This window comes from Coptis chinensis, chromosome 6 (genome assembly GCF_015680905.1).
Source record: "Coptis chinensis isolate HL-2020 chromosome 6, ASM1568090v1, whole genome shotgun sequence".
Classification (NCBI taxonomy): Eukaryota; Viridiplantae; Streptophyta; class Magnoliopsida; order Ranunculales; family Ranunculaceae; genus Coptis; species Coptis chinensis.
Genome location: NC_141461.1, coordinates 82,067,993 through 82,212,171, shown reverse-complemented (window position 1 = coordinate 82,212,171; position 144,179 = coordinate 82,067,993). Strand labels below are relative to the sequence as shown.

The window sequence follows — 144,179 nt, the reverse complement described above, 5'->3', positions numbered from 1 at the left end:
GGTTCCGATTCGGTTATGGGTAATTGGGTACCCATTGGCACCCCTAAGCTAAACATTTAGGATAGGGAATGTGATAAAAGCCAAAAACTGTAGTTTTAACCCCTTAATAATATTATATTTAGACCAATTATACTTATAATAAATAAGAGTTAGTATTATTTACGTACTTCTATGTATTTCAGGTCTTAGAGTCAAATATGTAAAGAAATATGTCACTTTTGCAAGAGAAAGGAGCAAAGGTTGGTAGTTAAGAAGTTATATGATTAAAGCCCAAGTTTCAAGGAGAAAAAGCCCAGTCAAAGCTGAAAAGTCAAAGTCAACGCGGGTAGAAATAGAGTATAAAAGTCAATAGAACTTCCGCAGGCCGTATCATTGAACGCAAACCTCAGAATTGGGCCTACTATATGTCCAAACGACCGGCTCGAAAAGAGCTCTCTAATGGTCTAGGACTTGATCCAATCAGAGGAGTAAAAGTGGATTAAAAGCCTATTGCAGTGATTTCCAGCAGAGAAACCCTTTTTGGACTTAAGTAATTAGGTTTTGGGCTTGATTTAATGACCCGAAACATAGCTCCAAAGCCCATGTACGAAATTGTAAACCTATCCCTCTCCTATATAAAGAGGACTAAGGCAAAACTCTACCAGACACCCTTTAGTTAATAAATTAGATAATAATTTAGTTTTCTTCTTTAGTTAAACCTTAGTTATTGTTTTATTAGTCTAATCACTATTAATTCAATTCAAGTTATCTTTAATAAATTATTTCTTTATTATGTCTTATTCTTATTCTTTTAATTATGATAGTCTAATGAATCATAGCTAAACCTCCATTAGGTTATTGAAACTTTGATGAAGACTTGATGTATTAGTATTGAATAAGTTGTAGTAAATATTACACTCTAGAAGGTAGTTAATTTACCATGAGAATGAGTTTAAATTGCCTCATATGCTAATTATTAGTTGGTAGAGATTGTCATGAATAATTAGGGATTAAAAAGACCCAACCTTTATGTGAAAACATAAAGGTTAGGATTACAACAAATTTATGCTAACCTATTAAGTTTTAATTAAGGTGGAATCAAATCCCCCTAATGCCTTTCTTTTTATTCACATCTTTTCATTAAATTGCCATAGTATAGTCTAGAATATCTTAATTAGTTATTTCCACATATTAGTTTTATTAAACCATTACTCTCATTGATATTGTAGGATTGTTTAAGTTCGAGAAATTATTACATTTAAGAAACTAGGAGTGGAACGAATTCTGACTCCCTTTTATTATAAGATAATCAAGAGTAGAACTTTGATAAACAACCATAGCATAAATTCATGTTTTTACTTCTTCTTAGCATAATTAGTTAAGATTAAGTAAAAACATCTGGTTTTATATTTATCATAATGGATGAGAATAATTTGGAATTGTTGATCCTTCCGATTAATGTATGGAGGAACTATTACTGAGTTGCAAGATGGTGCAGTCTATTTTGGTAGAGGACCATGCAACATGATTAGAATATGAAACACGAAAACCAGGGGTATTTGAATTGTTGACTGAGTTCTGACCTCAAGTGAAGATAAAATACAAATTGATAACGACATTGAAAAAAAACATCATGATAACTTCTCTCATCTGTTATACATTCGTAAAAGTTAAGATATGCAGGAGTTCATTTTATTTAGCTTTTGCCGTGGGATTTCTATCTACATTTTCATAAATCAGCTCGAATTGCAGAAATGTTGACAATATATGTTGTTACTGAATAAAGAATCTCCTTCTTTTTTCACAACTTGTAGGTTATGTTTTGTAGATTTCTTCTCAAAACTAAATTTCAATAATGGTTGGACATATTCCGAGGCTGGTAATGTTGCATCCATTTTGGTAGAGGACAAGATACTAGTAGAAAATGAGAGCCATGGAAGAAAAAAAATCAGACAACTCTTTAAGCCTTGATCTAAAAATACATTATTGACACAGACTGACTAAGGTCAACGTGGTAACTTAGTTAGATTTTGTCATAACAATAGTAACATACTAAGTGAGCATAAAACGCTCAAACTTAGAATGGCAGCTAAGCTAAACGTGGTAACTTAGTTATTAATAGCTTGGGGTTAGAGAACCGTACTTCACTTGCTTTAACGGAGACTAACCAGCATTCAATATTTTAAGTATTCGGTCTGATATTTGTCGATATTTGTAGATGCCAATGTAAAATATCACGAAATAGAGAGAAATATATCATGATACGTATATTCGCGATATTTTGTGTAATAGTAGGAGTGGGTAACTCATCAGCTGAAACGCAGAGAGAGATGATGATGGGAATAATGGGGGCATTTCGGGGAAGTAGAGTGATGGAGATAATGAAGAAGAATGACTCTAGCTGGTGGTCTCCTTTGGAAGCGAATCAAACTCACCACCACTCGTAAAGCCAATGCTAAAAAAAGACTTCATATCAATAATGGGGGCATTCGAGTTTTTATTGATTTCGTGCATTTGGGAGTAACTCATATATATATATATATATATATATATATATATATATATATATATATATATATATATATATATATATATCGAGTTTTATTGATTTCGTGCATTTGGGAGTAACTCATATATATATATATATATATATATATATATATATATACGCCGACAAACAAAAATGACATGCGGAATTGACATACGCAATCCAAAAGCAGATTTGCACATTGCTCTAAGGGCTAATTTTTTGTAGATATTATCTTCCTACCATGGATAGTATCTCCACAAAAAATCAGCTCAATCGGATGTGTCTAGTCTTGTCAAAAGAGTGTCAGAAGAGTGTTAAAATTATAGACCGTCTGATAAATTTATAATTTGAACTAAATTTTTGGTAGGGTTAGACATGTTCAAAGGAGCTAATTTTTTATAGAGATGATCTCCATGTTGTGGAGATCACATTCCCATAAAATCAACTTTTAGTTCATTATGTAGGTAGGTAGGATTGCGTATGTCAATTCCATATGTCATTTCTATACCTACATAATGAACTAAAAGTTGATTTTATGGGAATGTGATCTCCACATATATATATATATAAAATATATATATATATATATATATATGCAGCCCGGCTCCTAAAAGGACCTTAAATAAGTATCAAATCTAATACAACCACAACTTCACCTACAAAATGATTTAAAACCTAATCTTTTGTGCGTCTTGCCGTGACTTTGGTGACTCGGTTCGACTAAAAGTCTACGTCCGAGGATGGGATATGAAAGGACTCTATCTTTTATTAAGCCTGATTTACGAGGACAGATTCTTGCTCATGGCTTTAGACCCCACTAGAGGGCCTAGAACTTTCTTTTTAGAATTCCAACATTGGTGGTCTTCTTTTACGATAGTTTTGATCAGTAACCCCGGTAGGATCCACATTACGGGGTTTACGACTAAAAGGCGGAAGCACTCAAAATGGCTAGCTAGGAGAAGGAATGACAGGATCTACTAACCATAAAGAACATCTCTACAAAAATTCAACTTGTTTGACAATTTTTAACATTGACAAAATATGATTGCAAAAACTAGACATTTCTGGACCGTTAGATATTTTTTCAAAAGTGGACAACAATTTTTATCTAAGTTAGAGGATATCAAACGAGTTGAATTTTTATAGAGATGTTCTTTATGGTTAGTAGATCATATGTACAAAAGATTAGGTTTTAAATCATTTTGTAGGTGAAGTTGTGGTTGTTTTAGATTTGATATTTATTTAAGGTCATTTTAGGAGCCGGGCTGTAAATTAATAAATTATGAGCCAATGTACTAAATTAATAATTTTGCTAAATTTGTAAGAAAATATATTTCAAAAGTTTCCATATGGAGTTCTATGATGAGCAATGTTGTAAATTGTAGAATATGATGTGTTTGATTAGTCGAGGTTGATTAATTTATATATATATATATATATATATATATATATATATATATATATATATATATATATATATATATATATATATATATATATATATAACGAGGTTGATTAAATACTCTATTATCATATGATAAGGGTCATATAATAATATAATATCACTCTTATTTGATAAATCTATACATATATATTTCCTAGTTTATACATAATAGAACTTGTTTGAAATGTGATACAAACAAATAAAAATTAAAAATGTTGAGGACTACGCCTTTCGACTTGATCTTAAGGGGGAAAAAAAAGGTCTAAAAAAAGGTCTAGGTTGATTAAATACTCTATTATCATATGATAAGGGATAATATAAACAACTCTTATTTGATAAAAACATTGCACATAACTTGTTTTTATCAAAAAATAAAAATAAAAATTGAGGAAAAATTTTCTATACATATAAATATTTTTTTATTCTATACATATAAATATTTTTATTCCAGTGGAGACAACTACTAGAATAACTACATAGCAAGAGAGATTTGAGTTTCGTCAGAGAAAATAGAAGAGATAGTAGAGAAGCAAGATAGTTTAATAATATTCTCTCTGCCTTCACTCGATCATAAGTTTTGAAATTGCAAAAAAATACTGATAACAATAACAAGATGAGTAGAGAATCGTAAGAAACATGCACAACAAATCCAACATTACTTCATTCCCATTTGTTGTGGGCATAATGTTACCAAACATATAGTATGCTGGTTCAAAAGTTGGAAAAAATGTAAAATAAATAAAGGTAAACTTAGCTAGACAGGCAGCCTAGTTGTCAAGCAATTTAAGGTAGAAAATAAATAAACAAAAGCTTTAAAATAATTTAAACTCAGAGCACTTTGTATCTGACAATACTGATAAAGAAAAATTTATGTAAACTAACTATCTATGTGTAAACACAAATAATCAATCAACTAAACAAGTGCTTAAATCAATATTCCTACTCTCAAATAATAATGAAGTAATATAAATAGTACAGATTCGTTCCACTCCTAAACTATCAAGACATAAAAGAAATTCAACTAATCAAACATAAAGAAACAATGATGAGAGTAATATTATGTTGAGAGATTTATATATTCTATAATTATACTACAGATTCAAATAAATCTAAATTAACTAAACTAATAGAAATAGGGTTTTGATGGAAAAGAAAGTTATAGAGAAGAGTAATCAATCCACCTAATGATTAGTTTCAAGCAAGAATAAAATTATTCATTGAAAAGAGATCATCTTTAGGTTTTCACACAATGATCCAACCTAAAGCCTCAAACTTTATCATCCCTAAAAACAACATATATCTCTATAGTCATTATTACTAGCATGTAGGATGATTACAACCAAGTCTCTCGACTTAATTATAACAATCCCTAATTTAATTTACTATATGCTTATTTTGGAAGTCATACAATAAACTAAACTCATTGAAATACATACACAATTCAATAATTCTACTAAGCAATATATTTCTCATTAGGCTTCATAATCACTCTCTCTAATTGGGGGATTAGCCTAATATCATTGGATTAATTAAACTAAAATAATGAAAGAAAAACATAATGTAAAGAAGAATTAATTAAATTGAATAAACTAAAGCTTTTATTAAAAGGTTCTAATGGAGGTTATAAATTAAACTCATAAACTAAAACTAAAAAGGGAGAGAGAGAGAGAGAAAGAGATAGCTAAATTATTCTAACTAATGGAAGGGAGAGAGTTTAGGATTTTTATTTTCTTATATAATAATACATAATCGTGCATGGATTTTTAGGTTAGGTTATGGACCCATAAATCAAGTCCATAACCCAATTGGTTGAATCTAAGACTTTTAATTCTAGTTGAATTACTGTAGCGCGAGTTTTCACTAACTTATACTTCTCTGATCGAATCAAGGCCTAGATTATTGGAAAGAGTTTTCTGATCCGGCCATTTTGATATAAAATGGGCCCTAATCCAAGGCCTGAGTCCAAAGATATAGCCTTTTGAAGTTCTGTTGACTTTTCTTCAGCTTTCTAATCCAGTTTGACTTTCACTTAACCGTTTTGACTTGGGATTTTTTAGGGTTTTTTCTCCATTAAACTTGGGGCTTTCTTCATAGAACTTCTCTAGCAATCACTTTAGCTCCTTTTAGCATTTAATTAGTAACGAATTGACATTTATTCAATTCCAAAATCTTAAATACTCAAAAACATGTAATTAGTGATAAACCTATATTATTAATAACATAATTGGCTAAATAGAAATACTATTAAAGGGTTTAAACTACAGTTTTGGGCTCTTATCAAACCACCCCCAAACATCATTTTGATTGTCCTCAAGCAAATATGTGATATTAAAATAAGTGACCAAAAATGTATTTTTAACTAGTCTCATTTCGCCGAGTGCGATTACATTGACCATATATAATAAGGCCTTAAACCACTAAGAATTTCCTAGTGGACGAGTTATAGTCTCGTGAGAGTTTTCTAGAGAAGGTACTCACAAACTTCATTTATACTACAACGACTAAGAAATAAAAGTAATTGTTCCCTAATTTTATCCAGAATCTAAACATCTCACTAGTATTTAAACAAGGATGATCATTCTAAAACTTAAACTAATACATACATAATAATCAAATCATCTTAAGATAAACAACTATACAATGAACTATGATATGAAATGCAATGGCAGGTCCATTTCTGAAACTTTTGGGTAGCATGCCTAAGTAGGTTCTCACAAAGAATGTGTCAAAACACATAACACTCTTATTTTTCCACTCAAGTTTGATAACTCCAGTGTGCAGTGGGCACACGTTTCCTCACAATCTCAATGACAATCCAAGGAAGCCGAGGTTGATCAAATACATCTACCACTAACTATCACACCAACCTATTCCTAATTAAGCTAGAAGTCTTTATTAGGTGATACAGGGCGTAGGTATTAGTTAAAGAATGAAGGAAATGGATATTTAAAAAGACAAATCTGAGAAAATAGGGTCTTCATATTATGTAATTAGAGAAAACCTCGTTCTTATTTTGCTTATACACTTTGTTTCAATCCTTAGCCTTTTTATTTTGGCTTTTTGACTCCTTTTATTCTATTTTTGGAGTTTTTATTTTTTTTTTTTTTTTTTTTCTTTGGATGAAAACTTTTTTTTATTTTTCTTTTCATAAGCAACTAACTAATTTTTGGTTTTCCACAAGTCTTTCTCTTTTCTTTTCTTCACTCATCCTATTTCTCATACTTATCCAGATAGGTAGGCTAATTTTATTTTTTATTTTGTTTTATTGGGTAAATGATTTGTGGTTTGTGAAAAGGCTAATGAAAGGCTTAGTGGGGCAACTAGCGGATAATAAATTTCATATAGGTGTGAATTTCTGGCTATGTCGATCCAAAGAGGGCCTAAATTCTCGCTTAGGATATGGTGTGGTGATCAAACAAGTGGATGTGTGATTTCTCTACTCGGATTTGACTTCTCCCTTGTGTCATCACTCAGATATTAATTCATATAGGCTTTTTGGCTAGATGCTCACAGGATATATATTAAGTACTCTAACCTAGGTCTCAGAAAAATACTGCCAAGTACAATCATAGATGCTCATGTAAGATGTTCATGAAAAGATGCAATGATTATTATCTACATATTAATCTAAGTTTCAAAAATTAAATCCTAATTCAAGTCAACTTGTAAAACCTTCCCTTCACTCTGATGGAATGCAGGCAAACGTTCCTCACAAGAGAGTCCCCTTCAAGCAATGCAAGCAAATTGGAGACCATACAACAGAAACTACAAAGTTTTTTTTCCTCTAAAAAGGAGATAGTACTAGTTAGCAGCAACGAGGAGGATAACACGAATGAACAGCTCACAGTGATGGGTAAGATGTTTGGAGGCCATCCAATAGTTCTGACAGATTTAGGGGAAGAGCTACACCGCATATGGTAGACTAAGGGGACTATATATATCCATGGATTTGATTTCACCAGAGCATGTAAAGGTAGTATTTGAACAAGAAAGCGAGCATAAGTTTGTGATTGAAAATGGGCCATGGGTAGTTCATGGCCATATCTTTTCTGTGAAGAAATCGAAAAAAGTAGAGGATATTGAGGAGTACTGCTTTGATAGAGTGCAATTCTGGGTGCAAATCTGGGGGCTACCAAGGGCTCTGATCAACACAGAGAATGTGGAAAAGATTGGAGTAGAAATAGGGAAAGTAAAGGATGTCAATCTTTCGTGTCCACTGGAATTCAAAAAACCAGTGGCTAGGATCAGAGTAGATATGGACATCAAGGAGAGACTTACAAAGGAATTAAACATTAAACTAGAAACAAGAGCTATGTTCCATGTGACATTCAAATATGAAAAATTAGATATCTTCTGTTATTTCTGTAGAGTCATTGGTTATGATCATCATACATGCAGAATCCGAGCACAATACCGGTATGATATTATCAAGTGTGGGGGATCACCAAAAGACATCAAGCCTTTCTTTACTAGTTTGATCAGAGCCAATAAGTTCTATAATGGCAAAGTGGGCAGAGGAACACAGTCCATCACCTTCTCAGGCATGCCACAAAAGTTACGGTATGATGAAACACCGGCGGCCAGTGGCGAGACATATCGCAGCCGTGGGGCAACTTAGGGTACACGTGGCCAAGATGAACGATGGAACAAGCATCTGACACAGAGGGAGACACACAGGGAGAAAAGGGAAATGGAGATGGATAGAGCCATTGGAGAAGCCAGTCTGGAAGATCATGGTATGGCAGGCCCATCTGACACAATACGAATAGTTTCATAGAAGGTACTACTGACCGAGGAATAGATATGGACAGCCAGGCCATGTCAGTGACCACGTCCATTGGGTCCGTTGGAAACAATCTTCATGGGCCAGGCCCAATTATAGAGCCTGTTAGGATGGCAGTAGGTATGGATATGAGCCTTGAGATTTTGGGCCAAAGGGGGGAGGCCCAAATGATGCAAATTGGGGAAGCCTTGTTAAATACGGAGAGCACAATCACCAACAAAACTTGTGAATCTCCAGACCAGGTGGAGGTAGCTACTCAGCCACCCTCTAACACTATATATGTCTTGGAACTCCAAGCCACACCCATTCTGTCCCCTGTAGCTGAGAGAAGTCATGCTTTAGGAACCCAAGTTGAATTCAATGCAGATAGAGGCACACAATTCAAGCCGGCTAGGCTAGTCAGATGGAATGGAAAGGCTTTCAAACAGTTGGTTGAAAGGAATCAAAGGAGGGGGAAAGACAGCATATCTAGAGCAAATCTAAACCCTTTTTTCTCCCAACAAACACCCAACCCACTTCTGCACCCAACAGAGCAAGGAGAAACCAAAAAAAGGAAGTTTCATAATATGGAAGGAAAAAAGGAAGAGGAAGGCATGCTAGGACGAGGGGTGAGGAATGCGGTGAATAGATCAAAAAAGGCACGATTAATGGCAAATGACATACGTAAGAAAGGCAAAGGATATAAACTCATTCCACCAAATGCACAAATCATAAACCTGTCTAGTGGGTCAAGTGGGCGGCAAATGGAACAAGATAACAGGATGATAACGCCTCCACAACAAAGGGGTGACATGGAACAGTATGAATCGGATGATAGTGTGACCCAACCCACGCCTTTGGTGGTGGATGCTTCACATCTGAGAAATCAAGGGGTCCAAAGGATAGCCTGTGAGGAACCGGTTATAACACAAGAAGAAGAGGAATCTGATAGTGGTGCGTGGACTGGAAGTGTTAATCATTCGGAAGCTAAATCAGGGGACATGTCTATCTCAAGTGGTTACACAAGAAGCTCAGGGTCTGGATCAAAAATAGGGTTCGCGGTGGCTGTCCCATTACAGCCACCTTCACCTTAATGACGATCCACGCCTGGAATTATTGGGGTCTTGGCTCTACCACGGCGATTCAATATCTAAAGAACCAAATTGGGATGTTAGAGATAGATGTAGTGTGTTTGTCAGAAACAAAAGCGAATAGTAGGAAGATAGAAGAAGTCAGAAAAGCTATTAAGTTTGAGGGATGTTTTGTTGTGCTAGCAGATAGGCTTAGTGGAGGCTTAGCAGTAATGTGGAAGGAAGGAGTGCAACTGCATATACTTGGGGCTACGAGGAACCAAGTAACAGGTAAATTTACACAGTATAATTGCTCTATAGTGTGGTTTGTTTTTTTCATTTATGGGGATCCAGTCCCTAGAAAGAGACAAAGGGTGTGGTCTGAGATTAGGGATGTCTCCCTTTTAGTCCCAGGGCCTTGGTGCCTCTTTGGGGACTTCAATGCCATATCATCTCTTGATGAGAAGGTTGGGGGCAAGAGCAGGAGGACCAAATACCTGGATGACTTCAACAGCTTGATAAATGGCCTTGGCCTAGTGGATTTGTGGTTCAGGGGCCCCAAGTTTACCTAGGATAATAACAAAAGGCCAGGGGACCATGTCCTTGAGAGACTTGACATAGCTTTGGCCACCCTTGAGAGGCTGACTCTTTTTCCTCACACTAGTGTTAACACTTCTGTTAATGCTTCTTCTGACCACCTTTCTTTGCATATCACTATGAATAAAAAGGAACCCCATTCTCATAGACCTTTCCGCTTCTATAATATGTGGCTAAAAGATACCTCTTGTAAGCCTTGTATTGAGGAGGCGTGGAATTCTATGTTGAATGATCTACCTGACTGTAATGTGTTATCTAAAATGCAAGCTGCAAAGGAAAATCTAACTAGGTGGAACAAGCATGTTTTTGGGAATATCTTTCATAACATAAAGATAACTCAAAAGCAGCTTGCTCAGGTGTTGATGAAACCTTTAAATGTTGCCAATCACAATAAGGCTAGAGAGCTAAAATCAACCCTGATTGATTGGTATGCAAAAGAAGAAAATTTCTAGAAACAGAAATCTACCAATCAATGGATTAAAGAAGGGGGGAGGAATACTAAGTATTTCCATCTTTCTACCATATACAGGAGAAGGAAGAATAAGATTGAGAAAGTAAAAAGATGAGGATGGGAACTAGAAGGAGGGAAAGGAGGAAGTGGGAGTAGCCATTAATAGCTACTTCACTGAGCTCTTTTCCTCTGACAACCCAGAACAAAACTCCAACTTTCTTAATCTTTTTCAGCCTTGTATCACTGACAGAGAGAATGGGATGCTTATTGCTATTCCTAATAATGAGGACATTTGGCAAGTGGTAAGAAAGATGGGCAAGCTTAAGGCCCCTGGGCCTGATGGCTTCCAAGGGGTGTTTGACTAGGAGTGTTGGGATATCATTGGCCAAAGCATCATTGCTTTTGTAAAAGACTTTTTTATCAATGGAACTCTCAACCCATCTTTCAATGAAACATACATTGCCTTGATACCTAAGATAGCTAACCCTGATCATATGTCCAAATTTAGACCTATTAGCCTATGTAATTTTAGTTATAAAATAATTGCTAAGTTGCTAGCTAATAGGCTTAAATGCTACATAAACAAAATTGTCTCTCCTTACCAAGGGGCCTTCATCAAAGGGAGGAGCATAGGAGACAATGTTGGACTGGCTTGTGAGGTTTTCCACAATATAAAACATATGAAAAACAAGACAGCTGGTTGGATAGCTCTTAAGATGGATATGGCTAAGGCATATGATAGAGTTGAGTGGACTTTTCTGGATGATATCTTTGAGAACTTAGGATTTAGTAAGAGGTGGAGAGATTTGATTTTTCAATGCCTCTCCACTGTTACTTTCCAAGTTCTCCTGAATGGTTCTCCCCTGAAGAAGTTCAAGCCTAAGAGGGGGCTGAGGCAAGGTGACCCTCTGTCACCTTACCTGTTTATTTTGGTTACTGAGGCTTTGTCCAGAATGATTGCTAAGGCTGAAAGTAATGGTGAGGTCCATGGCATAAAGATTAGGAGGGGTTCCCCTTCTATCACTCGCCTTTTATATGATGATGACCTTATCATATTCACTAAAGCTAACATGGAGGATAGTGTGCATTTAAAATCCATTTTGAAGGATTACTGTGAGGCTTTTGGGCAAAAAATAAATTTTGACAAGTTTAGCATCTTTTTTAGTAGGAATGTCAGATTTAGGAACCATATTAAATATAAAACGTTCATGGGGTATGAAACTGTTTGCCCCAAAAGATAAATACCTTGGGGTTCCTATTATGCTTTCAAAGAAAAAAAAACATAAGATTTTGATTACCTTGTGGATAGAGTCAACAATAAAATCAAAGGGTGGCAAGCTAAGGTGCTCTATCAGGCTGGGAGAGCAACTCTGATTCAATCAGTTGCTCAAGCCACACCTTTGTATGTCATGGCTACTTATCTGTTACTTGTGTCAACTTGTGATAAGATTGACAAAGCACACAGAGACTTTTTCTAGAATGGTGCTCACACAACAAACAGTGTTCACACCATTGGGTGGGAACATCTTTGTAAACCCAAAAGCTCTAGAGGGCTGGAGTTCAAGAAAGCAAGGGATATTAACATAGCAATGCTCTCCAAACTACCATGGAAAGCAGGTACTAATCTGGAATACCTATAGACAAAGACTTTAACTAGTATCTATGGGAAAACATGGATTAAGGATGTTAATAGGCCCCCAGAGGCAACTTCTTTCTTTTGGAAAGGCATTCATAAAACTTTCTCTAAGATAAGTAGTGGGCTTATATGGAGTATAGGAAGTGGTTCCACCATTTCTGTCCTAAATGATCCTTGGCTGAGGAGGAATGAGATACCTACCACTCTCAAGGAAATGGGAGTTGATGGCCCATTACTTGAAAATCTGAAAGTGATTGATCTGTTCCTTGACAATAGCAATGGATGGGACACTAGGAAACTGGCTGGGCTGTTCCATCCATTCATTAACCAAAGGATCCAAGAGGTGGTGGTCAGGCCACAAGGGGCTTAGAGGGATATTATGAAGTGGTGTGGCACTAAGAAAGGAAACTTGACTGTCAAGTTTGTATACAGTCACCTAAACAAAGTTAGCTGGGCTAAAAGCTCTTCCAGTTACAGCCAGAGCACTGTGGCTTAAATATGGAAAGCTTAGCTTCATGCGAATGCAAAATTGTTTCTCTGGAAACTCTATATGAAAGTTCTTCCCTTGGGATCACTGCTGAGACAAAGGAAGATGATGGGAGACTTTGCTTGCCCTTTTTGTAGTAGAACTTTAGAGTCTGACCAACATCTGTTCTTTGAATGTCACTGGACCAGAGCAACTTGGTATAACTCTGAGCTAAGCTTAAGAGTCCAAAATCTTCAAGGAGATAGTCTGAGGGACTGGGTGCAACAATTCATGCAGTGGTGCACAAGTGACAAGGAACCCATAAGGAGAGCTGGAATCTTCAGCTGCCTCCTCCTTCATGGCATATGGGAGTCCAGAAATGCATCCAAGTTTGAGCACAGAACAGCCCACAGAGGAAGCTTGCTTAGGAAATGCAGCATGGCAACAGACAAATGTATTATGGAATTCATCGAATCAAACCACCAGATAACTACCTCTAACCCTCATACTTTAAATCATTTTGATCATTTGTTCCCGATAACACCAAATAACTGTATTATAATTAGATTTGATGCCTCTTATCATAGGGACACAGGGTAGGCTGGAGCGGGATGTCTGGCATAGGATGATGAAGGAAAGCTGGTGGGAACAGCAGTTCGTAAGTTCAGAGCACAAGAACCTGAGGAAGTGGAGATGGTGGCTGCAGAGGTGGCAGTACTGCTGGCTAGCCGATTAAGGAGGGCAAAGTATCTATTTGAATGGGATTGTGCAAATGTAATCAATACTTTTAGGGACACTAATAGCTCTTGGACATTAGCTGCTTTGCACAAGTCTGTAATGAACCATATTAAGTTGTTTGAATTCTATAAGTTTAACTGGATAAGTAGGATTTCAAATGGGGATACACATCTTTTAGCTGGTTGGACTTATCATCAGTGGAAATGCAGCATCTTCCGAAGTGTATGCTGGATGTAGACTCTGTTCCTTTATTGCTATAAGTTGTTAATATATACAATGTTTATTGGGGGGTAAAAAAAGTGCCTAGTATAAACAATATTTTTTTATTTTTAATATTTTATAAAGAAAAGTGCATAATTTACATCCTAAAAAGCCTAATTTTTGCAAATGTGTCTATCCTACCCCCAAACAATCGAACGTTTTGTCCTCAAAGTGTAAAGAGATAAGAAAAGAATTTACCATAAAAACGTGGCAAAAATTGGAAGTACCTATAACAAAAATATTGTAAAGATGATATGATAACATGAAACACAATTAAATTGTTATGTACTAACTAAATTGGAGTAAACAAGACAGACAAAGGGTGGCAAAAAGTTTTGAAATGAAATACCAAAATACGCCGCCCCTAAACAAAATTGGAAAACTCTTTTTAAGTTTGAAAATTTTTGTTTGGCCTATACTCCAGAAAGGTGGAATTGTACAAAAACTTGGGTCTTTTAAAGTCAGATTCCTAGACGTAATGTGATATATATGTATTAACATGCAGATTACCATATATCAATAATTTAAATAATTGTGGATCTTTTCATAAATAGTTAACACAGAATGCACCATCAAACAGAATTAAGCATCAAGATTTCCTATGACGTGGCTTAGTGGAATGGGAGTGAATTCTGATGGATCAAGAACCTAATCGAGCATATAGTTTCTTCTTTTTCCTCTTACGAAAGGGAGGCCAAGTGAATGAGCGTGAGAAAATAGATGGTTTTGGAAAATACGTGGGATGTGGATAAGTTTTAAAAGGATGGAATGGAAAAAATGGTTAGATTCTATGAGGAATTAGCTCAGGTGAATGGTGGTCGGGTGGTGCTCTAGATAGTGTTTGAGAGGGTGGATCATCACAGGCTCTTAAAAACTTATAGAATTCCTCATCTAGCTTGGTCGCATCCACATAATTATTATATTCATCTCCATCTTTTAGGAATTCATCTATCTCATCTATTGTGAAATTGACTCCATCTCTCATAGGGTCGGAAGGCAGGGTGGAAATTTCTTTCTCTATTTCAGTTATGTTCAAGGAGTCGAAATTGTGATATTTGTCTTCTTCCATAAGAGAGGTATCTACTAGTGTGGGGACGAGATCGTTGGAAGCACTAATATGATATACAAAACTCTCAATGGACTTTACTTCTCCTTTTACAGGCAAACCTAGTTGTCCCTGATTTTGTCTAAACATGTTAACTTCCACATAAAAATTTCCAAAAGAAAGAGTCATTGAGCCATCCTAACAATTGATTTGGGCATTGGCGGTTGCCAAGAAAGGACGCCCTACGATGATGGGAATGGAATCATGAGCAATTTCTGTGTTGAAAATAACGAAGTCGGCCGGATAGTAAAAATCCTAAACTTTAACGAGAATTTTTTCAACTACACCCTTAGGATACTTAATAGAACGATCGGCTAACTACAAAGTTATTTTGGTTGGTTGAAGTTTTGTTAGACCTAGTTGTTTATATAAATAAAATGGGAGTAAGTTAACACTCGCCCCCAAGTCTAATAGAGCAGTTGTTATGAAGTAATCTCCCAAGGTGCATTGTACAGTAGGACGACCAGGGTCCTTATACTTAATAATTCCATTATGTTCAGATAAAGAGGGATATTGTTCAGTTAAGAAGGCTTCGTTGGGTATGTTGGTTTTCCTCTTCTTGGTGCACAACTCTTTTAGAAACTTAGCATGTCCAGGTAGACTTTTTATAGCATCTAGAAAAGGTAGGTTTATATTCAGATTTTTAAACACTTCTCTAATCTCATCAAAATTCTCGTCCTTTTTAGACACAACTAGTCTATGGGGATATGGTGGTTTATCTCTATATTTAACATAAGGTTCAAAAGTATTATTAGTCTTTGCTTTATCTTTAGCCATTTTCCATCCAAGTGTCCATATTGGAACCTCTACAGGTGTAGGATCATCAATTTCTATAGTGGTATTTAGTAAGGTTGTACCTTTTGGTTGTGGTTAGACTGGAATAACTTCTACAGTTGTAAGGTCTTTAGTTTCTATGACAGTATTCGGTATGGTTTCATATTCAACTTCCGTTTGCGGGCGATCTGTAAGCATAGTCACTTTGTTATCAACTACTCTACCTGAACGAAGGGTAGTGACTGCCTGTAGGTCCCCATGGTTTATATCACCATTACAGTGAATATTGTTTATTTCGAAGGCGGTGTTTGTTGACTTAGGATTAGGCACTGCTTGACCTGGAAACACGCCTGTTTGGTTATTATTTTGGTTAGGAGACATGTCAATAACCTTTTGGCACAAAAACTGCATCATTTGCATCGTTTGTTGCATTATTTTAGAGTTTTGATCATGCTGATCTTTTATTAAGTTGGAGTTTTGTTGCATAATTTGATTTTGTTTTTCCAACAAGGTCACTACTACTTTGTCTGTAGATGGTTGAACTGGAATTAAGGCTTGATGAGCGTTCATGTCTTGATGTTGATAGTTCTGGCTCATGGGCACTAAACCTCTATTCTGGTCACCTAAGTTTCCTTGTCCTTGAGGTTAAGTTAACTAGTTGAAGTTTGATGGTTGTGGTGGTGGTTGTGCATAGACAAGAGGACAATAGAAGTCGGAATGCTCAAGACTAAAACAGACATTTTTTTAAGAGTTAAGCTAGGGTTATGCAGACCCCGACCTGTATTGCTCAAGACTAAAACAGACATTACAATGAGTAGAGTTAATATTCATGACTGGAGTGGGTTGTTGTTGAATAGAGAGGGCATCTACCTTTTTAGTGAAGGCATCGATAAGAGTTTTAAGCTCGGGATCAGGTTTAACATCAAAAGAAAAAAGAGTGGAGCGGGAATAGTCATTACCTCCCCAATTATTGTTCCTCTTAGATTGATCTTCTAAGAATTTATAAGCCTCTAAGGCTCTTTTACTAAGAAAACTACCCCCATTCATGATATCTAGAACTTCTTTATGATAATGTGAAAGCCCCTTGAAGAAGGCACGAACAAGCGTGTCTTTCGCAAAGATTATGATGCGGGCATTCAATGAGAAGATCAGTGAAACGCTTCCAGGCCTCTAAAAAGGATTCATGAGGATTCTGGCAGAAGAAATGAATCTTTTGAAGTATTTCATCTGTCTTCAGTGGTGGGTAAAATTGTTCCATGAACAATTGAACAAGATTAGCCCATGAGTCCACATAGTTTGGCGTTTGGGCAGTTAACCAAGACGCCGCCTTATTGGCTAGGGTGAATGGAAACACCCTAAGTTTAACTTGATCCGGACTTACGCTAGAATGATGGAATGTAGTGAGAACTTGTTCTATCCTACGCATATGTTGATAAGGCTTCTCGTGGTCTAAACCATGGAAAACTAGTAACAAGTTAAATATATTTGGGGAAATTCAAAAATCCCCTACTAGGTCTGCAAGAACGATGCATGACTTAGGGCTATCGTTTAGTGCTTTATAAAAATCAGAGAGAGGAGTCTCTAGGTCTTTAGTCATAGATGTAGGTGTAGTGTGTGAAATTCTAGATAGGCGTGTGGTATTGTGTTTACAAAAAACAAGCCTGATTATACTAGAATTAAAACTCCTCTGATAGAAGAAATGAGGAGTGAAAGAATTAGTACATGAATGCCTCCTTGCTACGCATGTGAATAGCGTCTTGTATACGCAATCCCAATGTATTTAAGAAGTTGGAAACACTAAATATATATATATAAATATGAACAAAATGAGTGCCGGTGACTAACCTGTGAAAATCGGGCTTTCTTTAGAAAGGGCGCGGGCGCACTCAAGTATAGGGTAAACAAGGGCGTGGGCGCGCTCAAGGTACTGTTCGCAAAATGTTTTCCAGTAACATGAGGGCAGACGTACTCAAATGATAGGGTTAAGAGGGCACGGGTGCACTCCAAAAAATTTGAAATTTTTACAGTAGTTTGCTAAGACGTCCTGTAAGTTGCCTGTAAAATTTAAGATCAATTGGAGTTATGAAATTCCTTCTACTGCCCTGCAAAGTTTATGTAATAGTTTTCGGAGACAACACAAACAACCGAATGGTTAACCAATCAAAACAGAGCCAAAAATCGCCAAAATTTTATTGGAGACTTCTAACAGATCATGCAGGTTCCTATAAATATTTTAGAGCAATTAGAGTTTTACAAACCCTCCTTATCAGCTGTTGTTTTAGAAAATAAGTGTTGCAAAACTGCAAAAATATACTGAAAACAATCAACTAGTTCGATTGTCACACCCCGAATTTCGATAGAATTCGGAAAAACAATATTTGTTCCCGACTCTTCGATTTCCGAGGTGTGACACACTCTCAACTTCCAAAAACCCATAACAATTTAAATATGCGGATAATTAAAAACCAATAAAAATTTTAACTTAAACAAAAGTCTTCTTCATTACAAAAATTTACAAATAAGATTAGGTTACAAATCTCTTTTCAATAACTCTTTATTTAAATTTACAAATGAAAATACAAAGAACATTGTCTCAACTGAAAATCTATATCACCTCAAGGGAAAACAAAACATATCCTGAAATGCAACGCTAACGCAAACCACAAGCAGCAACCAACCTTCTTCAACACTAAACCTGTCAAGACTTATCAACTATGTTCATTTAATGAACACACCCGATAAGCAAACATGCAAATCGGGTCAGCATTATAAAAATGCTGGTGTGAGTAGCTCTAAAATACAACATATATTTATACATATACATACACAATCCATAAGGCAGTTAGTTCCTCCACCGAGGCGCCTTAACTTCCAACAACTAATACAACATTCTTAACTACAATAAGTAAGGCAGGTAGTTCCTCCACTGAGGCGCCTTAACTTCCCACTAACCACACAACAAACCATACGCATAATAAAAAGGCATTTAGTTCCTCCACGAGGCGCCTTAGGTTCTAACTAAACTAATAACCAGCCAAACATATTTTATACTTACGGCATTTCATGCTCAATTACAGAGTGGGTCTTCTCTGCCCAAGTAATTAGTTTGACCCACACTTCTGCAAACCATATACAATCATCTATCTAAAGATATATCATTAACCAACACATTACCATAATTATATTAATTAAGGCTTTCTTTGCATGTCCCTAAAATCACGTCGTATCTATGTCTTACCTAGTTTCCCTAGCTACCACAATCTCTTCCCAACGCCGAACATGTACATCCACATGCCTCCCCTCACATAATGAACCACTCCATGCGTAACTATCCTGAGCGGGATGCCGCACACTAGGTAACCCTCACACGAAAGCCATTATGCAAGTACTTCCATTATTCAGCATAAAATATCGCGCGTCTCGTTCTAATTTTGCAAACAGAATAATCAAGCCACCATTCGGCTACACCAGAAGGGCCATTCAGATTCACTGAAACGCCAGAAAGGCTAATCATATTACTTACCCCCGAAGGGCCATTCAGATTCACTGAAACGCCTAGAAGGGCCAATCATATCACATACGCCCATCACAAGGGCCAAATCACATGAGTTGTGGTAGCTAGGTTCTAGGATTTTCGTTACGTAATTTATTCAAGTGTCATACATACATATCTCAGAATAATTCTTATTCTATCCCATGCCAGTATACTTAATTGTACTAAAGCTCAACGTTTCTCGTTATAATACAATCCACATTATCACTATATCACGTGCATGTCAAATATATTATTGCACTAAGCCAAATATATGTAGAATTATTTCAATACATCTCATAACAGCTTTCATTCTTTCACGTGCCAATATATTATTGCACTAAGCCACAATCCCGTGGGAAATATCCACAAATACTATACTACCTCCTAGTAGCATCTCACAGATAAAATAATGGAGCGTTTATACATTTATTTCTCCAAAAATTGTATTTAATATATATATCCCAACATATTATATAGTGTCACAATTGCTTCAAACATATCGCATAACATTTTTATAGCGTTTTAGGAATATTATATCTCCTGTCAAATCTTTCTTAGATAATGACTAACCAATTATGCAGGCTTCCGCACCATTTTAGCATTTGATTTATCCATACAATTTAATATATAAAAACGTAGCACAATTATACAGTCAAAAGTCCATAATCAAAGCCCGAAACCAAAACCCAAGAGTCTAAATATTTAAAGACCCCATTGGATCTATTTTAAGTTATATGGACCAGCCCAAAGCCAAATTAGAAACTGGCTCAAAACACAAATGGGTTCGGCCCAAAGAATTAAACTGAAACCGGCCCAAAACTTAAACTAAAACTGGTCCAAAACAAAAGATTTAATCCGACCCAACAACTAACTAGTGTTTAGGCCCAACCAATACAAAATAAAATCGGCCCAACCAAAAGAAAATAAGGTCGGCCCAACTAAAACAAAATAAGATTTAGGCCCAAGCCCCAAGCCCACGAAACAAACAATCTTCTTCCTCATCTCCCTCAGCTCCAGCAGCTCCACCAGCCACCAAAATCGACCACCACTTCTCCACACACCACCCCTTTTTAACCAAGCGGTTTTGACCCAAATCAAAAACCAACCAACTTTAACAAAAGCCCCCACTCAATTCGCTACCGAAATCTCACTCCCTTTAAACTAGATCTATAAATCTTCATCCTCCATTAATGGCTTCTACAACCTCCGACAGCCCCCACCCACTCCAATAATCACTCAAACCTCAACAACCAACAATTCAACATCAAAAAAGTTCAAACATCTCAAACATGAGGAGTTCGTTCTTTTGCTGGGGCGACGCCATTAACACTTCTCCAAGCTCCCAACCCCCAACAGCACTCAAACCCCTCACCACAAGTCTACAACCCATCATCAGTCAACAACAAAAACAAAAAACAACAATACCAGTTACATAAAATTGTACTGGCGATTTCTTGGTATTGGGCTTTATCTGCCATTAACACCCATGAAGCTTCGACAGTCAATACGACATAGTTTCAGATTTAATCGTTTATCAATACGACAGGAGGAAAAATTATCGACAGTAAGCATAACCAAAAATATATTGAGCCCGAAGCCAAAACTCTGACAGTACCGTAGGTTCGGTGAAAATTTAAAAATATAACCACTCACATGTATTAACAGCTCCTTCTACAAATTTCTCCTAGTCCGAGTCATCGCGCTCCCACGCTCGAGCAAACAAGCCGCCTCCATTTTTATTATTTTATTATCTCAGAACCCTATTCTCCAGAACAATATGAATATATATCTGGGTTTGAAACCTAAGCCCAACACAGACTTGGGCCCAGAAACCAAGCCCACATATCCCAAATCCAATCCAATCAAATATTAAATAATTAATTAAATTAATTAATAAATAAATACGTATTTTAAATACGGGCGTTACATCAATGGTCAAAACAAATCAAAAACTCTTCAAAGGTTTACTGTAAACTCCTGACTTATGATAGATACTCCTGCCAAAATCTTAGAATTTTTGGACTTGCCTAAATAACCCTAATCGTCTGTCTTTCTAGAAACTAATGGCATGAAAACTGAAATACAAGAGTGTAAAGATGGTAATAGTTCACTAGGTAAAACAACTAGTCAAAATCTGAAATAATTCCAGTAAATCAAAAACCCCTTAAAGATTATGTCTGAAAATATTTAGAATTTTCAGAAATTTAAAAATACCTTTACCGTAGTATTCTTCACTGTGAGTCTACAGTTTTAAGAGAGCACAGGCGCGCTTTGTGCAAGGCAAAAGGGAGGGCTGGCATGCTTTTAGTTTAAAACAGTGAATTTCAAGCTTGAAAAGTAACGAAAATATGAGAAATAAAAATGAAAAATTAAAAGGGTGGGTGGGTAGAAAATGGGGGATTGCCCCTTGGATTCAAGCAATTAAATTCTTATCTTGAACGAGTTTAAGATAGCAGCAGCGCCATTTGATAAAGACAAATTTATGTAAACTAACTATCTATGCATAAACACAAATAATCAATCAACTAAGCAAGTGCTTAGATCAATATTCTTACTCTCAAATAATAATGAAGTAATATAAAGAGTACGGATTCATTCCACTCCTAAACTACCAAGACATAAAAGAAATTCAACTAATCAAACACAAAGAAACAATGGTGAGAGTAATATTCTGTTGAAAGATTTCTATTCTACAATTATACTACAGATTCAAATAAATCTAAATTAACTAAACTAATAGAAATAGGATTTTGATGGAAGAGAAAGTTATAAAGAAGAGTAATCAATCCACCTAATGATTAGTTTCAAGCAAGAATAGAATTATTCATTGAAAAGAGATCATCTTTAGGTTTTCACACAATGATCCAACCTAAAACCTCAAACTTTATCATCCCTAGCAACAACCTACATCGCTATAGTCATTATTACTAGCATGTAGGATTATTACAACCAAATCTCTCGACTTAATTATAACAATCCCTAGTTCAATTTACTATATGCTTATTTTGGAAATCATACAATAAACTAAACTCATTGAAATACATACACAATTCAATAATTCTACTAAGCAATCTATTCCTCATTAGGCTCCATAATCACTCCCTCTGATGGGGGGATTAGCCTAATATAATTAGATTAATTAAACTAAAATAATGAAAGGAAGACACAATATAAAGAAGAATTAATTAAATTGAATAAAGTAAAGTTTTTATTAAAAGGTTATAATGGAGGCTACAAACTAAACTCATAAACTAAAACTAGAGAGAGAGATATATATAACTAAATTATTCTAACTAATAGAAGGGAGAGAGTTTAGAGTTTTTATTATCTTATATAATGATACAAAATCGTGCATGGGTTTTTAGTTTAGGTTATGGACCCATAAATCAAATCTATAACCCAATTGGTTGAATCTAAGACTTTCAATTCTGGTTGTGTTACTGTAGTACAAGTTTTCACTGACTTATACTTTTCTGATTGAGTCAAGGCCTAGATTGTTGGAAAGAGCTTTCTGAGCCGGTCATTTTGATATACAATGGGCCCAAATCCGAGGCCTGGGTCCAAAGATATGGCCTTTTGAAGTTCTATTGACATTTCTTCAGCTCTCTAATCCGGTTTGACTTTCACTTAACCGTTTTGACTTGGGCTTTTTAAAGGTTTTTTCTCCATTAAACTTGGGCTTTCTTCATGGAACTTCTCTAGCAATCACTTTAGCTCCTTTTAGCACCTAATTTGTAACGAATTGATATTTATTCAACTCTGAAGCCTGAAATACTAAAAAACACATAATTAGTGATAAACCTATATTATTAATAACATAATTGGCTACATAGAAATACTATTAAATGATTTAAACTATAGTTTTAGGCTCTTATCAAATACCCTTGATCATCAGTCTCGGCTTCGAGTTGAACTCACTGTCGAGCTTTTCACACTGATGTAGATGTTGAGATGAGTGTATAGACCACCCACTCATTAAGCCCACGAATCCAGTCCAATACTTGGCCTAGTCGAGTAGTTAAGTGAAGCTTTAGTAGTAGTGGAAGTATACTTCAAAAGATTTTAGAAGTTGAGGTTCATCCTAAATTGTTTAGAGTTTGAGTGAGGGAGATAGAAGAAGAAAATTAGACTCTTGAATATTATAATGGTTCTAAGCTAATAAACTTGAAAGTTTTGATTGTTGATTAAAATGACTTGAAAACATGAAATGAAGATTGATTAAAACATTAAAATGAAATAAGCAAACAAGATGAAGAGTGAAACAAATAACAAATAACAAGTTTGATTGAAAAAAAGAAAATGAAATAACAAGTTGATTGAAATAAAGGAAATGAAATAACAAGAAATAAAAAACATGAATTGAAAAACAAGACAAGAAAGTAAACAAACCAAATGGTTTGGATCCTAAGACAATGGATGAGTTCTCTCTCCTTTGCTTTTTTATTATATACCCCTACTTTTGCCATTTATAGATTTGCCCTCATCCATTCTAAACTAGACACCTCGCCCCTTTCACTTTTGCTTTATGAGTGCCTTCTTGACCAAGGTAGGTTTAGGGATAAGTCTTCATAATTTGAAATAAGGGCCTCCATCTTTGGTATTCTGATTTGAGTCCTTTGACTGTTGACTTTGACTGGTTGACTTGATTTTTTCAGCACTTTTCCACAGTAGCTACTGGTCTTCATAATAAACGTGATTAAGGCTCCTTTTGGTGCTAAGACGCAGCTTTTATGATAAGTGGTCTGAAATACTCCTTAACCTAAAAAAGGCAGTAAAAGTTATGAGTTGTATTTTCGTTAAGCGTAAGAGGGACTGTAATGCGGCAATATACGGATAATAAAACAGACATTTGGGAGTTGATCATTAAGCTCACATACTTAACCTTAGCCCATCCAATAGTTGGTTTATTTCTTTAATATGTCCAAGTTCATATTAAAACACATTCTCTCTCACAATAAAGAACTACGTTGAAACTCGATCCCTAGAGAACATATCTTGGGTACGTAGGCAGCCATATCTTGGTTCAGTTTCATTATCTCTCCCAACCATCAATTCTCGTCTATTTCTTAATGCATATTTCATCATATTGCTCTAGTTGTGTTGAAACAAATTATTGCCGAAACATAATTGGCGTCATCTGTGGGTTTTTTAGAATCCATTATCACGTGAAGTAATCAAGATGGTAAGCATTAGAAGTAGACCGATCAGTCAACATATTCCTCATGCTAATTGAAATCGCAACCCTCAAAATTCAAGCGGGCAAATGCAAGAACAATTGAACAATCGAGTTGTTGATCCTAGTGGTAGAATCAATCCTTAACATCAAACTGCAACACCACTGCCTCCGCCACCGCAAACATCAGTACAAACGCTGTCACCACCCCCAACAGTCTTGCAACAAGAAAACCTACAAGTAGGTAATCATCCATGTGGGCCACCATTCGTCCATGTTGATCTTTCAGTTGACATGGATATGGATGTGGACATTACTCTTACACCAACTGATAGAACAGGTGAAGGTAATAACCATGTCACCCCTAATGCAGTTGAGTGTGAGTTACGAAGAGTCAACAATTTGAATAGGAAGTTGAGAAAGATGCTGGCAAAAAGACAAAGGTTGGTAGGTGATGTTGCCAATTCAACTACATCAAGGCGACCACGCAGAGATGTGAGCCGTTTCAGTGTATGAGAACGTCTTGAAAATTCCCTTCATCATCCTCAATAATGCGTTACTTCTAAATCACAATCAAATAGTGCACACATTGAATTTCCCCTTACTTATGGGGAAAATCATATTGGCAAGGATAAGTACTATCCTAGATAGATCTGATCCGATCTCGTAAGGAAAATTTACCTCAAAGAATCAATTTCATGGAAAGCCACCATCCGAGATATATCTAACATAACTAGGAGGGCGTACATCATAGACAGGAGCGACACGACATGGAGGAGCGGTATCATAATACCGACCATCCTGCCAAGGGTGACTACCGACCTAGACAAGCTGGTTATCAGAGAAATAGAAAGACAATCACCGATCAAAGTTACTCGTGCGTACTACCAAAAATCTCTAACTCCAATAAGATATAATGGAAGGTATCATTCTCCACATGGGCATGACCGGGGGCGTCCAGTTGTTCAAGCCAATACTTTAACTTTTATAAAACAACAATTGAAAGAGTTGATTGAAAAAGAGTTTAACGATAGAGAGTCAAGCCAGGATAGGACCGACCTCATAGGGAAGGCCGACCTTGCAAATTTGAGAAAAATCGCCATCCCAGACAGGTATGACCTGGTAGGGAAGTCATCATCCTAGATGGGATTGACCCAACAGGGAAGGTCAACCTCACAGATTTAGGGAAAATCGTCATCCCAGACAGATCCGACTTGACATGGAAAGAAGGAGTCACAGAAGAAACTATAAAAAAAAAAACTATAAAAAAAAACTATAAATTCTTATTCAAACATTACTATCACCATTGTTTCTCTTGTTTAAATTAGTTGAATTCATATGCATCTTGTTGATTAGGTGTAGAACGAATCCTTACTCTTTATATTACATGATATGTTTGAGAGTAGGAAATTGATTTAAATACATTAATTGTTATATAAACTCTTTTTGTGTTTTATCAAAAAGTCCCAAGAGTTATTAACTAAATACCAAATACCAAATTAGTAGGGGAAAATACTAACTAATATAACTAATTACAAAGTGTGATCGTAGGTCACATATGAGACGGGTTTAGGGTGAATCACTAACTTTCGATATATAGTGTTTTGAACTTTCAACAATCACTTACATAAACTCTCATGCATGTGAAGAAATTAAAACAAAACAAAACTAATGAAGAATAAGGGATATATAAAAATCAGAATATAGTATACATAGTAATGTACACTATGTATATTATACATTAATGAAAGATACAAAAAAAATCTCTATATGGCTTCTTTTTGAACAATTATGATTTGGCAAGTAAATGTAGACAAAACATTGTATAAATGTAGACCAAACTAAAACCATTAGAATTAGAAATAAATAAATTGTGCTATGTTATAATTCACTGGGCTAGATTTTTTTTTTTTTATTATTTATTTATAATGATAACGAATTTTACAAATAATTAGGACAAGCATGCAACAAACTGCACCGCAAGCTAAGTCTTTTTGAATAGCAAATCATATCCTTCTAAAACAAACTCGTTAGAACCAGTGTCAAAACTGAAGTCTCTTGAGGAGCTCAACAGACTGTTGTTCCAAAAAACTGAAAGTGTCAAAACTAAACGGAATGAAACAATACTGGTTAGCCCTGCAAGCTTCCTCATGCTTTTCCATCTTCCCTGTCGCTGCTATCTTATTCGCTTCTCCCACCTCAAAGTCACCATATATTCTCCAACCCTACCAACGGAGAGACTCCAGTTACATCAACACATGCATGTTTTCCCTCAGACCAACTGTAAATCAAGACATCCGCAGACTGAAATGTCGATCTGCCCTCTTTCGGATCAGTGAGAAAGTTAACAGGAACTTCTTTCTTCACTTGTACTCCAGCCCTCCAAAATCCATCACACAAAATGTCTCTAACATGATCATGTCGGTATTTAAAACCCGAAAAATGTCTACAATATGCTGCATGGTCCCCATAAGCATCTAATATACTCTTTTTGCATACAGGCTGGGCAAAGACCACCATCAGAATACAGAGGAATCATAAGACAGTACCGGAGAATGACATGATACTCCACCTGTGACATACATTATCCAAGTCCCTCCATCGGAATAGCAAGTAAAAAATCTTTTGGATGTTCTAACTGCAAACATCTCATGATTGCTTTCTGACGAGCAGATAACTCAAACTCCCTCTCAAGACTAACAACAATCTTACCGTAGAAAGCTTCAACCAAAACTTTTTTTTTTTTATTAAAAACAATTATTTATTGATAATGATAACAAGTTTTACAAATAATTAGGACAAGTGTACAACAAGCTTCCGCCAAAACTTTTTTTTTTCATAAAATGAATTTTAAATGATGTTCATAACTTTGTATGTTCATCTAAGTTTAGCAATCCATAAATGTCATTATCTCCATACTACAAACAACCTCAGTACCCAAAATAATTCCTCGATCATATTGAAAAGATTAGGAAATCACAATCCATAATATCAGTATATCACAATATGCTTGGAGTGATCCTATTGATCAACTAATACCTGGTTCACTTTCTAAAAATCTAGTTTCAATAGACACTTACCCAATAAAAAACAATATAATAGCTTTCTTTTGTACCTTGTCCAAAAGTTGTTAGCTCCAATCTTGTTTTCCAAAGAAAAGTTGCTAATATATAGTAGCAACAAGCTCAGGGGGTGTTGATAAATGTAATATAAAATCCCGTAGAGATATAACATGTTGGTTAATTATGTGTTTAATAATCATAAAACAATTGTATTTTCATGTTTTTACAGGTTTTCACACTCAACGTAAAAATAATGAAAAAGCTAGTATTTAAGCACAGAATGGTGTGAATGCATGAAGTATTCTACTTTAGCCCACGTGAAGCTCAATGAAGCCTGACTAAAGCCCAGGGGACTCAAATAGGACATTTCCAGATCAGAACAGGATTAAGGTGCCAACAAGCATCAGACTTCTGACGCTCACAACTTCAGAACCTGGAGTAGTGGAGTACATATATATACTGATAAAGCCAAATTCACATAAACTAACTATCTATGCGTAAACACAAATAATCAATTACATAAACAAGTGTTTAGATCAATATTCCTACTCTCAATTCATTATATAATATAGAGAGTCAGGATTCGTTCCACTCTTAATCTATCAAGACTAAATATAATCTAATTAATCAAACACAAATAAACAATGGTGAGAGTAATTTTATGTTGAAAGATTTATATTCTACGATTATACTATGGATTCAAATAGATCTAAATTAACTAAATTAATAGAAATAGGGTTTTGATGGAAAAGAAAGTATAGAAAAGAGTAATCAATCCACCTAATAATTAGTTTCATGCAACAATCGAATTATTCATTGAAAGGATATCATATTTAGGTTTTCACGCAATGATTCAACCTAAAGCCTCAACCTTTATCATCCCTAGCAACAACCTACATCTCTATAGTCATTATTACTAGCATGTAGGATTATTACAACCAAGTCTCTCAACTTAATTATAACAATCTCTAGTTTAATTTACTATATACTTATTTTGGAAGTCATACAATAAACTAAACTCATTGAAATACATACACAATTAAATAATTCTACTAAGCAATATATTCCTCATTAGGCTTCATAATCACTCCCTCTAATGGGGGGGATTAGCCTAATATTATTGGAATAATTAAACGAAAGCAAGAAAAAGAAGTCATAATAATAACTTGAATTGGATTGAAGTAATGATGGCTAGGATAAAAAAACATAAATTAAGTTATACTAAAAAGAGAGAGAGAGAGCTAATTTAATTAAACTAAGAGGGGAGTAGCCAAGTTTTGTTTTGCCTTAACCCTCTTTATATAGGAGAGGGTTAGGTTTACAATTTTAGGCTAGGTTATGGACCCATAAATCAAGTCCAAACCCCAATTTGTTGAATCCAAGACTTCCAATTCTGTTTGTGTTACTGTAGCTCGAGTTTTTATCAACTTATACTTCGCTGATCGAGTCAAGGTCTGGACAATTGGAAAGAGCTTTCTGAGCTGGTCATTTTGATATAAAATGGGCCCAAATCCGAGGTCTGAGTCTAAAGTTCTGTTGATTTTTTTCAGCTTTTTAATCATGTTTGACTTTCACTTAACAGCTTTGACTTGGGCTTTTTAAGGGCTTTTTCTCCATGAAACTGGGGCTTTCTTCATAGAACTTTCATAGCAATCACTTTAGCTCCTTTTAGTGCCTAATTAGTAACGAATTTACATTTATTCAACTCCGAAGCCTGAAATACTCAAAATCACGTAATTAGTGATAAACCTATATTATTAATAATATAATTGGCTAAATATAAATATTATAAAAGGGTTTAAACTACAGTTTTTTGCTCTTATATATATATATATATATATATATATATATATATATATATATATATATAGCCCGGCTCTTAGAAAGACCTTAAATAAGGACCAAATCTAAAACAACCACAATTTCACCTACAAACTGATTTAAAACCTAATTTTTTGTGCATATGATCTACTAACCATAAAGAACATATCTACAAAAATTCAACTCGTTTGATATCCTCTAACTTAGATAAAAATTGTTGTCCACTTTTGAAAAAATATCTAACGGTCTAGAAATGTTTAGTTTTTTGCAATAATCTTTTGCCAATATTAAAAATTATCAAACGAGTTGAATTTTTGTAGAGATGTTCTTTATGGTTAGTAGATCATATGCACAAAAAATTATACTTTAAATCATTTTGTAGGTGAAGTTGTGGTTGTTTTAGATTTGGTCCTTATTTAAGGTCCTTCTAGGAGTCGGGGGCTATATATATATATATATATATATATCTTAGGAACGTTGATCAATGAGAATTGTATTGTTTTGATTTTCAAGTTATGACAAAATTTATGTGTTTTAAATATCGAAAATACAGAGAAGACTCTTGTGGATTTTATAAAAAAAAATGATGATTTACCGTTAATTTTAATTAATTAAAATTGAACGCAATCCTATTAATGCCCTGTAATATTTCTTTAATCTTTTAATCATGAGGTGTTACAATCAGTGTAGTAACTTGTGTGATATTTAAATATTTGAATTTGTATTTGAAACTTGGAATATGACTTTATAACGACAACCATTCTAAATATGTGTAAATAAGTTAGTTTGTATTTTTGAGCATTAGAGAGTAGTTCATATTAAAAGTAATTACCACATTCAAAAAAAATATAGATGATTTGTGGATATTTGCACGATATTTATCGATATAGCCACAATATTTGTAGTCATAAATACCGTCGGTGGATATTTGTGGATATTTATCGATATATCTCGATATATCTATAATATTTGTAAATGTCCCAATGTAATATATCCCCACAGAGAGACAATACATATCTATAAACCAGGGGTCGATATTTTGCCATAATATAATGATATTTTGCCATAATATCATGATATTTTGTACTATGGTCCAGCTCATAGTACAAAATATCATGATATGGGTATTTATCGATATTCAATTTCTGGATATGTATCGTGGATATATCCCCCTCTTTGGGGATATTTGACATTGTTTTACATGCAAATATCGTTGATATATTCAAAATATCGACAAATATCATAGATATTTCTTGATATATCATGATACATTATTTATATTTATTTAAAATATAATGGAAAATATTAAATAAAATTGTTATATACACAAAATATCGTCAAATATCTCCAAATATCACAAATATCATAAATATCGTTAAAATATCGCCAATATTTGCAGTCGTATATATCTCTAAATATTTCGTGATATTTATATATCTTTTTCTGAAATCTGGATAGATATCCCCAAATATCACGATATATCGGGATATTTGGTACTATGGTATAGCTAACTGATAACTTGGTGTGTACAGGCACCCAAGATGCACCTACAATCTTCTAAATTCTAACACGACAGACACACACCCTTCACAAACGCATGGTCATCATCATTAAAACCAAACATAACGGTCTTTAATTCATATATCTGTTCTTGTAAACATTAACTCAAGCATCTTCTCTTCCCCAAAACCATGGAGAATAATGAGGATTTAGAAAACAGAAGAGTAAAAAACAGAGGTGGAGGAGGGGCATATAATAACAATCATTATAATAATCCTACATCATCTTATTATCAAGAAGAAAGAGGATGGATATCATGGTTAATACCATTATTTGTTGTAGCTAATGTTGTTATGTTTATTATTACTATGTCTATTAACAATTGTCCAAGAAATATTAGAGATGATGATAGATTTCATCCTAGTCGTGGTACTAGTCAAGGTGAATGTGTGGGGAGGTTTCTTGGACGCTTTTCTTTTCAACCTCTTAGAGAGAATCCACTTTTTGGTCCTTCTTCTTCAACGTAAGTAATGCCCCTTTCTTGATTTGTTGTTATTGGTCTCAATCATTCCTGAATTATTTTAACTTTTAAGGCCAAAATGTGGATTAGCTAACTATGACCTTGCCTTTCTTTAGTAAGATTGTTGATGTTGTGGATTCAAACACCTGATTTTGTTGAATGATTGAAGTACCTAAGAGAGGTTGCTAGAATCACGGCGCTCATTTTTTCCCCATTTTAAACATGATTTTTAAGTTAAAATGCTGTTCCTGTGAATAAAACATAATTACACCTTTGCGTTTTCTCGTATGACAATAGGTAAAGTTACTGGAACTATGAAGGGATAGGTCCATGTTTTCAATAACAGTAGTTTGATTTCACACTCTTGATGAAATCTTTATGTCTCTCTAATGTCTGTGTATGTGCATAAATTAAGGTTTCGTCTCTCATTTAATGGTTTATATCACTGGTGAGAAGACTACTGTGAACAAAGACTTGATCCTGGTTGAACTATGGTGAAGTGGCCAGAATGTGGATTTAGAAGGGCAAGACAACGGGAGACCAGGATAAGAGTCAAAAGTGGAATGAAATCTGAGTTGAATTTTATGTTTTCATCCTGTCTAATTTAAGTATGCCAATGAGGCTCGAGGAATTATTGGTTGTTGGAAAAGGAAACTTAGCTGTGCATGCCAGAGTTTGTTAGGAAATTCTCTGCCAATATCACCCTTAATATTCTGATTCAAATGTCCTTGCCTTTGTTTATGGTTTGTCTGCTGGTGTGGAATTCTTGTCACCATGTTTTGTGTTTGTTCCTGGTGATTGGTGTCTATAGAGGGGTGGCCCATGAGTTCATGATTAGTAGCCCGGCTTCTTGCATTCCTCCATAAGTTGTGAGCTTGGACACCCATCGTGTTTTCTGACCTAGCTTGTCGCCAGCTACCTTGCGATGTGTAAAGCTTAAATTCATAGTATCTACAACATAAACCCAAAAATTAAATAGGAAAAGATTACATATTAAAGTTTTGCCAGACTTCTGTGGAGTATCTTCAATTTTCTTTTGTTTGTATTCATAGTGACGTCTGCATTCATCCCTCCTTGGTATACCTTGTTTACTTATTTGTTTCGTCCAACTAATCTCACAGTAGTAAAAATTTAAATAGATAATAAGTTCAATAATCTTTTACAGATTGCTGAAGATGGGAGCTCTCGAGTGGAATAAGGTTGTCCATCAGCATCAAGGATGGAGACTCATCTCATGTATGTGGCTGCATGCTGGGATTATTCATTTACTTGCCAACATGTTGAGTCTGGTCTTCATTGGGATTCGCCTTGAACAGCAATTTGGATTTGGTATGACTTTACCTCTCTTTATGGATGTTGGATTTTGTTTTTGCTTTATTAATGGAAACTAAAAAGAATCAAGTTTGTCTCTAATTTTATTGGTATAACCTGAATGAATTTATGGTAAGTTTCTATCTTAACTAATAGCAACCGATAAAACAAAAAGAGAAGAAGAAATATATATGTTCCTGCATTTGTGCCAGCTAATATTCTGTTAGGTTATATAGCGAAAAGTGTGAGGTACATGGCTAGGCTCGGTATCTGATTTTCTATGTCGTGTCTTGAAAGAACCGAAGTTACATTGACACGGATACACGTTTTCGTATCCGACATTGCGAAATACCAAAAGTTGAGGTATATCACATACAATATGTGCGTATGTTGTGTCTGACACCGATACATGGTCCAACACGGATTATTTTCGAAATTTGACGTGTCCATGTAACATAGGAAAGAACAAGTTCTCTTTCTGTGTTCATTTTTTAAGGATGAGGTGATTAATTTAGATGACATGAGTGAGCATAAACTTCATTTGAATAAGCATTTGTGGTGATTTATGTGAAGCGAATCTAATATAGTAACTGTGTGGTGTTTTCAGTACGGATTGGGATAATCTACCTCTTGTCAGGATTTGGTGGAAGTGTCCTCTCTTCTCTTTTCATTAGGAATAACATCTCTGTTGGTGCTTCTGGTGCTCTTTTTGGACTTCTTGGAGCTATGTTGTCTGAGCTTCTAACAAACTGGACAATATATACCAACAAGGTGAGTCATATTATGTCTCTTTGATTCTGTTATGATTACCATAAGTGCACCTGTTACAGATTGCAGAAAATTTCAATTATTAAATATTGGACCTCCAAGGATTTTTAAGGGTTGGTCCTGTTCTACTTAATATTCTGTATCATACATGTGTGTGATTGAATTTATGAGTCATTATTATCACCTTGCCTCACTCAAGAGGAAGATTTAACTCAGTAGATATCTTTCAAGATATTATTATCTTTTTCTGTTTCCTTGTATCACATGTTATCACGTTTGCCTACGTTAACAATTTGTTTCCAGATCTGGTTCCCTCATTTTTGCCAAGTTTATATACAAATGTTCCAGTGACACTTCCAAGGTCCTATTGAAATTTTACTGGACTATCTGTATGCCGATGCTGACTAGACTCCTGTCTCGGTATAATCACTCTCCAAAAGCCATGGGCATGATTAGTATAGATCAAATAATGTTCTTGTTAGTTTGGTATTGACAGCATCATGTCGATGCATTGCCCATCATCCTTGGTAGTGAATTTGGTGTTTTAGACTTCATAGCAAGACACAATTGTTACTTTGAGACCACGTTCATCTTTCAGCAAATTTTTATCATCTTTTTCTTCTTCTCTCCCTTTCTTCTGTGGGAAAATGGTAATGGGGTGGGGGGGAGGCCAAGTGTGTGGATTTGGAGATTATGCACTGGAAAGAGTAAGTGAATTGATTATTCGAACTGTTTCTTTTTTGTTTGCCATGGTTGTTACTTCTGTAAAATGAGTATATTAGTTCTGCACTTGATTTTGACGTGCAGCCATTTTCCTTAATATGATGCAAATCCACTCGACTGAATTTTGTTTTACTGCATATCAAACAGCCTATAACTGCCAGTTATTTCATTTACACGTTTTACCACAAATCAAACATAACCTTACGAAGATTTTTTTTGCATTTTTCTTGAATTAATACGTTACAAATATCTTATAGCTCTCCTTTTCTTGTCTTGTAGACTGCAGCACTCTTTACACTTATAGTTATCATTGCCATCAACTTAGCCGTGGGAATACTGCCTCATGTCGATAATTTTGCACACATTGGAGGATTTGCTACAGGTTTGCTGCTTGGGTTTATTCTTCTGGTGCGCCCCCAGTTTGGGTGGGTTGAAAGTCAAAATCTTCCAGTCAATGCTCGTGTGAGATCAAAACACAAGGCATACCAGTATGTGCTGGGGTTGATTGCACTGGTTTTGGTCATTGTTGGGTAAGATCTAATTTTCAAAACATACAACTATCTAGAGTTTGCGCCTCATACTGTAATTCATATGTAGCTGTCTAGCTAGGATATTTAGTTATTTACACATCCACTTGAATTTTTGGTTCATTTCAGATACACAGTAGGACTGGTAATGCTGTTCCGGGGAGAGAATGGATACGATCACTGCCATTGGTGTCGCTACCTGAGCTGTGTCCCCACCTCAAGGTGGAAATGTCAGAACTGATTAAACGCACATTTGTGTGGCTGTGTACATTTGGTGGTTCTTTTTGTCGGTGTTGTATCTGCTTTATAGAATTCTACCAACTTCTGCCTCGTACATACAGATATAGAGTGAGAGTACATATGTATGTGTTGTGTTCCCAAACTATTTTTGTTTTTGCGGAGAGATTTATTTTCTTAGTGATGTTGCATTCTTTCTGTTTAGAAGTGTGATTAAGTCAGAAATGAGCAATTAAGTGGAATGTTCCATACTTGATTCATGTTGTGCAAATTTGCCTCAAAATTTTTAGTTGTGGAAAGGAGAAAAGCTACAAAATCGAAAAACGAAATTACAGAAAGAGCATACCCGGTGGGACTCGAACCCACAATCGCCTGATTAGAAGTCAGACGCCTTATCCATTAGGCCACGGGTACCTTTTGACTGTGATATTACAGCTTTTCATATTATTTAAAATTCTGTCAGCCGGCAAAACAAGCGACCTGAGACTGTACGTACTTTGAGGTCATGATAGTGGTGTGATTGCAAGTTTGCGACACCACCTTGTTTTCACATATATTCCTCTTACTCCAAAGTAATAGCCATTTAACCTGACTGAAACTTCAAATTCGCGATACTGCTAATCCCCATGACGAATTCCAGACAATTGCTATTTTGGCTTGCAAAAAGCAAGAAGAATGGAAGATTGAATATTTATTCAGATAATAATTTCATTGTAAATTAGCGTGACAAATTTTAATGCAGATTAGGAATCTTACCCAATCTTTTTGGGGTTATTTAGACTTTGGCACCACTTTTTATACCGATATTAGGAAATAGTACCACTTCTGTCAGTTGGCCGTCAAACTATTTCAATCTGTTCTAATTTTCATAACGTCCATAATACTCTCAGAGTTTTTTAGACTTTGGTACCACTTTTTAGACTGATATTAGGAAATAGTACCAAATTTCAAAAAAATTAGGAAATAGTACCACTTCTATCAGTTGACCAAAGTCGCACTGTTCACAAAACATGCATGCTCGAGTTAAATAATTTTACCTCCGGTATTTCGTCCTTTATACTTTCAATATTTACCATGCCAACACTGCCAAATGTTCATTCCGAGAGAGATCAGTATCAAGCGGTACTGATGGACTATAGAAGTTCTCCTGCATCATTGAAGCATGCAAATCCTTTGAAAGTGTTTCCAGCTCCCTCAAGACCACCAACTATGACTCGCCAGGAAAAACTTGAAAAATTAAAATTGAAAAACAAAGACATGAATACTTACATTGCAAAGCAATCAGAGACATCGACAAAACTTCTGAGGAAATAGTAATCGCAACAGTCAACAACAGTATGCAAGCAACCATCTCTGTCGTTGACATGAAACTTCAAACAGTGAATATGATAATATTCAACACAATTCACATCATACGAAGAGAAAGTCCCTACAAGCCAGACCATGCATATCACTCCGTTTCCCAAATGAAATATACGTGTGTATCCTGCTCGACGATCGTGAAGATTTATTGACTCGGCGGCCTTTTCTAAACCATGCACCGGAATTAAGTCTTGCCCTCCCTGGACTAGATCATAGGCATACAATTCCATTTTAGGCAAACAGAACATGTATAGACGGTCATTTACAATAACACTTCCACCCCAATTCATATAGCAGTCCTTTCTTATAGGCAAGGTTAGATCATATTTCCATAAATGAGTAGATACATCAAAACAACACTCACAAACGCCATTGCAGAACACAAAAATCTTCTTCTGTTTCTCATAAACTACGAGCATACCAACCCTACTCTTTAAAAGGTTAATAACCTTTTCAGAAGGATAAGGTAAACCTTCCCACCTATTCGTAGCCGGATCAAAACCTCTGCCCACGGCTCCCCGGTAGAACCGAATACATAAATTTTCCCATCCAAAACAATCGTTAAAGCCGAAGACTTGCCACCGTACATTGCAGTGCCCACACTCATACTAGCAGTCTTGCCAAAAGAGGGAGTGTCAATGACCTGGACAGTCGATGACGGAATATGATGATATTCAGGCAGCTAAGAATCATAGTCAAGACCTCCAATAATATAAACTTTAAAGTCTACTGAAGCACATCTAAATCCATAAAGAAGGAAGCTCCCATAATAAACAAGGGACATATTTAATTTTACTTTTACTACTACCAGCATCAAAAGTCAGATTTAACTCGTACAAGCGGTAATTACCTTTCATAAACACAACAAAGCACACGGTCATCTCTTCCTCCGCTACGTTGCCAGTTGGGCAGTTAACTACGCGAGGACGACATTTCTTGGTTTCACTATTTATATTTAATTTTCTTTGCTTCATAAACTTTGATCCTATTCTCAACATCCCAAGTTTTGCTCATAATCTAAACATCTCGTCTCCTTTTGTAACTAAAAGATTTCTTCTTGATTTAAAAGGTCAATTCTTTTGGGAAAAATAAATAAATAGTTTAGAAAGCCCGTGTTCCGGTTGTATCAAGGTTTAGGCCCTGCTCAAAACGATAATACGGCATGTCAATTACACATTTACACGACTACCTTGTCTCTTGATGTTCTGGCCCAAATCTTTTTGTGATGTTGGCATGGTAAATATCGAAAGTGTAAAGGACGAAATACCGAAGGTGAAATTATTTAACTCGGGCATGCATGTTTTGTGAGCGGTCGCGACTTCGGGTCAGCCCGACGTGAAGTGGTAATCGCATTTCCTAATTTTTGAAATTTAGTACTATTTCCTAATATCGGTCTAAAAGGTGGTACCAAAGTCTAAAAAACCCTGAGGATATTGTGGACATTATGAAAATCTGAACAGATTGAAACAGTTTGACTTCAGTCAACTCTATCAACTGACGGTCAACTGACAGAAGTGGTACTATTTCCTAATTTTTTTGAAATCTGGTACTATTTCCTAATATCGGTGTAAAAAGTGGTACCAAAATCTAAATAACCCATTTTTTATGTGCCACGTAGGATTGACGTTTAAAACAATTTTAGACTTACATATGTTAAAACGGGGTTAATCTTCTTGTGGGAATTATTGCAATAATCCTCATAATAATCAGGCAATCAGCCCTTGACATTTTCCCCTTATGAGCTCCATTCACTGCATTGTCGCTAGGAGTTGCCAAATGAAGGGTAATCACCAGATGAATACAGAACTTAAGAAACTATACTGTATGTCTGTATCTAGGTTGGAATCCCTAGTTTTAGTAAGAAAAATTATAAGTGATACATTTCCCATTCTTCTTGCATTTTTGACATCAAAATCTTGTGATATGGAAATTCAAACTTGCTTAGACAGTTAGACCAGGCAAGTACTTCATGGGCCTTAGTCAAAGTTGTATAATCGATGGGTGCACAATCTCAACTGTTTCTTTTACTAGTCACCAATCACCATATACATTTGCAAATGTGGCAAAAGCCATAGAATTGCATGTCTGACAGCTCCCTCAAACTACATTTTTGGAGAAAAATAAATACATGTAAGCTTCATGAACAACATTTGTTCTTCATTTCCTACCAAACCAAACTCACCAACATCGAACGCCAACTTAAAGATCTCACTTTTACTTGAAATATAACCAAGTTTACAGTTCAAACAGAATGAATACTTTTCCATATTTCGCATGCTGAACTCAGCCACGATTTTGCAATGGGTACTAATAGACATAACGGAATAGCAATTGCAATTTTGATGTTGCTATTGATGGGAATATCTGTATCTAGTGCCGTTGATTGTACCGCAGTGACAGCACTAGTTGCAACTTGTTCGAATTTTATTACTTATGGGACACCAGATCCCATGCCTGGATCACCTTGTTGCGATGCTCTTTTGGGTCTGAATAACATGGCGGATTCTATTGATAGTAGAAGATCAATATGCAGATGCATCATGAGCTTGATTACTACATATAATCCAAATGCAACAGCTATTGCTACCTTACCTGGTCTCTGTGGCATTTCTCTAGGCTTCACCATTGATCCTAATACAGATTGCAGCTAGTAAGTACTAAAACTCTCTCTCTCTAAACCAAAGCAACTTAGGCTTGAGATTTTAAGTTGTGCTCATTCTAAAGATAGTTTCCTACTTACATCTCAAGGTATACACTTGGTCTGATTGATTGTGTATTATTTCTACAAATTTTTCCCCCTAATTGTAGACAATTATTTTAGTCAAAATTTACTACAAAGATGTATGAAAATCACAACCCTTGGAAGAAAACAAAGGCCTTGACCTAAATCTCCACTTAGCTAGGAACATAATGTAGTAACTCTATAATTTAGGCCGATCAAAATGTCACCGGTGGCTTCTGCAGGTTTCACTTACATAAATCTCTATTAATGCAATTTCTTATGTTCATGCAGTATCAATTGAGTCACTGCCATAGGTGTGAGTTGATTTGTGGGAGGAAGACACTCATCAGTCATCACAGTAAACAAGCGACGGTCTGTTCTTTGTACATTTACTTTTGTTAGATGTAATCTGTTATCTATTCCTTATTGGCTGATTTGTCAGAAGAAGATACTGTGATTATATACCTGGAAAAAAAAAGTATCTAATACAAATAAAGCAACTTTTCGGCTCTTCTCTCTTTTTTTTTCCTGATATATTAAACCCCATTTCAGCCAACCTCATGTTCCTACTATTCTTACTTTTTATTTTTGAGCATACTATTCTTATTTGGCAATGCTGAAAAATGAGCTATTACTTAACACTGAGTGAATCAATACGCCAAAACTCTTGCAACATTTTTTAAGAAACTGATTTTACCCTCCCAACTTTTTTTACTTGTGAATAATGTGGGCTCAGCAAGTCAACATCTTCTATCCTAATACCAAATATACAAGGAACAGGATTCAAATATAAAGAGAGGCTACCAGTTAGTATTCCTTCTCTAGCTCACCAATCATAAGCAGCAGATGGAACATCATGTAGTGGATGGCCTTTCTGATTTCTTTCCATTATCCTTCGTGCTAGTGAAACCTGCTTTCCAACCACAAAAACGAATGCCTTTCCCTTGCCTCCAGCCCCCCTAGCAGTTCTACCAACACGACGAACATACTCACTAGGATCTCGAGGGAAATCAAGGAGCAGTACGTGATCTACACCAGTAAAGTCAATTCCACGTGAAGCCCTAAACAAAATTTGCATAATGTTTATATTAGTACTCATCAATAAACCAATAACGAAAGAAGTAATAGCAGGTCTGGAATCGCGTGCAATTGCAAAACAGAATCCATCCATCCATCCAAGCAAGAAAATTTCCTGATTAGTGGAAAGGTTACCATTTTCAGAAAGTGGAGATCAAAATTTTAATTGATTTTTGCATTTGGGCATTCCCAAACCAAACTAAGGGTGTGTGAACTTGCACAGTTTCGTGTCTTTCCTTTTTAATTGGGAAGGTTATAGTCAATCCAAACTGCTATTACAATCCTTGAAGCTGACAACAATCAGCTATAGAGATTATGTAAAACAAACCATTTTTTCTAGTTATTTTCCCCTTCTATGAGAGGTTGGGAAGATGGTCCATTAAATCAGCTGCTAGTGCAGGCCAATACCCATTATTTTTCTGGGTCCTTGCCTGTATCTACTACCATCGACCTTGTTTGCTTGACCGAGCCCCGTTTCAACCCTTGGGTATTATGTGGCTGGGTGGTTTCAGTCCCAGCAGAACAAACCTGGTTCTTATGGAATTGACCCCCACAACCTTCTACTTAAATTAAAACATGTCATAATAGGCATTACTAGACCCACTGAATAAACTAAGACGTCGCTACAGTGTTAGAAGGCTAAGATTTTTCAGGCAGTTTACACCATACCTATCGGTGCAAATTAGAAAGAGAGAACTATCTTTAGATTGAGAACTGAGAAATTCCTTCATATTTTGAAGACGAGATTCTTGTGCCATAGCAGAATGAAATGGCAATACCCGACTATGAGATCCCTTTCTATCCAAACGACTTAGCACGTTTTCAACTTTTCTGCAGGTTTCAATCTGTAAGGATAAAGATGGAATAAGGAGCCAAATAATAGAAAAACCGGGAACTGTACAAACTATCATATTTTTACTAGTTTGGGAAGCCACTAACCAAAAAAGGAAAGCAAGAAAGCAATACGAATATGTCACTGTGTGAAACTAACCTTGTTACAAAAGATAATCGTTTTGTGAACTGGGCTTTCTTCAACAAGTTGCAATAAGGCCATTTTCTTGTTGAGGAATGCCGTTTCTGGACTTTTCTCCATTCCATCGTCTCCACTGCAATCCACAAGTACCTGACAAGCACTCACACTTTAAAAACAAAAATAAACAGTCCAAACGACTTGTAACTATCCATAAAACTCTTCCAAGTAGTTCTACGTTTGTGTTTGTGTTTCAAATTTTATTACCTTAAGTCAACTTAAGTCAATAAACTTACTTGGTTATTTTAAATAGACAGGCTTGTTACTTCTAAACAATCAGGTTATGTTTCTATAACACCTGGATTCATATGGTTTCACTCAGAAAAAGATCTTGAATACAATAGAGCACCCTTTCTTCTGTTTGGTGTACAAAGTTTATCTAAATATTATATCTTATGTCTTACAAATGGTGCTTTTATAATTGGTATAGCGGTCATCTACTCATCTAACAGTGGTGCATGCGGGGAATGATTAGTACCTTAAAACCTTACTATACTTGGCTGAGTGGTACCCGTGATTCCGTGAACAGCATTGGTTTCCAGAAATTCTTTCCCCATGTTCCTAGGGTTATCAGTACTCAGTAGAGAATCCCATTTAAGAGAAACCTTAACATAATTTTTTTTTCTTTACTGAGTACTGATTAACTGTAAATTTTGCTGATTTACTGTAAATTTTTATCCAAGTGAAAGGTAAATTTTGCTTATCTAATTTACTGTGTCTTGCTCGCGGTGCTGTGCTAGATGAGGTAGATGTACCACAAATTTGGGTCTTGTTCCAATATAGGAGATCTTCCATTACCTCTTACATTCAATATTAACGAGAATGGCTGACAATACATAGTAGGATACTAAAATCTCGGCATGAAATACAGAATGGATAACTAACCTCTTCAAGGCCTATGCTCGTCCGGTGCATTCCAGGTCCCATGATAACTTCACAATCAGGAAAAACTTCAACTAGCTTGTTGTAAATATCCACTGGCAATGTTGCAGTCACAAAAAGATACTGTGTAGTAACAGGTGCAGAACTAAGTAAGCTTTGCAACACTTGTTCGAAGTCTTCATCACCAAAAAGTATATCTACCTCATCTAGCACAGCACTGTGAGCAAGACACAGTAAATTAGATAAGCAAAATTTACCTTTCACTTTGCACCCTTGTTTGTAATGATAAATTATTGTTCTGCAAACAAAATGATGTTTCTGCAATTTGCTGAACAAACATGTCTGAGACCCCAAGACAACAGACCCTAGTAGAAGCTTCTGATTTGTATTTCCTTCTCGTTTTTTGGACAGTTGGACGATATTGATTAGATTATATAAAAAGTTGCTTTTCTCCCCATCTAATTAAAACTTTATTTACAAAAATAAGTGTTATGTATCTTCTTACCATAGATTATTCGATACATAATATGCTACTTTATAACATGACCTATGTAACCACGACAAAGAACAAGATAAACTGCTGAAAATGTGAGACAAAACAGATAAAAAAAAGGAAAAAGAAAAAAGAAAAATATAAAATCTTGAAATAACCACCTAAGACCATGCATATAGCATTTTTTTTTTATCGGTGAAGTATAGCCCTATACTTATATATATATGATGAGATATCCTATAGTACAAGTCTCCCATCTGTAAACGAAAGTCTCGAAAGGAATGTGATGAAACTGATCTGAAAACGAACTCAAAAGGAATGTGACGAAACTGATCATGCACTTTTGACCAGAAAAACAAAAGTGCTTTGATGGCCAAAATCACTTTAAACACAAAAAAGGGTTGAAGTAACTGATAAAAAGATAAATTTAATGGCTGTAGTCATACAACTTTAATGTGTAGACCCATCAGAAAGTGAAGTAAAATACTGCTGGACCATTGCTTGGAAGTCTTTGCATGTTTCATTACTAATCCACAACAGCGGGTCATTGCAAAATGACTACTTTCAATTATAATAACCTAAGTCACACTGACACAGATACATGTGTCCGTATTCAACACGGATACGAAGTGTTTGACACGGCGAAATATAAAAAATTGAGGTACATCACATACAATATTTGTCCATGTGTGTCCGACACAGACAAGTGGATACGTGTCCGACACAGATAATTTTTGAAATTTGGCGTGTCCATGTAACATAGAAAATAACGAGTCATCATCTTAATTTTCATTATTCAAGATTACGGTCTTCAAAAACAGGAAGGATATTCATGTAAATCAGATGTATTACCATCTAAGGTTTGTAAGCTGCAAGAAACCTTCTTTAAGAAGGTATATAAACCGGCCAGGTGTTGCAATGAGAACATCTAAGTCTTGCTGCAGACTTTCTAACTGAGTTTTCTGCCTAAAGCCACCCGTTGCTACCATGGATCGGAATGGGACCCCAAATTTCGAGATTGATCTGCAATTACTCAACACCTACAAAATGTAAGAGTGATATTAACTAGCATAACCAATATGCATGAAAGTGCATGTGTCCAAAATTTACCTTATAAGATGTGAAAATAAAAAATGTGATATTAGCATATACCACGATGACATGGGTCGTCGTGCAATAGAGACTTGCCTGAGAAGCCAACTCAGCAGTTGGTACCAATATTACAACTCGAGGACTTCCCGAAGAGGACTTACTAAGTCCTTGGAGCTCTTCTTGTTTAATTCGTTGTATCACTGGTGCAAGATAAGCTAATGTCTTTCCCGACCCGCTTTGATCAGCTATTATACAGCTCTTACCCTCAAAAACACCCAGGAATGCCATGGCCTGCAGTTATTTTAACATGCTAACAAGAGATAAACATCCTCTGAATAAAGGATTCACACTGAGAAAAGCAAAGGAAGCAACAGGACGGTAAAAGAAGAACATATTTCAAGCAAGAGCACATACAAGTTCTGTTTAACTGCGGGACTTAATCAAATAGACATCAAAGATTAGAGCATACATCTTTAGATATACATCAGCTGTCTTACTAGAAATTGCGACTACCGGAAAAACACACACATTGACAAATTGTGGTCAAAGATGAAGTGTGTGGGAGGGGGGAAGGGCACCCGCTATTTAGTGTTGCTGTGAAGGGCATCTTACTGAAATGAAAGTTGCTTTAAAGTGACAGAGAACGTCACTGTAAACTCCTATATACAGAAAGGCTAAATTACAATGTCACTCGTACAATATTTTGCCACCGTACCATAAACTGATCGAAGCTAAGGAATGTCGGGCATTCAGGCAATCCTAGCATATAGACTGCTTTTAGGGACTTAGCAAGAACTTGCTTTTCTTCCCATTTCGCAACCATTACTTTCCCCCACAAAGACTACTTAATGTAACAAGACTACCTCAGCTGAAAGCAATCAAGCAAGATGTACCTGAATATGTGAAGGGCGAAGAAAAAGCTGACTCTTCAGAGATTCAAACACATCTTCATTGCATCCAAGATCTTTGAAGTTTTTCTTGCTGAAAAACCCAGTGTCAGGTGATATTTTCCCACCCTGCCTTGATTTGTTCCTGGAATCCCATATAGAGTTCTCTGTAGGCACACTACGACGCCATCCTCCCAAGGAAGTAGAAGTAGGAACAGCTCTTGGAACAGAAACATCTCGACTGTCCATCTCAGTTTCACTGTCGAAAGTCTTTGGCATTCCCTTTTTAGAACCAAACACCGTATTACTTTTAGAATGGTTTACACTCAGTGTTGCCTCACTATCTCTAATCCTATCCCTAACACCATGTGCTTGAGATCCTCTAGAAAGTCTTCTTTTATACTTAGTCACATCTACATTTGCCTTTCGTACCACATTCTCAGGTTCAGAATCTGAAAAATCTGATCCACCAAAATTTGTATCTTCAAGGCCTGAAAATTCACTCTCACTCCCAAGATCATCTTGCTTCACGCGGGAGATTTTTCTAGAGAGAGATCTGACTTTTTGCACCTTCAATCTACCAAAACTTCCAGCTGAGCTCTTGTGAGCAGAAGTTGTACCACCACTCTCGGTAACAGCTGAAAAACATAGCATAATGCAAACTTAGAAATAAATAATGCTAACTCCCTGAAATTTCCACTTGATGATGCAAGCAAACACTTAATTAGACTACCCTTCTGTGGATTCCCAAAAAGAAGAAAGATACGAAAGTCTCATGACTACTCAATGCCGCCAATTTCAACTCCGATTTCACTTAAAAGTCGTTCTTTAAATAATTCAAGATAAGTAGTTTCTATTCCAAGGTCCAACTCAAATAAAAAATAATACTTTATGCTTTTTCCCGACACGATATATTCATGTATTCCTATCAAACTGTTCAAAACTAGTAACTTAATAAACAAATGCTATCAAATGTATACATGTACTGGAATTTAGTATAACATTCCTATGAGTAAATGCTTGACTGGAGTTTACTGAGAAATCCCAAGTAAACACGAATCCGTTGTTCCTCGAAAGCTAAATTACAGTATGAATGAAATTTACCAATTGCCAGCAGCAAAAAGAAGTTAATTGCTTCTAAACTAAAGCAACTTAATAACACAATCAAGAACAAAACTTTATTCTAATAATAATAATAATAATAATAACTCACCCCCTCTGCTACTCTTGTCTTTTGGTTTCCAAGAAAGAACATCTTTACTAGGAACAGGTCCATCATCATCACCCCAAACAATGCATTTTTCTCCAGTTTCTTCATCAATTAACTGATAAGCACCTGATGTTTCCATTGGTATTCTTGTATACCCACCAGCTTTAACCAACACTCCACTACTTCTCCACCCAGCTTGACTTCCGTTGAAAGTAACCTTTTGCACAAGAAAACTTCCATTTCTGAGTGGTTTTAATGAAGTCTTTGGAGTGGTGTTTGAGGTAAAGAAAGTGGAGTCGGAAATGTTGAATGGAGATGTTGCTAGCATTGTTGAGTGGGAAAAAATGCTTTTCTTGGTAAAACTTTGGAAATAAATAACACAACGGTTGGATAAGACTCTTTTCTGGAAGTGTTGTCTTGGGCCAGAAGCCCAGAACTACGAGGAACTAGTAAAACAATAAATACTTACTTACACTAGAGTGCGGCCCAACTTTGTACGACAATGCACCGACTAGACTTCACAGTTCACAGGCTATGGTCCAATTACAACACCTACCCAAATCTAGTTCATAGGCTATATAGTCCAATCACAACACCAACCCAAATCCATAGTTCGTGATTCCGAACGAAACTTCGGAATTCCGAATATAGAGTCGAAATATCTGAAATTCCGAAATCATTCAAAATTCCGAATGTGATAGGGGTCGAAATTTAATGAATTTCGGATTTTGGATTTTTCGGAATTCCGAGAATTCCGAAATTCTGAACTATGCCCAAATCTACCATCCACTATTGTAATTCAACTGGTAGATGTGTTGACAAGAACTAAGATGGAATAGCTTTATTGTTGTTAAACAAAAAAAAAAAGTAGTTAAAGAATGAGAAACAAAAATTATGGAGCTTTTCTTTTGAAATGAATTGCCATATTTTTTTTTATATTTTTTTGGCTCTTGATAATTTCTTTTTCTATTTTTGGTTTGGTCAGTAAATCAATAATTGATTTAATTTGTATTTGAATGTTTGGGACCATTCCTTCCATAAATGTTTATCTAAAATCTATTTGTGTTAGAATTGATTTTTAAACACATAATTATGTTTACTTATAATGGTTGTCTTACCATAAGTTTATCACTAAGCTATTAGTACATTTTTGTTTGTTTTCAAAATGTTAATTGGATAACAATCTTTTTTTTTTTTGCTTGGTAAGTTTGAATTCATTAAAACTTTAACAAAAGTACAAAAGAGGTGGTGTAGGGTGGGCAATATGTTGCCCCCCTATTTCTTTCTCTACAAGTCATGGTTGTATCATACTCTATTACAACCTCATACAAATCTGAAAAAGATTTGAAAGGAAATTTCCCATTTGTGCAGCCAGATTGCCCTACCAATAGTGTGATACACTCCTCATTTTCATTCAAAGTTACACCTTGTTTGGCAAGCAAATCTGCCGTGAAGTTTCATTCCCTCCAAATGCAGGTTGTAATTTTCCACCTATGCAGTCTGCTCTCTGTGCATGTTATCCATCTAGGTTGCAGCATTCATGGAACATCTCCAGTTTTGAAAGCTCTCGTTGCTGCATGCCTCAGCTCATAGTTAGTTTCAATCCACAGGTTCGTCCAACCTTTTTTTTTAAGGGTGTCTCTATGCCTACAATGATAGCCATAAACTCCGCTCCATAGTTATCACCAGAACCAATTAATGTTCATGCTTAGTGTAAACAAAAATTGACCCATGCTCCCTCTAAAAGCGATACCGTACCAACCCTAGATGGCCTAGGATTTCCCATTGACGCCTCATCAATGTTAAGTTTCACAATGTCTTACTCCGGTGGAATCCACGTACATTGTTTAACTTGATATGCTTTTCTCAGTATTATATCATCATTCCAATACTTAAGGATCCCAATTTCAAAAGAAGTGTTGTAACAGTGGCCCTTTGATAGTTTACCCGTGATTTTAATTTGCAACCAAACATAAGACTTGCAGTTCCAAAGCTTTGGTTTCTTCCTGTCAAATTGCACCTTATTTCTTTCTTTCCAAATGCTTACCAGAGATGAAACAACACAAGATTGGAGAACAATCATTTAAGTTGCCCAAGAGAAAACCATTCTCCAGTTTTATAAATTCTAAATATTAAGTGATTCGTGTACAACTCGATAAGTGAAGTAAACGGTAAATTAATTATTGGGCTAAATTAAAATGAAAATTTCTAGTCCTGATTTGGGCTAATATGCTAAATTTATAAGAAAATACATTTTGAAAAAAGTTATAGTTTGTGTTGTCCAACGACTTATCAATTATGACATAAATTAAGAAGAACTTCATACATATGGACTGGGCATGATGCCTTCTTGAAGTATGAAATTAAATCAATGGGGTGTTTGTTTCTTTTTACTGAAGTTTAACTCAAGCCGGATATGTACTCTCAAAAATTTCTAATGCGCTAAGAAGTTCATTAGAATGGTTTAGTGTCATTGTCGCTTTGGGTGATTCTTTACGTAAAACAGACTCCAGAGTGTAACTATATATTATCATCTTCTTCCTCACAATTTCTATGCTCTGGTTGATATGTTTTTCACCCATTATTTAGTTATGAAGTTTTGTCACTACGATATAGTTAAGAAAGAGTGAGGCACTCACGACAGACCTTCCCACATAATTTACATATAATAAATTTTGAAAAGCTAAAAAAGTTTTTATAAACTAGTAACTATTAGTTTATCGATTAATCCATACATTAGTAACTTACTGATTAATTGAAACCTGGCTTAACTAATAGATTGTGCATTGTCCCATGGCGTTAATTTATCGAGGTTATACCGCATATTACCAATAACAAAAAGAACAAACACAAGCTAATTAATAAAAACACAATAGGCCAAATTACTAGTCCAACAGAGAGTCCATTAGCCACTATAGTTTTGGGTTGGGGGAAGAAGTCCTGAGTCCAGACTGACATGCACTCTTGGAGGCAGTTTAAGATATGAATTTAGAGAGAATGTACCAAAAATTTATATAAAACTAGCCAAATGACACAACTTTCTATGAAAATATATTATATTCTTCCATTTATAACATAATAGTAATAACATAATATTTGGCCGGTTTTGGAGGAAAAACTAAACTTAATTTGTTGAAGAAAGAAGATCAAAGTTTATTTAGAATGCCATATTTTGATATCCAATTTGGTTTTTGAGCATCTCTACTACTATTGGTTCTAATATTATATAATCTCGTGCCAGGTATTATGGCTAACTATTTGAGCCTATTTTTGTGTTCTATTTCTGTCTTTTTCTGTGTTGTTTTTTGTTGGCCTCACCCGAAAAAAGGAAAGAGAGAGATACCCACCTATGTTGGAAGCATGTCATGTGCTAAGTTTTTTTGTTTGACCCATAAGAGGAAAAAAAAAGGTCTTGTATTGGGCGCCATTAAAATTAGATTGGGCAGTCTCGAGCCCAAGCCCAAACAATAAAGTCCAACCAAACCCCCCCACCCAACCAAATTGCAAAACCGGAAAAACCTCTTCTAACCGGTCATCTCTATCGTGCAAACCCTTTGAACCCTAACAAAAAAAAAACCCAATCTTATTGAAGCAATCCAACGGGCTGTCAAACAACTATCGATTTGGAAACAGGACACTATTGTTTTAGAAGCTTCAACAGAAGGTATGCACCTTTTTTTTGGTTTTCTCCTTTTGATTATTTTATGTAGTGGTTCAGATTCTTTGGTGGTTAGCAAACATCATTAAGAAGATTAAAGGTTCTTGACGAACGCACATTTACTCAATCCATGGTGGGGAGTACTAATTGGAAGTGTATGCTTTTCTTTTTTTTCCATCCCTTAAACCAGACACATAAAATTGTTTAATGGGAATGATGCCCTCTGTGGCTCTTTGTAGATCCTAACCTCAAGATTTCCAATAGAAACATTACTGATGTTGATCAAATAGCACATAACATCAAAAGAAACTGAGATAGTTATGGTAGAAACATTAAGTGGCGTTAGAATCCTTTAGAGTTGTAGCTGATAACTCCTGTACTTGATTAGTTCTTGATTTGCGCAGGAGTTTCACCAAATAGCCAGCTTACATCTTCTTACAATCCAATCGTCTCACAATCCAATCGCGAAATTTAATCCAATTCGGCTGAAATTTAATCCTGCAATTTCGTCATTGAAGCTTTTGCAAGTTGGGAGAGCGGTGAAAGCTTGAAATTTCATCATTTCTAGTTGTTCGATTCTTGCATTGTACTTTTGATTCATTTCCAGTTGAAGGTAAGAACTTTTGTTTGCTTTGTCCCTTTTGATTCATTTCCAGTTGATCGATTCTTGCTAAATGTCAATTTTAATATATTATTTGAATATATTAATATATAAATTGAATTGCATCTGCTAGTATATATTGTGGTATGTCATTTTCTACGTTAGTTTTTGGGGATTTCTGATTTAGTGGCGATTTTAGAATCTCTTAATAGTGCCGTGTTTAACTAGTTAGATCAACCAAGTCCACACCCAAAGAGTTAATCTCTTGAAAATGATATTTGGACAGCCCGAATGGTCAAGCCAACAAACATATTTAAGAGGTACGGTATAAGATTTTGTTAAGTTCATTGGTGGATTAGATATTATTCTTCGATGGACTAATGGCAAATGGATTACTACTCAAAACAAGGTACTAGCTTCATTTATCTTCAACACTAGTTTAGTATTCACTTTTCAGTATTGGGTGTTATGTGTTTTTAATTTTTGCCTTTGGGGGTTTTTGAGGTAAATCTTTAGTTCTAGTTAGAATGTTGGTTTTGATCATTGTATACATATACTTGTTTTATTATACTTGTTTTTATTTGGGTGGTTTGATTTGTTATGCCTTTTTACACTTTTTTATCTTCATCCAGGATTGCATAGTTGGTGAAATCAGTTGTGTTCATGTATATATATAGGGTTCATGGAAGAGTTCATGTGTATATATACATAGTTTTTATCTTGGAAGAGTTCATGTGTATATAAAGGGTAGTCTTAATAGTTAATACTACCCTTTTCTATTACAAGATATGACTAGATGATAGCTGGTGAAATCAATTGTGTCCTCGATGTATTGTAACAATCCAAGTATGGCGCACTATGCGCCTATGCTATACTTGGATCAACATTGACTGAAACATCAAAACTGAGTCAAGGATTTGGTAATCACTACCACAACCTAGTATATATTGGTGTGGGAGATCTGTGAAGTCGTTTTTATTTCTAAGGAAGCTGATATTCTGTGCTCAATTAATTAGGGAATTGCTGATTGTAGTTATTATGTCATGATCCCCTCAAGCATCTGTAAAGGGGATTTTTAAGCATTACTACGCAAGTTTTATGTATGTCTTTTACCACATCAATGATCTCCTTACCTCATGGAACTTTACTGATGCCAACATCATAGACTGTTGAATTGAAATTCAAGTAACAAAGCTTCTTCTCTCTTTCTGGTGGCAGGTGTATGCTGTTGGGTCATCCACTTGAGAATTTTGGAGAACAGACTGCATCTTACCTGTGTTGTTGGATACTAGTGCTAAGGTTTATTTACTGTGATTAATATTTCTTATCATGTTAGTTATGATTGTTTAGTTATACAACATTGTCATATCAAGTTAAGGATGAGCTGACCTTTAGTGTAGTCGTTGAAAGCAACCCGAGTTTACTACAGAACTAGTTTACTATGAATCTATGATTACTAAAAGACATTATTTGAGAGTTTGCAATCTTGAAATGTCATATTAATGTTATGTTTTGAGAGTTTAAAATCTTCATTTGCACCTTAAGGCTTTATCTTTGCATTGAGGTTCCAGATGTAGTACTGTGATACATGGGTGTTGTTGCATCAGTTTGATATTGTTCCATTGTTGAAACTTTGAAATATAGTTATTTTGTTTGGAAATGGAAACCATCTAAACTGTGTAAAGATTAACCGCCCATTGCTAAATTCGTGCTTAGAGTATCTAATCTCGGTGCCAATCGACGTCCCTACATTTCCCCCAGTATGTGTTTTTTTCATCTTTACTAGTCTTATGCAATTTGTTCATTTTAATTCATTGCTAATTCAGTAATTCGTTGAGTATTAGGAATTTGGGATAAATAGTATGAAAAATCTTAAAATTTTAACCATAGCAGGCTCTTAGTTTGATGGCGAAGAAGATTATTTTTAATATTCCTTTATCTTTTGACTGGAAAATGTAAACTCAAAGGGCATTGTATGTAAACTTAAATGGCATTGTATGTGAACAGCTATATATTGTTCTTGAATGTGGATCGCATGGTGTATGTTTGGTCTGAGATGCTTTTGATCGGGCATGATGTATGTATTTTCTTCTTATGAATAAAAGTGTTACAAATAAGGATTGTTAAATTTATCTCTCTGACACTGTTTCCGTTTGTTATTTTATTGGAAGTGATTGTTGGCATTCCAAAGTGTTGTTATTCTATAGGTGTAGATTTGATTAAACTTATTATAGTTACTAATACTTGTTTTATTTTCTTTGTAGCCATGGGTCCTCGATCAAAGAATGTGAAGAATGTAGCGAAAACTACATTTAAGGGTGTGAAGAAATTGTTTGGTGGCGATTCCTCTAGTGGTGAGGCAATTGGAAGAAAGAGACAAAGGGCAGAGGGCTTAACGACATCAGCGCGTAGAGGGGACCATTTGAAAAAAGAGGTTCCTTAAGTTGATTCATCGAGTGAAGATAGTGTAGATAGTGATAACAATGTAGGTTTAGATGTAAATATGGACAAAGGGAATAGTATAATGGAAGAGGAGAGTGAGGAGGATGATGAGGAGGGTGAGGAGGAAGGTGAGGAAGGGGATGAGCAGGATGATGATGTGGAAGAATATATAGTAGAAGACGTACCACTAGTGGAAGAAGCACCTCCGGTATTGGATTTCGTAAGAAAATCCAATGATGATTTGGAGTTTCAAAGAGGTGTGTATGGGGGTGGCGCGTATGAGTTAGAGTTGTTGTATGACTATGCGGTGGATGTCGCTCGCAATGTTTGGGAGCGAAGGGTAATATTTTGTTTTTCTTGGGTACTTTGATTTTCTTTTACAAAATATTTTGTTTCTGTTCATATATATCTAATGCGTGCTTGGTTGTTTCAGGAGGATCGCGGAGCGTTGAAGTGTGTTTCGCACTTAGCAAAGTTATCCCAATAGATTTCAAGAATGAATGTCAAAGGTCGCCGAGATTTGCCCAACAGTTGAGAAGGACTGGGTGGTTTGATCTTGTGGAAGGTTATCACGAGCATATGGATCCACCATTGATCTCTGCGTTTGTGGAGAGATGGCATCCGGAGACCAACACCTTCCATATGCCAGTTGGGGAGATGACTGTGACTTTGGACGATGTTGTCTAAATCTGTAGAGTCACAGTTAGAGGAAGAGCGGTGCAAAGGGACAGTGAGCTGAACTTAAATGAATTGATAAATCTCCTACATATTACTTTAGGTCTCCCTATTGATTTGATTAGGGCGGAGATGGAATCTAGCAGGTTCACTTCAAAAGTAAGGCTAGAATTCATCTGGAAGCATTTTGCGAACAAGGTTTATGATAGCCCTATATGTGACGCTGCTAGGAAGGTGGTGAAGAAGGCCTCGAGTTTCCAGGAAGTCCAACGGGATGTCAAAGCTTTATCCTATTTTTCTTTAGATGTGCCGTTTTTACTGACAAGTCTGGGACTGGAGTGCATATATGTTATCTGAGGCCGTTGTTGAAATTCAGTGAGATAGAAGAGTATGCATGGGGTGCGGCAATTTTGGCATTTTTGTATAGAGGTTTTGGGGCTGCCACATGTGCGAAGGTGAAAGGGGTTACAGGCTATATGACTCTTCTACAGGTAAAACTTGAGTATTTTAAAGTTTTTTTTTTAAGGTTAATTTTATTACTCTATCAATATGTTAACTATTTGTGTATATCTAGGCGTTGATCTATGAGTATTTTCCGGTACTCAGAGCAGTCCCAAACTTCGATTATAGCTCGTCTCAGCCGTCGCATACTCATAGACACATAGTAGTCGCTCCACACTATAATGATACAACGCATGCATTGCAGTATTATCGAGCGATAATTGATTATTTGAATTATTTCAATGTAAGTATTTAAGTTTGTTTATATTTTTTTTTAGTAATTGATCATTGGAGTTGTTAATGACATATTTGATTTTGTTTCAGGTTGATTGGCATCCCTACAAAAATGTCAGAGATACAAACCCGATCGATGACATTGCATTTTTTGAGGGATTGCTATGTTTTTTCAACATTAAACTACAAGAAAAAAGGCTTTATATCACTGTTAAAAACAGTCACAAAAAGTCTTTTGTCACTATTTTTTTTTTCCAAAACCGTGACGGAATGAGAATCATTTATTTTTTCCCAAAACCGTCACAAATACTCTTTGAATAACAGTCACAAAAAAGTTGAAAACGGTCATAATATAACCACCTTTTAGTGACGGTTTTTACTGAATAGTGATAAACATTATCCATAACAATCATCAAAAGTAACCTTTTTATAGCTATTTTTACAAAACCGTGACAAATGGTTAAATTTTTTACAAAAAAAATATATATATATAAAAATAAAACAAAAATCACTGAATTGGTTTTGCACTCTATATCTCTACCGAATGCCTATACACCTTTAAAAAAATCTTAACAAATATAATCAATTAAATTTCCAAATATCATTCACAAACACTAATTCCATTGAACCAAACAAATCCAGACAAGACTTAGATAATTGTTACATGTATTTAAATAAAAATCAAAATTAAACATCCCAAAAGTTAAAAAATAAATCATCCTAGCCCGTGAGAGTCGTCACATGAATTTAAACACACTTATCATTCGTTTTGAGCATAGTCATCAACACATTCTTGGATGAAGCCAACAAACTCGTATCCTTGCTTTTTAGAGTAGTACACTTTTAACACAACTACAATACTCCAGAGTACCCCACAACTACCCTTAGTATAGCTCCCTCCACAACTCGCTTATGATATTCAATCCCTCCTGTAAGTAAAACAATTAGTGAGCACAAGTCAAAACTTCAATAATCCAAAAATTACAAGGCAATACATTGAAACATTTTATAAGATTCTTGTTTGAATCAAATAGATTAACAAGTGCGAATTTCAAAATATAGAGAAAACAACGAATAATTTCAGTCAACTAAGAAAATGTAAAATAAAATATACCTTCAGCAAGACAGCTGCCACAAGCACATGCCCTTCTTCCTCCTACCGAATATCTTATTCCCTAACCTGAAAGATTTAATCAATTCAAAGGCATCTATAGTCCATACAATAGTTGAAAATTAAAAGCCAATATCACCAACACTACACACTAAAATTGTGAGCTGGTACAAGTTTAGTCCCATTTTGAGAATGTAGTTTTCGTGAATCAGATCTTCCATTTGTTTCTTTAGCATCATATTTTCCTAGCAAAAGAAAGAGATCATAAGTTCAAGATGCTTTGAAACTAAACCATCATCTACTGCATTTGTATTAAAAGTGGGGATCATAGTGTTAACAATTAGTCCTCACCTTAAGAAATCGTCTCACACAAGAAGACTCAAAACTGGTCTAAATAGACTTCTCCAAAATCTCCAACACCCTTGAGGCATGGACTTTTGCATCATCTATGTCAGAGGCACTTGTCATTTCATTCACAAACATTTCAACCCACTCCACACCATTTTTTGGGAGATTGTTAACTCGTAAATCTTCATAAAGTACAACATTTTCTCCATTATATTCTATACCTGCAGATGTCGCACCGAAGCATGAGGGTTGCAATTCTCAAATAAGCAAGAATAATCAAGAGAGAATCTAGTTTAGAGTGGCCTACTTAACAAGGTTTTGCTTATTAAAAGTGCAATGCACCATTGGCATATTGTGAACTAATGGCCTTATGTTTCCATTCACATAAGATAATGGTTTTTCTTATTTTCCCCCTCAAGAATAAAAGAAACAATTTCAGCATGAGAGTTCACACTCACGTCTCTTCTCTTTCTTTTGAAGGATGAAAAACTCCTTTTTATTATCACTATTAGTAACCATTAATTCCATAAATCAAAGGGTACGAGTCTTCATACAAAGCAAAGGATAGTAATATTCTTTAAATATATATACGGTATAACCAAGAGCAAAGCCCACAAGTAAACTATTGGGGACTATTTCAATCCCTATTTTTTTGTTTAATGAGCGCCATCCTAATTTCCTTCATCTTGAAGTGGTGGTGGGTCATGGACTGAACAACCGAGGAAGTTAAGGCTTATTCACTTGTGAGGTTTTAAAGATGGACAATTTTCATAATATATAACCAGAAGTTACTGACAAAATCTAAAATAGAAAACTTTTAGAGAATAGTGGCTTCAATATCCAGATTTAAAACTATGCCACTTAGCAACCATACCAGCTTACATTAAAAAGGGAATAAAACATATAACATAGTTAGACCAACTTGCATGGATCCTTTATGTACCTTGTGTTGGTAGATCAGTATTGACTGCGCAGAGATGCAGATGTTGAGTCTCTCTCAACAGAACCTAGACGAAGTTCATTCAAACTCTTGATGGTAGAATCCAAGTCCTCATATTCATTGAGTGCTTTGTCAAGAAGCTTAAGAGAGTATTCTACATTAGTAGACAAGTCATATTAACATATATACATATACTCGGAACACTCAGCAGCAATTGGGAAATGTAATTGTTGGACTTAAATAAAGAAAAGATAAAATGACCAAAATCCTCAAATTTACAAACACATACACATACACCTTGAGTTAGAGCTAGCAAATTAAAAGGGAAAAAAAAAACCTCTAGAATAACTAACCTGAGTTCGATTGGTCGATGCAAAGAAATCAACTTGACAGTTCTCTTACCCTTTTCTCATCCTCCATCTCGAAGTTAGAGCAACGACGCATAAACGAGGATGAACATAATAAAGGGCTCACCTTTAAATGAGACACTTCTCTTATCCCTTCGATCTCGTCCTCCATCTTTACATTTTTCTCAAGTATACACTATTGTACCAAAAAAACCCTCATCTGATCTACATAAAAAAAATTATCCCTGAATCAAGTTACTGATGAACTATTATGAATAGTGGAAAAGAAATTGAATAAATTTTAATTTAGAAATCAAGTTACTGATTAACTATTATGATCAAAGAATTCAACAACATCGAAATAAGCCTGAGAACTTATAATAACTATCAGCAATAATTACCTTTGCGCAGATAGATTGTGAGCATTAGAAACAGGTTAAATCTAGAGAAGTCCAGAGAAGCAAAAGAAAACAAAAAATATCTTACTACATCAAAGTAGTGAGACGTACGTATTTCTACTCAAATTTCTCCTTAAATGCGTTGTGTTTTCATCTCGGGTTTCAAAAATCTCAAAATAGTAAATTAACTTTTTAGTGTAGAACCAAAAGCAATTCATTTCATATAAAAACCAAGATCAGTTTTCAATTCACAATTTAAAGAAACCTTAGAAAGCAAAATCATCTGAAGTAACTTACCATCAAACCCCTTCACGGAAATCGAAGGATGTTGCTGCTTTGATTCAGGATTAGAAAATGAAAGACTTGTTAACGAATTGAGGCATACAAAGAATGAGAGAGAGAATGATCGAACATCCACTACGAGGTCAAATTAAAGTTTGAGATAGATACTGAGATACCTGTTTCTTTCGGAGAGAGTTTTGAGAGAGTGGTGATCGTGGGGGAGCAACTTCACTAATTTTCATGGACCTTAGTGGTGAGCCCATGATGACCAATTGTTACTGATTTGGCTAGGGCAGTGACAAATAATGGCCCGGGTATACAATTGTGCATTAGCGGAAAACAAAAAAACTACTTGTCACGTTTTTCACTGTGCGGGTGACAAAAGACCTTTTAGAAACAGTCACAAAAACCTTTTTATGCCTATTTGTGACCATTTCGAACAGAACAATCACAAATAACATTTTAAAATAGTCACAAAAACCCTTTTTTTTACTAGTGATTGTCGAGTTTTACGCTGTCGCAAGGGTGGTGCGTCAGTTGGGTCACGTGCAGCTTGTACTTGTAGATCCTCCAATACCAAATTGGAGAACAATAAGTGTGGCAGGACGCGGGTATGAGGTGAACTGGACCAATATTGGGCCACTTTACTGGGAGTCATGGCAGAATCACACGATCCAACCCTGCAATCGAGGATCTATCTCGTCTTATCCATGGGAGTGTCATCAAAATTACATGACTTGGTATGCGAGGAATTCTCATATAGTTTTGGTGAACCCTGAGCATCTTTCTATTCATCCCTCCTTAGAGACACTGCCTAATTATTCACCGATTGTAAGTATTGTGATTTTTAATTGAGTTTCTCTAACTGTGATTTTTTGCATTCGATTGGTAACTTATCTTGATTTATCTTTTTTCGACAGAACGACGTCATCGATGAAACCAGTCATTTGCTAGAGAGAGGTTTGCAATTGGCTGAGAATAATATGCCGAGGAAGCAAGGTTCCTCCTTCGAATGGGCATACAACTTGACTAGGTGCAAGTACATTGGTGGGTGTTATAGTTCATGATTTGTTTAAGTTTAGGGTTTGTAACTTTATTAACTTTGTAATTTGTAACTTTGGAACGAATGGATGGATTATTTGATTTGGAACGAATGGATGAATATGATGTTTGAATGATGTTTGATTAAGTGGAATTTGATGTTTGATTAAGTATGAATATGATGTTTGAATGATGTTTGATTAAGTGGAATTTGATGTTTGATTAAGTATGAATATAATGTTTGAATGATGTTTGATTAAGTGGAATCTTGATTTTGAATGATGATTAAGTGGAATTTGATGAATATGAAAGTGTTGTAAAAATGAAATGAACTTTCAAATTTTTTTGTCCAAATGACCCAACCACATCGTTTGGTATAAAGGCCAAACGACCTCGTCAGATCGTTTGCCCTTTATCCAAACGACTTCGGCAGATCGTTTGCCTTAAAGCCCAAACGACCCAGCCACATCATTTGGTATAAAGGCTAAACGACCTCGTTAAATCATTTTCTTTAAAGCCTAAACGACTCAGCCACATCATTTGGTATAAAGGCCAAACGACTTGGCCATGTCGTTTCGGTCATTATTGACAACATACAAACATTATTTCCAAATCACTCGATTGCCGTCCGAATCAACTTAGTCGATCACTCGATTTCCAAATCAAATCAATTAAAAGCCCTAACATTATTTCCAAATAACATAAAAATAAAATAAAATTACACTTGTTCCAAATTACATCAAAATATCACTTAGTCAATTGCTCGATTTCTAAATCACTCGATTACCGTCCGAATCAACTTAGTCGATCACTCGATTTCCAAATCAAATCAAATAAAAGCCCTAACATTATTTCCAAATAACATAAAAATAAAATCAAATTACACTTGTTCCAAATTACATCAAAATATCAAATTACATCAAAATATCACTTAGTCGATCGCTCGATTTCCAAATCACTCGATTGCCGTTAGAATCAACTTAGTCGATCACTCGATTTTCAAATCAAATCAAATAAAAGCCTTAACAATTTCCAAATAACATAAAAATCAAATCAAATTACATTTGTTCCAAATTACATCAAAAATCAAATTACATCAAAATTATCGTTTCGATTTCCAAATCACTCGATTGTCATTCCAAACTTTCAATTTCCAAATCAAATCAAATAAAAGCCCTAACATTATTTCCAAATAACATAAAAATCAAATCAAATTACACTTGTTCCAAATTACATCAAAATAACAAATTATATCAAAATATCATATCGACAACATACAAACAACTTAGTCGATAACATGTACTGTTGGGTCTTCAATGAGCTCATTTTTCCATATTAAATTGGGAATGTTCAATGCCATAATTGCAATTGTCTTGCTGTCAAAGCCAAATTTCAACTTTCAGCAATATCATATCGAGCTCTAAGCCATTGGCACATTACTAGGGGAACCGGACAATCTTCAACAAGTTCAACATTGACAAAATAATTTCCACCAACATGTGCGCTACCTAACACTTGGGTCACTCTTTCAGGATTTGCTTAGGTTCTCAGCGGCATGATAAGGAAACACTAACAAGCTCCTAAATGCAGGAGGACAACATTAAATCTTGAAGCAAATAGGTATCCAGCAAAGGGCATGCTCATCTAATTATTTAAGGGTGTGTAACCTTCTTCATGTAGGATTTCTTCATCGCATAGACAACCTCACTTTGATTGTACAAAGTACAATAATAGGGAGGATTGTCAATAAGCTCTTGGTACAAGTCCTTTCTCATCTGCGGCCAATCTTCTTGACTTCTTCCTAATGCAATGCAGAAAGCTCTATAACCGCAGTTGCCATCATCAACAGGGTCATGGACTCTAACAATGTATTTATGTATTTCTTCAGGAATATCTAACCCATAATCCTTAGGACCCTTTGTCTTTCCAAAGTCTAACCTATCTCTCACATTTCTTGGTATGGCTATTTTTGGAGAAGGCTTATTTTTTGGTGTGGTTGTTTTTATGTTTTTAGAGAAGGATTATTTCTTGGTGTGGTTGTTTTTGGTGTTTTTAGAGAAGGCTTATTTTTTGGTGTGGTGTGGGTGTTTTGGGTTGATATTTTTGGAGAAGGCTTCTTTCTTGGTGTGGTGTGGGTGTTTTGGGTGGGCGTAATATTTGGTTGTGACGAGACCCACTCCTTATGGTCACGTTGAGAATGTTCAAAATGAGATGGATTTCGCTATGAAGAGTTCTCATCTTCAATTGGAAGCTTTCTGCTGTAGCTACCTTTCGGCCGACCTTTGGTTTTTTGCTTCCTCACGAGGTGGTACTAGCCATGTACTTTATGGTATGGCAATCTCAATAAGCTTCCTAATCATAACCCTTTGCTCTTCTTCAGAAACCATTGCAAACTTATTCATGAACAAGTCCATCGAAGGTGTAACATCGGGACCAACACCCACTGACACATTAGGAGAAGCAGACAATGTTTTCTAAAAGGGGTCGATAGCAGTCAAAAGGATGGACTGCTCTTGCTCTTCAAACTCAATTAATTCATGAGCACATGACAGTCTATGGCTCGTGCGCAAATAACACCAACACCTAATCTCTCCATCTTTAACACGCTTTACGCGGGTATCTATTTCTTCAAATAGCAAGTCCAAACACTTGCGTGAGACAAGGCCTCTAAGTTCACAAAACAAAGGAATATAGTGGTGGTGCTGAGTTACAATCATACTTCTCTAAGGTAGCTCTAATCTCGGACATCTGGATCTCTGGGTGGATTAATCTAAACATACTAAAAAATTGGTGACAGTTTGCATTTCCTAGTACACGCTTCACCTGACTATGAAACCCTTCAACTTTATTGGTCGGTTGTACTCCTTAAAGTGAATGTGTTGGTCCCAACAACAACATACGAATCGATCCCCGTGGAGGAAACCAAGTCTCTCGCAAAATAACTAACAAAATTGGAGTACTCAACCCTGTAATATTTTTCCAAAGCATCCCATCTACGCTGGAAAATAATCTCTGTCTTCAATTTGACTACAGTGTTCCACTAGAACGGGGCCTTCTCTACAAGTTCTGTAGTTGGAAAAATATCGTAACTTTTGAAAAGACGCATGTAGCGATATGCCATCTATATAGATGCTTGTGTGCGTTAGGGAAAACTTTGTCAGCGGCACTCATTAGGGCCAAGTCCCTGTCAGACACGATCACAGATGGGCTTATGTCACCAAGCAAGCCACTAAAATAATATAGGGCCTACTCATAGTCAACTGTTATTTCAGACTGAAGCAGCACCTGACACACGGTGAAAAACTTCCACGTTGAACTCACCCCAACAAACTGTACGAAAGGCCACCGATACCTGTTAGTTTTGTAGGTGGCATCTAACATGAAAACTGTTGGAAAAGTCTGAGCAAACTTTACACCTTCTGGATGGGCCCATAACAATCCCCGTTATCTCCTCGGTATTTTCATCCTATCTTAACTCTTCAAAATAATGTTTTTTTGCTAACAACTCACGTAATCTCAGCAATTGTGTGAGACCATTCATATCCAATTTTCTCACCTTTTGTCTTGCACTGTAGACTTGGGATATACTAGATATGTTTTCATGATACCTATTCTTGATGGAATCCAAAATTTGTTTAGGCTTTATTCCACACTTACTCATCTCTGACTAAGTACTCAAACTTTGAACGGTCAGACATGCAAGTACCAAATGCATGTCCTTTAAGGTTCTTCGCCAATACATGGTTATGAATACCATTTCTAACTCTATTTTCCAACTATCGATAGTGCCACATTGGAAAACACCTTTTAACTTAAATGGACATCCCGATTTCTTGGTTCCCAACCTTTTCTTATTAGCCCTTCCTTCGCCTTCCTTCTTGTATGACCGATACACACCCGAGCACTCGCAAGCCAAATTCAATCTTGCTACTCGGTTTCCCTTGGCACACTCTGATTTTTCAATGACCACAACAACATTAAATTGTCTTCCTCTAGCGGTTGCCCAATCGATTGCCTCACTACGTGTATAAAAGATCTAAACACATAAAAAACAACAACTATTATTAATACACTAATAAAATTACATTTAGAAAATTTAAAAAAAAAATGAAATCAATGCCTACTCAATCATACCTCTTTCATAGTAAAAATTTATGTTGTATCACTTAAAATCAGTTGACAATCCACATTATTCGTGTTTGCAAAGGATCGGTTCCCGGATAGCGGCAAAGAATTCTACATATAAAAGAATAAAACAAGAGTCTCAAACAATTTGCATTTAGTTTCAAAGTTACAAAAAAAAAAAAAAAAAAAAAAAAAAAAAAAAAAAAAAAAAAAAACTTTTAACTAAATTTAGTCCAAACGACCCAGCCATGTAGTTTCATAGAGGGTCCAAATGACCCAGCCATGTAGTTCGATAGTGTCCCCAAACGACCCAGCAATGTAGTTCTATAGTGTCCCCAAATGACCCGGCCATGTAGTTCTATAGTGTCCCCAAATGACCTAGCCATGTCGTTTTATAGTGTTCCCAAACGTTCATTCCAACCATGTATTTTTTGTATTCATTTTAGGGTTAACATTATAGTTTGTTCTCAAAAACGACCTAGCCATGTCGTTTCCTAAATACACAAAAAAAAAGTCATTCATTTAAGTGTTTTGCATCCATTCATTCATTCATTCAATCAATCAAGTATTTTGTATTCATTTTAATCAAGTGTTACCTCATTATTTAGGTTTTCACTTTATCATCGATGATTTCTCGGCATCTCATTTGCTCGACTAGTCGCATATTCAAATTCTTCACCTTGACCTTCAACATGCATTTTTTTCCACTTTTTCACTTTCAACATATCTTCTATTTTCTCCTTCTCTAATTTGTTGTTGCACCTCAAACATTACCTCAAATGCTTCTTCTTCATCTTCATATTCCCAGTATTTTATGAGAAACTTGAGTATTCTTGAGTATTCTATGTAATGAGTAAGGATTTTGATGAAAAAAGGAGCAAGGAGGAGTAAGGAGTATTCTATATATATTTGAAATTTTGATATATTTCGAATAATTGAGTGAAATATGTTTGTAAACCCTAAACTCTAAACCCTAAACCCCAAACTAGTTTATTATTCACAATTGAATAAAAAAAATGGAAAATAACAAGTTTAGATATAAAACAAACTATTATTTTAGATTTGGATAATTGAGTGAAATATGTTTGAAATTAATTTTTTTTTTATGTCGGTACGAAATTTGTAAACCTTAAACCCAAACCCCAAACCCCCAAACTAGTTTATAATTCAAAATTTGAAAAAGAAAATAATAAATAATAAGTTTAGATATAAAACAAATTATTATTTTGAATAATTAGGTAAAATATGTTGGTACGAAATTTGTAAACCCTAAACCCTAAACCTAAACCCCTAACTTAGTTTATGATTCACAACTTTAAAAATAAAATAAAAAATAACAAGTTTAGATATAAAACAAATTATTATTTCAAATAATTAAGTGAAATATGTTGGTACAAAATTTATAAACCCTAAACCCTGAACCCTGAACCCCAAACTCCAAACCCCAAACTAGTTTATTATTCACAATTGAAAAATAATAATAATAACAAGTTTAGATATAAAACAAATTATTATTTTAGATTTTAGCATGTTTGATTACATGTTTTAACTTGGTTATATAGATACTATGTCATAACAGATAAAGAGTACAGAGTACATGTAATTGTGTTGATGTAACTAATTGTGTTGTTTCTAACCCAATTTTTTAAATCGGATTTCAATTTTCCTAATTCAATTGAGATGTGTTGATAATTGATCATTACTAATTCAATTTTGCACATAATTGTTTAAATAAATTATTATACACTTATGATCGATTAATTATTTGTATTATAAGAAAAGTGTTGATATTTATATATAAGAAAATGTAATTGGTGTTTATGTCCAAACGACTTCACCATATCGCCCCATAGAAGTCCTAAACGACCTAGCCATACCGCTTGCATGTAATACCAAATGATTAGCCAAATCTAAAATGCAAACACAAATGATATGTCCACGTCGTTTGAGTGTTCACTTAAGTGATATGACCATATCGTTTGAGTGTATAGTCAAACGATATGGCCAAGTCGTTTGAGTGTATACCAAAACGATGTGGCCATATCGTTTGATGTATACTCAAACGACGTGGACATATCGTTTGAGTGTTACTCAAACTAATACCCAAACGACGTGACCATACTAAAACGATATGGCCAAGTCGATTTGAGTGTATATGCAAACAATATGACCACGTCGTTTTGGTATACACTCAAACGACTTGATCATATCGTTTGAGAATACACTCAAACGACTTATCCATATCGTTTGAGTGTTACTCAAACTAACACTCAAACGACACTCAAACGACGTGACCATATCGTTTACTCAAACGATATATGGGCGTCGCTTTAGATATACACTCAAAAACGTCGTTTGAGTGTATACCAAAACGATGTGGCCATATCGTTTGAGTGTATACCAAAACGACGTGGCCATATCGTTTGAGTATACACTATACTCAAACGATATGGTCATGTCGTTTGAGTGTATATAGAAATGGCCCGGAGGGTTCGTTTTTGTGAGACCGGTTGAATTGGTTGTTGGGGCTTGGTTTGATGGCAAACTTGTAATATGGCAAACTTGTAAAATTTCTTTTTTTTGAGGGGTTGCCCAATCCAATTTGATGAGTGCCCAATGGAATCCCAAAAAAAAAAAGAAAGACCTATCTAATATTAATTTATGCCTTTAGAATAGTCTCATTGAAACTTTACAAACAGGTAGGGGTGTCAAAATGGCCCCTAAGTCCTCCACCTGACTTGACAGACCCTCAAGCCTTTGAGGAGAGAGTAAAAGCCAAGACTTTGAAGCTTAGGCCGACCCTAAGCCCAGCCCTCATAGGCCTTCAACATTTATAACATAGATTTATTAGTTTATATTGTAATATATCTCATTTTATGAATTGATTTAGTTAATCCTAATTGACAAATGTAACTTTAACAAGTTTTTTTAATAGCTTGAAATTTGAAGTGTGAAGTGAGTATAATTTTATTATTTTTTATTTTTTAAAAGAAATATTCAAATATATGGCATAGTGTTCAACTCTCAAGCCCAGCACTCTTGAGAGGATTGAGAGGTGGATAAGGGCTTCGAGATTCGAGTATTGGCCCTGCCCGACCCAATCCTCAAGCCATTGGCTTGGTGGTAGTAAATGAATTATCTTTACCAAAAAATAATAAAAAAAACCCTTACAAACATATCATCCACCCACCAAATTCCAAGAAACAGAACAAATGTGTTGGGCGGCGCTTTATGAGTTCGACATTGGCGGCATAATATCATGTGACATAGCCACTTGGGGTGGGGACCTCTAACGATAAAGTGATAAACAACTAAGAAAACCACACAACATGAAAATGATATGCATTCGATCAACTCAGGTCTTAACTAACAAACATGAAACATGTGGATCATATCACAAGAATTCAAGGTTTGGAATCGACGATATGATGAATTGATGATGGTAATAAACACAGGGTACAAGCTTAAGCAGTTGCTCCACTCACAAAAATATGATGGGCTACTAGATGTACTGTGTAGGTAAGGCTATCCTCATAGGGCATCGCTTTCGCGAGGAGCATAAAAGTTTAACCGAAGATATCGACCTTCCAAGACCGACTCGCGAAAGCATTTCGAGTAGGTGGTGCGAACGAAGATATCTCGATCTAACACTTCGCCAAATCTGTAACGCTTCGGATAGAAACACGCCCCACTTTGGGGTAATGATTGCCAAAATCTTAGTGGTAATCTCAACACCGGAAATAGGGACTACCGTGATCTACCCCCAATCATAACAGATCCAATTCAACACTCATCCGCGATCTCCACCCTACATTTGTACAAAAGAATACACGTCGTCGGAAGGATCTCCTCTCAAAACTCTATAAATACCACCTACGGAACTACGCCGGACTGATTCTTCTCTCCCGTAAAAAGGAAAACGAGAAGATACGTAGGGCTTCGGGCTTCACAAATGATTCTCGGTCACATCCAAAATCCTAACCCTTCCCGTTCTTCCTAGTTGTAATTAGGAGAAGACCAAAACGCTCCTTTACATTGGCGCCGTCTGTGGTTTCGATCACTGGAGAACCACTTGAGATCATCTCTAATTCTCCCCCACTAAGCATGGTTAGCATAGAAGCACAAGTTCGTAACCTTGCTCACCGGTTGGGAGTAACTAATGAGAGCATTTCCTTGCTCGTGGAGGAAAATGCTACCTTTACTTTGGTCGTAGATAGTTACCAAAGAATAAACAAAGTCGGAAACGGAGTCAACACAAGATCAATGACGTTAATCAGCAGCTTAACGAGTTGTCCCAAAGGATTGGCCAGACCTCTGCGAAGAAGGACTCGACACAGATTGTACACAAGATGCTTAAGACGATCGCAAGATCTCCGCTTCACCGCAGAGGTCCTCAAAGAAATCCTTCCACACGACTTTATCCGCCCACGCTTCCCATGTACGACGGCAAAGACGCCTGGTCAAGATGTGGCTCGCTATATTCAAAGTCCGCACTTTACAAACCACCCGAAGTTCGATTATCTCCATCGCAGATTATTTCCAGCCAAATTTCAAGGATGGCGCCTCGATTGGTTTTTTTTAATCGAGTCCGATTCTATCAACACCTTCGAAAAGCCATCGATTTGTTCGCCACCAAGACGCCCAATAACAACAGCGGAAGAAGGCGATCTTGATTCTCTGCTTCAATTATCATTCAAGGAGGGCTTAAACTATTCGTGGAATTCCTAGGACGGTTCAAGGTCGAATCATTGGCATGGAAAGTGGCTTGAAAGAATCTTTCGCCATTAATCGCTTTTTCTAATGCTTGCCGAGCGCGTAAATAGTTGGTGACCTCGCTTAGGTCTTTGATGAAGGAACGCCAGAGATTAATCACGGTCCGAGCTCTACGCCGCGTGTCGACAAGTACATCAAGTTGCAGGAAACCTTAAAACTCCATGGTTTAGCGTAGAGCCACGAGGTCGCCGGTCTCGGATCGTTCCCCACGGGCAAGAAGCGCCAGTCGTCTTTGCACCCGCAGCTCGCGGCCCGATCGATAACGCCAGAGAGTTTATCGCCCTCACTCGCCCCTCCCCACATATCGATAAGATCAAGCGCCATTTCATTTTTCCCGCCAACCATCGCAGCCCGCAGATCGACTGGCAAGCCTTTTTGTGCATTTCATAAAGCAAAGTGCCATGAAACCGATGCATGCCGGGGCTCAAGCATTATCTCCAAGACCGGTGGAAGCCGGTTATATCAAACATTACATTAGCATTCCCGATGGCGACTGCGGCCACAAGTTGCCGGGCTCGCCGGTAACGAGTCGATCTCCACCCCACCATTCACCGCTTAAGGGATATGTGCTCGCCCTCACAAGTCGAGGACGCCCGCGGATCGTTCCGCCACGAAGAAGGCAAAGACTCGTCCGATCGCGGACAATGCTCGCGACTATTCATGTGGATTACCTTTCCGGACGATTTCCGCGACTTCTTCCCCGAGAAAAGACGCCGGTCGGGCGCTTCTTCAGAAGTCTATCATTTTACTTCACAGCAGGCTTCACGCCCGCTGGTTCAGTCGCAAATACAGCGATATCACTTTCACGGAGGCCTAACTTAAGCAAAGTTTGCCTTCCTCATAATGACGATTGGTCGCTCATGTCAAAATCAGCCGACCGATAAAAATGCGCTGCTGGCCCCGATCGACCTCGGCAGCCTCGTGACATCTTATTTTACCACACCATGCAAGAGATGAACCTCCCCAAGTCCGCTCGTTTAACCCGATCGCCCCTTTACGGGTTCAATGGCTCCAGAGCCGACCCCATTGGTGACATTATCTTACCAAGATCGCGTGGGATCTCGAGGATAAGATTACCCGGAATACTCGGTTCGCGTTCTCGACAAAGAAGTCGCCATACAATGCCATCCTCGACGACGACTGGATTCATCGATGCAAGCCGCATTCATCTACTTTACATCAAGTTCTCCGCTTTCCCAGACCTCGAGGCATGATGGAACTTCAAGCAATCAACTTGAAGCGCACCATTGCAACCAGTGTCCAATCAACAGATGCACCGCCGGAATTGCTTCCCACCATACAGAGCCCTCCAATTTTACACAATGGCACGGACTTAGTCAGCAGAAGTCCAACCCCGAATCGCCAAGCGTAACGGGGCTCTTCCAGCAGTTCTCTTCCATCGCCGACACCGCGACTCGCACTCGAAGTCCCGCGACGCCAAGCAGACCTTCCAAAGATCGAACCAACGCCGCATCTTTGTCGATTACACTTTGTCGCTTAAAGTTTCGAGATCGCCCCAGCCATATCAAGCCGCCACAATTGTCACCGCGAATCGCTTCCATCATCGTGCTTTTGTAGCTGTGGGCCCCCCCCCCAGTCGTGGATACCCGGCGGCATGTTGCCGGTGAAGGTCGCTTCCACATTCAAACGATTACCAGTCGCCCCACCGTGTGTTCGATCTCCTCCGATAGCGAAGTCGCTAAGCAGTTTCGCCATCACCGTGAAAAGCCTCCAAATGCAGCGTAAAAGAAAGAGTGAATCTTGGGCACCGAAGACGACCCCAAGTTTGTGTATGTAGGGCTAACCTCGACCCCACACTCGTGATCACAACTTGTAAATTTCTTTATCTATGAATAAAGATGTTTTTGCTTGGTCGATATCGATGTGCCCGAATCGATCCTAACTTCAAGATGCCACAAATTAAATGTGAACCCAATGCTATCAGGTTCGACAACGAAATTCGCCGACTATCCCCGTTTTCAAAAGCCATCAATGACGAGGTCGAAAAACTCAAGCAAGTCGGTTTCATCGTAAAGGTCGACTACCCCGAAAGTGGATTGCCAATATTGTTGCCGCCCCAAAAAGAATGGCACAGCCGCTTTTATGTGTCGATTTCATTAAATGTCAATCGCCACGCTTAAAGATAGCTTTCCTTTGCCCTCGCAGATTGACCAACCGGGTCGACCAAACCCTGTGGTCATGAACTCCTCTCCTTTATGGGATGCGATGGGTGGTACAACCAAATCCCACTCGCCGAAGAAGATCAAGAGAAGACTTCGTTCATTACGGAACAAGGGATATATTGTTACAACGTCCTCCCGTTCGGTCTGAAGAACGCTGGAGCCACGTACCAACGCTTAGTCACGGACATGTTCAAAGACATGTTAGGCGACACCATGGAGGTCTACATTGACGACATGGTGGTCAAAAGCAAAAAAGCTGGCGATCACCTCACCCACTTAGAACAAGCGTTCTCCGCACGCCGCAGACGGGCATGAAGTCAACCCCTAAAAATGCCTTTGGGGCGCCCTCCCGCAAGTTTTAGGGTATCGTGTCGCAGTCATGGATCGGGCCAATCCTCGACCGACCAGATCCGAAAGTTCTTGGATATGCCCGATCCACGCACAAAGAAACAGATACGTTGTCGAATGGTCGCGGGCGCTTTAACCGTTCATATCAAGGGCCTCGATAAGTGTAGATCGCTCCTACAGCTCCTCAAAAAGGCGAGCCGCTCTCATGGAGCGATCAATGTCATCATGCATTCGCTATCTCAAAGAGTATCTCACCACGCCCCGCCTTAGCCAAGCCAAGACATGGAGAGACACCGGGGCTTTATCCGCCAGATCCGATGGGCCATCATCAGCTCAGTTCTCTTTAAAGAGGAGAACAATTCAGAGAAGCCGATCTACTTCACGAGTAAGACACTCACGCCACCGAAAAGAATTACTCCTTCCCCGAACGAGCCGCACTTTCGCTTTGTCAGATTCCGCGACGGAAATTCAGACCAGACTTCCAAGCACATCCAATCAAAGTTCTCACCGACCTTCCATTGAAGAAAGTCCTTCATAAAGAAAACAAGACTACTCGAATGGCGGTTTGGGGCGAAGAACTCGGAGAACACCACATAGAGTTCGGCCCCCGCGACTTCGAAAAGGTCGTCGTCGCCGCCGATTTCGCAGATTTCCAACCGAGGACCCTAACCGGGAACAAGAAACGGAGCTCCCAAACATGCAAACGCGAGTCAAATCGCCTCGTCTCTTTTGTGGATGGTTCGAGTAACCTCGGTGGAAGCGCATCGAGTCGTATTAGTTTCCCGACGGAAATATGATTGAAAAGTCAGTTCAAGATTGACTTTGCCACTTCCAACAATGAAGCGGAGTAACGGCTAAGGCAATTGGGGACTAAGGATGATACCGCGGCTTCGGTGTCGAAGAGCTCCAAGTCTTTAGTGACTCGCGAATCGGTCGCTCGCCAGTTGCAAAAAGAGTACACTACCCACGAAGGTAACCTTTCAAAGTATCTTCGTGTCGTTTCATCGCTTATTGCCTTCTTTAAGCAGGTACACATACATCATTTCTTGCGCGGAGGAGAACCGCCACGCCAGATAGTTTAGCTTATTTGGCTACCCGCACTCGAAGCCGCGCTCCTCGACAAGTTCTCATTGAGGTAGTCGATCGACCGCATACCAAGTCCACCATACCTTGATGATAAGTTTACCTATTTCCTCTCCGCCAAATACGGTTGAGCCAAACATGGATGCAACCCATCATCGATTATATCCAAAGACGCAAGACGCCCCCGAGGAGCGCATCAAGGCCCTGCAGGTCTCTTTATCAAGCTCGGCGCTATTGTTTAGTCCAAAACAAGCTATTCAGAAACTACCGGTGGTCCACACTTACGATGCATTACCCCGTAATCGTGGTCAATTGATTTTTTGCGTAAATTCACGGCGCTTAATGTGGAAATCACGCCGGGCGTCCGCCATTAGCCCACAAGGCCATCTCTCAAGGATATTTCGCCCCGGATGCGATCGATGCTAAAGCATACGCCCTCAAATGTCTCAAATGCCAAACGCTCGCCACAATATCATCCAACCGCCGCGAACCGACAAGATAGCGAGCCCGCGGGCTATTTCACATGTGGGGCATGGACATCATGGGACCATTCATTCCACGTAAGAGTAATCGGTTTCCGCTTTGTCCTAGCTGCAACCGACTACTTCACCAAGTGGGTCGAGGCCATTCCCCTCAAGACACGCCAAAGAGTCCCATGTCCCAAACTTCATATGGACTCACATTATCACCAGATTTGGTTTACCACATACACCGGTAATGGACAACGGGCCTCAATTCAAAGGCCGAAACGGTTAAAGAGTTCCTAGCCAAGTGGAAGATCATTCACGCGTTTCTACTCCGCAAAGACGCCAGAGTAATGGTCAAGCGGTAACAAGAACAAAGCTATCTTGGAAAATTTGAAGAAAAAGATTGAAAAGAATAAGAGCCAATGGCCAAATCAGTTTGAAAACATTCTATGGGCTCACCGCGACAACACCGCCGCCCAAGATCGGGCGAAGTCGCCATTCTCCTTATGTTATGGCACGGCCGTAATTCCCAACCGAACCGACCGCTACTACAACTCGACGTAACTTGTCGAAGTCGTGGCATAACGACTCCTGTTATCACGAGACGCCGACTACTGGAAGAAAAGCGGGACTTAGCGCCGCCGAGTCGCCTCTTATCAAGAAACTCAAGAACTCCTACAACAAGCGAAGTTCATCCTAGGTCTTTTCAACCCGGGTGACCTAGTGCTCAAAAAGACGCAGGACGATTCCAAGTTAGCACCCACATGGGAAGGCCCCTACATCGTGGAACGCTGGCCGCCTGGCAATGGAGCATACCGATAAGAACCCAAGAGGGGAAGATGTTGCCTCGACCTTTGAATACTTATCTACCGAAAAAATTTTATCAAGGCGCCATTCATGTTGTAAATCTTTTGTTTTCATTAATGTAAGACAAGTTTTCAGGCCGACCGATACTATCTACTCCAGCTTAGTTGTATTGGTACAACCTCAAGTGCTACTTAGCCTCTCCAATTCTTGTAACGCCGAGGACCTATATTTCTAGGATCGACTAAAGCGAGAACGCCTCCGAAAGCGCATTACTCGTGAGCTCACAGCTACTTAGCCTCTCCAATTTTTGTAACGCCGAGGACCTATATTTCTAGGATCGACTAAACGAGAACGCCTTCCGAAAGCGCCTCTACTCAGAGCTCACAAAGCTACTTAGCCTCTCCAATTTTGTAACGCCGAGGACCTATATTTCTAGGATCGACTACACGAGAACGCCTCACCGAAAGCGCAGACAGCCTCGTGAGCTCACAGCTACTTAGCCTCTCCAATTCTTGTAACGCCGAGGACCTATATTTCTAGGAGGATCGAGAACTAAACGAACGCTTAGCCTCTCCAATTCTTTGTAACGCGAGGACCTATATTTCTAGGATCGACTAAAGCGAGAACGCCTCACCGAGCTCATACCGGGGAGCTCACGTGCTACTTAGCCTCTCCAATTCTTGTAACGCCGAGGACCTATATTTCTAGGATCGACTAAAGAGAACGAGAACGAAAGCGCTCTCTCGGAGCTCACTGTGCTACTTAGCCTCCAATTCTTGTAACGCCGAGGACCTATATTTCTAGGATCGACTAAAGCGAGAACGCCTCGCCGAAACGCGCATATAGCCTCGGGGAGCTCACTGCGCTACTTAGCCTCTCCAATTTTGTAACGCCGAGGACCTATATTTCTAGGATCGACTATACGAGAACGCCTCCGAAAGCGCAGCATACCTCAGAGCTCACAGCTACTTAGCCTCTCCAATTTTTGTAACGCCGAGGACCTATATTTCTAGGATCGACTACACGAGAACGCTTCGGCCGAAAGCGCAACTCTGGAGAGCTCATCGGGCTACATAGCTCTCCAATTTTTGTTACGCCAAGGCCCTACATTTTAGGATCGACCACACGAGAACGCCTCATCGCAAGAACGCCTCTCCTCCGCCACAGCACCGTGAATCCATCCAAATTCCTCGCCACATCAACGACCTATATTTCTAGGGTTGACTACTTAACAGACGATATTTATAAGATCAAGATGCTAGTTATACACAAAAACACAGAGCATGCATACACATCCAAAACAACGCACATGACAAGACGTCATCATTAACTACGCCCACCGATCTGCCGGGATTACCCAGAAATCCAGATCGATGCTCATTACAAAATTCACCAAGTCTTGAACCGCCACTTTCGTGGAAACCATCCTCCGAACAAAAGGCGAATCGCTTCAGCAAGCCCGAAAAACACAGCTCTATTGTTTGCTCCCGTGATAAGAGAGAGGAATGTAGACTATATTCACAACTTACGACCGACAGAGTCGATGATGATCACCTTATCAATTTTCAAGAATGACATGCTTGTCTTCCGGGTGCGCTTAGTCGGCAAAGATGTCGAAATGACCTCGCGGTCATACTTTTCGTCCCAGAGCGCATAGCTTATATACAGCTTCAAGATATCGCCTTCTTCGCTTTCGCCACCTTCTCGACATTTCTTCGCGATAAGCCGCCACAACCGCCAGTTCCCTTTCCAAATTTACCACATCCGACACCAAGATAAACCGTTTTCGCTAGATTACGTTTCCGGTACTTGGTGGACATATCATCCAGTTTCTTCTTGTCCACCCCCACGCAGCTCAGATCAACCCCAAACTCCACGCGGCGGGTTACCACTAGTCTCGAACGCCGCGACAAAGATCTTTCAAATTTTATCATACCCCGCGAGAAACCGCGATGAACATAGTTAGAACACCGTGACTTCGAAGTCGGTGACAAATGCCTTTAAGCTATCAAGAACTCACCAAACAAGCGCCATATCCATCGCCCCCAAGAGTGTCCCCATGTCCTCGTCCTCAACTTCTGCTTTATCTCCATCTAGCACAATCCCCTTCAGAACGCTGGTCGCTATGGGGGCCGAGTGAAAGCTACAGACCGAGCGTTTCACCATCCGCTTCTTCCCCGTCTTTCCCATGTAGTAGAATTCGCTCCCCACATCCTTACATGGTGGGGCCGAACTCTCACCAGAATCGGGCGAATTCGCGCCCCCTCTCGTTTGCGGCTCAACCAAACGATCAAGAGTTTCGCACCCACTCACGGGGGCGACTGAATACAATGCCACCAAGGCGAGAGACTATCCTATCCTCCTCGGGTCGCTTATGACCCTTCGGTCCTCCAAAGAAACTTTTCTTTCCCCGACGCCATGAACATGAGGCTCAAACTCCATTTCCTCCATTGTTAGAGGACGTTTTCTCACAAACGCACGACATCTAGCCATACTAGCCTAGCAAAGAAAGTTACCACAAAGAAAGTTAACACTTTATTCTAGGTATTTCTCAAACTGAATAACACACGTAGAGAAGAAGCCACATACCTGATGAACAAGCGGCGACAGAAAAGCACAGTGCAAGAGCAGAACAAAGATGAGGAAGGAAAGCTTAGGCAAAACAATGACAGAACCTCTTGATGATATGTGAGAAGCGGTTTATATTCCTTAGGAAACGTCTTTTCCTAAGTGCCTCATTATCACCTTGAGACGCCAAACGCCATCTGCCCGCCATCATTATGTCCCATGAACCGCTCATCTCCCTACACGCGGTCATGCACGTTAACGGGAACACCGCAGTTGGCGGTAATCAATACGTGAGTAATTCGACCGCATCTCGAGCCGGACTCCAGCCGATCCGATGTTCACGCCAAGGCCGCGACTTTCGCAATCTAAAGCACTCCAACAACAGGACGCTCCCCTCATTTTACCAATCATAAGTAAGGAGGTCGCCACCACAATGGGCCTACCACGTTCCATCCTAAGTTGCATCATCCTACATAATTATGAGTGAGCAACCGAATTTCATACATACACACACAACACAACTATCTATCATCGCGATGTAAACAAAGGAAGATCCGTGTAATAGCTTTATCATATACTTTCAATGTTGAGCCAAGTTGAGATTACTCAGAAATCCAACCCGCCCCACACGAAGTTCGTTACATTCGGCTACCCCGAATCGCCAGGAGACACCCACTTGTTCAGATTACAAGATAACAAACATAAAAGGCGAATCGCCTGTGTTACCCTGTGAAACCGGGGCTTCTATTGTATCACAAAGATATAAGCCGATAAAAAGGCAAAGAACAAATTTTACAACTCGCCATCTCCAAACCACATTAACTACTCTCTCCACGCCAAACGCTTCATCGACCTTCAAAGATTCTCCGGCCCACAATGATCGATATGCCATCCAACTCTAAGCTCATCACCGTGATCGTGCAATGGCTTTTTTTTCGAGCCACCGCGCTTCGCACGCCACGAAGAGGTAATCGCCTCCACCGGCACTCTTGAACCTCCTCCACCGAGGGACGGACGACAAATGGCGTGTTCCTCCTTCAAACCATTGTAGTCAGCCTCCAGCTCAACGTAAGTTCAAGGCCCCCGCGGTCATAGGCCTCGATTAGCCCCCGAAAGCAACCTTCTTGCAGCAAGGCATAATAATCGTTCAGCCTCCCAATTTCCACGGTAGAAGCCGCCGCGACATTATCTTCAGCTCCTTCTAGCTTTTGCCTCAGCTCTTTCCGCTCAGATCTTTCAAACATCTTGGCCAGATTCAACGCTTCACGAGCTCTCTTCAAATCTTCCAGCCTCAAGCCCCATCTCATGAGGCGCCCCGACATTTTTCAGCTCCTCACCCAAATTTCAAAGACTATTTCCCTATCCGATTCTCGCGAACCGGGCGATCTCTTTCAACTTCGAATCCACTCACCACCGCACTTAACATACACATGGTTAGCACAACAACAATTTGCATAAGCAAGCAAGTACCTCGATGAAGTTATAGACATACCAAGCATTGCGCAATTTCCATTCGCTCTCAAGTTGTCGGGCCTTAACCCCTTCATCTAGCTCTCAAGGGGTTGCCATCCAGAGCTATTTGTTCTAGCAAACAACCCGCTATCTTATCGATCCGGGCAGCTAGCCGCTTTGCGTTTCACAAAGCAAGGGCGCTTCCATTTCGCCCGGATAGACAAAATGTCCTTCCAGATCGCCCGCAGACGCCACCGCTTCCGCCTTTACGTGGAGCCTTTGCCTTTTCACCGGATCGATCGCGGCCCCGGGGCCGAGGCGCGACTGACCCCACTCTAAAAGTGGGCTAAGTCCATGACTCCGCCAGTCGGGCCCCACTACGGCGAGATACCGCGGCCCCTACCGCACCACCATCGATCCGCCCCGTGCTAGCACCATCTTCACGAGCATGTCGAAGCTATTTTCGCTTGGCTTCGCCCAAATGGCCCCCGCCGAGACATCGCGTGGCCTCTCTCTCCGACCGCCCTAGCACGAAAGCAAATAAAACCATCGGCTCCAACTCTACAGAGCCTCGATCGAACCCCATTCAGCCGACCGCCCGATCCTCCAAATTCTCGCGGTTCCCCCTAACAGCAGCTTTGCGCTCCCTCAGACCCGCCTCTCCTCGTGGTTATCGATCACTTGTACGCTTCTCCATCACCCCCTCGCTTCGCTCGACTTAGAGCCCGCTCCTTTTGCACCTTCCTCTTCTCCCGGATCGCAGCCCCTCCCTTTTCCTCAAAGAAATGAGCAACCTCGGCAACTTCGCTTTGTTTTTCAAAGACGAAGTCACCGAAGTTTAATCTTTCTATCTCCCCACGATCCGTGGCCGCTTCACGTAAAACTCGCAGCCCAAAGCAAAACAAAGACCTCGTTAGAGCAGCCTATCAAACGCTCAAAAATAACAATGTAAAAGTGTTCCTACCCACCGGATATGTTACAAATCCTAGTTCGCAAGATACACCCGCCACACAAGAATTGCCAACTAGCAACAACGGTCTCTTAGTCCAGCCTCATTGCTTACTCCATCGATCACGCGTAACGCGCCGCCATGGTTTGCAAGCTAAAGTTCATGTTCCCCGATCGACGATCACATAGTGCTCCACTATATCCGATACCCCTATATCATATTCCCACTCGCTCAGCAGGTCGAACACCTTAAATAATCGCCGTGTGTTACCCATTTAACCGACAGTGGAGACTTCCAACAAAGCGCCAAGAAGTCGATACCGCTTCGAACGGTATGTGCATCAAGGGCTCACCGCCCTCACAGATTATAACTCCACCGCTCGGCTGGTTATACTCCTCACTACTTAACATTTTCACTACCGCCGTGGCTCAGATATCTCCGTGTCGGGGACATTAATCCCATACGCCGCCCTCCATTTCGGGAAAGAGTTAGCAAAGACGACGGTTCACACTTCTAGGGGCATCGCTGATGTCGACCTCTCCTCTCGACCGACGACGATCGCCACGCCATCATCTCGACCTAGATCGGGCATTACCCCTCCTATCCTATCTTCTTCTTCTAACTCAACCCCACGCCGACACTTACCGATTCTTCATCCTCGTGATTTCCACAACTCAAAGATATCTCACCGGACCTCCTCCGACCGAAAGTATCATCGAATCGACATTCTAACAACCCTTTTCTATCAAATATTCAGTTCTAAACCCTATAGCCTTACAATAACCTACTTACTTAAAATAACGAGCCGGATGAGAGGAAAGCAAATGGAAATGGGAAAGATAAAAAGAACAGAGCACTCACTGGGAAACCCCCTAGGCGTTTTTTGGGAAGAAGAAAAAACACTAAGTAACTTTTTCAGATTCCAAATCTGATTTTGTATAAACCGCCCGCTCAGCTACTAAGGAGTAATCATTACAGCTTTACGCTTATAGCCCGCACACGTGTTCCAAGGCATCGCCCTTTCAGCAGTTCCGCGATAACGGCGACACGCTTCGCTTCAACCGCTACGATTCTCGCCACGCGGCACGTAAGATAAAACTACCTTTTCCCCGCCAATTCACGAGGCCACAACATTCAAAAGTGGCGCTTACCGCCGGTTCATCATCTATCGTTCGGGCTTCACGCTTCCACCACGCCGTCCGACTCTTTTCTTCAAGAATAAGGCTTTCCCCTTACACCAACGCCTCTACCGGAGGGGGGTGTAGGGAGCCGATATATAGGCATCTCATAGGGCATAAGTTTAATCAAGATATCGACTCTCCAAGACAGAGAACAAAGCTTAACCGAAGATATAGATGAATCCAAGACCAAGACTCGACCCGCGCGAAATTTCGAGTAGGTGGTGCGAACGAAGATATCTCAAGCATTTAACACTTCGCCAAATACGTAACGCTCGGATAGAAACACGCCCCACTTGGGGTAATGATTGCCAAAATCTTAGTGGTAATCTCAACACCGGAAATAGTGGACTACCGTGATCTACCCCCAATCATAATGCAGATCCACTTCAACACTCATCCGCGATCTCCACCCTACATTTGTACAAAAGAATACACGCGGTCGGAAGGATCTCCTCTCTCAAAACTCTATAAATACCACCTACCTGGAACTACGCCGACTGATTCTTCTCTCCCGAAAAAGAAAAACGAGAAGATAATCGTAGGCGCTTCGGGCTTCACAAATGACCTCGGGTCACATCCAAAATCCTAACCCTTCCCGTTCTTCCTAGTTGTAATTAGGAGAAGACCAAAACGCTCCTTTACAATGGCTATGGCAACACTAACCAGAGGACAAGCTCAGGAAGTAACACCAACACCAACCTGCTCGGCTGAAGTTAACAAGCTAAATGTCTGTACCCCATTTGTCGTTCCAGGTTCGCCAAACATGAACCCAAGCCCTGAGTGTTGCTCCGCAATCCAACATGTTGACCTTCATTGCATTTGTGAGACTCTCAGGATTACCGCCCGTTTGCCTGCTCTGTGCAATCTTCCACCCCTCACCTGTGGTGGTTAGTTTATTTATACCCTTGCCTACTCATGGAGTCATTTTTTTCCCATAATGCCTACTCATGGAGTCATGGTTCTGCAGTTCAGCTACATTTATCACATTTAGTCGCATTTTTAAAAATACTTGCTTTGGCACATTTAGTCTCCAAGGCCAATTCATTATCTACATTCAAAATCCGAATCTCATATCCAAAATGTAAGGCATAGAAAGACATAGAATCGAAACCAATTATTTGATTATGATTTGGGAATCAACCGTATTGGTTCTAGTATTAATACTACTACGTCGAGACGCTGCACACAAATTTGATCATTGGAAAATATATATAGTGCCTAAAATATAATTTTTTTTACGAGACCGACCATTTTTTCCAAAGTATTTTCAGTTTATTGTAGCTAGAAATAATTTAATTTTGATTTTGATTTTGTGTTTTTGGCAGGTCCATGAAACGATATGATGGACAACCTATAATAATGTTGCTCGTTTGTCTTTTCAATAATGTTATCTGATTCAGTTCAGCTGATGCAAATCATGCAACTGAAACTTTACAGACAATGTAGATTGGATAGAGTCAAGGGTTCTATCAATAAAAGAAAGATATGCTTTCATAATCTCATGGAGCATGATATAATGATATATATCTTTTCTTATAAGCAAAGAATGTGAATTGCTTACATTTACGCAATTATATGAATTGTAGAACACGGCAGTCTCCAATTCTTAATTTATTTTTGTGGGGCATTAATGCACTAAGTCTAATTCCACGTCGTCTCCACATATGCTATCAAATGGGTTGGATTTCATCCAAAAAACTAACAAACGTACCAACCTATTAGGTGCATTTAGTTGCTTGTTCTTATTCAGTTGTTAAAGTTTTCAAGAGAATAATAATGGAATATTATGAAATCAATAATGGAAGTGGTTTCTTGAAGTTGCAGCTACCAGGACTATTTAATTTTACTGTTTCGGTTCTGGTTCTGGTTCTGATTCTGGTTCTTTACAGTTTTTTTACGGTTCTTAAAATTGTAGAACCATATCTATAACCATCGGTTCCTAGTGAATATTTCTGGTTCCGATTTTGAAGAGATTCATTATTTACACATTTTTTATGAGGTTATTAAAAAAAGTGTACTAAAAATACAAAAATACCACACGAACAAGTCATTTTTTAAATATTGATATAAATAATGATGTCATTCAATAATAAATTAAATAAAACTATATATTTCATATTGTAAACTATATTTTTATATTATTTATAACATTAAATATTATGAAAATTATATTATACTAATAAATAAAATTTAGTAATATATAAATAAACGTTTTGAATTTTTATATTTTTTCTTTCAATATTTTTTATGTTAAAAATAAGTTCAATTCCGGTTCTATATGGTCCGTTTTTTAGTATTTATTTTTAAACGGTTTCTAAAAATAAAAACCGGAATCATGATTTTTTTTTTATTATTATTATTATTATTTTTTTTTTTTATTTATGATTCTGGTTCCTGTTAAATGGTACCCATCGTATTAGCAGCTACTTGATAATCTAAATATGTGGAGAACAATTTTGTTTAATTTGGCAATTAATCAAATGTACTATTCATTATAAAGAATGAGCCATTTATCAAAATTGTATCAACGATCAAAATCTGACTGTGTATTGATTAGATTGAATTTGAATCTTATAGATAAGATCATCATTAATCATATACGCAATTTTGATTTCCAAATTAGCATTTATCTTGCTATAAAAAGGATAATTCCATCACTCCATGTCCAAAATCCAAATATTGATAACCTATTTTTTTTATCAACATCAATTAGCCATATAGGTTGTCAAATCTTAGTCCATTAACACTTTTCCCAAAACAAAATCCAAGTAAAAACAGAATATAAATCTTCTAAGACCAGGTCAACTATAAATACGTTTACAGTCTTAATAAAAGTCAAAGTAAATTATCGAAAAATTAGCTAAGAAAAAAACAAAATTTAGAAATGTTAGGAAAAACAGCGGGAATATTGACAAGAACGAAGACAGAAACAAACTGTTTTCTTCTAAAAAAGGTAACTCAAAAACAACAACTCTATTGTTTTTTAAAACTTATCCAAACACTTCTTCATTCCTATAAAACTGAAACACCTCCTCATTTTTTCATCTCATTAAAAAAAACCCAAAAAAGAAAAAAGAAACACACTTTCTTTCATTTCTGATAGGAAAAAAAAATGGGTTCTCTTTGTTTTGATGAACAGAAGAATAATATACTAGTGACTGGTGGAGCTGGGTTTATTGGTACACATACAGTTGTTCAGTTGTTGAATGAAGGTTTTGGAGTTACAGTTATTGATAACTTTGATAATTCTGTTGAAGAAGCTGTTGTTAGAGTTAGAGGTTTAGTTGGTGATCAACTTTCTAAGAAGTTGGATTTTCATCTGGTAAAAATCATTTTTTTTTTTTTTTTTTTATCATGGCCCCTTCTTTTATTTTGTTTATTTTTTGAATTAATGAAATGATCATTTGTTTTAAATTGCAGGGTGATCTTAGGAATAAAGATGATTTGGAGAAGCTCTTTTCAAAAAATAAGTATGTTCATTTTTTATTTTATTTTTATAATGTTAAGTGTGATTGAAATTTAGTATTGGAATAAAACTTTCTTCAATTTACTAATTTTTAATTATATATTTATTAAATAAGTATGTTCACATACTAATTTTTAATAAGTATGTTCAATGGATTCCTTTGAACTCAATTGTATTGCCATTGTTCACATTGTGCTCATGTTTTTTAAGAATCTAAAATCCTTTGTGATGTTTCTAGTTTTTTTTTTTTTTTTTTTTTTTTAAACTAGTATTTTTTTCTTCCCTGTGTGTCTAACATTGGCTTCTATGCTGTTTGACTTTTACTGTGGGATAGATTTGACGCCGTGATCCATTTTGCTGGTTTGAAGGCTGTTGGGGAAAGTGTTGCAAATCCTCGGCGTTATTTTGACAACAATCTGGTTGGCACGATCAATTTATACGAGGTTATGGCAAAATATGGTTGTAAAAAGGTACGTTCTGTTTATTTAGTTATCTACAAGGTTTTGAGCTTTTTTTTATGAAAAGGTACATTCATACATGAGATGATGAGAGCATATAGTTTCTGTTGACAAGCTAGAGCTAGGACAATTTGATTGTTCAAATGCTCCAGTAACTTCTGTGTCTCAATGAGTTCACCCTGTAAAGAATTAACTCTCTGTTTTGATTCGTATTTCCTATTTTTGCTTTCATGATTTGTGCTTCCTGCAGTAGGCATTCTCACCTTTGTCCCCTAGAACTGAGTTTTAATTCGGGATCTCCTCCACGTAGTTAAAATATAGCTGACACAAATGTTGGATGTAGATCTTTTTTTTTTTTGTTGATGATATTTATCTCTTTCTTTGATTGCATTTTGCACAATAAAGTTTGAGCAAATCTTTAACTTATAGCTTTTTCCACCTTCCATATTGGCTTTTCTCTATTGACGTGAGGCATTTTGTTTTTGTACATGACCAGATGGTTTTCTCATCATCAGCAACTGTTTATGGCCAACCTGAAAAGATTCCGTGTGTCGAAGACTTCTCGTTGAAAGCTATGAACCCATATGGACGAACTAAGGTAAGTCAAGGTTCTCGATGAGAGTGTTATATTAGTTGAAACTAAAAGAAGGTTTGATATTCCGTATTTTGTGGGAAGTTGGTCCTAAATTTTATGTCTAAAGTATTCCAAGTTTTTTTGAGCTCTCGTAACTTCATTTCTCTTCCTTGCTGCCAGCTTTTCCTTGAAGAAATTGCACGAGACATTCAAAAGGCTGAGCCAGATTGGAGAATCATATTACTGAGGTACTTCAATCCTGTTGGAGCACATGAAAGTGGTAAACTTGGTGAAGATCCCAAGGGCATACCAAACAATCTCATGCCTTACATTCAACAAGTAGCCGTTGACAGATTGCCTGAACTGAATGTTTATGGTCATGATTATCCCACAAAGGATGGTAGTGCGGTGAGTTCTGCTTCTCTCCTTTCCCATTTTCTTTGACAAATTAGATTACAAATCAAAATCATAATGATTAGGCTATACATGCAGAAACACACATCTTTTACTTGCCTTGCATCTATTGTAGCAAACTTTCTTTCTTTCCCTCATTTCTCCCATCTTCATGTGATACTGATCACAAATTGGGTAACAGGTTCGAGACTACATCCATGTCATGGACTTAGCTGATGGTCATATAGCTGCTCTCCGGAAGCTTTTCACAACAGAGAATATAGGTTTGTGTGTGCGTGTGCGTTTATCTCTGTGTGTTTGATAAGTACAGTACCCAATAAGTTACTTTTTGTGCGTGTGCGTGTGCGTGTGCGTGTGCGTTTATCTCTGTGTGTTTGATAAGTACAGTACCCAATAAGTTACATTTTTGCACTTTGTTTTAGGCTGTACAGCATACAACTTAGGAACAGGGCGAGGCACATCCGTGCTTGAAATGGTTGCTGCATTTGAAAAAGCATCTGGGAAGGTGAGTTGTCTATTCTGAGCCCTCTTCTATTTTGTCCTTTTTTCTTGCTTATACTACATCATTACATGTGAAGTTCACCTAACGATGTTGCTTCTTTAAAACTCAGAAAATCCCAATCAAGCTATGTCCAAGGAGACCAGGAGATGCCACTGCCGTTTATGCCTCTACTGAGAAGGCTGAAAAAGAACTGGGTTGGAAGTAAGTTGCCAGTTGCTACTCTATATTCTTGAGTTACATATATGCATCAAAGCTGTATTTCAAACTGCTTTTAGTTTTTGGCACATCTATGCCACCTGACTTGTGGGTATATTTGTTGATTAGTTTCCCTTAGTTTATTGCTCCAACAAAAATAGTCATACTCCAAAAGTTAAATGTAGAAATGTGAGATCAAGACTCTTTGAGTAGTATGAAGATGAGGTGAACACAGAGAGGAGAGAGTAGATGAAAGCTTCAATCAGCTGACTTATGCACACATATAATAAGTTAATGAATTTAAATTTGTATGAGCAACACTCTAAACATGTCACAAATTATTGTTCTACGATTATTGCTCCAACAAAAATAGTCAGTCCAAAAGTTAAATGTAGAAATGTGAGATCGAGACTCTTTGAGTAGTATGAAAATGAGGTGAACACACAGAGGAGAGAGTAGATGAAAGGCTTCAGTCAGCTGACTTGTGCACACATGTAATAAGTTTATGAATATAAATTTGTATGGGCAACATTGTCACAACATATTGTCCTATGTCGAGTTCATCCAACCATTAAAATGTTTTATGATCCATTTGTTTATATCTCAGGTTTGTTGTTTGTTACTAAAATGATCCCTTTTCCAGGGCAAAGTATGGCATAGAGGAGATGTGTAGAGACCAGTGGAAATGGGCAAGTACTAACCCATATGGATACGAATCCAAGCCTTGAACATGCAGGAAAGAAGCTTCAAGTCGCCTTTACTGTCTATATGGTCAAGTTTATGGGATCAAAACCACCGGTTCCCCGAGAAAATAAATATTTTTTCAGAGTTGTAAATTCCGGAATCATAATAAGAAATCACTTGCTCAGTATATCACAACTGCAACTATATGGAAATTGCCATGTGAATCATTCTGATAATGTTGACATCAATGATGACAACAGATTTGATGATCTTGTGAAAATGAGGTGCTTCTAACAGGCAAAAGTTAAATTTCTCTGTCGCCATTTGTAGATTCATTTGTATGGGGTATCCCTTGATGAAGTCACATAAAAATATGAAATAAACTAAGTATAAGAATGTGACTTGAAACCAAACGCGTCATGGGCTATAATGGTTGACACCCCATTTTTTTCTTATATTTAAGTATAAGAATCTAACACTTTAGAATTTAAGATTCTTATACTTAAGAATTTAAGAACAAGGGTTTCAAATTTGTTGTCACAAATTTGTAAGCTACCTAAGAGAACTTTATGCGGATCAATTCATTGGTCATGAAGAATCACAAGTGGTTACTGGATCGGATTTCATAATCAATACTAAGGAGACAATATTCTCTCATATGGAGTAGCATCTAATTTTTTTTGGTGTAGCATCTAATCATGTATTGGAGGAAGTTACCAACAAAAAGAATGTCACAAAATGGTTTGGACCTGATGTGGATGAGCGATTCTACCTGACTGGCTGACTCCCTATACTCCTTACTCCGTCTCCCTAATGGCTTAATTAGATGAAGTTAATCTGCTCTTCTCTTTTAGTTAATTTTACTATGGCTGTGCCTGTTTGCATGTAGATATTTCCATGTAAACTTGAGCTAGAACACAAAGGTTTTGAAGCGGATGTTTCAACAAATTTCTATTTACAAGTCAACTGAATATTGAAATATTTAGTTACTCCACAAATCCTTTCCCTCTCTTCATAACCCAAATCGCAGAATCATAAGGCTCCATTGTTAGATTCTTATACTCAGAATTTAAGAAAAAGGTTTAGGGTGATATTATTGATTACAGAAAATGAGAAAACACACAGCTTAAGCAGCAAAGAAAATAAGGCAGGGGTTTCATATTTGTAAGCTTCCTGCATTCCTTGAAAATATACAGCAGCACAGCTTATCTGAGAAACTGGAAACACGATACCGATCGAGCAGAGCTGCAAGTCAGATTTTATAACAGAATTAGAAATCATTTAACTCAAAATTTAACCTGTAGAACATTGGCCTACGCTAACAAGTACATCCACCATTTCAAGATTTTAGCATTCCACAAGATGATATCCAAGGAAAGCCTAAAAAGAGGACCACTAAAATTCAACCTCTCTGTGTTTGTTTGATCACTTTGATGTAAATTGTTAATGAACTCATATCTTCGTGTTAAAGATCACCTTGCCTTTTTTGTAATTTTTTCTTCTCTCAGCCCAAGCTATGGGTGCTATCCAGTTACACCTACCAGACAAACCAGAATCAGATCATCAACTGATTAGTCCCATTTAGTCACTAATAAGCCATCATAATATACAAGATCTTTCCAAATAGCATGGAAGCAATGGGATCTAGAAAATGTTCCTAAGTGTGAGCCAGGTGCATCCTCCCGTTACATACCTAGGCATGCCTCTGTTAGCATTTCGGCTGACTGTCAGAGAATGTCAACCTTTGCAGGACATAAAGACTAGAAGAATAGCATCATGGAAAACCAACTCTTTTTTTTTTTTTTTGGTAGGTAATGCCTCTCATATGCGGGTAGACTTCAGCTCATCAAATCTGCTCTCTCTAATTTCCAAATGCGATTGGGCTAGAGTTCTTATTCTTCCTAAGAACCATCCCTAAGGAACTCCAAAAACTTTGCATAAGATTTCTCTGGGCAGGATCAGAGATGGACAGAAAAATACACCCTGTTAGCAGTGGAGACGTCCTATCCAACTCTGAGCAAAATGGCGGACTGGGGATCACTAAATAAGAGGAATGGAATATGGCAGCAATACGTGGCTAAATATTATAGCTATTTAGAAAGCTGATAACTTATGGGGTGATGGATGTGAAAGCATCAACTAAGAAGAAATGATTTTGGTCAATGGAAATTCCTCAAGACTGCTGGTCTTGGACGAAAATTCATGGATCCTTAGAAAAAGCTGGATACATAATTAGGATACTAGTTAAAGATGGGAGGGATACTAGTTTGTGGCATGATATCTGGCAGCTGTAGAAAGCCCTAGTTGAGGAGGGTGCAGTTCTATTTTGAAACTTGAAGCACTTGCTATGCTCAGAGGTGTCCAGGTGTGTTTGCAACTAGGGTCAATGAAGATTACATCGCAACTGACTCAAAGAGTAGTACAAAACAAATCATATCCAAGAAGGAGACAGTCCATGGAATGGACAATATTGAATGAACTGCATGAAATATGGGAATGCCTACAACAGTTTAAGCAGTATGAGATCAAGCATCCATACAGAGAAATCAACCAAGCAGCTGACCTACTGGCCTTACTGTGTGCAGCTATTTCATTAACCCTCTTATGGTATCTTTAGGCTGTATTATAAGGGCATCTCCAATGGAGGGTGTAAAATTACACCTCCACCTAGGCTCCACATAGGTACCATTAGGATTTTACACCTCTAATTATATGTTATTGTATAACTTATAAATATCCACACTCTATATTCTCCAATGGAAGAGTGTAAAAAAAAATAGATTTTAAACTTCGACGTCACTCCAAGTGGCGGTCACTTGGAGTGGCGTCCGAAGTTAAAAAATTACTTTAGAATTAGAAATCACCGAAAGTGTCGCCCGAGCTTTTATTAACTAAGAGGGGGGAATTCCCCACCCTCTCTATTAGCTAATATACTATTACCTACGGTATAGCACCCCCATTGGAGAGAGTTTTTTGATATTTAGGGTGTAAAATTTCCACTCTATACGGTTTACACTCCCCATTGGAGATGCCCTAAGTGAACATAAAGAAGGTGTCATCTACAGAAGCTGTGGTAAATGAGCATAGGAGATCTGGATGAGAGTCAACCAAAGTGCAAGGCTAGCATTCCCCTGGAGAGGATATGATAGCCCCTGTTCTACTTGTATATTTCCATTCTTTTCGCAAAATAAACAACATCAGCTTGCAATTTTCCAAAGAAAAAGGGAAGTCCGAAAACTCGAAACTTTGGTTGGCACGAAGTGATTTCTTTTCATGCCATCTCTTTTGTAGAAATTTCCCAAGGACATAATCAACTTCCACGAGCTTTTAGTTACAATTTTGAACTCTAATCAACTATGTAATCCTCTAGTGAAACAAGGGATTGGAACCCCAAACGAAGGTAGAAACCCAAAAAAGTCGATATGAAAGAAAGTTATCCTCCCCCCCCCACCCCCCCCATTGCTTCTCCTCATAACTTCTATTATGTTTGTGCTTTGCTAGTTTCCCAAATAAAGGTCAAGATCCAGTAAAAACTCTACTCAAATGCCTTGCTGGTCAACGGGAGATGACTTTGAAGAAAGACATAAGTGCTGTGCTTTCAGATGTAGATAGCTTCACTACGTAAGACATGTTTTTAAATGTTAGGGCATGATTCAATGAGTTAAGTACTGAAGATCTTGACTAGGGGTGTAAGTCATTTCGATTCAATCACCCTTGCCTATTGCATTGTTCCTATTTTAGTTTCTACCAGGAAAAAAACGTTTTTAAGTAATAAAACAAGATTTAAAATGGACACTACAAAACATATACACAAGGGAAAAATCACTTCCCTTACATTTTGACCTAGGATTACGCCTTATTTTAACATAATTATCCATATACTCCACATTGTGCCATTTTATGAACAAGAAAGATTTATGAAGCTACTTAGCTATATAAGTTGCATCTTTTCTTTCAAGCCCTTAAATCTACAAGCTTAGTTACTTAAAGCTCCAAAAGTATTGGAATCTCCACAAACATTAGACTTTCCAAAAGCATTTACACTTCCGGTCCAACTTTCTCATATTTTCTACCAGTCCTTTGAAAAAGATTGGAATCAACATAAACTACAAGCCAGATTTATAGTACCATTGAATGGTGGAATGGGGTTTAGCAAAAGGATAGCTGAAATTGCACAAAGATTCAAACTGGAAGCAGCAATAGCAGCTTATGGCTCTAATAATCTGGCATGGTTGCAAGGAGGATAAACAGAGGTGGAATATGTTCAAGACCAACAACCCTGTTACTACTATATGTAGTGATCGAGATAAGTTAAATCTCAACAGATTGTGCTAATCAAACTACAAATAAGAATTTGGAAGGTACGCAGTCCTGTGTGCAGGGGATGGCTAGGTTCCAGGGAGAGCCTAGAGCATAGGCTATCACCAAGCACACACCCCCTTTCTATCACAACTAAATTTTATCTTGTCCTTTGTATAAGCTGTAATCGTGAAAAAAAATATATAGAGAAACATTTTGATGCATATGACAAATAAAACTAAGTAGGTAATTATGCATTTTCCTTTATTCATGAATCCATTAGTCAAACAAAACTACATATTACATATGAGAGCTTACAGTGAAGCTATGCCAGCTTCAGTTTAACTTCTAGACAGATTAAATGCAACTAGTTCTTAGTTCTTACATGCAGCTCAATCTCCCTGATACTTGGATTCTGATCATCTATGATCACTAAACCCTGGTATTGCCTCTATGCCGATGGCTAAATCAAGCTTGTGGGTAGTACAAATCTTATCTAACCGCTCCTTGGCGAGATCATGGGGGCAAAGGCAAATCCAGTGCCCTTGAAACAGAAATTTTTATTTTTGGCTGTGGAAAAGTCGAAAAGATGGGTAACAAGTCGCATGAAAACTTCAATATATTCAAATCCCATTGAAATATTGAATAATTATTTCTAAAGCACAAAGCAGTAGGAAAATGGTTAAAAGTGTATAGAAGAAAAGAAGTGGACCAAAAAAAACGTTTAAGATGAAATTGGCTCGGGGTTATCATGTGGAGTCTAGGCCCCTCCCCTGCGCCTAGGTGAGCCTGGCCCTAGGCTCAGATGAGCCTAGAACACAAGATGTCGCCTAGAGTGAGGCTCACTACTAGCGACTAGTGCCCATGATCGCTTCTGAATGCATAGCTCTTAATATATGTGATTGTATGAGGGAATGGTTTCTTAGTATAAATGGGAAGCTACTCATTTGCATTAGTACGCATTTGTACGGTAGGAACTGTGCACAAGATTAATTTGTGTGTAGGGTTCTGGTATAGTAGGGATGCTACACTCATTCCAATTGTTGCAGTCCTTCCTAACTAGTATGATGCACTTATGCACCCAACTTACATGCACTTTTCTATTTCCCATTTATACATTTCCTCCTAAAAAAACACACATACAGCTAAAACTAACAATTTGAAGGACTTCCGTTATTTATTTATTTTCTTATAATTTCTTGTTGTATACATACATTTCTTGATATACACAGACACACTCTTAGGGCGCTTGGGATAGAGGTATTTATTAATTTTTACGTTATGCCCATTAGCACTCTCGCTTTCGCTCAGGCATTGCGCTTTTGTTGCTAAGATTGGAAGCATTTAAACTGAGTTCTGACATAATTATTAGACTAAACTTTGAATCTAGTCTCTCATATTCCCAAAAGGAAAGAAATTTTTAATTTCCTGTCAATAGAAATGTATATAAGTTGTCCGATACGAACTTTAAGACCACAAAAGATGGATCAGAAAGTAAATTTATATGAAATGATATTAAGGAGTAGCAGCATATGAACAACCCTCAGACCCTCCCACACAGGCATGAATAAAGCACCACAGAGGACGATTCAGGATTTAAAATTAAAAACATGTAAAATAAAAGTCATCCATATTGAGTAGAATCCATACCAAGACATCTTGTGTGAGATTCCAGAGCTGACGAACAATAGTGATTCTGTCCTTCAACGATGCCACCTCCAAGTACATAGGACTGAATTGGCAAAAACAGTAAACAAAAATTAGCACCAAGTCAAGGCATTTCTTCTGCTAATTAAGTATTGATGGTTAATATCATTCATACTTGATACTTGCAGTTGTTCTAAACACTCAGCATTGCAAAATATTAGAGGATGCTGAGAGAAAAAAATAGTGTGGGAGGAGGTGTGTGTTTGTTATATGCTTTCAAATTCAATTAAACACAGAGTTCAATACAACTTACAGCCATTACTAAGTCGTGCTCCATGTCCAACTTATCGAGATTTTTCATCAGCGCTTGAATACTGTCATAGCTATGGATAAGTGGCAAGTCCTTCAAACCTTCTCCCATCCAAACATAACACCATCAGATTTTACCAAACTCCAAACTCTCAGATTACCAGTAAGAAGTTACACAACTAATGAAATAATAATTTTGCATACAAGGATAAAGAGAAATTTCGTGAAAACCCCCCATTTTATGACGTGTTTTTGTGTTTACCCCCCAAATTTTGAATCATCACAAAAGTCCCCCCACTCCGTCCTGGCCCCATTCAGAAATCATCCATATTTGCTCTATTGCCTAAAGTACCCTCGGGGGTAAACACAAACTAAAAAAAATTGGCCTAAGCCCAACTAACTAAACTAAACAACGACCGGGTGTATAGGATCACCCTCGCCCTCATCTTCTTCCTCAACCACCAAACCAGCAAACCCTAACCACAACAAATCCAACTGTTATAAACTAAACAATTATACATTTTTCTTTCTTTTCTTTGAGTCGACTCATCATCTTCCCCAATTGAAACCCAAAAACCAACAGCACCATTAAAGGTTAGTGGGGGGTATTGGGGTGATCTTCCCCAATTGAAACCCAAATTCCGATGATTGAGTCGACTCATGAATCATGGGCTAGCTTACGGAGAATGTCGTGGAACTAGCTTACGGAGAATTTTCAAACTGATGATAATCAAGTGAACTAGATGCTACTATGCTAGCAGCTGCCATTGTTCATCCCTTATTTTTCCAGAAGCTGATCAAATGTAATAACTTATTATACCAGAAGAGGTACGCGCATCACCACCAACACAATAATAAAATGTTAATGGATCCATGGAATTCAAACAAAAACTTTTTTTTTTGTTTTTTGGCCCCACAAAATATGAGTGGATTTGCAGTCATTTAGATTTCACGAACTCATAATCGTACACAATGTTTCTATTCTCGCCTGTAGGTGGAATGCTCTGTAAGGCCAAGTAACCAACAAATATCAGGCCCAAGATTCTTCCATCTCTACAAATCTAAGTCAGCTTCCACCATTGAATTCACGCATTCATCTCATTCGGGGCTTCATTAACAGAATAGCGTAGAGAACGTCCCTGTCAAACTTTATGTAACCTCTTCTTGATAAGTGTTTCATTTGGGTTTCAATTGGGGAATATCACCCCAGTACCCCCACTAACCTCTAATGGTGCTGTTGGTTTTTGGGTTTCAATTGGGAAAGATGATGAGTCGACTCAATATCGGAATTTTGACGCTAAAAGATTTCAAAATTTCATTTGAGATAGGAGTGACATACATTTGGGTTTACCCCCGAGGGTACTTTAGGCAATAGAGCAAATATGGATGATTTCTGAACGGGGCCAGGATGGAGTGGGGGGACTTTTGTGATGATTCAAAATTTAGGGAGTAAACACAAAAGCATGTTATAAAATGGGGGGTTATCACGAATAAACCCAAGGATAAATCACTATAAACCATATCTCTATTAAGTATAGAATATTATTCCTTCTGCAACACTGACCATGAAAATTTCTGTGCAGTTAATTACCATGTAAAAGACTTTGAGCAACGCGTTGCATATACTTTGATGGCTCAACTAAATTAATCGATTCCAAAGAATGATGCCAGACCTCTCGAATCGCCCTACATGAGTTTATAATCATAAAATAAAGTAAAATTTGTAAGAAAGTGGATCATCAAAATGACTGGTTTACTATTGAAAGAAATAAAATCAGCTTCTCACCAAAGAACCGAACCAGTACCAGACCCAAAATCCAAAACACTTTTGGGTGCAAAACCAGGTAATCTCCTCTTCACCTACAATAAGAAGCACTAAAACTCATAAGCGACAGTAAGTTTAACTTAATAAATGAAGTAATATTTTACCTCTTTAAGAACTCTATGGCAAGCAGAATAGACAGCAGGCATTCGAGAAGCAACATAAGCTATAGTCTGATCATCTCTATACTTAAACCCAATATCACCATAAGCACTCTTAATTTTCCACCTCTTGGATCGTTCAATCGCCTTAAATGGATCCTCAACAAGCTCTCTTGACATCGATGCAGTAAGAAGAAGATTGGCGTCTTTCAGTTTGTCGAACGATTGAGATAATGATAAGACCTTTCTCTTCAAATTGGGTTTCTCATTCTCTGCAAACCAAAGTCAAATAAATGACTAGATAAAATAGAAATACTGTTGTAACAATAATAGAAACGGGAATGTACCTCGAAGGAATCTCTTGATGGCTCTGTGACGACAAACAGGAACAATGTGGCATCCTACGGATTGTTTCGCTGCTGTTGCTAAAGTTTCAGTTGTAAATATCTTTCTAACCGTTTCGGGTATTTGAGACGCCATTTTTCATGCCCATCTACATATATGACTGCTACAACAATGTAGAACAACTCGATCATTTTACAATGTTGTATACTTAATTATCATCAAAAGTAAAGCATACCCATTAATATTAAATCTTAACTACTAACTCAAAATTAGATGAAACTTGAAAAACCAGTATGAAGGGTTTTACTCGCCAGTGTTTGATGCGTGTCTACACAAAGACCCATGAGAACCCATTAGCTCTCCACTTGAAGCTTGGGCGATTTTCTTCAATCAAACAGCCACACTAACATTCATATTTTGTCTTAATGGCTGGACTTTTCTGGACGATGGCATATTGAGATCAAAATCCTTGTTCGACACAGTTAGCGTAATTTGTTTGGCTTCATTCGGCATACCAGCCTTTAAAAGAAAAGACCTTAAAGAATTCACAGTGATATTATCTGGGGAACATCCACTAGTTAACATTTTATTGAAAATGCCAACAGCTTCTAACATTCTTCCTTTCATGCAGTGCCCAATTATCAAAATCGTATAAGTCAATTTATCAGGGTTGCATCTGTTTTCCTCCATTTCCGTCATAATCACATTAGCTTCATCCACATTGCCAGCCTTGCAGAACCCATCAATCACTGGGTTGTACATAAACGCTTGAGGTACGATGACTTTCAACTTCAACTGCCTCAAAAAATCACGAGCTTCACTTAGCCTATTCTCCTTGCAAAAAGAATTAATGAGAATCACAAAATGTAATGCAGCGTTTGGTGAAACTTTTCGCTTGCCCATATCATGCCACAATTTCATAGCCTCATCCACTTTGCCAGTCCGACAGAAACCATCAATCAAGGAACTTAAAGTAACAACATCAGGATGACATCCCATTACCAGCATTCTATCATAAACGGCCACCGCTGAACCCATATCACCAGTCTTACTGAAACCATCAATAAGGACATTGTAAGTGAACAAACTTGGTCTAATTCTAAAATCGATCATCTCATCATAAACAGCAGACGCATCATCCATCCTACCCAACTTGCAATATCCGGATATAACAGATGTATAGGTAACAGCATTAGGTGAAAGACCATTTCGCAACCGCATTTCCTTCAATAACTGACGTCCTCTATCTATTTCCTTAGCCCGAAAAAGTCCGTTGATAATAGTATTATAAGTAACAACATCGGGAGAACAATGAAAACTCTCCATATCCTTAAAAAACTTGAATGCCCTACCTACATCTCCTATTCTGCAAAGACCTCTAATAACAATATTAAAACTGCAAGTATCAGGACAAAACCCAAACCTCAAATGCTGCTCACGAAAAAAACTAACAGCCTCGTCCACTTGATTCCTTTTAACCAATATATTCAACAAACAATTATACGTAAACGAACTCACTCTCATTTTACTATTATAAGCTTGAACAAAAACCCTCTTCGCAATATCAAATTTCCCATTCTCTCCACATGATGATACCAAGAAATCTAATATCGAACTCTCAGCAAAAAACCCATCGAAAATCACTTTCAAAGCAGCATCATGTAGCCCAACATGACATAAATTTCTCACCAATAAATTATACGTATTACCGGAATGCTTAAACCCTTGTTCCTCGAATCTCATTCGACTATATTCAAAATACTTTAAACTCAATATAGGATCATTCAATCTCTTAATAACTTCAAATGCAATCAAAGGGCTCCTCAAACTAGTCTCAAAATAACCCAAACATGAAAAATCAACCGCTTTTTCTTTCGGACTACAACGGAAAACAATAACACTACAAATAAGTTTAATAAACCAAGCTTGAGATTCAAAATTTACCTTATTGTGAAAATCCGTAAAAGCATTAAAGTGAATATTTCGAAGAACAACCTTAGTTAAGGAAATGGGCATAAGGAATTGGGTCATTTGGAATGCAAGATTTGATTCTTCTTGGTTTTTTTCTTCATTTCAAAAATGAAAGAGTTGAGGGGAAGTATGGAAAATGGATAAAAAAATGTATCTTTTAATGAAATTCGTCATCAATTAATGGATTGAAAAGAAGGCTCTGCGTTTTTTTTGTTGTTTCAAGAAATGAGTTGAGACTTGAGAGTGAAGGGTTTTAGGGGGTTTTGAAAGAATCAAAGCGTAAAATATCGGTTAAATATCGGTATATGCCGAGATTCTGAGGAAGGGAACGTTATTTATTTGAAACACTGGATTTTCATATTGTTTATACAATGTGAAAAGTGAAATGACTAATTTTACTTTTTACAAGTTTATAGTTGCTAGTTTGCAAATACATATGTTGCTCTGCCCAACATTGTTTTAAGTAATTGGTTCCGCTTTGCATCTAGCTATCTTTGATCATGTTGTATACTTAGAGCATCATCAACGCGTTGCTATATTCTATTTCTAATGTAATGTAATAGGTAGCAATATTTTTGGCAATTTTGTTCACCAACGCACTACCTAGTGGTGTCAAATGGGCTGGGCCGGGCCACCTACCCTCATTTACTTCAAGGGCCAGATCGGGTCGGGCCAATGCTTAAATCTCGAAACCTTTACCCGCCCCTCAACCTTCTCGAGAGGGCTTGAAGGGCCGGGCTTGAGGGTCAAACGTGAGGGCCGGATACTATGTTATACATTTGATTTACAAAATAAATTTAGAAACATTAGTTAAAAATGATAAAATCGAATGACTTCACAATTAAACCTTCAAACTACTAAAAACTTGTTAAAGTTGTATTAGTCAATTAAGATCGATTAAATTCATTTCATAAAATATTATAATAAAATTATAAGGTTGACAAACTTAATAGATAAACGTTTTTTTAAGTGATTTTTAGCATATTAATGTTAAAATGAAATATATTGTAAATTTTTTTATTAAAATATATGTAATAAATGTTGAGGGCCTAATGAGGAGCGGACTTAAGGTAGGGCTTAAGTTTCGAAGTCTAAGCCCATACCCTCCCCTCAAAGGCTTGAGGGGTCGCCCGGCCCGACCCGAATAATGTGAGGGCCTCATTTTGAGGGATTTTTCGCCCCATAGGGCCGGGTCGGGACGGGCTAAGGGTTTGAGGGCCATTTTGACACCCCTAGCGCTACCAAACACCTGTTTCTATCCCAACAATTATTAAATTATCGACCAAAATATTCATAAATTTAGCAATCATTCATACGGGACAACTTTAAGTGTCTAGATGTTGGATGGGTCAATTTTCTTTTGCCGTCCATAAGTTTTCTAATTTTTTTTTAATAAAAAGTAAAACGGCTGTAATAAAAAAATTCATCATCATTTTTTGAATGGGTCAAGTTTTGCCGTTTCAATGTTTTGATTTTTTTTTTAGTAAAATAATTAGGAACATATGGGACAACTATTCCTGTTTGAATGTTTTTTTTTTAATAAAAAAAATTAAAATGTATGGGACAAGTTTTGCCGTCTGAAATAGAAATCGAAAATATCGAAAAAATGTGTTGGTACATAAAAAAAAGGGTTACCCTCCCACTAGATGAGCCAATTAGGATCCCCCCCCTAGATGAGCCAATTAGGATTTCCCCCCCACTAGATGAGAAATTAGGGTCTCCCCCTAAATACACACAAAAAAAAAAGTCAAAGTGGGTTGACCGAAATTTTTTTGTGTGTATTTAGGGGGGAGACCCTAATTTCCCATTTAGGAGGGGGGGGGATCCTAATTGGCTCATCTAGTGGGAGGGTAATACTAGTTCACCCTAAAAAAAAAAATGAAATGCACGGGACAAGTTCTGCCATCCGAAATAGAAATAAAAAATATCGAAAAAATAGGTTGGTATGTAAACTGGTTTTAGCAATTTTGACCCAACTAAAATGTTGATGTGTCGCAATTTTTTTTAGGGCAGCACGTTGATGATGATCTTACAGACTCCATAACCTGCAAAGAATAGAATACATAAAAAAAATAGTTATATGCATCGTGTCCTGGTATTCAAAATGGTTGGATGGGATTGTATTATTTTCGTTCCCTTTTTATATTTTTTCGGCAGAAAAGCAAGTCCGTTTTATGGAAAAAAAATTAAAAAATAAAGAAGTGGAGATGGGAGGTATCAATCCTGGAACAGCTCACAAGCTAAGTTGAGTCCTCTACCTTTGAGCTACATCCCCAATTTATTGATATAATTTTAAATAATTAGTTATTTCCGATAGCAATTATGTTTATCAATGAATTTTAGCCTATACTGAATTTTACAGTAAACTAATAACCGTCCATATTTGTTTCTTTGTTTTTTGTTTAATTTTTAGCTAGCTTTACACCACCTATTTTGAGCTACTTAGAATGATGAAGAAAATCATACTTGGATCATTTGAAGTGATTGTCGCAGTCTCTCTAAAGTCACAATCATAGGGATACCTCCCCATAGCTTGATAGTACACATTCATCGCAGAAGATGCATGAGCTTGAACTGTATTCGGGAGGAAGCAAGGACCTCCAGCTTGGATTGTTCGACAATCAATACGCAGCTTGATCTGGGTAGGCACCACTGGTGTAGTTGGATTCAGAGGAATTATTGCTAGGCTTGGGCTTGGGCTTGGGCTTGGGGGCTTGGATTTGTGTCTGCAGACAATGCAAATTTATAAATCATTAGTCAAATAAATGTATTCTACAATCAAATCACTTTTAGACTGCAGAACTTCACTAATACACTCATAATCGAAGTTTATGAATCAAAGTATATGTTATAGACAAGATAGTAGATATATAATGATCTTTAATCAAAGGCTAGATCACTTAGGTGGATTAACATTCCTCAGAAAAAATCACTTAGAGTTGATTTTCAACAATATGAAATCAATTTAATATGTGCAAGAAAGAGCCCATTATGCCCATGGCCCAAATTCGGTGGATGTCAAACCATCCAAATACAGCCCATTAACACTCACAAAATGAGACATGTACAAGTACAACCATAAAATGAGACTGTCAAGTAAAGGATTGATAGAAGAAGTGCACTAGCATTTGAGCGGAAAGTAGTCCGTTTCAGAGCATAATTAGTACTACTTTATGGCGTTTATGCCGTAAGATCCCAATTTCATAGACTGGCGTCGAATCCGGTTGAAAAAGCCCGAAATTCCTCTCACTTGTTGGACCAGGTCACCAGGCTTTAGATTTTCGTTAAAGAGAGCGAAAATGTAGGTCTCAAACGTTCGGTTCGGCATCAATGGTGTGCCAAGGCCAGATGTAACATTCTGAATAAGTTTCCCATTATATTGTGCTGCACTTTCTACATCAACACCGGCTTGCTCTTCATAGCCTTTCGATGGCCAGCCAGTTTCAGCAATAACAATCGCCAAATCCGAGAAGCCAAGGAGCTTCAACGCTGAAAACATCGTGTCCAGTTGTCCATCTAGCATGTTCGTGTACCGAAGTTGTGTTATCGTCCAGCACTCCTGCATTGGGTCTAAATAGAGCATAATCAAGTGTGTCAGCTGAGCAGCCAAAGAATGGATATGGATTTATCATGAAAGGAGAACTGGTGGCTCTTAGGAAGCTAAGCAATGGCTTTAACACAACAGTATCATAGCCTTTTCGGAACTTTCCAGTTGAAGGGGGTCTAGAGGAGGATAATATGCCTAATGGATGTGGTGTGGACACTTTGATTCGACGGTCAAGAGACATGCCAACAAGGGCTGTGTGCCTGTGTGGAGGTTTTGCATAGCTGGAAGAAGGCTTACTATCAGTAAGCCGTTGATAAGACCTCATTAACTACTAAGATGCGAACAATATTTGTTGCTGGAGTGTAAGGAAGCTCATGAGTACTGATCCACTGCGGAGCAAAGGAGAGCTTGGCAAGGTCAGGTATTTGTTCATTAGGTACACATATAATAAGTTTATGAATAAAAATTTGTATGAGCAACATTGTCACAACATATTGTCCTATGTCGAGTTCATCCAACCATTAAAATGTTTTATGATCCATTTGTTTATATCTCAGATTTGTTGTTTGTTGCTAAAATAACCCCTTTTCCAGGGCAAAGTATGGCATAGAGGAGATGTGTAGAGACCAGTGGAAATGGGCAAGTTATAACCCATATGGATACGAATCCAAGCCTTGAAAATACAGGAAAGAAGCTTCAAGTCGCCTTTACTGTCTGTCTATATGGTCAAGTTTATGGGATCAAAACCACCGGCTCCCCGAGAAAATAAATATTTTTTCAGAGTTGTAAATTCCGGAATCATAATAAGAAATCACTTGCTCACTATATCACAACTGCAACTACATGGAAATTGCCATGTGAATCATTCTGATAATGTTGACATCAATGATAATGAGGTGCTTCTAACAGGCAAATGTTAAATTTCTCTGTCGCCATATGTAGATTCATTTGTATGGGCTATCCCTTGATGAAGTCACATAAAAATATGAAATAAACGAAGTATAAGACTGTAACTTGAAACCAAACGCGTCATGGGCTTTAATAATGGTTGACACCCCCGTTTTTTCTTATATTTAAGTATAAGAATCTAACACTTAAAATTTAAGATTCTTATACTTTAGAATTTAAGACCAAGGGTTTCAAATTTGTAAGCTACCTAAGAGAACTTTATGCTGATCAATTCATTGGTCATGAAGAATCTTAAGTGGTTACTGGATCGGATTCCAGAATCAATACCAAGGAGACAATATTCTCTCATATGGAGTAGCATCTAATTTTTTTTGGTGTGGCATCTAATCATGTATTGGAGTAAGTTACCAACAAAAAGAATGTCACAAAATGGTTTGGACCTGGTGTGGATGAGCGATTCTACCTGGACTCCGTAATTGGCTTAATTAGATGACGTTCATTTTCATTGGATGAAGTTATTCTGTACTTCTCTTTTAGTTAATTTTACGGCTGTGCGTGTTTGCATGTAGATATTTCCATGTAAACTTGAGCTAGAAAACAAAGGTTTTGACGGGGATGTTTCAACAAATTTCTATTTACAAGTCAACGGAATAATGAAATATTTACTTACTCCACAAATCCCTTCCCTCTCTTCATAACCCAAATCGCAGAATCATATGGCTCCATCGTTAGATTCTTATACTCAGAATTTAAGAAAAAGGGTTAGGGTGATATTATTGATTACAGAAAATGAGAAAACACACAGCTCAAGCAGCAAAGAAAAGAAGGCAGGGGTCTCATATTTGTAAGCTTCCTGCATTCCTTGAAAATATACAGCAGCACAGTTTATTCTGAGAAACTGGAAACACGATACCGATCGAGCAGAGCTGCAAGTCAGATTTTATAAACAGAATTAGAAATCATTTAACTCAAAATTTAACCGGTACAACATTGGCCTATGCTAACAAGTACATCCAGATACCATTTCAAGATTTTAGCATGCCACAAGATGACCACTAAAATTCAACCTCTCTGTGTTTGTTTGAACACTTTGATGTAAATTGTTAATGAACTCATATCTTCGTGTTAAAGATCACCTTGCCTTTTTTTGTAATTTTTTCTTCTCTCAGACCAAGCTATGGGTGCTATCCAGTTACTCCTACCAGACAAACCAGAATCAGATCATCAACTGATTAGTCCCATTTAGTCACTGATACGCCATCATAATATACAAGATCTTTACAAATAGCATGGAAGCAATGGGATCTAGAAAATGTTCCTAAGTGTGAGCCTGGTGCATCCTCCCGTTACAAACCTAGGCATGCCTCTGTTAGCATTTCGGCTGACTGTCAGAGAATGTCAACCTTTGCAGGACATAAAGACTAGAAGAATAGCATCATGGAAAACCAACTGCCTCTCATATGCGGGTAGACTTCAGCTCATCAAATCTGCTCTCTCTAATTTCCAAACGCAATTGGGCTAGAGCTCTTATTTTTCCTAAGAACCATCCCTAAGGAACTCCAAAAACTTTCCATAAGATTTCTCTGGGCAGGATCAGAGATGGACAGAAAAATACACCCTGTTAGCAGTGGAGACGTCCTATCCAACACTGAGCAAAATGGCGGACTGGGGATCACTAAATTAGAGGAATGGAATATGGCAGCAATACGTGGCTAAATATTATAGCTATTTAGAAAGCTGATAACTTATGGGTGTGATGGATGTGAAAGCATCAACTAAGAAGAAATGTTTTTGGTCAATGGAAATTCCTCAAGACTGCTGGTCTTGGACAAAAATTCATGGATCCTTAGAAAAAGCTGGATACATAATTAGGATACTAGCTAAAGATGGGAGGGATACTAGTTTGTGGCATGATATCTGGCAGCTGTAGAAAGCCCTAGCTGAGGAGGGTGCAGTTCTATTTTGAAACTTGAAGTACTTGCTATGCTCAGAGGTGTCCAGGTGTGTTTGCAACTAGGGTCAATGAAGATTACATCGCAACTGACTCGAAGAGTAGTACAATACGAATGAAACATGGGAATGCCTACAACAGTTTAAGCAGTATGAGATCAAGCATCCGTACAGAGAAATCAACCAAGCAGCTGACCTACTGGCCTCACTAAGGGGACCTACTGGCCTCGCTAAGGGGACCTACTGTGTGTAGCTATTTCATTAACCCTCTTATGGTATCTTTAGGCTGTATTATAAGTGAACATAAAGAAGGTGTCGTCTACAGAAGCTGTGGTAAATGAACATAGGAGATCTGGATGAGAGTCAACCAAAGTGCAAGGCTAGCATTCCCCTGGAGAGGATATGACAGCCCCTGTTCTACTTGTATCTTTCAATTCTTTTCGCAAAATAAACAACATCAACTTGCAATTTTCCAAAGAAAAAGGGAAGTCCGAAAACTCGAAACTTTGGTTGGCATGAAGTGATTTCTTTTCATGCCATCTCTTTTGTAGGAATTTCCCAAAGACATAATCAACTTCCACGCGCTTTTAGTTACAATTTTGAACTCTAATCAACTATGTAATCCTCTGGTGAAACAAGAGATTGGAATCCCAAACGAAGGTAGAAACCCAAAAAAGTCAATATGAAAGAAAGTTATCCCTCCCCCCCTTTGCTTCTCCTCATAACTTCTATTATGTTTGTGCTTTGCTAGTTTCTCAAATAAAGGTCAAGATCCAGTAAAAACTCTACTCAAGTGCCTCGCTGGTCAACGGGAGATGACTTTGAGGAAGGACATAAGTGCTGTGCTTTCAGATGTAGATAGCTTCACTATGTAAGACATGTTTTTAAATGTTAGGGCATGATTCAATGAGTTAAGTACTAAAGATCTTGACTAGGGGGCATAGGTCATTTCGATTCAATCACCCTTGCCTATTGCATTGTTCCTATTTTAGTTTCTACCAGGAAAAAAATGTTTTTAAGTAATAAAACAAGATTTGAGACTTGTTCTATCATATTTTTGTTCATGCCAAAAGCACAATTTACCAGTTTCATCATATTTAGTAAGACTAACTAGCTTTGAAAATATTTTAACAAAGCTGTCACTCAACACCTTCTGGTCAGGTTTGCTATCGACTCAACTTTGGCTTCTCTAAGACAATTCTTCGAACTGCTCATGCTTATCACTTATTCTTATGCTTTCTACCTTTCTAGAATAAGTTCAAGGTTTAAGAAAACGCATAAAAGCCTTGAGGTGCTAGGCCTCCTAAAGGCTTAAGGCACACCTCAGAGGCTTATTGAGTTATTGAGGGGTAAGCCTCAACGGAAAAAACAACTTAACTTTTGTTTTTGTTTTTGTTTTTGAAATTGAACTCATTTCTATATGAAAAGATAGTTTTACAGGTCTTGGCTAATTCTGCAATTGAGACGATAGCCTCAAGACGAAATTCAAAATTGAACAACTCAACATGAAAGCCCTACTCCATAATTGGTTAATTTTGCAATCTGTTATGCTTTAAGAGAAGGAATATGTTAATAGTCTAACCCAACTTGGGAAACTTTACATCCATCTCATCAGATAAGCTAGTTCTACAGTTTGAAAATTATCATGAACAATTTCTTTTGATCAGAATATAACAAGGAACACTCCGAAAGCATATACAACTTTGCTATAGCACACAGATATAATTACTTAACAACTATTTGTTGATCACACTTTGAAAACATTAATACTTCTATTATTAATATCCACCATTAATAGTTTAATGGAAAAAGGAAAAAAAATGATATAATTCTGAAACACTATAATTTTCTTAACACATTTGAGATTAAAAAAAATGACTTTACATAGATGTTTATGACCAGCAGGAGATAAGGTTGACAACTTACAAGCACGCACGTAGTTGTTGGAATAAACTTTGCCACAGTTGATCTCTATCACTTTATCTTTTCCACTGGAGATGGTGAGTAATTACTATCAAACAAAGCACAAAGTTAATGTCAACCTTGTGAACCATCCAATGCTTTTCTAAACGGCAAACAAGTTAGCACCTGCAGAAAATAAGGAGCTGTTCAACCAAAGAATGTAAAAAATTCCCATTTCCAATTCAAGAACACCTCTTAATCTTAATTTGTATCTTTGGCTTCATTACCATTAAACATAATGATTCCACCAAATCATTAACCACTGTAGAGAGTTTTAATGGCTCAAGAAAGACCTTTGAAATCACAAGCATAACCACTTGGAAAGGAACAGCATCTTCTAAAACCACATATTTCAGTTTAGCACATCTTCTCAATAGCACCTATTGAAGCGTATAACATTGCCCTAGACGATTATTAGGTACTAATGCAGCCAGGAAGAAAAGCTGAAGAGATGAATGACTGATTAAATCCCACTACATAGCATTTCAAATCCTTCGTTTGCTAATATGAATATCTTCAGCGTCGTTATTTCCTTCACTTTCAGTACTACTATCACTGGAATGTGAACCCGCATCTGATTCCACATCTGAAACATCTTGTTCATCGCCCTCACTCCCGACACCAACACATGAATCTGAGTCCACACCATTTTCTCCGCCCTCATTTGTCTCCAACTTGTCTCCAACCATGAAACCTTCACAGCTGTTCTCAACGTAGTCTCTTCTGATCCTCTTCCTTTCATCTTCATCTTTATCCCTTCTAAAGCTACCTAACTCCCTATCAATGTTAGCCTTCCTAGGACTTAACAAGATGAGCTCAGATAATTTTCTCCTCGCCAAATACAAGTCATTAGGCTCAACTAAATCCCCTTTCTTATATGCCTCTCTAAGAAATATAGTATGAAGCTTCCCGTGATTCCCCCTCGTCGATATATAAAAAATTCCTTGGTGTTGAAGAAGAAAGTCCTTCAACTTCTTTGGTAAATCCATTGCCATCCTAAAATGCGCTATCCTCTCCAAGGTAAGTTTCTTTTCCACTGTTAACGACAGTATCTCATGAATCATCGCAACACCCCTTTTCTCCATACGCTTCTGTGCCTCAAACGATCTAAGATCATAACCCGATACATCCTCATAAGGTGACCAATACGGAAGTCTTTGCCACTTCCATACCGCAATCTTAAAATATTTACCAATCTTAAACCCAGGTGGAAAATTAACAATAAACGAAAACCTAATATTCTCAGCATCAATACCTCTTTCTCTATACTCTTTCTCTCTCAACCTCTCAATAGCACAAACTCCTAAACTTGGGTCTTTCTCAACAAGCTCAATATACTTATTCCTAGTATCTTTAGCATCAAACAATCTAAAAATGTCAGGGTTTTTAAGAATTACCGAGTACTCGAAATCCTCAGGCAGTCCAAAATCAATCCTAGCAATCCTAATATGCTCCAAACGAACCCGCCCATTATTGGACAACATCAAAAACTTCCTAATCCTCATAACAGCATCCGGTATCTGCTCTTCTAAAGCCTGCTTCTCTTGCTGTATTTGCATTACAGCTTTTCGGGTAAGCCTACAATACAAAATCCTCTGAACTGGGTGTTCAAATATTTCAAAAACATGTGGAAACTTCAACAGAAATGCACCTGCCTCAAACTGTTTAAACCCAAGACGACGCGCAATCGCGTCGAGACGAGTAATGCTCATGGTGTGGTTTTGTTGACTAAGGATTAAGTCTTGGAATTTAAGTACTTTACGTATTTTTTTATACACTTCCATGTAGTTATCAAAACCATGGTCTTTTGTTCTTTGTTGTTTTTTGGGTATAGATGTGGATTGTGACATGGGTCTTATTGAGAAATGATGAGTGGGGTTTAAGGTTCTGAAGAAATGGATTGAAGGGGTTTTGAAGAATATGGAAATGAGGTGATGACTGGCCATTTTTGAGTTGGAGAGAGGGAGGAGGGTTTAGGGTTTAAGAGGACATGGAAATTTTCTTCATCAGCTTCAGTGGAGAGAAGACCCAGAAAGCCCAATGGATTGGTAGGAAGAAATATCGACATACGATTTTCAAATATCGATCCTGATAATGAGATTTCGGAACCTACATTAATATCGGTTCTTCCATAATGCTCATAGTGAGCCGCGTCAGCAATTTTTTTAAAATAGTCTCTATTTGAAAAATTATTATTTGCCTTCTTACCAAAATAATCCTGAATTTGGTGTCCTCTCTAATTAAATATAAATCAAAATTGTCTTTTCATGTGTGTTGAAAAAAAATAAAATAAAACTACGTCTATTATTTCAGTTCAAGAAATTGGGCTAGAGAGTCTCATTTTAAAAAAAAAACAACTCTAAAAAACAACTCTAAAGCCCTATCCATAATTTTTTTGGGTTTTAATACCCCTACATTGTTTTTATTTAAGTGTTTTTTTAGAAAATCTTAGAATCTAAGCTTTTGATTGAGACCGAGGGCCACCTATTATTTTTAATATAAATTATTCTCTTTTTCACCCTTCCAAGATAACTACTTTTAGATAAGATAACTACCAGAATAAAGATTGAATAAAATAACTACTTTTAGATAAGATAACTACTAGAACAAAAAGAGTAGATTTTGGGTTTGAATAGAATTTAGAAAAAGTACCGTGTATTGCTCCAAAAGTTAAATTTGACACTACCCTGTTTTCATCCGAATGTGGACGTTATAAACTTATGCAGATGCACCATGTTATAAACTTATATATTTTTAAAATCAGATGGCGTTATAAACTTATATATTTTAAAATGTAGATGTTTTATAAACTTATACATTTTAAAATGCATACACACCACGAGATTTTAAAATCGATACAAAATGCATTTGATTATTTATTTTGTGGGTTTGATTAACTACTATTAAATGAAACGGGTTGGTTTAGAGTTTATTGTTTATAAATTTAGAATATAGGGATTAGGGTTTAGTGTCTTAAGGTTGCTTAGGGCCTAGTTTATAGGGGTTAGGGTTTAATGTCTTAAGGTTTAGGGTTTAGGCTTAGGGTCTAGTTTATAAAGATTTTGGGTTTAGTGTCTAGTGGTTTGGAGTTTAGACTTAACGGACTAGTGTCAAATGCCTCCACAAAATATTAGAGGCATAATATTTTTAGTTTTTTCATTACCGAAAAGCTAGGGGTCTTGCGAGGGTGTACTCACAGATAGCAAGATCGGGCTATCTCATATAGCACACACACTTGGTGTATTGCGACAGCAAATATTGTCAAGGGCTCTCATTCCTGGCAAGACTCATACACTCGATGCACCCTAGATGCCCTATTTTCATTATATGCATTTTAAATGTGAAGGCGAGGTAGTTATAAGTGAATTTTTTGTGTGAAATTTAATTTTTTGTTTTGTATCCCACTATATTACTTTCGGTAGATAGTCGGTTATGTTTGTTTTCAAGTGAGGATATTTTAATCTATTCTTGGTAAAGTTGGATAACTTGGTGGTTAGTTCCATATTATGGTCAAATTGGGGTATAAATTCTAAACAAATTTAAGAGGAGTCTTAGGACTACTAAATATTTATAAAAAGACTAATTTCTAGACCAAGATGGGCTATTTTAGTAATTATAAAATAAAATAAAAAGAACCCAACCCTTTTAACCTAACCGCATTCTTCTTCTTCTTCTTCACAGAAACAAAACCCCTCTTCGTGACTTCAATAAAAAAAAAAAAAAAAAGGTCTCTCAGCAGCTGACAGTACTTATCTCTGCACCAAATAGCCGAGATTTGAAACCCAAACTTCTAGGGATTAAAAAATTTGGAGGATTGAACTGAAATTGGAGATTCATTTCCGCAGCAAACGAGTTTGATAACAATCGATTACAACATTGAAAAGTTTTTGGATCGAACAAGTAAGGATGTTCAATTTTAAACTTAGATTTCTGATTGGTTTATGATTACCATGTTGTTGTTGCATCTTTGTTTGGTTCCTTTCTTTCTTTTTCAGTGTTTGTTTGTTTACTGAAATTTCGTTGACGACTGGATCAAAATTACGGTCACACAATTTCGAGGTTTTTTAAAAGGAATTTTAGTAAATAAATGATTGATTTGTTGGTTTGAGTGAAAGAATGCGTGTTGGATTCACGGGGGCACCAGTTTGCGATCAAGCAGACATATATAATAGGATGAAGAAAACTCACGGTTCCCGATCTTCACCATTCTCAGTTTTGTTTGACGAGGTAATTCCATTTATTAGTGCCATTAATATTCTTATACAGGAGTCATTTATTTTAGTAGTTTCAATGAAGTAGGTGCACTCTTCTACCAAAGATACATATGTTAGTGGTGGCAATCTGTTGTAGATATAGATGATGAAATCACAAGGATTTTAAATTGATTTCTAAAGTTAATTAAGAAGTTTAAATTCATAAAACGTACTGAGCAGAGAACAAAGCTTGACATCAATGTCAAAGATAGTTGTAATTAACTATCTGTATGATCTAGGAGATGCAAGTTCTACAAATTTTAAAGAGGATATATAACGCAACCGGCTATCATAATATTTAAAAGTTAATTTAGCAAAATTTAGGAATACTGATTGTGTGTGCAATTTTGTCTCTATATCTTTGTATAAGATTCGAGTTGGGCAATCGAAGAATTAGTTGACGATATTTCCCTGCTAAATCAATGTTTTGATTTCCCAAATTAATATTTGATTTTCTTTTTCACTATGGTTTCTTACGCTGTGAAAAATTTAAATTACTCCTTATATATGATAAGATGGAAAGTTTTTTGTGTCCACAATACTCAATAGAATACTCTTAAACCATAAAGTGTTGTAGCTATTTACATAGTAAAGGAACCTTGGATACACATGCATGTACTAACAATTTTCCTAGGTTCCCTATAAACTATTGATGTGTATTATATTGACAATCATTACAAGTAGAAGAGTTTGGAATCATGGAACATTCAAGCAGCAAACTCGATCCTTTTTAATCTAACATAACATTTTGTCCATCTTTCCAAAGTGCTTAAACTTCATGCAATACACCATTTGGGCTAATTTGCAACCAATGAGAATTTTCATTAGTAATACATATACATCCGTTAGGTAATTTAAAAAATTTATAATCCATTAGCAATACAAGTATCCGTTGGTAATATTATGTAACGTTTCTTTTAATGTTTTGTAACGTTTGCTCATGTGTTACAAAGTTGGGAAAGAAAAAGGAAAAATCACTTTGTTAAAAGAGACAAAACAAATCACGTTTAAAAAAAAGCAGAAACTTAAGCGGTAGTTTTTTTTTGGTCTCGCGCACTCATCTAAATTCCAAACCCAACCCAAATTAAAATAGAATTATAGAAGTCAAAGAAAAAAGAAAACAGGAGTGTGTTGTGGCTAGGGTGTTGTTAATTCTAATGACAGAGAATATAATGATGAATGATTTTTTTTCTTTGTGTTCTCTACTTTCTATAGAATGATCACGTTGTTAGTAATTAAACCAAAAATTATTATAGTTGTTAGTAATAATGGTGAGGAGAATGAACTTTGAGAGCTTTTGTTTAGAACGGTACTGTGATACCACTGGAGAATCAACAAGTTCATGAGATACATGCAAGGCACCAGTGACAAATGAATTTGATTTGGTGATAATGACACATACCAATGCAAGTTTCGTTTAGCACACTTACCAAAAATCATCAAGTACATAGACTGGAGGTACAAACCAAGAATGGAGAATAATGGATTAGTGTCAATCCCACTACACCATAACAGACTATTTGCAACGGCAAAAAACTCTGCTAATAATTTTTGCAACGCTTTTTAAGCGTTGCAAATATACGTGGGCAAAGTGTTGGAAATATTTGCAACGGTTAATAAGCGTTGCAAACAGAAATTTCCAACGCTTTTTATAACTATTTTGTTCACAATTTAAAACCTTTGCAACGGTTGTTTGATTTCACAAACGCTTTTTAAGCATTGGTAATTTGTTAAAAATATTATCAACGGTTTTTAACCGTTGCAAAATTGTTAGTGAATTTTTAAAAATAATTTAAAAGTCATTTGTAACGGTTATAAACCGTTGCTGATTAGTTGCTGATGAAAAAAAAATAATTTCTCATATATTTTAAACGTGTTCCCTCGTAGAAACTGATACCATAAATATAGCAAACAGGAACAACGAAATTCAATCATAAAGATGAAGCGAAAACTACATTGGAAAAGAAACACGCTTTCCAAGATGAAACACACATTGGAAAAAAAAACACCTTAAAAGCATTCATCAAATTAGATTATAAAGTTACATAACAAAAACAAATTATGGTAAATCTACAAAATGTAGGCAACATAGATGGGACACAAACAGTATCTTTCACTATTGTTAAACAATTTGAATACCCAATACAAAAGATCCTCTTGGACAACCCATTGAAAAGAAACCACATCTTAAAAACATCTAAACACTAACCGGGTACTTACTTTATGGGGATCAATTGAAGGTGACAATTAATGACTTACATCTCCGTACAAGTGTACAACCCTCACCTTTAAGGTCTACATTTTAGGCAAGCTTCTCGAGTTGATTTCAGCATCGAGGACATGTTGGTTCTGGGTTATAACTAACAAATCATGGTATGGCCTCCTAGATGCAAGAATGGAAACACCCATTATCAAATGTGGTCCTTGTAAGGTGTAAGAATATACATGACATCCATAAATAACTTAGGAATGGAAAGGTCTGTATGTTTCTTACCTGGCATACCAGTGAAACGTTCATATTGCTCGTATGCTTGCCCGATAAACATTTCTAATCCAATAACAGTAACAGCCCCCGACTCTTCCGCTTCCCGCAAAAGTCTGGTTAGTTTCGGTGTGTATACCGCATAAAAAAGAAGGGAATAATTACTCAGAGCATGCTGCACAAATAGATTATAATGGATATCAGCTCGTGAACAATCTTCTGTATGCTTACTTAGGGCATCTCCAATGGGGGGTGTAAACCGTATAGAGTGGAAATTTTACACCCCAAATATAAAAAATCAATGGAAGTGTTAAACCGTATAATAGTGTATAGCTTAATATAGAGAATGGAAATTCCCAATTTATTAGTTAATAAAAAGCCCGGACGTCACTTAAAATAACGTCTGTTTAACTTAAAAAAAACTTCGGACGCCACTTCAACACACGTTTGAAGCTTTATTTTTTCCCTTCGGACGTCCTCCCGACGCCCCAGGTTTAAATAAAAGAGGGACGTCACTTGGGTGACGTCAGGAGACTCTTCCACAATCAATTAGAGGTGTAAAATCTGCATGCCTAGGTGGAGGTGTAATTTTACACCCCCCCATTGGAGATGCCCTTATCAATGGTGATATACCCGACAAGGCTACCTATAGTTTTAAATAGACTGTAATTTTTAAGCATGAGCGGGAAAAAGAGCAAGCACGTTGGGTTTGAAGAAACCGAGGGATGCAAACCTTAGCTAGTGGTGTCTCCTCAACTTTTGGCTGCATTCCAATGGATGTGGTATTCGCAAGGATCATCCCAACCTCCGATCTAAAACTTTCTAATTCAGCACTAGATAACGCAATTCCTCCAACTAAATCAGCAAATTCCCTAGCTCTTTCTTGTAGTGACAAAAAATAGATTACTCATTACTAATCTACAAAGGAAATTTGTTCTTGTTAATAAAAAATCTACCTCTGACATGCTCTACAACTCAACAGTTGGATCATGAAAACCATTATATTTAATTCCAGCAATAAGATAATCATAAAACCACAAAATAATCACATTTTAGACCATGAAAAACTAGAGGGACATAACTCAACACAAGGCTTGTAAACATCATTTTCTTTTTATATATATAAATTGGGAAGAAAAAAGAGCAGAGAATTGGGCGGTCGACTCTGCATTTGTTCTTTTCTTCTCATCCTAAAGTGACCAAAGAGTAATCAGATCAATCCACGAAACAACAAAAAATACAGTTTCATCAGATTATAGTTTCATTCATTTAACAGAGTCTCTACCCTCCCTCGGAATATAAAGGTATACTCTTTTTGGACATCGAACTCTACATGTACTAGGTTAGAGATTGCTGTAGGGAAGTATCAAATGAATTTTGGTAATATAGAGAAAGCTTTCCTAGTTTTCAACCAATTTATCAAGGTGTATTAATTGACTAATGCACCCACTTGAGCACACATATACACAAAAACATCTTATAATCAGGGTCAGTAACTACAGTTTGATAAATAGTGGCACGAAGTTAATATTTACCATAAGTGCAATTGGCTATAACAACTCTTGCTCCCTTTGCTTTTGCACCATAAGCAAGTGCCTTACCAGCCCCACCTGCTCTAATGACCACAAATGTTTTTCCAAATAAAGGTGAACCAGTTGCATTCGCTGTTTTATATGAACCTGTAACAGAAAAGAGTTTAATAACAGTTTTAAGAAACAACTCTACAGATACTCCAGCACAGCTTTCAAAAAGTGAAGAAGACCTCTTAGTCCGTCTTCAATAGCACTAATTGCACCAACATAGTTGGTATTGTAACCAACCAACTTTCCATCACTTGGTCTCTTAGTAATGAGGTTTATCCTCATAGGGACTCCTGGATTGATCCACTAAAAGGATTTTGATTTTCATAGATCACACATCCAACGGTCCGCGGAATGAGGATATCCAGGGGAAATTAAAGGTTTACTGCTCCTATTGACTAAAAGGATTTTATCATGAAAGTAAATTAATCACATGAGGGGTGAAAATGGGGGTAGAACTTCCAAGATATAACCAGTTTGCAAAAAACTACTTCGATAGAAATGTAACACAACATTAAAGAGGCAAAATGTCACCAATTTTACCTTGGCAATGGGATCAACCTCATCACAGCATTGAAGTGCAGCCTCTTTATGAGGAATAGTACAGCTGTATAACAAATAAGAATTAAATCACTTCAGCAGGGAAGAGAACATTACTACTTGAACTACCTAGCTGTTATGAAAGATGCTTGTTTTCAAGTACTCAGCAGATGATATACTTAATCCAAATATCGCTAGCGCATTCTTTTGTGGAAGAATAGATGAATATACAGGATCATAACAATTACCCATGAAACAATTACAGGCTAACAGCAACCATGCAACACTCTTAGATGCCACAAACCCCAAGCAAAGCAAGACTAAAGATAAATAGGTATCTGGGTTGTCTACTATCTACTATCTATATACTAAAGCAGAGACTTCTAATAGAGGATTTTCTCTCTCCTATGTGGCACTCTAATATGAGAGTTAGTTTTTTTCTCTCTTATGTGAAACTCTAATATGAAAGATAATCTTTTCTAATAGCCTACAATCTCACGTACATAGAACCTCTTTGGAGAGTTTTAGTGTATTTATAATTTTTAAATTTGGAGAGTTGGAGTGTATTTTCACTTCTTATATATTTGATCAGATAAACAAAATTGCTAAAAAATAGGTGATTTATAAAAGGTTACGAATCAAATATTTTTAGTGTTCCAATTCTTATATATTTGATCATATAAAAAAAATTGCTAAAAATATGTGATTTGTAGAAACTAATTCCCTATTACAAATCATACAATTTTAATAAAGCACCGACTTATTTCAAATATATCCTTAACACGGCCTCAAAACATACTTAAAAACAATTATACAAAAAATAACATCACAAAATATATAATAGAAAATTAAAAAAAAAATAACGGCAAAGCAATAATGACAAACATTTTAAAAAATATATAATAATGAATGAAACTATCGTACAAAAACAATTAATGGGGAACTGAAAATTGGATGCAAATGCATCAAACTATAACCTCAAATAATATTTAATAAAAAATCGGAAACTAGATGCAAATGCAAGTATTAAACTAATCTTCAAAAGTAATATATAAAAAATTGGAATATGGATACAACTGTATTAAACTAACCTCAAAGAATAATTAACGGAAAATCAAAACTTTGATACAAATACATCAAACTAACATAAAAAAATAATTGTCAGAAAATCGGAAACTGGATGCAAATGCATTGAGCTAACCCTCAAAGATTAAATTAATGAAAAATCGAAAACTGGATGCAAATGAATTGAACTAACCTCGAAGAAAAATTATTTATAAATTAAAAACATGATGCAAATGCGTGGAACTAATCTTAAAAATTAATTAACGAGAAATCAAAAACCGGATGCAACTGCACTTAACTAATCTCAAAAAAGTAAACTGGATGCAAATGCATTGAACTAACCTCAAGAAATAATTAACGGGAAATTGAAAACTGGATGCAAATTCATTGAACTAACCTCAAACAATAATTAACGGGAAATCAGAAACTAGATGCGAGAAATCAGAAACTGGATGAAAATGTATTAAACTAATCTCACGAAATAATTAATTGGGAAATCAGAAACTGGATGCAAATGCATTGAACTGACCTCAAAGAACAATTAATAGGAAATTGGAAATTGGATGCAAATGTATTGAACTAATCGAAAAGAATAATTAACGAGAAATCAGAAACTGGATGCAACTACATTGAACTGATCTCAAAAAAATAAATAATGAGAATTGAAAATTGGATGCAACTGCATTGAACTAACCTCAAAATATAAATAACGAAAAATCATAAACTATATGCAAATGCATTGAACTAACCTCAAAACATAGTTATGTTATATTGTGGTAATATCTTGATAAGTATAGTTTTGCATTTAAAATGGTGTTTATCTTATCTCTTTCTGTATGATTGGAAACTCCTTGCTATTTAAGTAGCTTCAATATATATGAACTTCACCTTATTAGACAATCTCACAAAACTTCAATCAAACTTCTATTATTAAACAACAAAATGAAGTTGAAGGGTTTTATCAAATGTGAGTTTTTTTTTTAGTGGAGAGTGAGGTTTTCATGTTATAAGAAATTTGGTTGAGTGATTAATATAATATTAATATATAATAGTTATGCATATTTGCAAATATTTTTCAGAATAATTAATATAACAACACCCGTTCATGGATAATCTTTGAATATTCCACATAGTGAGAACACCCATTCGTAGATAATCTTTGAATATTCCACATAGTGAGTCATGCATAATTTAAATAATAATTAATGGGAAATCGGGAACTGGATAATCTTCGATGATCCCACATAGTAAATCAAACATAATTTACTTTTTATGTCATGTTTGCAAAGACACTACAGATGAATCAGTAGAAGTTGGTATTACACACCACATTGAATAATTAAAAGGAAATCGGAAACTGGATTCAAATACATAATAGAGCTCAAAGAATGATTAATGGGAAATCGGAAACTTTATGCAAATGCAATAAACTAAACTAAAAAAGTAATTAACTAGAAATCGAAACTGGGTGCAATTGCATTAAACTGACGTTAGATAATAGCTAACGGGAAATTAGAAATTGGATGCAAATCCCTGAAAAATAATTAACGGGAAATCGGAAATGGTATGCAAATACATCAAACAAAGCCTCATATAATAATTAATGGGAAACTGGAAACTGGATGCAATTCAAATACATTGAATTAAACTCAAAAAATAATTAACAGAAAATAAAAAACCGAATGCAACTGCATTGAACTAACCTCATAGAATAATTGGTGGGAAATCAGAAACTAAATGTAAATACATTGAAATAATCTCAAAGAATAATTAATGGGAAATCAGAAATCGGATATAATTGCATCGAACTAACCTCAAAGCATATATAATCAGAAACTAAATGTAGGTGCATTGAACTAACCTTAAAGAGTTATTAACGGGAAATCGGAAACTGAATCCAAATGTAATGAACTAATCTCAAAGACTAATTAATGAAACATTGAAAAATGGATAAAAATGCACTGAACTAATCTAAATGAATAATTAATGAGAAATTATAAATTTGATGTAACTACATTGAACTAACCTTAAAAAATAATTAACGGGAAATCAGAAACTTGATGCAAATGCATTGAACTAACCTCAAAGAACAATTAACATAAAATCGAAAATTGGATGCAACTGCATTGAACTAACCTCAAAGAATAATTAATGGAAAACTAAAAACTGGATGCAACTGCATTAAACTAAAATCAGAGATTAATTAATGGAAAATCAGAAATTGGATACAAATGCATTGAAATAGCCTAAAAAATAGTTAATTGCAAATCAGGAGTCGGATGTAACTGCATCGAGCTGACCTCAAAGCATAAATGTCTGCTTTTTTAGCCTTCTCACATGAGTAATTAGGAACCCAAAATGAAAGTGAGTTTATAAAAATAAAGTCTTACATGTATGCAAACTGTATAGAAATTGTAAACTATCGAACTAACCTAAAAAAACAATTAACGGGAAATCAGAAACTGGATGCAGATGCATTGAACTAATCTCAAAGAGTAATTAATGAGAGATTGGAACCTGGATGCAAATGCAATGAACTAATCTCAAATACTAATTAACGAAACATCGAAAATTGGATACAACTGTATTGAATTAACCTTAATGAATAACTAACGGAAAATCATAAAGTGGATACAATTGCACTGAACTAACCTCAAATAATAATTAACGGAAAATCGAAAACTTGATGCAACTGCATTGAACTAATCTCAAAGAATAATTAATGATAATTTGAAAACTAGATGCAACGTACTGCATTAAACTAACTTCAAAAAATAATTAATGGAAAATCAGAAACTTGTTGCAAATGTATTGAACTAATAACCCTAAAACATATTTGTATTATATGTAGGAGGAATAAATATCTCCACAAATATAGTTTTACAATTTAAGTAGTGTTTATCATAATTCTTTTATTGTGATTGGGAATGTCTTGTTATTCAAGTAGTTTCAATATTATCTTCGCCACATTAGGCATTTTTACAAAACTTCAATCAAATTTCTATTGTTAAACCTAACAATAAAAAGAAGTCGATGAGTTTTATCAAGGTTTGATGCTTCCTTTTTATAGAGCTATGCATAGTGGTGCAAGAAATTTAAATGAGTAATTAATATAATTTTCATATCTCATAGCTATGCATAGTTGCTAATATTTTTTAGAATAATTTAATATAATGGCACCCGTTCGTAGGATACGTTCATATGACAAATCTTTTCAAGTGGGAGTAGTGTACTCTTTGAGGATATGGAAACAATCAATCTGTTTTAGTGATTTGTACACATTAGTACGGAAGCTAAGCGGTGATGATTTACTGCTAAATCACCATAAATCTAATAAAACTATTATACAAGCTAGATCGATTTTAAGATAATTCCATTTAAAAATTACAAATTAATATCCTAAACCACAAAGTGAAGATGCTATCTCAATTTGATCCCTTAGTTTCCAAATACTTATGTACAATAATCACTGCTCATTAACGTATTTCGGTTTATTTTTAATAAAAATATATTGTGATTCAAAAATTTGCCACTAAATCACCATAAATCTAATAAAACTATTATACAAACTAGATCGAGTTTAAGATAATTCTATTTGAAAATTACGGATTAATATCCTAAACCACAAAGTGAATTGACTATCTTAATTTGATCCCTTAGTTTCCAAGTACTTATGCACAATTATCGCTGCTCATTAATGTATTTCGGTTTATTTTCAATAAAAATATATTCTGATTCGAAAATTTGCCACTAAATCACCATAAATCTAAGAAAACTATTATACAAGCTAGATCGAGTTTAAGATAATTATATTTGAAAATTATGGATTAATATCATAAACCACAAACTGAAGAGACTATCTCAATTTGATCCCTTAGTTTCCAAGTATTTATACACCATAATCGCTGCTCATTAACTTCTTTCGGTTTCTTTTCAATAAAAATATATTCTGATTCGAAAATTTGTGTAAAACATTTTGTAAAAACCTTTTCAGCACACAAAATATTTAATAGATCCCAGGCGTATGCCCGGGTCCAAAATCTAGTATGTAACTATTTGAAATAGAATATTGAACCTGAATCCAGCAAAATCTGAAGATGTATAGGTACTCAAAAATTTTGCAACGTCATCCACCAAAAGAGGCACATAAACTCCATTAAAACCAACAGATTTAAAATCCCTATTGTATAAAATAGATCCTTTGTTGTGGCCTACAGGCTTCCCAATAAGTCCAAATACTTTTGTATCAGGACCCATCTGTCTGAAATTATATACACTCAACAGATCTTTGATTGTTGGTTGCCCAGGTGCTGATACTATCCCTGTTTCGACTGTACCAAAAGTGAGATATCCGCCAAATTTGGGACAAAGCAATCGTGAAATTAATCCCCTTTCAGTCATGACCAATCCAATATTGGAACCTGAAATTGAAAATAACATGTCATCTGCATAGTGGTTGCAAAAGAAATTTTTTACTACATGCAAATAAGCCAAACATGGATTGAGCATTTCTTCTGGCTGGTCACAGGTCATGCATCTCTATCTACTACATGAGTCAAATAACTGATGGAAAAGTAAATTTTTTTAAAGTGCATGGAGTTACTTTTGTACAGAACGCAATAGTCAAGATAGAAAATAATAATAATAAAAGGAAGTAAGTGTCACATCCGAATTTAATTGAATTGAAAAAACATTATTTGTTAAAACTCTTCGATCTCGAGGTGTGACGCACTCTCCACTTTCAAAAACCCATAAACAGTTTAAATGTGCGGATAATTAAAAACCAATAAGAATTTTAAACTTAAACAAAAGTCCTCTTCATTACAAAAATTAAAAAATGAAAATGCAAATAACCTTATCTTGGCGAAAATCTATATCACCTCACAGGGAAAACAAAGCCTATCCCGAAATGCGACGCTTAACGCAAAACCACAAGCAAAGAACCAATTTTCTTCAACACTAAACTGTCAAGACTTATCAGCTATGTTCATTTAATGAACACACCCGATAAGCAAACATGCAAATCGGTCGGACAAGATTATAAAATGCTAGTGTGAGTAGCTCTAAAATACAACATATACTTATACATATATATACACAATCCATACACAGCAGTTAGTTCCTCCACCGAGGCTTTTAACTTTCAACTAACTAATATAACATCCTTAAGTACAATAATTAAAGCAGGTAGTTCCTCCATCGAGGTTTTAATTTTCACTAACCACACAACAAACTATACACATAATAAATAAAGGCGGTAGTTCCTCCATCGAGGTAGCTTTTAGGTTCAACTAAACAAATAACCAACCAAACGTATTATATTCATACCGCATTTCATGCTCAATTACAGAGTGGGTTGTCTCTGCCCAAGTAATTAGTTTGACCCACACTTCTGCAAAGCCATATACAATCATGTATTTAAAGATATATAGTTAACCAACATATTACCATAATTATATTATTTACGGCTTTCTTTGTGTGTCCCTAAAATTCACGTCGTATCTATGTCTTACCTAGTTTTCCTGGCTACCACAATCGCTACCCAACGCCGAACATGTACATCCACATGCCTCCCCTTACATAATGTACCACTCCGTGCGTAACTACCCTGAGCGGGATGCCGCACACCAGGTAACCCTCACATGGAAGCCATTATGCAAGTACTGCCACTATTCGGCATAAAATATCGCGCGTCTCAATCTATTTTGCGAACGGAATAATCAAGCCACTATTCGGCTACGCCAGAAGGGCCATTCAGATTCATTGAAACGCCAAAAGGGCCAATCACATTACTTACGCCCGAAGGCCATTCAGATTCACTGAAACGCCAGAAGGGCCAATCACATCACATACACCCACACAGGCAAATCACATGAGTTGTGGTAGTCAGGTTCTAGGATTTTCGTTACGTAATTTATTCAGGTGTCATACATTAATGACTCATAATAAATTTCACTATATCACGTGCATGTCAAATACATTATTGCACTAAGCCACAATATATAGAAATATCTCAATTATATCTCATAACCACTTTCATTCTTTCACGTGCCAATACATTATTGCACTACGCCACACTCCCGTGGAAAAATATTCACCAATTACTCTACTAGCATCTCAGATAACGTAATGCAGTGTTTATACATTTATGTCTCCAAAACTATTGCATTCAATATATATATCCCAACATATTATATAATGTCACAATATCAACATCAAATCTTAATTAGATAATGACCACCAAATCTATACAAGCTTCCACAGTATTTTAGCATTTGATTTGTCCATACAATTTACAACATAAAATGTAGCACAATTAAATTAAATAATCAAGCCCAATATATATATATATATATATATATATATATATATATATATATATATATATATATATATATATATATATATGCTTTACACACTACTCAAGTCAAATCTTAATTAGATAATGACAAACAACGTTATATAATTTTCGATAATATTTTATTATTATATTTGTCCATATTCTTAAATATGAGAAAAACTGGAAAAAGTCAACATTACACAGTCAACGGTCAACGGTCAAAGTCAACGGTCAACAGTCAACAGTCAAAGTCAACACATCATGGTCGAAGTCAAATTGTTAGTGTCAAAGTCAAACTGTCGTTTCTATGTTCGACAGGTTCAGGGTCATAGCCATGGTTCATGGCTAAGAGCAAAGTTTAGGTCATGGCTAAGGTAATGGTTCGGACCCAACTGGCCAAGCCCAAACCTTAAAACCCGACCCCAAAAGTCTAAACCAACTTATTATTCAACCTGACCCAATTGGGGTCATAAGGACCAGCCCACATAAAATTAGAAACCGGCCCAAAGAAAACTAAAAGGCCCAAACAAAATAAAATAGAACTGGTCCAACCTTAACAAAACTAGTCTGGCCCAACAACTAGAACTAAAGCCCAACAATTTAAAACATAACCGGGCCCAATCAAAACAAAACAAACCGGCCCAACCAAACAACCCAAACCCAAGAGAAACCGACCCAGGCCCAAGCCCAAGTCGTCATCTCCTTCCTCCAGCAGCTCCACCAGCCACCAAAATCCGGCCACCACAAGCCTCCACACGACCACCCAATTTATACAAGCGGTTTTAATCCCCCTAACAACCCCTACAACTTTAACAAAACCAAAAACCCCAAATCATTCAATTCCTATACTTCCTTAAAACTAGATCTAGATTTCGCGCCGCCATTAACGGCCATTACCAACCCTTCAAAGCTCCGACAGCCCCCATTCGAACATCAATACCCACACCTCAACCCCTTACTACCCAATCTTCAATCAACACAAAAAAACAACAACCACAGTTCACCTAACTTTTACTGTCGATTTTCCTTAAGGCCGCCATTAACGACCTCTAAAGCGTCGACAGCACCCATGACAACCTCCAAGCTCACAACTGTCGACGCCATTAACGTCTCCTTCCAACCTCAATCAATCCTTCTAACCCCATTACCAAAAAATACTCCAACACCCACTACGGCTAATCATCCGACAATCAAACGTTCAAAGCAACAACAACTACAGCAGTTTTTAAGTTCAAACAATGAACAGGACGCCTCCGTGCTCACGCCGCCATTAACAACCTCCGAGCTTCGACAGCCCAATAAATGCAACAATCCAATAACTTAAACAAAAGATACCCTAACATTATCTAGTTTAATCAATTTGACAATATCGCCGAATAACTACAGCCGAACAAACAGCCGAACAAACTGAAAATGAATAGAAACAGTTGACAGTAGAATTTTGTATGTATACCAGTAAAATTCTAGATTCCGTGAAATAGAAAAACCATCTACTCACCTGTATTAACAGCTTCACGAATCCCTCGTAGTCCGAACCGTCGCGCTCCACCCTCCGACAATCCAGCTTTTATCTTTGCCTCCATTTTTACTATTTTATTTTTCTTAGAACCCTATTCTCTAGAACAATGTGATTATATCTGGGTCCAAACTCGAAACTCAACACGGATTCGGGCCCGTAAATCGGGGCGTGATCCAAAATCAATCCCAAAGAGATTTTTAAATAAAATAATTAAATTAATAAATTAATAAATAAAATACGTATTTTAAATACGGGTGTAACAGTAAGTAACAGGTTTTTTTGAGTTTTACGATGTAACGCTTCATGATCAATGTAGGATCTGAATATGTGGTTTAAAAGGAGAAACAGAGAGGTCAGTGGAGTCATACATATTTGACGTACTACCACGATACCAAAACATGCTTTCATAACAAGTTTACCATAAAAAACACAAAATACTTGATAGAAGCTGGTAAGTGGGTCTCTCAGAAGGTTCCTATTACTTTAAGGAAAAACCATTTTGCAGTCAACAATGAATTATTGAGCAAAATAAAGGGGATGGAGATATTAGCAATTTGAGGTCAATAGTCTGGTGAATATTGTCTATAAAGCCATGCGGAATTTTATCTACGAGACTAAAGGGTGTCCTGCCTAAATAATTGCGGAAGGACCAAGAGTCATTTGTTAAATGGTTGACAGAAGTTAAAGGTGCCCTCTCAAAATGTATCATTGCTCAAGTGATTCTCCAAAGCGACGAGACCTTAAAATCTAGTTTTTCCAAGTGTCAGTAACAGGACGTTGTATCAATTGGGGTACTTTTTGGTGACAACACCTGGTGTATGAGAAGTGAGAATGCCAACATGAGTTTACTAGAAAGCCTGTGAAAACAAATTACTTGCTGGTCAAAGGCTATCTGCGCGTATTCTGTTTTTGCAGGGTGAATGGGAAGTGAGATGTGTTGTTTTCTGCTGTACTTTACTGTAAGCTTTCTGTTTCACAACATGATACACTTATAAACCCACTACTTTAACATAGACAACAACAAGAATAAGAAAAGATCAAGAGGAGTACACGGAGAGCAGTATTTGCATTGCTTACTTGGGAATGCACAGTTATTTGAAACATATGTGACACATCTGTGATGTCACGAGCAGTTGTTGCGATCTTAACTATGTCAGCTCCAGTAGCTTGTATTCTAGCAACAAGGTCACCAATTTCCTCAAAAGTTGGAATGCACTCATAGTTGTGAGAGGATACAATGATTTTGAAGTTCTTGGGCCTTTTCCCATGGATGGAATCGATGAATTCACAGGCAACCTTCAACTTTTCAGTATTAAAAAATGTTAGATTGTTGCGAGACGTATACAAGTACTAAACTGCAACCATTTTTTGAAAATAAATTCACAAGAAATAGTGGTTTCACAGAAGTCCTTAAAATTTAGAGTATTAGAACATGAATGACTAATAGGCCTACTCATTCAAAATTGCAGGTGAATCTGTACAGTTGACTTAGTTTTCTGAACATTACACAGCAGTCTCAGTAATTTTATTAAAATTGGATTGTTAGAAGATCTAAATCCATAATTATCTTGTGTGTGTTTTTTCTAAGTGGTAATTATCTATTGATATACTATCAAGTAAGTCATTAATGACTTACATCTCCAGACTTTCACACAAGATTTCAACGGTTATGACCTTTTGTCACCAACCACAAAAGGTTACAACTTTTTCAAACCATTCCAAATCAACACACATAGCATGAAATGCAAACCTATTTTGCAAGATTGCAAGCATGATCAGGAGAGTTGAGGACCTCATAATAGAAGACAAAGAAGTTAAGAGCGAGTCCGAGTCGGATCGGGTGAGTTGGAGCGAGTTCAGCCACATCAATATCCTGCAAAAAAATCAATAATATGAAACCCTAACCCTAATTTATCAGATCTGAAATTAATTAATTAAAAAAAAACTTAGAAAATGAACCTGAGCAGCTTTGTAAGCAGAGAGAGTAGATTTAGCAGCTTCTTTTGTTCAACACCTGTTTTAAACTCAGCGAGATAACGATGATAATCACCCTTCATTTTGAGATAAAAGACCTTCGAATCACCAGAAGAAGCAGAAGGAATGAGTCGGGTATCTAGCAAACGAAGAATACCATCACAGATGGATGATAGTTCAGTCTCGATCTTAGATTTGTAATCACGGATGATGTTCACGTGATCTTCATTCCCACGGCTCTCTTCTTTCTGCTCAATGGATGAAATAATACGGCAGTGAGAGAGAGAGGAGAGAGACTAAAATTATCTTTTATATTTCGACCGAAATAATAGAGCGCAAATTTTTTTTTGTTTCCCTATTTCGTGAAATTTTCAAAATTTTGATTTGTAACACTTCTAAAACGTTTTTTAAGCGTTGGAAATAAATTCATGAAATTCACCCGAATTAAAGTAACACTTGACAACATTACCAACACTTATATAGCGTTGCTAACTTGCTAACGGTAAATAACCGTTGCAAAGCAAAAAAGGGATGTGTTGCGAATATCCTATTATGGTGTAGTGTCCATCACCTGCCTCCTATGTTATCATGATCGGTGACACTTGCATTATGGGTTACATTATATCTTTGAAGCAATGAAATTTTATGGTATATGATATATATGTTGATCAATTTTACAAGTTTTATTGTAGTTACTTTATGTATCAAAGTTTCTATGTTAATTAATAGTTGGCAATGTTGTCTTTATGATGTTAATTTTACAAGGCATGGAGCAATCGCAGATTATATGATGTTACTCACCGCATTATGATGAAAGGGGATGCACTATGGGATTCTTTTCACACGCCAAGGGTAAAGTACAAAACTACAAACTCCAAAAGCCGTTTTAGTCATTTAAGATGGTCGAGTAAGTCTTTAAATTTTTGACAAAATAATCCAAACAAATTTCATGAAGCAATAGAGCTTGATTGAAGTTTAGAATGGTTGAGCAAGTCTATGAATCTGAAGTCAGGAGATTGTTGAAGTTCAATATGCTCGCCATTTTTCGAGAGCTCATCAGGAACAATGAATCCCTTTTGGCTCTCCAGGTATTGTCCCCTTTCATACTATTCCTTTCCAAGGTAACGTGTTTAATTGAAATTACTTAATGATTTAACTTTATATATTTGTATTTTGGAGTTTTGTTTAATTGTAATTACTTAATGCCTTAACGTTATATATTTATATCTTGGAGTTGTAACTCTAGGTATAGGTGGGACAAAAAGGATAAGTTGGCTAAGGTGTGATAATCTCTTAGCGCCCAGGGAGATGGTCATATATATTCCCCTTGCTTCTTATGGAGAATATAATGTGAGACTTAGCATAAATCACTTGAATTTGTTTCTTATACACTAAGACTAGGAAATATTTTTGTAGGAACTTATCTAGAAGGAATCTCTGTCTCAATCTCAATTTAGGAAGTTATTTGTATTTGAATGTGTAGGAGTAGGACAAGAGATGTACCACTATGGAAAATTTGAGCTTTTTGAGGAGAAATCCTTTGGAAAATGCCCAATTCCTAATGAAATAAGTGGTAAGATCGATCGAGTGTTACCACTGTAGAAAGTATAGACCCTGAACACTATCAAAAGTTAGCTAAGCCTCTCTGTGCTCACCCAGATTATACGTTAAATGCTTCACTGGTTGTATTTTATGTTCTAAATTCAAGTAAAGTTATAAACACTATAACATGATTATTGAGATTAATTCATGGTTTTGACAAGTATATATTAATTCAAGTGAAAGGATATTATGATGAATACTTCCAAGTGTGTGTGGTCTGTCTTATTATGTGTTCTGCAGTTGTGTGTACTTGGAAAATCTTTTCCCAAAGACTATTGAGGAAGAAATAGCCTATAGTCCCATCTATCAAGTTTAGACATTCTTCCGACTCGGTTAGACACAGTTTGATATACATGATTAGTATACAGGTAGGAGTAATTGCAAGGTTGCATATCATGTGTAATATAAATAATTACATGCATCTTTGTTACGTTAGGTTGGATGCCAGATATGATTTGATAAGATAATGAGACAGACTCAAAATTACAATTCATTTCATTAAGCTTCTCCATCTATTTACAGTGTACTCTTTATATAGAAAAGAATTGAAGTTAGTTACAAAACCATAACTGAATCTGTTAGAACTAATAACTGAATAACAGTTAGACTATGTTAGAAGTTTGTTATAACATAATTTGTTCTGCTGATGTGGATTATTTCTGCTGATGTGGATTCTCTCTTATAGAATTCAGGCCTCTTTTCACATGGGTACAAAGACTACAATTGACATCAATCGGCAATAGTGCAAAGCTCAGTGTTGAAGTTTCCTTAGGAATTGCGGGTGCAACAACACTATCATTACTCGCCGCATCTCATCAAATTGGCAGACGTGTAGTTTGCTCTAGGACCTGATGCAAATGATGTGGAGTTTGTTATTGGGGACGCTCGATCTCTCTTTGGAACAATGGGAATTTTGTGAAGATTGTACATGATACATGCAGTTCATTGTTCTTTCTTTTAAAAGGACAACTATATACTGTCGTGAACTTACTCAGACGTCAGACCAAGCAGTTTTTTCAGTAGCAAGAAATGTGCATAAATAATATCTCAAGTGCTCACCAAATCGTTTGTGGCTTGAACTTCTATGATGTGCTTATATGTATTAGCTGCTCTAAAGCACGGACGCACCTCCTAATAGGTTGTGTCCGCGTCGGATATGCATCCAGTGGCGGAGCCAGGGGGGGGCCAGGGTACACCCGGGCTCACCCTCAATTTCTTCCAAAAAAATGACTACTATATATATGAAAATGATTTTGTTACTAAACCCTCACTGTAACTGACCAAAAATAAAAACCCCCTTCCCCTAACTAACATAAGAAAGCTCTCCATTTCTAATTTTATGTATTTTGAGAAATAACACTTTTGGCAAGTGTTTTTCTTTGTTTGGAAAAAGAAAAAAGATGAAAGAGAAAAAAAGAGTAAATCTCAGTCCCAATAATTCATATGTATGTTTATTGGTATGTTTTCTAAACCTTAATTCCCCAATCTTTTATTTTTTTAGTTTTTTTTATAATAAATTTTATTAGTTATAATTCAATTTTGTACGTAATGAATTCAATCCATCGATTACTTGAGTCCATTACAATTTTAATTTGTTGCATAAAATTGTAGTAAATTTACTTTTGAATCTACTTAAAGCATTGATTGGGATTAAATCTAAAAGCGAAAACAATTAAAATAAATGCTAAAGTGACCACAAAAAATGTATGGTGTCTAAACATGTCGTTTTAAAACAATAAGCGGGATCATAAACCATGTTGGCTAACAAGCTAGTTTGAAAATCCAAATTTTGCTTATCCACTATAAATTTTTGAGAAAGCGTAAAAATAAGAATTATATTCCCAATCCAGAATTTGTAAACGCTTTGTAAGTCCTCAATAACACCATTTTTGTTATTAATATTAATTACCCTTTAGCCAAAAAAAAAAATGTCTAAACATTGTAATAATTTTTTTACTATGTGTTTATTTTTTTTTTTCCAAAAGTTCTAAAGAATTCATTGTTTTTCATTTGTAGAATTTTAAAGTGGTTTCATAAATATATATTTGTAGGCACTTTCTTCTTAAGTTCCTAATTTTCTAAAGCTAAATATCCGTGTAATTTTTTTTTTCTCCTAAATCGATCTATTAAGCAATCTAGTCTTTTGTAATTCCAAAATTTACATATCTTTTGTGATGGGATTGAATTGTGTTTTTTTTCTTTTTACTTTTAAAAATATGCAAGGGAAAACAAAAATTCGACAAATTGGGTGTTATCTTATTTTAGTTTTTATATAGTGACTAGTTGTGGCTTTAATCGGTCAAGATGGTTAAAACGCTTGATCAACTTTAGTCGGTTTGGGTCAACATGGTCGGGACGCGGATTTTAACCTAAAAAAATAAAAAATAAATCAAAATAAAATTAAAAAACTCAATTTTTTCATTTTTTTTTATTTTGTTAAGACTTATGACATGTTTTTAAAGTTTGATTAGGAAATATTAAACTTAATTTTGTGGCTATTTATCTTTAATAGTTTTGAATTTATGAATGTTGATATATTTAATTTAGTTTTTAATGTTTAATTTATATAAAATAAAATTATAAATATTAATTAATTTTCGCGTCCTTTGCCGCATCCGCGGACACTAGATTAGCTGTTTCCATAACATCAAGGGATCAAAATCATCTTTGCCTTAGTTATTGTGATTAAGTGTAAGCATTTAGTTATGAGCAAAAAGAGATAGAGTGACATATATTCTAAGTAGTAGCACAAAAGTTTAGATTCCTGGCAAATGCCTTTACAACCAGCTGCATTGGGTGTGGTACGTAAAAATGGATTATTTACTCAATGGTCTGTGCAAAGGCAATTTTTTGAATTTATGCAATGTATTAAGCACTATGGTCGATGGTACAAATTTATTTTTACCAATCAAATGATATGCGTGAAGTTCTTAGTCGTTGAAGTCATGTTGTTTATTACTCCTCTCCATGTAAACTAGAAAATCAGTTGTCTTCAACAAACGAAATCCTTCTCAATCGTGAACTGTGAAATCTGGGCAGCCAACCAATAATTTTGGAAAATAGTTTTCCAATAATTCATTAGTTTAACAGCCAGAAAATTAATAAGGCCCGGCCATCGACGGGCATATTTGCTAGTATACCTCATAGCATCCAATTCTATCATTTCTATGAACACCAAAAAGTCTAAAAAATTCACGACAAGGGGTGGAATTTGAGCATATTGAGTTCATCACTACTTTTTTTTTAATTTTTTTTTATTGGCAAGTCTGTTTTAAATGAGATTAGTAATTCTTTGATACTGGCGGGGTTCGACCCCAGACCTCTGGTATCATCACCCAAAAGTTTTATCAATTTTGCTAGTCGGCACTTCTCACTAGGTTCAAACTTGGTATTCATTATTGGATGATCCGAGCTTTAAAATAAACTCAAGCTTAATTTGTATCTTACTATATTAGAAAAATGTGGGGTTGAGGAATAGTGATTTTGTGTCACAAGAGTAAATTAGTAATTTCGTTAAATAATTTATTATTTTTTGTCAAAAATGGACTACCAATGATTGACAAATGTCATAAAATGGTTTTTAAGAGTGAGAAATGACATTTCTACCCCTATGACGGACATAAATCCACTATTTTGTGATTTTGCGATTTTTTTTTATTAATTTTATGATTTTTTGGAGTGGCAAAACAGTAATTTAACAATGGCATATGTGCTATGTTCACTGGGCAAATTTATAAATTCCAGAAAAAACCACCACAGGAGACTCGCCTATATTTTGAGAATAAAAAATAGTGATTTTTTGCTCCAAGAGCTCCAAGCGAAATTTGGACCACACACATTTCTCCAATCCTTTCAAAATAGGGCGCGACAACTTTGCACAATTTTTTTGGCAGTTTGTTAAATACTATACTACCCTTGTTAGAAATTAAAAAATCAAAGGAATAAAGGTTGTTTCGGGTTCTCTTCCGCCCAGTTTCGTAAGTGAGTCCATAGGCTTTGGTTTTCGTGTCTCTATATTGTGTACGAAATTGATTTTGATTGTTCTTTTAGTTGCTACAAATATATTTCACTACTAACGTCAAATTTACTACTGAAATGAACGTCAAATTTACTACTGAAATGAACGTAGCTTGCATTATCTAATATTACCCCAAGTTAATGTGAATTATGTTCAATACTGTCGCTACGGAATAAACTCAATTTTTATCAACTAAAACTTTCCACCAAGAAACGATAAGAGACAACTGACTATGCAGTATGCACTATATCCGTATGGTTAACAATCAATTAAACTTTCAAGAAAATCAGTTCAACTAAAGCAACGAGAATAGATTGAGAAAATAGAGAAATACTGATGAAAGCAATCACCAGTAGCAAACGGGTCTCTCTATTTTTTAGCTCTCCTAGTTTTATAAGTTTGGAACGAGGAAGACACAGAAAACCCACACACAATTTGACGCCAATGTTGGTGAAAGTGAAACTTGAAGAGTTTCTAATTTTAGTCGAGGGCAATTGCGTACGGAAGAATTTGTGACAGTTTTCACTCCAATCCGGTAGCGTGGGAGCAAAAAATCACTCAATAAAAAATACGTGTGGATACACGTATATATTATCTTTACTTTATAAAGAAAACTTCCCAAGCAACAGTACTTTTTGGGTCCGCAGGATTTTTTATTTTCCAAATTTGCCCTCACTCATATTTTCTATTTACAACGCTATAATCTGATTTTATTTGTAATTTGTTATATTTGATAAGGGTAAATGTGTAAATGTAATATTCAACTCTAATTGGATTGATCAACAATTGCGGCTGGACTTCTGCTGGAATTGGATGGGCTTTTTGCTGTTGGGCTTCCGTTGCAATTTGGTTGGGCTTATTTTGAGTGGGCTTCGGTTGCAATTTTTAAAAAAATCAACCTCGCCATATAAACTGGGCTTTTGTTGGGCTTGCTTTCGTGGATTGATTAATTTGACAGCTCTCAATTTCACGCTCCCAAAATGCTAGTATTAAATAAGAGTCCTGTATTGGGTGCCACATGAATTGGATTGGGCAGCCCTCCAGTCCAAGCCCAAGCCCAAGCCCAAGCAGCGAAGTAAAAAAAAAGCCTAGTACACCCCCCACCTAAATCGCGAAAACTAGGAAAACCTTTTCAACCGGTAGCATCTCTCTCGCGCACTCACTCACAAAAAAATCAAAATCAAAAACCAAAAACCTAACCTTTTCTCACCAATTTGAGTTTGGGCAACCACCATTCGAGTGAGTTTGGGCAACACTCGCTTTCTCTCTTGGGCAACACTCGTTTACCACAGGCATCTTTACCTTGTTATATAACTTGTTATCTTTACTTTGAATAATTTGTGGTGTGTTGATTATGGTGATTTAATTATACAAAACAAACTATTGTTTGAGAAAACTTGAAACGACCCCGCGAGGTCGTTTTGAAGAAGCACCAAAAGACTCAGTGAGGTCGTTATGGAAATGGCCCAAACGACCCAGCGAGATCGTTTGAATGTTTTTTAGTTTTGTTTGTTTGTTTGTTTTTTGTTGTGTGTGTGTGTGTGTGTGTGTGTGTGTGTGTTTTTTAAATATTCTTGAATATTCTTTGTATTCTTGATTGTGGATACATGGAATGTAGGTTGGGCTTAATAATTTGTACTAGATTGTATTCTTGATTTTGTTTGAGTTAAGGGTGTATTATCGATTAAATAATAAAGGGCTGTTTTGATCTCCTTATTGCTGTAAAGTTTATTAGTCCTTATCAGGTATGTACTAGATTAGAAGTAAACATTTACATACCCATTTCTTTTCTTCCTTCACTTTCACACCAATAGCTTATACAAAGCTAGTTGAGAGAAATCAAAAGTTTTCTAATTACCATCTATCCATTTTCAATTTCTCTACAAGCCTATATTCTAATAAACACATAAATTAGAGTAGAAGTTCTCAAGAGGTAGCTGTTTGAATTTTTTTCTCACGACAAAGTGAGATTCGAATTTTGTCGACTTGATCAAAAGGTGAGTCTTTAAAGAAAAATTGTGTTTAACATAGTATTCATTTTATAGGTTTAATTGTACTACTAAGATATTGTATAAGATATTGTATGGGTGGTTTTATTATTTGTAACAGTTGGTATTGGATATATTAGTGGCAATTGTGAATTCATTGTGGATTTTGTGAGAAACTTATACTCGACTCCTTTTGGTTTAATAAATGGGTGTTTAACAAAAGTTTCTAACATAGGGTATATGCTTATGGATAATGACAACTTAACTAGTAAAAGTAGCAGGCATAACATACATGGAATGTAGGTTGGGCAAGGGTATTAGGGAAAACTATGGAGGTTTTGGAACTATAATAGCTTAGTAGTGTTAAAAATCAGAATATGATTTAGATTTGATTAAACTTATTATAGTTACTAATACTTGTTTTATTTTTCTTTGTAGCAATGGGTCCTCGATCAAAGAATGTGAAGAATGTAGCAAAAACTACATTTAAGGGTGTGAAGAAGTTGTTAGGTGGTGGTTCCTCTAGTGGTGACGTAGTTGAAAGAAAGAGACAAAGGGGAGAGGGCTTATCGGCATCAGCGCGTAGAGGGGGCCACAAAGAAAAAGAGGCTCCTGAAGTTGATTCATCGAGTGAAGATAGTGTAGATAGCGATAACAATGTAGATTTAGATATAAATATAGATCGTGGGAAGACTATAGTGGAATAGGAGAGTGAGGAGGGGGAAGAGGGGGAAGAGGAGGGTGATGAGGAGGGGGATGAAGAGGATGACAATAGGGATGAGGAGGAGGACCAGGATGATGATGTGGAAGAAAATGTAGTAGAAGTCTTACCACCAGTGGAAGAAGCACCTCTGGTATTGGATTTTGTGAGAAAATCCAATGATGATTTGAAGTTTAATTAAAAGAGGTGAGTATGGGGGTGGCCCGTACGTATGAGTCAGAGTTGTTATATGACTACGCGGTGCATGTCGCTCGCGATGTTTGGGAGAGAAGGGTAATATTTTGATTTTCTGTAGTACTTTGATTTTCTTTTACAAAATCTTTTGTTTATGCTCATATATATCTAATGCATGCTTGGTTGTTTCAGGAGGATCGCAGAGCGTTGAAGTGTGTTTCACACTTAACGAAGTTCTGCCAATGAGATTTCATGAATGAATTTAGAAGGTCTCTGAGATTTGCCCACGAGCTGAGAAAGATTGGGTTGCATGATCTCGTGTTAAGTTATCACGAGCATATGGATCCACCATTGGTCTCTGCGTTTGTGGAGAGATGGCATCCGGAGGCCAACACCTTCCATATGCCATTTGGGGAGATGACTATGGCTTTGGACGATGTTGTGCAAATCTGTAGAGTCATTGTTAGAGGAAGAGTGGTGCAAGGGGACAGTGAGTTGAACTTACAACAATCGATAAATCTCTTACACCGTGCTCTAGGTCTCCTCACTGCTTTAATTAAGGTGGAGATGGAAGCTAGCAAGTTCACTTCAAAAGTAAGGCTAAAATTCCTCTAAAATCATTTTGCTAACAAGGTTCATGATAACCCTATATGTGACGCTGTTGGGAAGGTGGTGGAGAAGGCCTCGAGTTTGCAGGAAGTCCAACGGGCTGTCAAAGCTTTTATCCTGTTTTTCTTTGGATGTGCCATTTTTACTGACAAGTCTATGACTGGAGTGCCTCTATGTTATCTGAGGCCGTTGTTGAAATTCAGTGAGATAGGAGAGTATGCATGGGGTGCAACAGTTTTGGCGTTTTTGTATAGAAGTCTTAGGGCTGCCACATGTGCAAAGGTGAAAGGAGTTACAGGCTATATGACTCTTCTACAGGTAAAACTTTAGTATTTTAGAGATTATTTTTTTTAATGTTAATTTTATTACTCTATTAATATGTTAACTATTTGTGTATATATATATATATTTATCGTGGATCTATGAGTACTTCCCGGTGTTTAGACCAATCCCAAACATGGACTATAGCTTGTCTCAGGTGCGTGCTCATAGACACACAGTAGTCGCTCTACACTATGACGATACAACGCATGCATTGCAGTATTATCGAGCGATATTTTATTATATGAATTGTTTCAATTTAAGTATTTAAGTTTGTTTATATATTATTTTTAGTAATTGATCATTTTAGTTGTTAATGACACATTTGATTTTGTTTTAGGTTGATTGGCACCCCTATAATAATGTCAGAGCTACAAGCCCCCGATCAATGACATTGTATTTTTTCAGGGATTGCTATGTTTTTTCAACATTGTCGAGTTTTACGCTGTCGCAAGGGTTATGCGTCAGTTGGGTCACGTGCAGCTTATATCCGTAGATCCTCCAATACCAAATTGGAGGACAAGAATTGTAGCAGGATGTGGGTATGAGGTGAAATGGACCAATATTGGGCCAACTTACTAGGAGTCATGGCATAATCATGTGATCCAACCCTGCAATCGAGGACCTATCTCATCTTATCCATGGGAGTGTCATCCAAACTACATGACTTGGTATGCGAGGAATTCTCACATTCGATTGGTGAACCCTGAGCATCTTCCTATTCATTTCTCCCTAAAGACACTTCCTAACTGTACACCGATTGTGAGTATTGTGATTTTTAATTGAGTTTCTCTAATTGTGATTTTTTGCATTCGATTGGTAACTTATCTTGATTCCCCTTTTTTTGACAAAATGACGTCATCGATGAAACTAGTTGCATGCTAGAGAGAGGTCTGCAATTGGCTGAGAATAATATTCCAGAGGAAGCAAGGTCCTCCTTCGAACAGGCGTACAACTTGACTAGGTGCAAGTACAGTGGTGGGCGTTATAATGAATGAATTTGTATTGAATGATGTTTGATGGATATTTGAATGAATGAATGATGGATGTTGGATGTTTGAATGAATGATGGATGTTTGATTTTGATTTTAAATATTTTGATTTTGATTTTGAATGAATGAAGGATGTTTGATTTTGAATGAATAAGTGGAATTTGTTGTTATTTGAATGAATGAATTTGGAATGAATAGATGTTTATGTGGTTGTATGTATATGAAAGTGTTGTAAAAACAAAATGAAATTCTAAATTTTTTTGTCCAAACAACCCAGCCATGTCGTCCCCTTGTATTCTCAAATGACCCAGCCACATCGTTTGGTATAAAGGTCAAACGACCACTTCAGATCGTTTGGCTAACAAACAAACAACTTTTCTCAAACGACCAGCTCAGACCGTTTGGCTTAAAGGTCAAACGACCCACCCACATCGTTTGGTATAAAGTTCAAACGACAAGCTCAGATCGTTTGGCTAAAAAAACAGACAACTTTTCTTAAACGACCAGCTTAGACCGTTTGGTGTAAAGGTCAAACGACCAGCCCACATCATTTGGTTCAAAGGTAAATCGACTTGACCATGTCATTTGGGGTAAAATAAAATAAAATTACACTTATTCCAAATTACATCAAAATATCATATTGACAACATACGAACATTATTTCCAAATCACTCGATTGCCGTCCGAATTAACTAAGTCGATCACTCAATTTTCAAATCAAATCAAATAAAAACCATAACATTATTTCCAAATAACATAAAAATAAAATAAAATTACACTTATTCCAAATTACATCAAAATAACATGTCAAAATGAATTTACAAATTATATCAAAATATCATATCGACAACAAACTCAATTAATTCATGAGCACATGACAGTCCATGGCTCGTGCCCAAATAGCACCAACACCTGATCTCTCCATTTTTAACACGTTTTATGCGGGTATCTATTTCTTCAAATAGCAAGTCCAAATACTTGCGTGAGACAAGGCCTCTGAGTTCACGAAACAAAAGAATCTGGTGGTGGTGTTGAGTTACAATCATATTCTTCTCGAAGGTAGCTCTAATCTCGAACATCTGGATCTCTAGAATCGGGTGGATTAAGCTTAACATACTCAAAAAATCATGATAGTTTGCATTTCCTAGTACACACTTCACTTGAGCATGAGACCCTTCAACTCTATTGGTCGTTGTACTCCCAAAGTGAATGTGTTGGTCAGTCTAACAACATACGAATCGATCCCTGTGAGGAAACCAAGTCTCTTGCAAATAACTAACAAAATTGGAGTACGTACTCAACCCTGTAATATTTTTCCAAAGCATCCCATCTACACTGGAAAATAACCTCTGTCTATGATTTCACTATAGTGTTCCATGAGAACTGGGCCTTCTCTACAAGTTCTGTGGTTGGAAAAATATCGTAATATTTTGAAAGGACGCACGTAGTGATATGCCATCTACATAGATGCTTGTGTGCGTTAGGGAAAACTTTGTCAGCGGCACTCATCAGGGCCAAGTCCCTATCAGACACGATCACGGATGGGCTTATGTCACCAAGCAAGCCACTAAACTAACACAGGGCCCACTAATAGTCGAATGTTGTTTCAGACTAAAGCAGCACCTGACACATGGTGAAAGACTTCCATGTTAAACTCACCCCAACAAACTGTACGAAAGACCACCGATACCTGTTAGTTTTGTAGGTAGTGTCTAACATGAAAACTCTTGGAAAAGTCCGAGCCAACTTAACACCTTCTAGATGGGCCCATAACAACCCCGTTATTTTCTCGGTGTTCTCATCCTCTCTCAACTCTTCAAAATAATATTCTTTTGCTAACAACTCACACAATCTCTGCAATTGTGTGAGACCGTTCATATCCAATTTCCTTACCTTCTGCCTTGTAGTGTAGACTTGGGATATACTAGATATGTTTTCATGATACCTATTCTTGATGGAATCCAAAATTTGTTTAGGCTTTATTCCACACTTACTCATCTTTGACAAGTACTCGAACTCTAGAACGGTCAGACGAGTAGCAAATGCATGTCCTTCAAGGGTTTTCGCCAATACATGGTTGTGAATACCATTTCTAACTTCTATTTTCTATCGACAGTGCCGCGTTGGAAAACACCTTTTAACTTAAATGGACATCCTGATTTCTTGGTTCTCGACCTTCTCTTATTAGCATTCCCTTCGCCTTCCTTCTTGTGTGACCGATACACACCCGAGCACTCGATCGCAAGCCAAATTCAATCTTGCTACTCGGTTTCCCTACTCGGTTTCCCTTAGCATACTCCGACTTTTCAATGACCACAACCACATTAACTTGTTTTCCTCTAGCGGTTGCCCAACCAATTACCTCGCTACGTGTATGAAAGACCTAAACATATAAAAAATAACAACTATTATTAATACACTAATAAAATTACATTTAGAAAATAAAATAAAAAATAAAATCAATGCCTACTCCATCATACCTCTTCCGTAGTAAAAATTTATGTTGTATCACTTAAAATCGTTTGATAATCCACGTCATTCGAGTTTACAGAGGATCGGTTCTCGGATAGCGGCAAAGGATCCTACATATAGAATAAAATCAAGAGTCTAAAACAATTTGTGTAATGAGGGATTTCAAAGTCACAAAAAAAAATGAACTTCTCACTAAATTTTGTCCAAACGACCCAGTCATGTAGTTCCATAGAGGGTCCAAACGACCCAGCCATGTAGTTTTATAGTGGGTCCAAACGACCCAGCCATGTAGTTCCATAGGGTACCCAAATGACCTAGCCATGTAGTTCCTTAGAGTCCCCAAACGACCTAGAGGTGTCGTTTGGGCTCGGGTTCTATCAATCATTCATTCAAGTGTTTTGCATTCATTCATTCATTCAATCAAGTGGTTTGCATTCATTCTAATCAATGCTCTCTTGTAGATTCATTCATTCATTAATTCAATCAATCAAGTGTTTTGTATTCATTCTAATCAAGTGTTACCTCATTATTTAGGTTTGCTTGTCTTTGTTGTTGACGATTTCTCGGCATCTCACTTGCTCGACTAGTCGCATCTTCTATTTCTTCAACTTCTTCACCTTCATCTTCAACATTTTGTGCCACTACTTCTTCACTTTCAACATTTCTTCTATTTTCTCATTCTCTAATTTGTTGTTGCACCTCAAGCATTATCTCAAAATGCTTCTTCTTCATCTTCGTGTTCCATTTAAGATTTTGATTGGGTATTCTATGTAGATGATAACCCGTAAAAAGATATTTTTACTAATGAATAAAGCGATGAACTCTAAACGAAAGTAAAACTATAACTGTGACTTATACTTGACTTATCAAAGATATTTGTTTTCTACTCTCGAATCTATTGACGTAGAGTTGGAATAGAAGATTTGTTCCACTCCTAGTTCTTTAGCATTCAAGTTTTATACAATTGACGAGTCTATCCAAAGTCTAATGAGAGTAATGGTGAAATTTATACTACGATGTGAATTCAAATAACAAGCTACGAATAACGAAATGACAGAATGCTAAGGTTTGAATCTAGAATAAGAATTAAAGGGAATTTGAATCCATCTTAACTCGACTTAATCAACTAACAAAGATTCATCGTGATCCAAATTGTAATGTTTCGCATATCAAAATGGTAATTCTAATACCTAATTATACATGACATCTCTACCAATTAATAACTAGCATGTGAGGTCGTCCACCCATTCTCATGGCGAATCAACAACCTTCTAGAGTGGAATAAACTCTCACAACGATTCTAAGTTAACAAAGATCAAGCTTCATCAATGATTTTTCAACCCCTCTAATGGAGGTTTAGCCTTGATTAATCAAACTATCATTTCCCATTAAATTAACACTAGACATAATATAAAGATTTGAACTTTACTAATTTTTACTAAACAATACTTCAAATCTAATTAATAACTAAGAATTGAATCACAACAAGAATTGAAATTAGATCTACAAATTTAAATGACAAAATCGAAATGATCAAGAACTACTATTTTATTTATCTAATCAATGAAGAACAATAATTCAAATAAATAATCTAAAAACAATGAATGAAACTTAATTAATTAACTAATTCCAATTCAAAAACTAGATCTACAAGCTATTCTAATGGCTACTTTTTATTCTAAGCTATCTAACTATCTATTTCTGAAGAGCTAAGTCTTGTTTTATGTAAAGCAGGAGACCAGATCCACAATTTCGTGCATGGGCTGAGGAGCCATGTTTTGGGCCGGAAAATCGAGCCCAAAGCCCACTTTCTTTAGTCTACAGAGCCCATTTCAGCTGGCTTTGACTTCAGTAGACTTTTCATCCACTTTTGCTCCTCTGATTGGGTCAAGGCTTGGACCATTGGAAAGCTCTTTCTGAGCCGGTCGTTTTGACGTAAGGTAGGCCCAAATCCGAGGCCTGGGTCCAAAGATATGGTCTTCGGAAGTTCTGCTGACTTGTGCATTATTTCTGCCCGTGTTGACTTTTCAGCTTTTGACCGGGCTTCATAAAGGCCTTGTCTCCTTGAATCTTTGCCTTTATCACAGAACTTCTTAGCAACCAACCCTTTGCTCCTTTATATCGCCAAAGTGGCATATTTCTGCACATAATTGACTTCCATGCCTGAAATACATAAAAACACGTAATTAACATTAACTCTTATTTATTACTCGCATAATTGGTCTAAAAGTAGTATTATTAAGGGGTTAAAACTACAGTTTTGGACTCTTATCAGTAGAGAAGCTTGAGTATTGTATGTAAGGAGTAAGGATTTTGATGAAAAAAAATAGTAAGGAGTAAATGAGAAACTTGAGTATTCTATATAGAGATATTTAAAATTTTGATATATTTTGAATAATTGAGTGAAATATGTTTGTAACCCCTAAACCCCAAACTAGTTTATTATTCACAATTGAAAAAAAAATGGAAAATAACAAGTTTAGATATAAAACAAATTATTATTTTAGATTTGGATAATTGAGTGAAATATGTTTGAAATTAAATTTTTTTTATGTCGGTACGAAATTTGTAAACCCTGAATCTTAAACCCTAAACCATAAACCCCAAACCCCAAACTAGTTTATAATTCACAATTTGAAAAAGAAAATGAAAAATAACAAGCTTAGATATAAAACAAATTATTATTTTGAATAATTACGTGAAATATGTTGGTACAAAATTTGTAAACCCTAAACCCTAAACCCCAAACCCCAAACTAGTTTATGATTCACAATTTAAAAAAAAAATAAAAAATAACAAGTTTAGATATAAACCAAATTATTATTTTGAATAATTAAGTGAAACTAGCAAGATGCACGTGCAATGCACGCGATGTTAAAAAGAAATTGGCGTGCAATTATTTACTATGTCTGCAATTGTGTTTTGAGGTGCAGATTAGTAACTTTTCTTCTATTGTGGTTCAAATGTACACATTAGGCGTAGTTGGTATACTACAATGTGAATCTAACAATTGGACGAATATACTAATTGAACTGAAAATACGTATATAGATATTGGCAAGAAATGATAACTTGCTCACGTATTGTCTACTGAATCAATATGACGTTTAAAAATAAAACAAAATAAGCAATAATAATATCTTGGAAAAAACAGCAAGAAAAGTGAAGAGATGTAATGACACGATCACAGCGCGCAATAGAAATATAAGATCTCACATGAGGTATAGGTCACGTTGATTGTTATTAAATATAAGAAGAACTGGTGTTTTTGTATATCAAAATGTTTGGGCACCATCGGTCCTTCTTAAAACATGCTGCAGTAGCATCAATTCAAGGTGGCTTCCATACATGAACCACTATTTGGTTACTTTGATGTACAGTTGACGTTTGGTGGTGAACGTCTACCAGGAGCATTAATTCCATTTAGTAGCCATGAGTAGCCAAGATTGAAGGCTCACTTACGGAATCCCACTTCTTGACCCTGTCACCGAATAGTTTGGAACAAAAGTCAGCAAAGTCGCAAAATCACCCCTGAAACAACAGGTAGAAATTCATTAATCAACAAATAATTGAATCTATATTACGGTATGCTTCCATGTGTTTTCTGCGTATAGTATGTTTAAGGTGCGTTAGAGGCTAACAATGTTGGCTCTAAGCTACTTTTTTCGATTATTGCAAGATATTCTTTTCGAGGTTTTAGAAACATAATGTCCTATGAAATTAAGAGGGGCCATGACTACTTTTGAATCCCTTTAAGAATTCTTGGTTGCCTTGAGGTTATATTTCTAACGTAAAGTCAATTGCTTTGTTTATGTTATCCAGTTGTAATGCTATTAAATTGGTAGAAGCGACCATATCCGTTCCAGAGAAATGTGTATGTTTGAAAGTTCAGACGGTAGATGCATTTGTTCCATAGCAGATGTTCTTATTGGTTCTTATTGTTGTTCATTTAAATTAATGCATAAAAAGTTAAAGTTAGATACAACAGGGATGAAACAAACTAAATCAAAAAGAAATGTAACTTACCTGACATTGCTCAGCATCAATGTCACCTGGTCCTAGAAACCCATGAAAAATCGACACGAATCCATCAGCCTAACCGAAAATAAGTAGATGAACGTCATTCATAGCCTCCAAACTATCAAGGGGAAAAAACAGGCCAAACAACGAATCAATGACCCTATGAATAATTTGATTAAACAATTTTAAAACAAATCGAAAAAAAGAAATTGGTTTGGTGATGCTACTGGGGGTTCTTTGAATGCTTTGCTCAAGTTATGTAAGGTGCATCTACAATCGCTAATACTCTTCTTTTCTTGTTCTTTTGCATCATTTAGTTTCGACATTTAGAGAATCGGAGGTAATCCTGACTATATTAATGAAGTTGCAACCTCGACGCCACATAATATGTTGAGCTTGTTACTAACAAAAATAAGTTGTAGGACTCTATCATTTTCCCTTTATCAATGGTGAGAAGCATAGTATGTAGTAGCGGGAGAGCACGAATTGAATGGTTGTGGAACTAAGACCGAATTGTGTTTGACCATGTCGGAGCCAAATATGCAGCTAGCCAATCCATGCAGGACTCAACTTGAACAATAGTCTAGGAATCTACTTACTGAACAATCTAAAAACCAATTGAATTCTCCTACGGCAGATCAGATAGACTCCTAGATGGAGTTCAAAATGAGAAAAAATGACGTTTAATTTATTGCCACTATCCTTACTTGCCAGTTATATTCTTCTTGCAATTGAAATCGTTTATACTCCATGCTTGTAAGTTTCATCTGCCAAAGAGTTCATAGCAGAAGGGGCATGAAGAAATTTCAACACATTATCTTTCATAAAATTTATTTTCTATTAAGTGAGAACTGCAACTTGATATTCTCTTATTTATTGAAAAGCATTTCATAATTACTCGATTCCTACACGCTTGACCAAAGCATTTGAGTTGTTTATAGGAAAAAGATGCTATGGCTCTTGCAGTGTCGCAATATTCCTACCCATTTCTTTAGATCAGACTAATTCCACAACCAGGTAGGATATTTGGTAGCTTTATTGACTCTGTAGTATCTACAACTTCAAATATTTTTTCTAAGGTTTTGCTTATTATGTAACGCTTTTAGGCTTCCAAATATTAAACTTTTCATTAGGTTTTCCCATGTAAATCTGCAACAGTGTAGATTAACCTTATTTATTTTATTTGCAAAAGTTAAACTTACATTTTTGTTTCATTTGGCTCCTAAGACTATGTAGTGTATATTCATGGTTCTGAGTCATTTGATTGTGTAATCAGAAAGCATTTTCTCCAATTTATTATCCATGCTTGTGAGTGTTTCTTACAAAAAATTCACTTAGCAAGGAGCATGGAGAAAATTTTGGAAATGACATTTCTACTCTGTGCATTTCCGCAATGTCATTACCGTCTAACATTGACACACCAGCAAAGTGTACTGCAATAACTTATGGTATTGTTATCAAATGTATAAGGTCCCCATGACCCATGTATGAAGGCCCTTTGAAGATAAAGAATAATGTTGTACGGTGGTCAGGCAACAAAGCAAGTTATTTTCCTTAATAGGAAGTAGTTTTAATTAGAGCTTTCCTAATCATTAAAATGAAAAGTGTAGTATATGGAACTATATATGCATGCGTGATGAAAGTCTGAAGGTGTAGAAGCTAGTGTATTAACTGTATTTATAGAGGCAGTTTCCCAACTGAACACCAAGTCCATCCACTTCCATTACAAATTAGGAGCACCATATAAAAGGCTATATAAAGTATAAACCCATGTTTTATTATTTTATAAAAGCCAAAATTAAATTACTTGCCACGTCTATTAGCTCACAAGCAGATTAGATTGCCTTAATAAAGTTGAATTTTGTGCATTTGGAACAGTTACTAAGCCTGGGAAAGTGGATACCCATAGAAAGACAATGAGCAAACTATCTTTCTTGCTTCTTAACTCCGTTTTCTTGAGCATATCCATCTCTTTACTTTTATCAGACAGACGGAAAATTGTTTAACGATTTTAGAGTGGTGCAGACTGCAGCTTGACCCAAACTAATCCAAAAGGGAATCCCTGATTAGCTGCCATCTAATATTTGGTTTAAAGGCCTGCTATTTAGCACTCCTTTGTTTTGGCTCGTGTGCCAAAAGGTTGCGCAATTCAGCACTGACCACAATAATGACCGCAAAAGTGCAAAACTAAGCCTACCGAAATTGAGCAACTTGAATATTCATATCTCTAGAACACATAATTGCAACGCTTGTAGGTACACTTTCTTGATTCATGCGAACCAAACAGTATCTAAAAGTGCTATGACAACATTTTATATAATGACTTTTGCAATATCTTTTTAACACGAAAGAACTCCTCTAAATGAATGCTTGGAGAATCAAAGAGTGGAGCAAGCATTTGCATTGATAAATTAGAGTGGCAACCTCGAATTCAACGCCATGGTTTCTGGTATACTTGAGGGAAAGGGAAAATTCATCATTACTAATAATATCTTGTCGGAAGGAGCATGCACTCATTGAACATTACCCCGCCACATCGATGGAAAAACTTTGTAGGCATCCCACGAAATGAAGGCGGGATAATAAATTGTCAAAAAAGATATCAAACAAAATGAGTAATCTTGTATTATCATCTTCAATTTCAAGCTGCAAAGCCTCATAGATCAAGAAACAAATTTCTCATTGGATAAAAAAAAAACCCATCTTCATAGGGCCACATTTTCTTGGATGCACCTACAGGATGGTAAAACTTATGAGAGGCAAGAAGAAGCATGATATTGCCAATTAAGAACACATTGAAATGAATTTAATACACACTCCGGGTTATCTTATTATGAAGAACATACTCATAAATGTGTCTATTGCATCATTTCTATGTTGTATACACCGACTTCGGATCGCAAAAGCAGTAAAAGTATAGGAAATCAAAGGTTATTTATTTGCTGAAAGCAAGATAGATTGCAAAGTAACAAAATTATAATCCAGAAAACCAATATGAATACATGAAGAGCGTAACAATTTTAAGTAGCTAAGCATCCTAACTCGTTTTCCCGGTGGAATGATTTGAGACAATTAATAAGGTCTTTGCGTCAATGACGCAGAATTTGACGTTTAAAGATATGGCTTGGCTTCTTCAATCGAAGCTTCCTGCATTTTTGAATAAAAATAAATTTAGAAGACAAAGACAATGGCCGTCAGAATGAAGACCTCCCAAGCAAGATGGATCGGGTTCGGGATGGGAGTTTAAAACCGTAGGAGCTAATTCCCCAAAGCAAAGATGTAGAACTTACAATTCTAAGATTAGCTCGGCCTCATACGAAAAGGTAGCATCCAAAAGCCAAAAAAAAAAAAAAAAAAAAGCTAAAAAATCAATGGGAAAGGCCGAAAGGTAATGCAATGTCGGTTTAGAGGACTAAGCGAGCATGGTTTTACTCAGTTGAGATGATCAGTAAAACTAAAGTAGAAACAAAAAATAGATCGCGTAAGAGCAAGAACATAGAACGGTGAGTACTTGGCAAGTGGAACTTATTAAATGCAAATTAAATTGATATGTTTAAGACCATAAGATGGAAAGGCTATCACAACCTGCAATCAGAACTTGGTTATTTATCTATAAATCAATGGAGTTTCCTTGTCCCATGGTAAGTTCTTATTATAGCAAGGGACACGGCATTCGATTGGGAAGAAAAGAAAATACACTAATTTGGGCCTAAGATGGACGATCGTGTATCTACTCTCTAGGAGTCTAGGTACATTCTCAATGCAATGAAGACTAAGTGTTAAGAGTCATTGTCTAACACTTGGCCGCATTGGGGCTCAAATACGGGGTAAATGGCTATTCGAATTCCCACACACCCGTTATCATAATGCTTGATTTCATCTTTGAATATGTGAACCCACCAAGTCTCATCAGCTAATACTATGCTGAATTTTATAGTACGCAGACTGTAAAGTTAATGGAAGTACTGCTCCATATTTTTTGTGAAGATATGGATGGCCCGGACTTTATGAATGGCAGCCATAAATTCATAAAAGCAGTAAATAATAAAAATATAATGTAGTGTGTAATTGTGAATCATGTAACAATTACTTTTAT

General features: G+C 36.6%; 9 protein-coding genes, 2 long non-coding RNA genes, 2 other non-coding genes and 2 pseudogenes across 23 annotated transcripts; 6 read left to right on the top strand and 9 right to left on the bottom strand.

Moving 5' to 3' along the window:
• Positions 1-16,931: 16,931 nt before the first annotated feature.
• On the top strand, positions 16,932-17,035 carry LOC147494822 (small nucleolar RNA R71). The gene has a single exon (XR_015200616.1). It is a non-coding gene; the product is annotated as a small nucleolar RNA R71 (small nucleolar RNA).
• A 13,921-nt stretch (positions 17,036-30,956) lies between these two features.
• Positions 30,957-35,241, top strand: LOC147494821 (RHOMBOID-like protein 2). Its single transcript, XM_086569311.1, has 5 exons — positions 30,957-31,427; positions 32,590-32,753; positions 33,343-33,506; positions 34,506-34,756; positions 34,883-35,241. Exons 1-5 carry the CDS (start codon positions 31,096-31,098, stop codon positions 34,992-34,994), a joined length of 1,023 nt encoding a protein of 340 aa, XP_086425437.1. The 5' UTR covers positions 30,957-31,095; the 3' UTR covers positions 34,995-35,241.
• A 90-nt stretch (positions 35,242-35,331) lies between these two features.
• Positions 35,332-35,404, bottom strand: TRNAR-UCU (transfer RNA arginine (anticodon UCU)). Its single transcript has one exon. It is a non-coding gene; the product is annotated as a tRNA-Arg (tRNA).
• A 2,713-nt stretch (positions 35,405-38,117) lies between these two features.
• Positions 38,118-39,586, top strand: LOC147494819 (Bifunctional inhibitor/lipid-transfer protein/seed storage 2S albumin superfamily protein). The gene has a single exon (XM_086569310.1). It carries the CDS (start codon positions 38,653-38,655, stop codon positions 39,001-39,003), a length of 351 nt encoding a protein of 116 aa, XP_086425436.1. The 5' UTR covers positions 38,118-38,652; the 3' UTR covers positions 39,004-39,586.
• A 67-nt stretch (positions 39,587-39,653) lies between these two features.
• Positions 39,654-46,116, bottom strand: LOC147494818 (DEA(D/H)-box RNA helicase family protein). 2 transcript variants are annotated; one of them, XM_086569308.1, is made up of 8 exons: positions 45,749-46,116; positions 44,542-45,173; positions 43,745-43,939; positions 43,409-43,596; positions 42,067-42,280; positions 41,143-41,274; positions 40,821-40,996; positions 39,654-40,135 (listed from the first exon to the last, which is right to left on the bottom strand). In XM_086569308.1, exons 1-8 carry the CDS (start codon positions 46,071-46,073, stop codon positions 39,901-39,903), a joined length of 2,097 nt encoding a protein of 698 aa, XP_086425434.1. In that variant the 5' UTR covers positions 46,074-46,116; the 3' UTR covers positions 39,654-39,900. The 2 variants fall into 2 exon arrangements, with proteins under 2 accessions (XP_086425434.1, XP_086425435.1); XM_086569309.1 differs by having other exon boundaries at positions 40,931-40,996; positions 45,749-46,114.
• A 3,111-nt stretch (positions 46,117-49,227) lies between these two features.
• On the top strand, positions 49,228-54,226 carry LOC147494817 (uncharacterized). 3 transcript variants are annotated; one of them, XM_086569307.1, is made up of 7 exons: positions 49,228-49,409; positions 49,792-50,016; positions 51,223-51,303; positions 52,269-52,786; positions 52,880-53,612; positions 53,696-53,866; positions 53,947-54,226. In XM_086569307.1, exons 4-5 carry the CDS (start codon positions 52,508-52,510, stop codon positions 52,931-52,933), a joined length of 333 nt encoding a protein of 110 aa, XP_086425433.1. In that variant the 5' UTR covers positions 49,228-49,409; positions 49,792-50,016; positions 51,223-51,303; positions 52,269-52,507; the 3' UTR covers positions 52,934-53,612; positions 53,696-53,866; positions 53,947-54,226. The 3 variants fall into 3 exon arrangements, 1 of the variants encoding a protein (XP_086425433.1); XR_015200227.1 differs by lacking the exon at positions 49,792-50,016; XR_015200228.1 differs by lacking the exons at positions 49,228-49,409; positions 49,792-50,016 and adding an exon at positions 50,067-50,413.
• Positions 54,227-81,219: 26,993 nt separating this feature from the next.
• On the top strand, positions 81,220-84,739 carry LOC147494816 (bifunctional UDP-glucose 4-epimerase and UDP-xylose 4-epimerase 1). Its single transcript, XM_086569302.1, has 9 exons — positions 81,220-81,581; positions 81,680-81,729; positions 82,060-82,195; positions 82,680-82,781; positions 82,938-83,165; positions 83,353-83,434; positions 83,594-83,676; positions 83,783-83,874; positions 84,512-84,739. The coding sequence occupies exons 1-9, from the start codon at positions 81,372-81,374 to the stop codon at positions 84,594-84,596; spliced, it is 1,068 nt and encodes a 355-aa protein (XP_086425428.1). The 5' UTR covers positions 81,220-81,371; the 3' UTR covers positions 84,597-84,739.
• A 737-nt stretch (positions 84,740-85,476) lies between these two features.
• LOC147494815 (uncharacterized) lies at positions 85,477-93,212 on the bottom strand. Of its 3 annotated transcripts, none has more exons than XM_086569305.1 (8): positions 93,078-93,212; positions 92,737-93,002; positions 92,594-92,667; positions 92,399-92,493; positions 90,812-90,909; positions 90,502-90,583; positions 86,029-86,089; positions 85,477-85,797 (listed from the first exon to the last, which is right to left on the bottom strand). In XM_086569305.1, the coding sequence occupies exons 1-7, from the start codon at positions 93,208-93,210 to the stop codon at positions 86,076-86,078; spliced, it is 762 nt and encodes a 253-aa protein (XP_086425431.1). In that variant the 5' UTR covers positions 93,211-93,212; the 3' UTR covers positions 85,477-85,797; positions 86,029-86,075. The 3 variants fall into 3 exon arrangements, with proteins under 3 accessions (XP_086425431.1, XP_086425432.1, XP_086425429.1); XM_086569306.1 differs by having other exon boundaries at positions 86,034-86,089; XM_086569303.1 differs by lacking the exon at positions 86,029-86,089.
• A 253-nt stretch (positions 93,213-93,465) lies between these two features.
• LOC147494814 (uncharacterized) lies at positions 93,466-95,106 on the bottom strand. Its single transcript, XM_086569301.1, has one exon. The coding sequence runs from the start codon at positions 95,104-95,106 to the stop codon at positions 93,466-93,468; it is 1,641 nt and encodes a 546-aa protein (XP_086425427.1).
• A 2,923-nt stretch (positions 95,107-98,029) lies between these two features.
• LOC147494813 (glucan endo-1,3-beta-glucosidase pseudogene) lies at positions 98,030-99,075 on the bottom strand (annotated as a pseudogene).
• Positions 99,076-100,150: 1,075 nt separating this feature from the next.
• RPD1 (Ubiquitin carboxyl-terminal hydrolase family protein) lies at positions 100,151-105,439 on the bottom strand. 3 transcript variants are annotated; one of them, XM_086569299.1, is made up of 3 exons: positions 103,642-105,439; positions 103,379-103,540; positions 100,151-100,428 (listed from the first exon to the last, which is right to left on the bottom strand). In XM_086569299.1, exon 1 carries the CDS (start codon positions 105,358-105,360, stop codon positions 103,900-103,902), a length of 1,461 nt encoding a protein of 486 aa, XP_086425425.1. In that variant the 5' UTR covers positions 105,361-105,439; the 3' UTR covers positions 100,151-100,428; positions 103,379-103,540; positions 103,642-103,899. The 3 variants fall into 3 exon arrangements, with proteins under 3 accessions (XP_086425425.1, XP_086425426.1, XP_086425424.1); XM_086569300.1 differs by having other exon boundaries at positions 103,708-105,439; XM_086569298.1 differs by having other exon boundaries at positions 103,379-105,439.
• A 1,626-nt stretch (positions 105,440-107,065) lies between these two features.
• Positions 107,066-125,852, top strand: LOC147494808 (uncharacterized). Of its 3 annotated transcripts, none has more exons than XR_015200225.1 (4): positions 107,066-107,641; positions 123,933-124,019; positions 124,129-124,255; positions 125,455-125,852. It is a non-coding gene; the product is annotated as an uncharacterized LOC147494808 (long non-coding RNA). The 3 variants fall into 3 exon arrangements; XR_015200224.1 differs by having other exon boundaries at positions 107,067-107,641; positions 124,123-124,255; XR_015200223.1 differs by having other exon boundaries at positions 123,933-124,255.
• Positions 109,674-112,014, bottom strand: LOC147494811 (bifunctional 3-dehydroquinate dehydratase/shikimate dehydrogenase, chloroplastic-like). The gene is made up of 5 exons (XM_086565294.1): positions 111,912-112,014; positions 111,685-111,828; positions 110,883-111,031; positions 110,162-110,324; positions 109,674-110,050 (listed from the first exon to the last, which is right to left on the bottom strand). The coding sequence occupies exons 1-5, from the start codon at positions 112,012-112,014 to the stop codon at positions 110,028-110,030; spliced, it is 582 nt and encodes a 193-aa protein (XP_086421420.1). The 3' UTR covers positions 109,674-110,027.
• LOC147494810 (bifunctional 3-dehydroquinate dehydratase/shikimate dehydrogenase, chloroplastic pseudogene) lies at positions 112,104-117,987 on the bottom strand (annotated as a pseudogene). The gene is made up of 3 exons (XR_015198232.1): positions 117,410-117,987; positions 112,273-112,336; positions 112,104-112,127 (listed from the first exon to the last, which is right to left on the bottom strand). The product of XR_015198232.1 is annotated as a bifunctional 3-dehydroquinate dehydratase/shikimate dehydrogenase, chloroplastic pseudogene (transcript).
• LOC147494809 (uncharacterized) lies at positions 121,391-123,905 on the bottom strand. Its single transcript, XR_015200226.1, has 3 exons — positions 123,153-123,905; positions 122,944-123,066; positions 121,391-122,495 (listed from the first exon to the last, which is right to left on the bottom strand). It is a non-coding gene; the product is annotated as an uncharacterized LOC147494809 (long non-coding RNA).
• Positions 125,853-144,179: the final 18,327 nt, after the last annotated feature.

Coding starts and splice junctions, on each gene's coding strand:
- LOC147494821 (XM_086569311.1), top strand. CDS start 31,096: ATGGAGAATAATGAGGATTTAGAAAACAGAAGAGTAAAAAACAGAGGT. Junction 31,428..32,589: donor TTTGGTCCTTCTTCTTCAAC/GTAAGTAATGCC, acceptor AATCTTTTACAG/ATTGCTGAAGATGGGAGCTC. Junction 34,757..34,882: donor CTGGTTTTGGTCATTGTTGG/GTAAGATCTAAT, acceptor GGTTCATTTCAG/ATACACAGTAGGACTGGTAA.
- LOC147494819 (XM_086569310.1), top strand. CDS start 38,653: ATGGGTACTAATAGACATAACGGAATAGCAATTGCAATTTTGATGTTG.
- LOC147494818 (XM_086569308.1), bottom strand. CDS start 46,073: ATGCTAGCAACATCTCCATTCAACATTTCCGACTCCACTTTCTTTACC. Junction 45,174..45,748: donor AGACAAGAGTAGCAGAGGGG/GTGAGTTATTAT, acceptor TATGTTTTTCAG/CTGTTACCGAGAGTGGTGGT. Junction 41,275..42,066: donor CGAGCATAGGCCTTGAAGAG/GTTAGTTATCCA, acceptor AGTGCTTGTCAG/GTACTTGTGGATTGCAGTGG.
- LOC147494817 (XM_086569307.1), top strand. CDS start 52,508: ATGGACAAAGGGAATAGTATAATGGAAGAGGAGAGTGAGGAGGATGAT. Junction 52,787..52,879: donor GCAATGTTTGGGAGCGAAGG/GTAATATTTTGT, acceptor TGGTTGTTTCAG/GAGGATCGCGGAGCGTTGAA.
- LOC147494816 (XM_086569302.1), top strand. CDS start 81,372: ATGGGTTCTCTTTGTTTTGATGAACAGAAGAATAATATACTAGTGACT. Junction 81,582..81,679: donor AGAAGTTGGATTTTCATCTG/GTAAAAATCATT, acceptor TTTAAATTGCAG/GGTGATCTTAGGAATAAAGA. Junction 81,730..82,059: donor AAGCTCTTTTCAAAAAATAA/GTATGTTCATTT, acceptor ACTGTGGGATAG/ATTTGACGCCGTGATCCATT.
- LOC147494815 (XM_086569303.1), bottom strand. CDS start 93,210: ATGGCGTCTCAAATACCCGAAACGGTTAGAAAGATATTTACAACTGAA. Junction 92,494..92,593: donor GGTACTGGTTCGGTTCTTTG/GTGAGAAGCTGA, acceptor AAACTCATGTAG/GGCGATTCGAGAGGTCTGGC. Junction 85,798..90,501: donor ATCTCACACAAGATGTCTTG/GTATGGATTCTA, acceptor TCTGACTTGCAG/CTCTGCTCGATCGGTATCGT.
- LOC147494814 (XM_086569301.1), bottom strand. CDS start 95,106: ATGACCCAATTCCTTATGCCCATTTCCTTAACTAAGGTTGTTCTTCGA.
- RPD1 (XM_086569298.1), bottom strand. CDS start 105,360: ATGGCCAGTCATCACCTCATTTCCATATTCTTCAAAACCCCTTCAATC.
- LOC147494811 (XM_086565294.1), bottom strand. CDS start 112,014: ATGAGGATAAACCTCATTACTAAGAGACCAAGTGATGGAAAGTTGGTT. Junction 111,032..111,684: donor TATAGCCAATTGCACTTATG/GTAAATATTAAC, acceptor TGTCACTACAAG/AAAGAGCTAGGGAATTTGCT. Junction 110,325..110,882: donor AGGAGACACCACTAGCTAAG/GTTTGCATCCCT, acceptor CTATTTGTGCAG/CATGCTCTGAGTAATTATTC.